The following is a 144,179-nucleotide window of genomic DNA, read 5'->3' as shown; positions in this document are numbered from 1 at the left end:
CATATTATTTTCCATTATTTTGCAGCCATGAAGTTAAACAGCATGTATGAAATCACAATAATCCTCTGACTTTATTCTGAAGCAGTAAGAGGAGAAGGTCTTCAAGGATTTATTTTCATTTTGGAAACTCGCATATATTGACAAGCTGTTAAGGAAATTCACTGTACTCCCATTCTCGCAGAAGTGCGCAAGTACAACTCCTGCTGCAAACTTTAGAGCAACTTCCGAGCGTATGAAGGTTAACTTCAGCGCCCGTCTGCCCAGGTCCTCTCTGGCTACCTGCTCCCATTGATTTTGATTAGCCGCTGCCGCTCCCCCCCCCAGTTGGCTACAAGGGAACGTTGGTAATGACAGCCCCTCAGATGTCTTCATGACATCAGCAGAGCCATCCGTCAGCCTGCAGTGCTGTGTAAAAGTGGCTGACGTGCCACCTCTGTGTCTGATGGATGGAGCCTGTCTCTGTACTGCCAACCTCTTTTATCTGCTGAGGCAGGCCAATCCCTCTGGATAGGCCTATAATCAGCTAGACCCCTTCTGATCCTCAACGAGAGCCCCGACACCACATCTATTCATGCTTAACGTCAGATAAGAAATTGTTTGTGTAATATATAGCCGGCGTATGAGGGGCTCCTTTGAGAAATTACAGGTCTCCAAGCAGGGTTGAGTGTATTTTTTTCTGACATTTGTTATTTGATAGATAGATTTTTGATTGATTTGATTGCTTATTTAACCTTGATAGAGTCAGAACAGCAATAATGAGCTGGAGGGGACCAAAAATAGACTTGCTACTGTTGGTGGCCAGTGTGACATACTGTATAGTAGCATGAGAAAGAGGTGCAGGGAGTGGTGGGGGAGATATGAGATCGCAGGTGCTTTGTGTCCAAATCCACTTGAGGAGCAACGTGATGTCAAAACACTCCTCATGCAAGACCGAGCATTATTTATCAGAAATATGCACTTTGCTCAACGTGTTTCACCATCTACCACTGAGCATTTACACTCAGAGATTCCACCTTCCCCTCTGTGTTTCTGATTACCTTTGCCTGATTTTCCTGTGATAACACGGCGTGGTCATATATGCGCAGACATTGGAAGCAGTTAGAAGTGACAATGGAGAGCAAGACACACATTTCCCTGCAGGATCTTATCAAATTTTACATCCAGCAGGTCTTTGCCATTTGGTCTTTGCTGATCTTACCCTCCAGCACCTTAAGGAACAGTAGGAGGCTTTTGCTGCTAGCAACTGAAATTGGCCACAATTACCACTGCTGATACTGGAATTAGCCGCTTATGTATAAAATGGGAGGAAGTCTACACTCACGGGAATTGCTAAATCCTTTTCATCTTTTTCTTCTCTTTTTTATTCATTCATGTTGTTTTCAGATACTCTACGCAAGCAGTGTGGCTCTAGGGATGGCAATGTCTGTTGATCTGTCGCTCCACCACTGCGGTTCAGACCGAAATCTCTCAACAAGTATTGGGGTAGGTTTCAATCTAATTTTATACAGACATTCTTGGTTCCCACAGGATGAATCTTAATGTCTTTGGTGATCCTCTGACTTTTCCTCTTGCACCACCATAAGGTTGACCTTTGTGGTCTCAAGTGAACTGTCTTGTCAATTATTGGATGGACCTGCCACCATGTTCCCCACAGGATGAATTGTAAAAGCCTTGATGATCCCTTCACTTTTCATTTAGCAACATAATCAAAATGTATTTTTCACATGCATTATAAGCCAAACTAACGGCTTTGACACCAGCCTCAACTATAACTAAAGAGCCCCTGGCGTGGCTGCAGACTCTTGATTGATTGTTTTAGTTTGGACTGTGTTGCTTATTTTACTGAAGTCCTGATAACCACATAAACTTCACAGAACAGCATCACCTTCAGTTCACCCACAAACATCAATCTCACTGAGCTATCTGCAGACATGGCGCTTCCAGCAAGAACATCTTAGTCCAAACATGGTGGCACTGCCAGCTGAAATGTCAAGGGTAAGGTTTGGCATGAGAGCGAGAGTGATGTAGGAATGTAAGCTGCTCTCCTCTGAAAACGCTCTAATTTATCCCCTCGACAGCTCTTGAACTCTTAATGATTTCCTCAGCTCCAGTTCACGGCCCTGTGTGGATGTGTGAGACCTGCGACTTTCTGTAGTCTAATAAAACCTTAAGTGAGCAAAAATGTCTTTCATAAAATCTGTCGGTTCAACAGCTTTATCATCCTGGCTGTAAGCAAATGTCAAACGGGAGAGTTTCATTGGCACTCTATCAAAGTCTCTCGTAAAATGGCCAATAAAACTTTACATGGTCCATGAAATCATCTGTTTATTATGAATGTAGGTACACTAGTCAAATATGTGTTGATTTCTTAAACCCTTCATGAGAAACACAGACTTTCAAGACATGTAACCTTCATCATTTTTCATTGGCTCAATCTTGTTGTTGGAGGTCATAAAGACAAACAGCACAAACATTCACCAGAACATGAGCATCGGTGCAGACAGACAAACATCAGCCAGTGGGAGGTTTTTCCATGAGAGACTCGAGCTTGTTAGAGTTGCTCAAAGCTTATTAAAAAGTCAAAAGTTGTTTTTCTCCATTTTAGTTTCCCGGACAAACCTCTCCCTTCACCCTTTCTATGATTACCAAAAGGACACATTAATTAGCTGTGCAACAATTAAAACAGCTGTTAACCTGGGCAATCTCAGCGACCAGGCCTCATGACATGAAAAATAAAAACCCACACCAGTGCAGCCAGGACAATAGATCATAAGAGGCATCAATAAATAATTACATTTAAATGTCTCTTAATGAGAGGAGTTTGCTGACTGGGCCAGTGTTTATGGCCTCTGGTGAAACTGCACGCACAAGGCATTCATAATACAGAATGTCATAAAAGACTGGTCTGTTAATGGCTCTCAGTGCTCTGACTGCCATGATAACAGCATCCTCAATTACACACCGACGACATGCTACAACTAGATATGCAAACACACTGATATTTCCTTTGAAATGTTTGCTGCCTCAGCACAGCAGCTTTGCATTTATTAGTTATTGTAATTATGCATTTTATGGTATGGGATTTGGGGAAATAGTATTTTGTTTTAATAAAAAAAAAAATGGAAGTTAAAGGGTTGATTCACAATTACAAAAGAAACTTTAATGGGATCCAGCCATGCAGATATCTTTGGTTTAATTAGTCTACATTTTGAGATATCTCCAACTCCAACTGAATGCATTAGAGTTGAATGAAATATAATTTATTTTCATTTCACTCAAACTGAAAAACAGCTCGTTTTCCAGAAACAGTGTCCACAGAAAGAGTTGTCAACAGTTTTCATCAAGTAAATGTTTTCAGTAGAAAGAAAACTGTTCACGTCGACTGCATTGGGGTGAGAGGAGAAATCTCAGAGACAGTTATTTCAAATCTTTAGCAAATAAAAGCAGAACTACATGTATGTGTATTTTGGGTGAACCAATCCTTTAAATTACACTGTTTCCCCAAACTACCAACCACTGCTTAATGCATGTAGTCAATCATGTCAGCTGAACTTCTTTTGATTTTAATCCCCTGCCCTTTAACTGTCAAGCATTGTGCTGTAATGGGGAGCAGTGTGTGTGTGTGTGTGTGTGTGTGTGTGTATATAATAAAAAAAAAGTCACTTTTCCTGAACCTTGACAGGACTGACAGACGTGAAGCCAAACGTGTGACTGAAGAGACAAAGAACGTTTAATCCAAGCGTGTTCGACATGAAAGCTGTGGGTGAGACGCTCCTTCAGGTACACTGGCCTCTTATCTACATGGCTGCCTTCTTAATTATTCATCAAGTATGTGTGCATGTGTGTGGGTGTGAGCTTGTGTGTGTGTGTTTATGTCTGGGGCACTGGGACCTGTAAGGCTTCATGAAATGATGAGCACGTTAAGACACATGAAACAGGTGCAGCAGTGGCACAGCACAGCATGTGACCACACACACAGACACAATCAGGCACGTTCGTACACACACACACACACACACACACACACACACACACACACACACACACACACACACGTCACTGATCACATGAAAACTGTGCATTACCAAGCACAAGGGAGTATATCAGTTTGATGGTGTCATGCAGGGAATGGGTGTGAGGAAACAAGTTGACAATAAGGTGACTGCTGTTTGAGTGCTGTGGCTCATTTTTACACAGATATTGTGGCACACACACACACTCTCTCTCTCTCGTGCACAACTTCTGGCATATCAACCAGGGTCTCCAGTGATCGCAGCTGACAAGCCAAGAACATCATGTCACACACACAAACACACACACACACACACACACACACACTCCTTTCTTCTAACATCATGGATATTTATCATCATAAATAATGAATGCCGTGCTCTGGGACTGTGCAGTTACCAAAGCACTACCATGCTGGAGATTAGAGGCAAGAGCAGCGGCGTGTTTTGCTGAAGTCTCACTGAGGCAAAACAACAACAACAACAACAACAACAACTACAAGTTTAAAAATGAGAATGAACGCAAATTAGTATTGAACAACCCTCTTTAGTTATGCACATGTTGACATTTAGTCAGTAGAAGTGGTCAGGGGGCAAACCAAGTGGACTTCAACAGAGAGGGGACTAACTGTCTGCTTATGATGTCTGATGTGTTATGTCTGATAAGGATATTTTTTTATATCTTATTTATTTACAATACAGTGGAAAGTAGTAAACTAAAAAAAAATAAAAACAGCATCACGATAACATAACCTACAAGAATGTGGCTCTTAGCTGCTGGCCGGCACCTTTGAGGCCTCTGAGCTAGCAGGGCTATCTATAGCTAAATCCTAGTCTTTCAAGGCTAAAGTAGCCTAGCAGTTAACACAGCAACAAGTTCAAACACTTTTCAATGTTTCTGTTCTGGTTCTGTTTTTTTCCTTCATTTTAAACTTGACCAGCCCACTCTTAAGGTCTTTCTAAATATGAAATATGAGGTTCAAACTTGCATTTGTAGGATCTCCAAAAACATCTTATAATTTTTTATTAACTGACCACATACTTGAAATCTAAATGGTTGATTTGCTGCCTAGAAACTATCTGTAATGAAACAGAGACTGAGAGAGTGTCATCTCGTATAGCAGTGGTGAATATTGTCTCTGATCTCTTCTGTCATAGATGAAGCTTTGAAACAGAGAATTTGGAAGATTTTCATGACTTGAATTAGTTCTGCGAGTAATAGTTTTGTGATCTGCTTATAGGATGGTTACTTCCAATCCACAGTTTTCTCACCATCACTGGCTTCCACCCTGCAGTCATTCAGTGCATTCAGTCACACTGTAGATGATTAGCTCCTAGTTTTAGCATGTGACTAGCCATGGGGCCTGGTGCTTCATCTGGAGCTGGAACACTCTTACTGACAGTAAGAAAGGAGATTAAAGGAAGCAAGAGATAATAACTAGGCGCACTTCTGAGACTTAATGCGCAGGAGTCATGGCTCTATCTACATTTGAAGACGAGCTCTTATCACATCATCACACTTCAAACACCAAACGGGAAACACAAATCAGAACACAAAGCTAATTCTGCCATGGCTCGTTGGCTCAAAAGACACGTCGCAATTTTCTCCACAGACGCAGATTATGTTTAATGGTGTCTCATCTGTTGATGATGTTTCCCGGCGCAGCGGGTCAAAATTACGTGTATAAATTATTACAGCACACCAAAAGATTGTGTGCGTACATCGCCGTGGGTTGTACAAGACTTGCGTTGTGGCAGAAACATGTGCTGTGACGATAAACTACAAGCTTGTGTTAAAGACAAGAAAAGAGGTTTACTTACACTTCACTCACTCTACCAGGGTGATTCACTTCCAAGGCAGTGAGGCAAACCCCTCCCCTCCCCCCTCTACCGTTGTATGGAAATGTATGAAAAATAGCCCTGGATTGGCCCAGACAGCAGCCATCCATCAGCCTGGTGACAGAGGCGAGTCTCCCACTCTATTGTCTCCCAGTCTGAGCGTGTGAATGAAGATGGTCAGATTTGGGCTCCGATAACTCCAACCACCCCTGGCTTTAGCCCTAGGCACATCAATCAGTAGGCGATACAGTATCTGATCATTAGACACCCTCCCCCCCCTACGCAGACCTAAGCTGAAAGTATATCAACCAGCAAACCCATCGGGCCCTTAGGAGAGCATCGCATCCCAGAGACAAGTACTCCTTACAGAGTAAACAGACTCATAAAATCCCCGTAGAAGAGCCAATTATGCCAGGAACCTGACATCTCCTTGTCGTAAAAGCTACAGGAGGCCGTAACTATTGGACAGAACGTGAAATACAGCCAGTTGTTATCGCTGCCCATTTGTGGCGATTAAAAGCCACCCTGGAGACCTGTGGTACCGGGTAAGGAGGGCATTCTGAATGCCTTGCCTCACCGTATGGCACAGCTCCGCGAGGCCTCCGGAGGGAGCTCTCTGTGCCAAGCAATCCTCTCTGTGAATGCCTGATTTATCACCAGCCGTCCACAGCTAATGTACCAGGCTCTCTGGCTCTCCTGGTTGGCCCACGTTGATAGAAGCCTGCTTTATTATTATCTGCACTGGCATCAAAGACTGAGCAGCTTGTATTATTCATAAGATCACCCACATTTCCTCATCCAAACACCAGATACATTATGCAGAGTGCAAATGCAGGTCTGATTTATGACCTTTTGTTGTGTACAAACATACACATTGATAAGATGGAAAGATCTGTGAAATAACATGGCTTTCTAACGCAGAAAAAAAAAAAAGAGGGTGTAACTGGAATAAGAATTCTATGAGCATGCTACCAAAATGATGAATCACGTTGCCTCTGCCTCGCAAGGCATGGCAAGTTCTCTATCCACAAGCAGCTGACTCAAGACAAAGAGAATAGCAAATTATAGTATCACTCAATATCACGCACTGAATGAGGGTGAGAAATAAAGTCTGTTTCTCTCCACTGACATCCTCATCTGCTACTGGCCTGGTGAATTTGATGTACCACAAAGCAATACTGAATTATGGACAAAAAAAATGCATTGTCTCTCCTCTCTTAGCTTCTATCAGCTCGAGCCAATTACACACCCCTAAAAACAATAAGGAGTAAAGCTGCCGTCTGCAACAGGGGGCCAACTACTCACTTTGATTAGCCACAGACTCCTAGCTGACATCGATTTTTAACCCGCGCTCTGTTGGGAAGAGGAAATTTCTATCATTTGTCGAGAAGGATATTTTTAACGAGAAGCCAAAGTCTTCTCTTGGAAGAAACAATTAGGCATATAAACAAAAAGCATGCCGAAAAATACACAAAATCATTATTTCTCTTTCTTTCTTACACACACAAAGCCATTATCTATGTCTTTCTTCATTTCCTTCTCTTTCTCACACTCTCTCCCACACATGTAGAGCCAAAACGTGCGCGCGCGCGCGCGCACACACACACACACACACACACACACACACACACACACACACACACAGCTAAACACCTAAAATCACTCTCATCAGTAATCTGCAAGTGTTCGAGACTCTGATAGTCCAAGGCTATTGATTTCACAGTGCGGCAGCACTCAGCGGTCATTTGCAGTGATGAGGGAAGACAATCGCAGCCAAATCATCCTTGGCATTCATTAGGAGGCTAAGCGGAAGAAACCAACTAGTGAGAGTCTATTGAAACTTAATCAACAACTGGTGCAGGCTAATGGGGAGAACAACAGGAGAGTTTGTCTTGGTTCTCCCAGGAGGTCAATCAGGCTGCTGGAAGCCTACAGTTAAACAACTCCACATCAAACACTCTAAAATATTTTCTATCAATCATCTATACTTTAGATTTGTGTAGTTTCTTGCAAAAGTTACAAGCTATACAGGACAAGATCTACTTTGTGTGACACATATAACATGAAAGGCTTGGCACTGCTGTTAGGTGAGCATCTATATGATCCACTTCATACAAATGCACAGAACAGAGGCAGAGTGTATGGCTTATATGAGTCATAAAGGGGAAGAAGGTGAGAGATGGTGGAGAGCAATGCAGCATATCATCATCAAATCCGTTCAAGTATTGGAAGAGATGATTTCCTATAGAGAGGAAACCAAGAGCAAAGATACACAATTCAGTGTGTTTCATCAACATGTGCAGGCAGATACAGGTTCATTTGTGTGTATGTACAGTTTGTTTTCAGATTTCTTCCAGTTCTCACTGAAAATGCATGGTTTCCTTTGAGAAAAGAGCAGACTGATTTAAACTGATTTTTATGTCTTCATGCATCTAAAAGTGTTTCCACCAGTGTCGAAAGTAAACAATGCCCCAACACAGAACACCCAAACAAGCGTGAGACAGAAAATCTTGAAAACTGGGGAGAAAATGGAACCGTAATGCTCATAATGCACCAAACCACCCACACACAAAAAGCACAAGAAAAAAAAAGAAATGGTTAAGTTTGACAGTTCATTCTTGACCTTGGAAACAGAATTTGATAAAATTATCTCAACTCAAATTCCACTTACATGCTTGTTCCGGAGCTTTCAACCATATTGCACAGTCTTTATCAGCAGACTGAGTTTGTTCAGCCAACAGGGAGCAGTAGGTACACGTGGCACTGTGGAAACCTCCAAAGCCATCGAGTAACTGGACCTTGAGTGGAAACTGTTTCATCAAAACAAGCGGTTAAACTGCACACCATCCTGCAAATAGCATTTTTTTTTTTTTAAATGACCTTGAACCAATATTCTGTTTTGTTTTTTTAAACTTAAACAATCCAAAATACAAATTCTTATGTCACACTGAGGACCCGAGTGGAAACGAAAAAACAGAACCACATCTATGAGAACCAAACACACAGCTGTCGGATGTGCAGCCAAACATCTCAACAACTTCTCATGAAGCAATCTATTCCCATCTATCCTAATTAGTTAAATAACTACACATCAGCAACTCTGCCAACATCTGTAGCAGGCTGCAGATAAATGTGGGACTGCACACGTGTGTTCTTTCTGCCATCTGCTGGCCAGACACAGCTGTTACACTTTCTACATGCATTCATCTGTAGTAGCACTCAGGTTAGAATTTAAGGAGTCAAGTCAGTGCACAGGAGACACTCACCGCTGTAGGAGCTTTGCGTGGATTCTACCTAATCTGCCAAATAAACACCAGTTAATGAGAAACACATGATGTGCAAAAACAATGTGCTCTCAATGTGGGGAATCTGCAGCGGAGCCAAATCCAATTGTGGAGCGTGGAGATAGAATCAGATGTAGTGAGAGATTGCCGTTGCTCTCTGTTGGCAAAACCACATGGAGGTCTGGTACCAACACCAGTGCTGTGACCTCAACATGCTGACTCAACACCACCAGCTGTACTGTGGTCCAACAGATCTGGCTCACATGGTGGTAGTTACACACACGCACACACACACACACACATAGAAACACAAATGCAGATTGCAATCAGCCTCCTGTTCTACATGGCGGACATCAATTAGCAGGAAATGAAGCAGAGAAACACTGACCTATGTGCGCTGCCCTGTGAAGATACACTTCGAATTTCAGCTCAACACACTCTCATGTACTCCTTTACTAATGAACAAGCCTGTGATATCTGCAGTAAAGTATTTGCACAAGTCTCTTTCCAAGAAGTCCAATCACCAAATGTGGTGCTTACGGGGAACAAGAGTCATCAGTATTTCAAAACCTCTCTCTATTTACAGTCCATATACACTCTGCTCTCACTTAGGTACAATGTGGGGTTTTGACCATTAGTATGGAGCATTGCTTTTACAAGTGGACCTCCATTTTGTTTGTATCCTGCTGAAGTTTCACATTATTTATCTGATCAACAGCTGTCGGCAATAATGTACTAAGAAATGTAGCAATGCACCCGCAAAGTTAAGCTATTCCCTGTGGGGATCATTAAAGTTTTTCCAATTTTGATTCTGAAGTTAATGAGGAAAAATATTGCTCGTTTGCAAATATGAATGTAAAAATTGGCTTTGCAAAATAAAATGAAGAAAATGGATTCAACACATTTGTTTGTTTGTTATCCTCGAGGATACAATAAGTTCAGAGACAGAGATTCTGAATGTAAATACAACTCCACAGGGTTCTTTTAATAGTTAGTGGGAGGAAAAACTTTGACATGGTGACAAAGGGACAGCCACATTGCAAAGAAGCCTGACAATTAGACTCTTTTAAGTGGCACATACAGCGGGGAAAAAGTATTGAATGCGTCAACATTTTTCTCAGTAAATATATTTCTAATGGGGCTATTGACAAATCTGCTGATGAGGATCATGAGATACTGATGAAAGCTCCAAAAGTTAGTGAACCTTCAGTTGAGATTGTTTTGCCAATGAGCTGCCATATTAGATTTTTAGCTGGACGGCAACAGCAGGGCCAGCCCTATAATTGTGAATGTCCCTAACTGACTGACTGAGTGATAGAGTTGAATGATCATAGTTTCACCAATAGTCAGCCAAATGCCATGTGACTGAGTTGGATTTTCCCCAATGGCTGTGGCTCTTTCAAAATGAATTTGAACCACCCAGACAGAGGTTGTGCGCTGTGAAAGACTAAATAAGAAAGATTTCCTGTTACTTTCTCTCTGAGTGATCATTTTATAATCAAATATAGCCTAAACTACAGCACAATCTTTGTCTTTAATTTATGTGACTAGTGATTTTGTCAGACGACGTCGTGGTTATAAAATAAGAATTTTAGCTGGAGAATATGACATGATGATATCAGTTGTTTAAAGTTGCACATTGACCATATGTGGTCTAGCAATATATTTGACCTTGTCGCATTTTTTTTAATCTATTTGTGAGATTGTCAGGTCAGACTTTGAGGTTTGAATATTTTTCCTTCAAACGTCAGCTAAGACTTCATGGAGTCAATTCTCAAGTAGGTCAAGTCTTTCAATAGTCAAATCGGAGGCAAGACATTTTTCTGACTTAAGTCTGACTTGATATCAAGTCTAGAGTATACACTCATTCTTACGGGTAGAACATATAATATTTATATACTTTAGAGCTACAGCGGGGAAAATAAGTATTGAATGCGTCAACATTTTTCTCAGTAAATATATTTCTAATGGGGCTATTGACATGAAATTGTCACCAGATGTCGGTAACAACCGCAATAATCCACACATATAAAGAAATCAAAACATATATGTCCATAAATTAAGTTATGTGTAATAAAGTGGAATTACACAGGGAAAAGTATTGAACACGCCTACTGAAATTTATTGAATACTTAGTAGAAAAGCCTTTGTTGGTAATGACAGCTTCAAGATGCCTCCTGTATGGAGAAACTAGTCACATGCATTGCTCATGTGTGATTTTGGCCCATTCTTCCACACAAACTGTCTTCAAATCTTGAAGGTTCCGGGGCCTCTTCTATGAACTCTAATCTTCAGTTCTTTCCATTGATTTTCAATTGGATTCAAGTCGGGTGATTGACTGGGCCATTCTAGCAGCTTTATTTTCTTTCTCTGAAACCAATTGAGAGTTTCCTTGGCTGTGTGTTTGGGATCATTGTCTTGCTGAAATGTCCACCCTCGTTTCATCTTCAGCATCCTGGTAGATGGCAGCAGATTCTTATCAAGAATGTCTCGGTACATTTCTGCATTCATCCTTCCTTACTGGTACTCTGCCAGTACCATATGCTGAAAAACAGCCCCACACCATGATGTTCCCACCTCGAAACTTCACTGTTGGTATAGTGTTTTTGGGGTGATGTGGAGTGCCATTTCTCTTCCAAACATGGTGTATGCTATGACATCCAAAGAGTTCAAATTTGGTCTACTCTGACCAGACTATATTCTCCCAGTATTTCATAGGCTTGTCCAAATGTTGTGCAGCAAACTTTAAATGAGCTTCAACATGCTTTTTCTTGCACGGTGAGTGCATTACTTATTGTTTTCTTTGAAACAACTGTACCTGCTAATTCCAGGTCTTTCTGAAGCTCTCCGCGAGTGGTCCTTGGCTCTTGGACAACTCTTCTGATTATTCTTTTGACTCCTCTGTCAGAAATCTTGCAAGGAGCACCTGGTCGTGGCCGGTTTATGGTGAAATGATGTTCTTTCCACTTACGGATAATGGCCCCAACGGTGCTCAGTAGAACATTCAGAAGTTTAGAAATACGTCTGTAACCAATGCCATCAGTATGTTTTGCAACAATAAGGTTGCGAAGGTCTTGAGAGAGTTCTTTGCTTTTATCCATCATGAGATGCCCATTGTGTGACACCTTGGTAATGAGAAAGCTTTTTATAGGCCATCAATTAGGACTAAACCAGCCAATATCAATTTGCACTGATAGGTTCTGAATACTGACAGATTTCAGCTGGTTTCTTGGCTTTCCATGCCTTTTTGCACCTCTTTTTCTTCATGTGTTCCATACTTATTCCCTGTGTCATTTCACTTTATTACACATAACTTCATTTATGGACATATATGTTTTGATATCTTTGTATGTGTGGATTACTTGGGTTGTTACCGACATCTGGTGACAATTTCATGTCAATAGCCCCATCAGAAATATATTTACTGAGAAAAATGTTGACGCGTTCAATACTTATTTTCCTCCGCTGTATGTCCATAAAGTAAGTTATGTGTAATACAGTGAAATGACACATGGAATAACTATTACAGCTTTCATCAGTATCTCATGATCCTCATCAGCGGATTTAGGTTTTTCAGATTTTATGGAATTGTGGATATTCAAACTTAGCATGACTTCCATGACGGATATAGTTATTCGGGCTTATTCGAGGCCTTGAAGGGAGAACACTCACATGACAAGTGTCATTTTCTTTATGGACTTGAGTCTCCAAAACATGAGACTTGACTTGGACCAAGAGACTTATAAGTATCTCTTCCCTTCACAGAAAGTGAATGAGTCTATCAACAAGCACACAAGCTCATCTTTGAGGCCATAACACTGTAGATAATGTCGTCACTGGCTGAAACAACTGCATAGTTAAAAGATTTCAATTATCCATGTTACTGGAGAAACGAACATTTGATAAGTCCACTTGAAACAATTACTTTCCTTTCAAGATGTCGAAATTATTATGATTAAAACTCAGCTCTATCTGTAGGACAACAGCGATCATAATGAATATTCATGCACGATTTCTCTGCAAGCTCATTCGGCTAATTAAAAACACATCCATCAGAGTTTTCTCTCTCAATCCCAGCAATAATATGAAGGCGGTGATTGGAATGGAATTAGACGGCTCGATCTGCCGGCACAAGTAATACACCGAGCCTGTCACTAACTAGTTCCCCAGAGGTCACGCAAATCCAGGCAAACACCACTCTCTGGCTATTACAGGGAGTAGCCAACTCATTCAAGATGATGAGGAGGACTTAAGATCTGATGTTGCTTGCAGAGCTTTCTCTGCTGCAGTTGCTCAAAGTCCTGTTTTCTGGAATGAGTCGAGTCTCTGAGCCAGAAATAACGGAACAATTTAATACTTATAAAGGTGGTGTTTCTGGAAGAGGAGGCCTGCTAGCCGGCTCCTCCTGCTGCCAGTCTTCATGCTGAACTAAGCTAACCAGCTTCTGGCAGTAGCTTCATATATGAAATACAGATAAGAGTAGTAGTAGTTCTTCACATTTCACTGTAGACAAGAAAGCAAATGAGAAATTTTCCATTTGAATTATCTTCCTCATCCCTTTATTTTAAAATCTTACCAATGTGAAAAGTTGTAAACTCTTCAAAGAGCCAGGTCACACAAATTAGAAAAAAAACATTTTCTCATTTATTTCTAGTTAGCATTTTTGCTACAATCCAGCATGTATTTTATACTGATGTTCCTTAACGTATTGTCCCTATCAAATAAACAAATAAATAGTAGTATCTAGATACAATGAGAGTTTTGGTTTAATTTGTCCAGGTATCACCTCGCTGTCAATTGTCTTCAGAAGGGTCTTTGGTAGGAAGAATGACTGTCTCTGTTAAAGCTATTCACATTGAGGTCTAACTTTTCGAAAGTAAGAGGTACATGAATTCTGAAAAAAAGATATGCACTTGTTTCTAATGTTGGTTTGCAGTGCCATTTCAGCCACAAACAAAATTCTTCCTTTGTATTGGAGTAAAGATGGAAATCTTAAATCTAGACGAATGAAAGCAAAACTATCTGCACGGTTAGATACGACTAGAGGTAACCGTCTGATAAACCAGACGCATCTGTCTGTGTGTGTTGTTTGCCTACATTTTGCATGCTGCTGTGTGTGCATTTAAGACAAAATGTTCTACTGTTTTCTTCCACTCAACATCGCCCGACACAGCCGAGTGTTGGCCTTTAGGATGAAATGAGAGACACGATTCAAAGGGGTAGGTTTGTTTTGATCCCTTGTCTTGGCAGGCACATAGTACCGTGCTAGTGTTTGCTAATACCCTGGACACACCTGGCATATTACACAGGCTTATCCCTCTCCTCAACACCTCCCTAATGTACTGTGCCGGTCTCCCACTGCACAGTTGTTTCTCTGACTAGATGGCAGCCTCTGCCCAGATGTAATTAAGCCCTAATCCTCCTGTCGACAAAAGCAAGGCAGCCTTAATTCAGTTTGCAGATGAATGTGCAGTAAATATAGTCTGCAGCACGGCGCTTTAATAATGCTGCACCTCCACTGACAGGCCAAAGGTAATGTCAAGGTCTTCTCTGACAAAGGTCATCATGTGTAGCCCATCATGATCCACAGAGGCCTTTTAACCGGTCTACATTACCTGTAATGGATTCAACAGTGCAAGGTCCAGGTTGTTTTATTGGCTCAGGTTTAACCGACAGTGAATGTCCAGACAGCTCAGTGCTGGCTGCTACTCAAAACTGTTTGATGTACTATTGGCTATTGACAACTAGAAACCAGTGATTTAAATCAAAGCATTTTTTCATACCATGACGTGACCGCAGGTATTGACTGCACATTTTAAAAAGTTGATTATTTTTCCTACTGTTCATTGCGTATAATACAAATACATATTATTGTAATAATATGTTGTTTTTGTTCAAGAAAACCAGTAACAGGTGTTTGTCAACTATGCATGGCAATACTGACCCACAACTAATCTCAAAGACGCTTGCTCTGTCTCAATTCACATACTTCCATATTCACACTTGCTATTTTGAGTGCATAAATGCATTCATATTGACAAGTGTGGAAACATACAGTGAGTACCCGGATGGGGCACTCAAAACGGTGAAAAAATTGAGTGTAAAACCATGAACACTTCTCACCCTCAATGGTTACCATCAGAGTGGAAGGGGAGGGATCACCAGCGTATTTTGAAACTTGTGAAAAATACGAAGGCTTATTTTCCACGTCGTATGACACAGGAAATGTTGCGATTGTCATTTCCAGTGAGTGCACAACGGCTATGTTTGATTTTGGACAACATGTCCACATTCACACACTACGCCAGCAAGTCCACTGTGTGCACAGTTTACTACCTGTGAGTGTACTCACTGAAGTATCCAATTTGAGACACTGAAATTGAAAGCAACAGTCCAAAGTAAACATTTTCACTACGATAGTCAAATCTTTCAAGAAACAAAAACCAGTGCCAACACAATAATTTAAATGCTGTAATTAGATGCTGTAATCTCAGAAAAAAAAGTACTGTAAGGGAGACTTGGTCTACTTCACATTTCTCGTACTAATGCTGGTGCTTTAAAATGCAAACTTATATTATGTCTCATCGAATTAGCTGATTATCATTAAAGTGAGTAAAGTAAGTTACAGAATAGTCAGATATTAAATAAACAATCGTTGCAGACCGTTATCGCTCCATGACACTGGTACTGTCCATGTTGGACTGAAGTCCGGAGGAGAGCAGTTTGCCTCAGGAAGGTCTCGCCACAACTTTACCTCTTTACACACTCATTTGCAAGCTGTGCGGAGAGCCCTGATGATAGAGTGGCCACTGCTGTTTGTGCATTTGCATATGTGTGTGTGTGTGTGTATGTACACATGCAGCTGCTTGTGTACATGCTGACTCAAGGCTTTCACTGTAATCTCCCTGTAACAGCTGTAGGCGAAGCCACATGTTTATCAAGACTACAGGAAATCAGTGGGTCTGTGTGAGTTCAAAAGGCATCAGGTCACTGACTAACCAAACCCCCCCAGTGTTGGTAAAGATGGGAACAAAGGGGGCGACTGGATTTAGGTTTGACCACAGATATTTAGCTGGTGAATCAACTTCACAACAAGCGATTTTCTCATCACACTAAGAGACAGAAGAAAGAGTTTGGTGGCACGAGAGCTCTTGTGTACAATGGAGCTTTCCGTGACATCAGTTATAACAGGACTAGAGGGTGTACAGTATCATCTGTGCCAGCTGTATATAAGTGTGTGCGTGTGTGTGTGTGTATGTGCGTGTGTGCGTGTGTGTTAGAACAGTGCATACGTATTGAAAGAATCTATGTTTGTACAGCTACATGTGCACACCGAGTTACCTTAAAAGTACCACACCAAGAAGTGACCTGGAAAGTTCATCAGTTTCTATTGGGCCTTTGGGTTTCCTGTCTCTTTGACACTAGGCTCTTTTCCAGATGTTGGCTGTTGAATCTGTTCACAGAGAAACAGGAGAGATCGGTGGGCTACAAGTCATTAAGGTGTGAATAAAGCTGAGCGTTCTCCTCCTGGGTGACTGAAATGATGAATCACTCCAGTCACTGAATGTTTCCTGCGGTACACCTGAGAGCAGAGCTAGAGTATAGGACTGAACATCTGCTACAATCAAATCGTGTTCTTGAAGCACAGAGCCAGTCTGCAGATAACAGCTCAGAGCACACAACATGGGGGGAAAAGTCGATATTGGGAATACATAATAACAAACCTACACACAAGTACACAAAGTTTGTCAGATGCAAACACACACTAGAGCTGCACTGAAGTACATGCACTTAATAGAACTTAATACAGTCACTGCTATGCCAGGAATGCAATGTATGTACTATGCTAGGGCTACAATTGATAATTATTAGTATTTATTAATTATTATTTTCATCAATTAATATGCTGAGCATTTGGTCATTTTGGTCAAGTGTCACAAAACTGATAAATATGGCAAACACGATTTCCCATTGCCAAAAGTCAAAATTCAAAGTCTTTAAATTTCCAAAAAGTCCAAAAATAATCAGATTACAATGATAATCACAGAAGGTAAGAAGCAGGATCTTGTGAATTACTGGCAGTTTTGCTAGAAAAAAAATGACTTAAATAATCGGTCAATTCTGAATTTTCTGTTAATTGTTTCAGCTCTATAGTGTACTACAATAAATTGTATTCCCCGCATATTTTCTGAGAAACAAAACATATTTCATGATAAATTAAGAGCAAGACCATTACTATGAGCTTCATAAAGGAAGGATTTATTACAGGGTTGCTGCATTAGATTGCATAAATATCAACAAGGAGCAACTTATAGACCGGCAACTTCAGGCACACGCACACAAAGCTACTGTCATGTGAGCTGCCTGGATATTTAAATTTTCAGATGTTTTCAATGCTTCAATTAGGAATATAATTTGTCAGCAAAGTGAAAATTTCTGAGTTCTGAGTTCAGGTCACTATGATTTACTCTCCAACATCCCGCAGACCAACCTAACAGACATCCCTTTGACTTTTAAAAAGGGGCCTTTCAGGAGGGAGGGACAAATTTACCCAGAGCGTCTTTTTTTCTTTTCTTTTTTTTTTTTTTACGAGCACGGTGGTCTTTAGCAGAACAGTTTACTTTTTCACACCTCGTGCTAAAACAACAGACCTGCACAGCTTAAGTAATCCCATGCAAACACACACACAAACAGACATACACAGCAAAGGACAAAACCCACAAAAAGGAGGCATGATGTATTCCACAGCCGCAGCTCTTGGTTTGGTCCAAATCCACAACCTTGGAATCTGGAGTATCCTAATCTCAATATCGGCCTTATTAACTAACACAACCACTTGCCAAGGGCTTTGGAAAAACATGCTGTTTGCCAAACCAGCACCTATGAAAATATTGCAAATTCTTTCAGCTAATGAAATTCCTATAAATATGCATGGAGATAAGCAGGAGTAAGACATTACACAAGAAGTCTAAACGCTGCTAAAGAGGCAGTAAATAATTAAGTGTTTATCTAAATCAAATTTATCTTAACTGATAAATCTAAATTAATGCAAGCTGAAGTTTGTTTTAGCAGCCTGGTGTTCCCGTGTGTGTGTGTGTGTGTGTGTGTGTGTGTGTGTGTGTGTGTGTGTGTGTGTGTGTGTGTGTGTGTGTGTCGAATTGGAGAGGAAATAGGAAATGGTAAGCAGGGCGGCCCCTCTCTCACAGGCGAAGGATAAACAGCTGCCATGTAAATTCTGAGTAAATGACGTCCCAAACAGAGCAGAGCAGGTACAGAAAACACCTCCAGAGGACTGAAGAACACAGAATGTGACAACTCCATATTTACACCTCCACACTAACCATACAGGAGTTGAAAGGGATTGTTTGATTGACTCAATTTTCATATCTACCGGTCCCATTTTCCTCTTCTGTCAGCTGTGAGGGAAACAGACACTAAGCTGTAAACCGACGACTCTATGCCATTTTCTCTCAAAACAAGCGTTCTCTTCCATTTTCCAAGTGCTTTGGAGAATTTGAGCACAGAGAGACTATAAAACTGTCTAGACAAGCAGTAAAAAGACGTGCACAACTGTGCGCTCAACTGATGTGACCATTACGCTTCTTCCTTTGTTTGTGGCAAAACAAATGTATTTTATTCCCTATTTCTCAGGTAGTAAAATTAGATCTTTTTTTCCCAAATTCAATTCAACCAGGCCAACACCCAACATCAATGGGCAAAAGATGTTCGCTTGTTTATCATTTTGTTGCAGGGCTCAGTCTGGGCAAGAGAAATCAAATAAACAGACATAAAAGCAGGAGGTCATAAATCTATCTTTTCTTCTGTCGCAAAGCAATCTTTTCTTGTCATCTTTTGTTATAGAAGCAAACAAACTGGCCTGCTTTCGTCCCCGCCTGTCACGCAAGATTGGATTTTGATGACACCGATACTCAAGTTGTGTACTCTCCGCTCCGTCCCTCCCTCCCTCTTCCCTAGCCCATTCTTTTCCCTTGATGTGAACAAAAAAAAAAAAAGAAGAATTAGCTGGAGCGACTGTACTCCCGCTCTCAGACAGGTGAAAAGGCCTCAGTTTTTCTGCCAGTAGCCCTTCGCTGAGGTGTCACTGGCACAGTATGGGTCGAAAAATGGATTTTTACTCGACTGTGCGGTTCACACTTTCAACAGCTTTGGTAATGGATGATGAAAAGAACTATCCATTCTCAATTACATGAAAATATTTCCTTCGTTTCCACAGTTTCGCTGACTCCCAGCTGGAGTGTAGATTTGGGGGGGATCTTGGCTGCAAGAGAGAAGATGTGTGGGACTGTTTTACCTCATCTGTGGTTTCACTTCAACATTCATCTGGCTTTAAACAAACACACGGGCAAATTACATGGGCAAATGAAGAGGGTATATTTTTGAAATGGTGACTAATCCTATTGCCATTTCAATGCTATGTTTTGGTTCCATTATCCCTTTTCAATAGCAGAACTGGCTGACTCACCCACAATCCCCGACTGCATTCACTGTCAGGCCAGTGAACACATAATCAGCTGGATCTAGATCAGTACATCTCTGAGGTACAGTGCATGGAAAAATATGTTGCAACTCGCCGTCAGTCAGTCTTTACGGCAGTCCACTTCCACCTCACAATAGTTTTCTGTCTGTTTTATGTCCTTCTCTCTCTTTTCAAACACAGGACTAGCTCTCAGCAAGCTGTTTTCTACAGCAACCAACAGGATCATTGACAGTTTTCGAACAACTGGGGCCACTTCAACAGTCGACTCAAATGCTTCTTTGTTGTTGGTTTTACAATAACGTCATTGTACACAAGCTCCTGGGATAATATTCTTAATAAAGGAAACCTAGACCATGAGGCAAGGTGCAACTCAAATCATTAAGCTATGAACAGTGATCCAATCATTGTCTGAAGGATCCTGTCATTTTTCTTCTCTTTTCCAAACACCAAACACAAGATCAATTGTAAGGAGTGGATTAAATTGTGTGTTAGCCGATTTGTAATCTGCAATCCAACCCTAACCCTTGTTTCCAAGCACAATGGAGATATTCATGGCGGGTTTCCCCGTCCTTCATGTCGTGTCCCTGTTTGCTTACAAGGATGTAAATAACCAAAAGATGCATGGACAAAGGTGTCTGACACTATAGGTGTTCCAGGTGAGTTTGTGAAGTGTGAAGTGTGTATTTTGTGAAAATAGGCAGGAACTGCATGCTAACTAGCAACACAGCATGCAAAACAGCATAACAACGCCAGAGCACCCACAAACTTCAACATCGTCTTTGACATGGCAGCCAGAGTGAACGTATTCACTCTCACCGCTGTCGGTCTGAACGTACAGTTACGGCAACATTAGCAGCTCTGTCCTGCTCATTCAGCAAATCCAGCCAAACTCAGTCGTAAAGATAGCAGTGCATTTGCCAAACGCATCGAGTGTTGCTATTTGAAAAAGGGAACAATTAAGCACAAATCTAGCTTCTTGTTAGAACAAAATAACAGTCTATTTCCTTATCACACTGAACCAGGGCAAGCTAATTAGCTGCTAACAATGCTGCACCTCTTCTACTTTGTTCGTGAGGCTGCCGACGTTCTACGACTTTCTACCTGGGACATGTAGCCTCAGTCTTTTTGCATTATATTACGTATTTAAAACTCCTTTTACAAATTTCCTGTTTTAAAATCAGTGAGTTGGAGACTTTCATTTTGAAAATAAAAGCTAAAGTGAATTCATTAACTCAAGCTGAAATCACCAACATCTGAATCGGGTAACCACTTTTAAAAATATTACAACAAAATTTCCCTCCTAGCACTGCATGTGTGCCATGCTAGCACAGACAGCTTGAGCGGCATAATAACAACAGTAAGTAAATGGGCTTAAGGGTCAATTAGGTTTGCTTTCCAACCACACAAAGGGACCTTGAATGTGATGATCCATAACGGCTACTGAGATGTTTACTTGCCATCCAACTCTATTGTCCATGTTGACAAAAAACCCATCACTTTTCCAACAAAGCGGATTTCCACTTCACTGTAAAACTTTGTTTGATGTACTGCAACCCAACTCTTTCAAGTATTGGAAAATCCATTTGGAAAGCAAAAGTAGAAAACACACAATGAGAAAACTATTAAAGACGCATTAGAGAGGAGTTTTTAGATGAGGAAAAAAAAAAAAAGAGAGTGAGAGCTGAAAATAGAAGCGCCGTCGCTGCCCAACACTGGCAGAGGAGAGTGAACAGTTTTCCACATTAATCAAAAGTGAGTCTGTTGCACTCACAGCATGTTGCAGGCAATTAGAGAGATACTTCATGTGACCATTACCACGATTAAACCCAGCCACCCTCACCAGCAACCCAAACACAACACACAGTCTCTGGCTGGAGGGTTAATAACACAAACCTTTAGGATACCTTGTGAGCTTACGAAAACAAGCGCTTTTATTACATCTGGCAGAGACTTTTTGGAGGTTTAACAAATTATTTCCTGCAATAGCAAAGACTCAGGGGCAGTTAGGAACCATGTCCGTATAGTTTAGCCCATCAATTACATTTTGACATGGATGAGGTTGTAAGCAATTACAAGAAAATTGCGAACTGCGTTAAGAAAACACATTATGTAAAAGCTCAGGCAGTGATTAACACTTGATCTGAGCAGTTAACACCAGTAGTGAGAATATTTTGTTCTGTAGCAGAGCTGCAGTAACTAGTCAATCCCCAGAAAACTGTTTAACAAAAATTTGAATAATTAATTGTTTTATGTCATTTTTAAAGACAAAAAAAGTTAAAATACCCTAGCTCCAGCATATCAAACAAGACAAAACAAGACATCTCTATTCATCATTTCGGAAACTGTGATGAATACTTTTCACCATTTTCTAAAGGGTTAAAATACAATTATTAATCAATTAATGGACAAAATAACTGACAGATTAATGAAAATAATAATTAGTTGAAGCACTACTCTAGTATTTTTCCATTTTCTACTATGTGTGTATAGCGGGTATGTGCAATGTGTCCATTCCCTCTCACTCACTAAATGTTTCTGTATTTCAAATGCTGTATTTAATGCAGTGCATTAAATACCGAGAGCTGAGACTACCGTCAGGATGCAGGGATTCTAGGGGAAATGTGACAAGTTTTTCTGACCACAAACTTTCCAAAAAAAGGAGACCTACACAGACAACAACACTAGATCAGCTCACACCCAAAGAGAAGGACAAAGACCACTTTACAAGCATCTCTGCAGTCACACATGATGGACAACCCAGAATGACATGAACAGATTGCTCCACAGAAATCAGAAGCTCTAATCACAGCACCAAGGTGATCACAAATCATTTCCGGCAAATGCATCGATTGGTGAGTGACAACTATTCAACCTAGCATTTATAAAACTAATTCTTTTGTCAACAAACGCACGCTTTCACTGTGAGAAAGCGAGACACACACCTCACTATATAACAACCAGAATGTGAGGAGAGATTAACTTCTATGAGCAGTCTGCAGTTAGAGATTGAGACGACTCCATAGCATCCACTGTGATCCCCAGGTCAACATTTACACAATGAAATGTCTGGCAGCGGGTGTAAAGCCTGAGCTGTAGCAGCAGGTGAAGCAGAGTACGGCAAGAAGCAAAATCCTGGTGCTGCAGTGCTTTTAAAAACACTTGGCCTAAATCCTAATATCAACAACACTGTGAAGTGTGTTAGTGGGCACTGACAGAGATACTGACAGGCACCAAGATCAAAAAGCATATGCACTGCTGCCTTTGGATATTTTTGGATAAGCAGTCAAGCTGATGTTCTCAAACATCCATGAATGAGCCGTAAATGCCAGCGTTTCCGGCAGTGGGAGCTACAGATTGGAAAGACACACAAAAGCTGTGATCAGTGAGTTTGCTTCTCTTACCTCAGGTTCTTTGACTTGCTCCTGTGGCTCTCCATCTGCACATGTTGCTTCCTCAGATATGTGGCTCTGCGTGTCAGCAGTGGTCTTCAAATCACCCTAAAAAAGAAAAATCAGCCAACAAACACAGGAGTGTGTGAAGTTTATCTGCCTGTCATGTTTTGCTTTATATGGCATCCAAAGTGGAATCATCATTTATACTTTCCCATGCCAATTACAGCTTTTGCACCACATGCACATGTTAAATAAGTCGACCCTCTCACCTTGCAGTACCCAATGACTTGCTCTGCAATGCTACTGATGTGCAGCATGTATTGGTGCAGTCTCCGTTGGTACTGGAGAGCAGCGAGTTGAGCCTCGTTCTGCAAGGTTGACACCTGGGCCAACAGGAACTGCTCCCTCCTGTTCCACCTGAGCCTCGCCATCCGGGCTTCGTGCTCCAAAGTTGCGCGTCTTTCTTCCAGAGCGTCGGTAACCGTGCGGAGCGCGTCCACGCAGCAGTGTTCCCCTTTGTCTCTGTCCTCACCGGACAGCAGGAGCCCGCATCCTCTCTGACAAACACCCTCAACACGATGACCGGTGTCCGGCTTCGTTTGCGACGCCATCCCGCCGCCTGAGTTTAAAACTTGGCAGCAAGGGTCCTTCTCCCCGCAAGAAGTTGGGCAATCAGCGCACATAGTTTGCGCAGGGAACTTTTCTACGCAGCACAATGAGTTGGGACAAAGTTGTTGTACAAGTCTGAACACATGAGAGCGAGAGCGCAGTGAAAGTTTGAGCGGTCTGCGCAGCTCACGCTGAGCTGAGGGGCTGCGCCACTTCTCTCACAACATGAGCTCAGATGTTGGGTTGATGGGAGTGAGATGTGTGTGAGCACAAAACTTCACCCAGCGCACTCACCTCTGCTCGGGGTCATCATGCCTCTGTGGCTTTTTCCTCTGCTCACAGACAACAACATTTTTTTTTCTTGAATTAACGTCAGACATGTCGCCATCTTTACAATGTGGTGGCTTTCACCCCAGTTTGATTTAGTTCCGCTGTGATAGGTGTCTTGTGTGTTATAACTCTTCTCCAGCAGAGGTCGCCCACTCTTTCACACACTTGGAAACAGACTCGATTAAAAACCCCTCAACAGTGCACATCATGATTGGCATTATCACTGGGGTTTTATTGAACCTCCTCCCAACCCAATTAATTGAGTCTACAGTTTAAACAGTGATGATATGTCACCGAAACTTGTCTCAAGGGGTCAGTGCTCTTTCAATGGCTAAAGCCCAGCTGTAACACAATATGTGCATGGAGACCTTCACTTATAAAGCCTTCCTGCATGAGTCCAGGGCAGTCTTACCGGCTGACACAGCATGACATATTGCAGGCATGTTGGAGAGGGCGTCACGTTTCAGGTCTCCCAGCAAAGCAGTCTGGTTCTACTCTGCCGTGCACCACTTGAAAGTATGTTTTGTGTTGTCTGAGCTGTCAAAGAACAGGTGTAGATTTACAAAGACAATACCACAATCCGTCCGGGGACTGCACACCTGTCTGCAAAAACACATACACTTGGGGGTTAGAAGAATGTGATTTTTCCCCTGTCAATCACTGAAAATGAAATAGTTGCTCTAATATTACTTTATGATGTGATATTAAATTCAATTGGTTTAAAATCATTGTTGGCAAATAGGTATATTTCAGAAGTGAATGAGTTCAAAGTGTGGAGGATGTGATAGGAGGAGGCAGACTGAACCAAGCTGCAGCCCAGGTAACAATGGTCGTGAGTGTGATTTGGGGAAAGTGTTCCACAGCCACCTGGGACCAGACCTATCACACAGGCCATATGCTTGGACTGATAAGCCACTGAATCTGGAGCAAAATCATGGCAGGGGTAAAAAAAAAAAAAAAAAAAAAAAAAAAAAAAAACACACACACACAGTTATCTCTTTCTTTTGTTCTCCCTGTGAGCTGATTTCAGTGAATAACCATTAAGACCCCTGAACGAAATGGAAGGGAGAGGTAAAGCTCAATAAGAATCTCAAATCTGATTCATTTGGTCTGACCTAATCCACAAAGAGAAGTGATATCAATCTACTTTTCATCAGCTGGATACCTGATAGGAGACAAAACTCCAACAGCTGTTTTCTGCCTGAAAAACCAGACATTGACCGAGTCCACGGCCTTATCTGTAATGGAAGACAGATTGAAACACTATCTCTGATATATTAGGTACTGGCTTCGGTAAAGAATGGCTTTCTCCTAGAAATCAAGGGGGAAAAAATCCACTCATAAATGGTGCAAATACTTGAGTTGATAATGAAAGGAAGTCATAAATCATCAACAATGCTCTAGTTTCTCTTATTTGATATGTGAGAGCTGAAACACTGCTATTAATATTTCACATATAACCAGTCTGAAGTTCGACTTTAATCCCACGGCAGCAATGGCTAAGGACACAAGTGATTTTTATTTAAATCCACCTCAGGGGTGTCGGCACTTTATCACATCTAAAAGCAGAGTGAAAAGCAACCTGAGACCACCAGCTGTCCGACCCCAGTGGAGGATCTGTCTGAATTTGATAACCCTGCTCACAACTTTTGACACATTTTCTTAGTATGAGTGTTTAAAGTGAAACTAGCTGGACATGCTGAAGAAAAAATATTCTGCTGTGGTCTCTGCTTTCATCTTGAAGTAACATCAGTTTTCAGACTGGGCTCATGTGATCCCTTCTGGACTCCATTCATCCATGATTCAGTCACTGGTGAACTCAGACTGACTCACTGTGGGCTAAAACTTTAAACAGGGATCTCTGTGTATCCTTGGTTTCCAATCAATCGTCCTTTGCTGGTTAAATAGGACATTTATGTATAATGATGATGATCGCGTGATAGCAGAAGCTCCAAAACAGCTACTACATGGGCTTTGTGGTGAGATTAGTTTCTCAACTGCTGTTTTCAAGGTCAAGAGTGAGATTTGAACCTCGGCTTTTAAATCCAACATGAAAAAGAAGCTGTTAAAGGGCTAAAAGAAAAGGATATTTTACCATTTACAATTCTATGAAGATCATTTGATATGACCAAAAGCTCCAAAGCAGCTAATAAATAGCTACTAAATAGACCTTATGGTGAGGTTGTTTTCCCTGTGTGTAAGGGATCATATCTCTTTTATTGCACTTTTGCCAAAGCTTCATTTGTTCAACATTATAGATGCAAAAATGACTGTAAATCTATGGTTAACATAGCATACGGTATGTATAATGTATATTAGCCATTCATAGCCTTACTCCCAATTGAGAGTCATATGTGAGAGATCCAACTTACACTTTGAATCCTGAACAAACACTAAGATTTTGCATCAACACAGTGTCGTCTTCGACTGTCAGAGGTGGAAGGTAACTATGAACATTTACTTGAATACAGTTCTGAGGGAACCTGTACGTGAGCATTTCCATTTTATGTAACCTTTTACTTGTATTCCACAACATTTCAGAAGAAGAGATTGTACTTTATAGCCTGCTACACTTATCTGACAGTTGAAGTTGTATGTTACTTTCTTTAATATAGTTTAATATATTAGGAGCTTACAAAATATAGTTGGTTGCAGAACAAACTTTCAAACAGTATTTATGAAAGTAACCCCACTTAGACCAGTATAATTAATGGTTACATTTTCTTGGACAGATTAGTCTAAAGCTATTAGTAGGGGTAACGTTTGGGTTGCCAAGTTATAAAAAATCCATTTGTAAGCAGCTTCTCTCCATAATCAGAATTTCTTCTTTTGATCCTAAACTATATTTTACTGTTAGTTGTTTCTTCTTCTTCTTTGTTCTTGTAATAATTAGTAATTACTTACTTACGTACTTACTTATGTAAACTTCTATATTGTGGTATTGCTACTTTGACTTGAGTAAAAAATCTGAATAGCTCTGAAAAAGTTCACCACTGTGAACTGTAACTCTGACTCACCAGTACTCAGTGCTCTCAGACTCATAATCAGCTGCACTCCCACTTAGGTTTTCACGAAACTCAGATTGTTGCATTCCCACAGACTCATGTCAGAAAAAACAAAAAACAGGAGCAATTTAATAGTTAACTACACTTTTATTGTTCCTTGTCCAGCCAATGAGAGGTTCCAGTTTCAACCCTCACATGTGCCGCTCACGTCCAGTGAAGCAGTGAACTGAGCCAAACATACGTCGCCACTGCCACCAGTGATGCCACCAAATCCCAACCATCAAGTGCACAAGACTGCAGGACCATTTCTGAACTCTAATGAGTGAGATTCCTTTAGTCAGTATAAGATTTTCTCTCTAAAAACTCTCCCCAAGACTTTATATGAGATGACTGGCTTAATGGAGCTTAACAGCTAATGCACATATTAGGCTTAGGTCTATACTGTCTCTGACGTATAGGGATGTCACGCAGAAATGGAATGTATTTCATATGAAGCACGGAGGTTGAGAAGTTGCTATGATGCTGATTTCTTGCAAAGTAATGTACAGTTTGTTTCCAGTGTCATGCATGTTAGAATGTAGAGCCACTGCTTTCGGCCAAAATGTCAAAGTTCAAGGCATTCATGCATTTGGCAACTCTTTTTATGATTCGTCGCATGAAGGAAAACTGGCAAAAGCACTTTGTGGTGGATGTTGATATAGTCACAATGTAGAAGCATGGCCAGCATCAGTCACTCAAGAAGTGAATCAGAGGAATTCAAAACGCAGCATTTGTTGTTGAGGGAAATAAACCTCTAAACTGTCCAACCAGAGGTGGGTCAAGACATACAAATATAATAATCATAAACAAAAATGGCAACAGTTGATAATGTTTATATATCTCTGATCACATGTTAATAAAAAGACAAAAATAATGCAGTGGAAACAACGTCATGAGCTTTGGATGGGCTCTTACCGCCGACATGGATGGCTTTGCTTATCTTCTGTTAATACAAGATCATGAAAAATGAAATATACTAGATTACTGTTATAGGAGCTAGGCAAGTTGTCATATTAGAAAATATAAAGTAGCCACAGATGAATCAAACATTGCACAATTATTGGAGGGCATGAGCGTCGCTACCGTTCACTGTAACTGTTAATAGTGACTCTCACACAAAGCCATAAACGAGAATGATGAAATGAAAAATGTTTACATGAAAAAATAAAATGCCAACATTCTTTACAAAGCACCAGCTGGTACCACTGAGGTCCTAATGATACAGTCAAAACAAAAGTACTTTTCTTTTAGGTTTAGGTTCACTAACATGGAGCAGGTTTCAGCATCACTTCCAGCATTGGACCAGATGTTGTGGCAAAGCCTTGATCACTGCACAGATGTACAAATACAACCAGAGGTGTCAAGCAATCAAAATAAACCACTGTTACATGTTTGCTGCAGTTCTGTGTTTGAAACTGCATGTTTGATATGTTCACTTCCTGCTCCTCTTCTTTGCTTTACATTCAGCTTTGCAAGTATGGATCCATGAGCGTGAACTCCCAAACACTTTTCAAACCCACTTTTGTCACAATGTCAACATGCACACAATTTTCAAGTGGTACTCTATTATTAATAGAGAGCTCACATTATGATTTGGAAATAAGCACTGATTGCAGGTGATACCAATCTATTTTTCTTCATAACATCCATAGTATATTAGATAGCAAAATGATATCAGTTATTGGATATATTATTTTAGCATGACATAAATTGCTCTTTTCTCTATGATGCTTGTTATAAAATCAGGTATGTGAGAGTTTGAGATTTGCTTTGACTGTATCTCTGTAACAGAGGATGTGCTTCATTTAGAAAAGAAAACATAAGAAAATGCCACTGAACTGCAAGTAAAGAAAGACATAAAGACATTTTTATAAACTCATACACTTATCCTTCACAGCTACTTGTTTACCTTAAACTATGGAATGCACTGTAGGTTAGATTTTTTATTCAAAATGTCACAGATCAAATGAAGCCTACATTTTAAAAACACTAAACAGCCAACCTGTGCGAAGCGTTAACGTTCACACTTTCAGTCATGATCCATTTTTAAAACAAGTCACTGTGAAAGATAAGTGCAGTCATTTATATAAGGCATATTTAAAAAGTTGACAGAACTCCTTTGACACTCCTCCAAAGAGGCTTTTTGTGGATAAATAAGGGATGTCTTTGTCCATTTCCAATTTTTTCCATTTCTGTCTTTTTCCACAGACATATTCCAGAGGGGAAGAGTTGGAATACGACGTCCCGGGTTACAGGGTGGAACCAAAAGATTGTGGAAAGTCCCAAAGTCCTTACAGGCATCAACCATAAAGAGTCTTCTTCACGGGAAGACAAGGATGGCGCTACATTCAGAGGTTCAGGCAGAGGAGAGCCACCAGGAGCAGGGAGAGTACACTGAGAGACTGGGCAGCCATCACACTTCCACCTGAGAGACACACACATACATCTATGTCAATATTCACTCAGAAATTCACTAGACTGACAGTCAGATTTGCTGCTGATTTGAGAGAAAAAAATGCAATGTCCCATGAGTTTCCAGCTCTCATCCATCAAACTAAAGACCATATTTGGTGTGTGAAGTTTGATATTACACCCCATCTGTGTGGGGATCACCTTAAATGCTCCTCCATTTGTCAATGCCCTGCATCTGAAATCCTCCACGGCTTAAATTCCCAGGTCTGTGAAATCAAGCTGTCAGGTCTGGACTGAACGATAAGGGATAAGAAAAACCACAGGAGGGGTTTCCTCTACTCATCAAGATCAATTACAGAGGCTTAAGGCCTCCTCTATCCAGTCAGCCTACCTGTCAGTCCATCAGCCAGTGAGAGGATCCAGTCACTGGGCTATCAAGGCTTTAGTCATGAACCGTTAAGTTTCCCATCTTTAGCCCTCAATCTAAGGTATGAAACCTGAACTGACAGCTCTGCCCGGGCCCATGGGAACCCTCTAACTGTGACAAATGATAACCTCCCGCCAACTTTGAACCTGGTATAATCCCACTAGCAAATGGCGGGCCAAGACCAAACAGTCACAGTGTGTCACCTCACCACTGTGGATTTAAAATGTGATTAGATAACTGAAGGCTTTCTTTATTTCTATTCCACTGATGTGAAACTAAACCTGGGTGAGGATGGCATAATATTTTTTTCACAAGTGATTATTCTGAGTCATTAAATTTAATTTAGATGCTCACCGAACAGAAAATACCACTGAATGGAAAGGAAGGCTCATTCTTCTAAATTAGAGCCTTTGTCATAAAGTGTGTGTGTCTAGCTTAAACTGTGTTATATAGAAAAAACATGTATATATATATATATATATATATATATACACGTGTGTGTGTGTGTGTGTATATAGCTTAAACTGTGTTATATAGAAAATATATAGACAGACACATATAGACCAACTCCTGACTCCTTCAACATTTCATTTTAACATTATTTTACTTTATTACTATGATAGTCTGTAAAACTGTAATGGTTATTTATAAAAATGTTTTTCTTCATCAAAATAGTGACCAATCAGGAGAGTAGTTCAAGTTCAAACTTTTATTAATTAAACTTGAACCAGATTTGCTTACAAACAAGGGTCATGAGTGTTACCACTGCACTATAAATAATTCAGAAACGTGAATAAAGGGGACAAGTTCACACTGAGGCCTGTGTCCATCACCTGTGATGTGGATTCGTGCCACAGCCCCATCTCCTCCTTCTGAGTGCGCCCGGACCTCCACAACATAGTTCCCATCTGTGGGCAGGGGAAGGTCTATGTACCGCCTACTTGTTGTGTACAGAGTTCCTGTGGAGTGGCCCTGCTGCCTGTACAGCACCTGGGTACATGCACAAATAAGGTATAAATGTAAGGTACCCAACAGCTACTGTTTTGCCTCAGAGAGATTTAACCTGCACTAAAGTAAACTGTACTCACTTTGTAACCATCTATCGATGCCTCGTTAGCCAGCGGTTCCACGTGCTCCCAGGCAATATTCACTGACTGGCCCTTTAACTTTTTACCTATTATTTTAGGGGGTCGACTTGGAGCTGGTAAAAGACACAAAAAAGTAAGGAAAAACAATTATATCAAAGTGATTCATATACAGTAAAACATATACTATACATGGTTCCGACATGTTGTTTTCCATGCAGATCCTGCTGGTTAATACTAAACCGCTTTAAAACACAACATACGAGGTTTCTTGGTGTGGATCCGGAGGTGTTCGCTGGGTGGCCCGTATCCTGCAGAGTTGTAGCCCCGAACCTCAATAAGGTAATGAGAGTCGGGCCTCATACCCTCCAGCCTTGTGTGGTTCTCCTTGCCAGGCACCACCACCCTCTGAGCCCCACCCTCACTGTCTTCCTGATTCCTCCAGTACTTCACCTGGGACACACAGGCACAGAGGTGAGATGGGTAGGATCTAAAATCTTGGTTTTAAAGCACTTGTAAGAACTGATTCATAGCACGTGGAAAGGTAAAATCTCATAACAAGCAGAGTACAAGTAAAAAAGAAAAACTAAGATGGAATATAAAACTAGCAGGTGCAAAAGTTCTTCTAATGGGCGTTTCAAAAAACATGGTTTTAGATGATACATGACCTGAACAATAGTTCATCTCTTGTTTGTTTTTTTTTTTTCCAGCATGCCTCAGTAAAACTTTCTGCTGACCTGGTATCCATCAATATTGCTCTGTAAGAGGGGCAACCACCACACGATGGCTTCTGTGGCAGAGAGAGCTCTGCCGTCAACACTTACGGGAGCTTCAGATGGAGCTGAGGAGAGACACAGTACACACTGTGATAAATAGGTTACAGCACAGTAAGAGAACCATTTCAAGGACATGCCCTTCAGCGATAATTTTTATATTGCACACACAAAACTCCAACGCAGCATATTTGCTGTGTATGATTATGCACCACACAAACTAATGGATCCATTACCCTGACCATAAACCACCTATCGCTTCCTGATTTGTGTCTATTGGCTTTACTAATGCCATTTTTCACTCAGTGGTGCTTATGCATCGTTTTAGTGATGTGAATTAATCATTGTAAGCATAGAAAAGTGAGAGAAATCCTTCTTGGCCCACATTCCTTCACTAGGCCATCGTACACTTCTCCGTGACTTATGGGCCAGTTATACAGTGTGTGTAAACTGTCCCTGCCAGGAAACTGTCCTTGAATGTTAAATTGTCACACTGGGCCTTGAACCAACAACCCATCACATAAAATCACTGCGTTTAACAGAGACTGATGTAGAAAAACAATGCTGCACAACAAGCATGCACACAAATACAAACGATCACACGTACGCCTGAGCGACAGAGACAGAGCGTTTTGCAGGCTTGGCTAGAAAAAGGATAGACTTTCAATGGCAAGCGTTTCCCCAAAGTGTGCTACCATGACAACGGGGGAATCTCTGTAACCCATCGTGTCTGGGTTGCCAGTGGTTATCTCAACTGTCTGTCAGTGGAAGTTAATAAGTAGGCTAAATGCTTTGCATCCTTGGGCGAATTATCAGCTTTATGGTTCATGCTACGTAGATCATGATAATCCCCCCGCAAGAAAAGAGAGAGAGGAGAAGATGGGTTCACTTTCAAGGGGTATTAAAATTCCTCACAACTATACATGAGAACTCCTATTAAATGGGTCCTACTCCACTGAAAACATTGGTGGCGATAAGTAGCTAACACTGACAGATTGAAATAGCAAAGTGTCGGCATATTGAAGGATTCCTCGTTCCCTGGGACTCTGAGAAAACAGGACCAGGTCGTTCTGTGACACTGCTCTCAGATTGTTTTGGCACATTTCCGCATCTGCGCTTCAGTGTTGAGTAGGAGCTATGAATTTCTTTTAGTGCTTACCATCCTGTGCAGAGTAAATGATGGCCGTTAGGCTGTAGGGTCCCTCTCCTTCGCTATTGAATGCTTTGACTTTGACTTGAAACTCCGTCGAAGGAGGGATGGACGACTCTTTGTGGACATAGCGGTTGGCCTGTGGGTCGGCTACGATCACCCTCCTCCACTGGTATTCGTCTTGAGGTTTGAAGGCCACAATGTAGCCAAAATTTGGCCCATAGTAATACTGTGGCTGTACAGGCTGATGACCAAAAAAAAACCCATTACTGTTAATTACCTCAAATGTTTTATCCAACACACATTTCAAACCTGGAATTAAAGTCTTAATCCTGTCAGATTTCACGTCATGCACATCATGCATCACCCCCTTATGCCTGTGCTATGTACCAGGATTAATGGCAAGATTCGGAAAGGGCTAACTCCAGTAACCAGATGATGTTTACATATCTCTCAGTAAAATGACGGCATTCTGTGATTTATATACAAATAGTTGCGGCAGTTTGCTGGCTCGTCCCTCTTAATCTGCCCTTACGCCTCATTTCCTCTGCTGGCACCCTTGCTTTATCATCACACCATATGTCCAGCAAGACATGCCTGCATCGCTAACCCCTAAACACATCGTCTCATCCTCCAGCTGCTCTGGAATTGAACGACCATGCCTCAGCCAAGAAAAAGGCAATTTACTCATGAGAGTTAATTTATCAACAGCTGCATCAGGGGGAAGGAGAGGATAATAATTCAGTTCAGTCATTGATTTTTGTTGATAGTGATTGTTTTGTTCCAGCCAATGCTTATTCTTCAGTTCCTCTACATGTTCTGTATGCTCTGCGATGTGCTGTCCTCAACTTCTATAGTCCTCTTCCTCATTTTTAATCTGCTCACGCACAGTACTACGCTGTTGTCCTCCAAAACTGTCATCAATGGCTTCCTTTTAATCTCTGTTAAAAGGAGACTTGCGTCGCATTAACTTGCATTCTGAACTGAATGGTTTCTCTGTACCCATTTTTTTAATGTTTGATTAATTTTCCTGTACCACTTTTTATTTGTTTTGTCAGACTTTATAAATTGAAATAACAGAGTCATGGGCATGCAGCAATCTGTTCTCTTTTTATTATGTATGCCTGCAAACCAGCATCTCATTAGAATAGGTGTGTGTTTATCCTCAGTTTTGTATCATCAAAGTGTTTGTAATTCATGGTTCTGAATTTCTTTTTTTTTCTTCTGTGAAGTATTTCTTAACATTGTTTCAAAAAGTAATAAGGTTATTATCCTTTTTCCTCAGGTAACTTTTAGTGGTTTAGCATGTGATAGCAGCCCAGTGCTTTTACATGAACTTGTAACCTTTTCACCCCTACGCCCAGTGGAAAGTCCAGACCTACCGTCCATGTGATGGTCAGTTCTCTGCTGGTCCCTCCGCCCCCACCGACGTCCAGGGGCGCCACCACAGGAACTACAATGAGACAGCAAGAACAAAACTCTGAGCCCACATGCTAAAAAACCCACACAAACAACGCCAACCCACACAGGCTGTAAGCTATCCCTGGCAGCACTACTGAAACATCCTTCCTCTGCAAATATAATATCAATGTCTTCTCCTGAGCCAAATGCAACACCTTAATGTCCATGTGGGAACCTTGCCACTGAGGGAGACAGAGGGGCAAAACTTCTCTTGTTTTGCTTTGAGTCTAATAGCTTACTCTCAAATGATGATTATTTTTTTAAGAGAGGTTACTGTAGGCCTGTGATTTCCATTTTATAATTGAATTTCAGTATACAGTTTCAGCAAAGTGCTCATTTGTAGAGGTTTGTGTGGTGAGTTTGGCAGCATGCTTCTACTGTAGGAAGCGTAGCATGATGGGATTTCTGCTGACTCATTCCTACAGCAATACTTAACATAAGTAAACAGTGCTATAATAAAATGATGATGAATAAATATCAGAATGGAAAGCTGGACTATAGCAGTGCATTTCCATGACCTTTCAAGTTATTCTGACTCTTTACCCCATACATCTTATTCACCCTATGTTAGCCTATAGTCAGGACACAATCTTACTTGCTTCCAGGGTTTTGTCTTTAGGTGACGGGCTGCTTGGCTCTCCTGTCCCAAGAGTGTTGGTGGCAATCACCCTGAACTCATATTCTGTCCAGGGGAACAAATCCACCACTGTGGCTGTCTCAGCATTGCCCTCTACATCTGCAGGAGCTAGAGAGAAATGCACAGATTTCAGCACTGAGCAGCACAGGTTGTGCTGTCCTGCAATTTAACAAAAATATCCTTAAAACAATAATGAAGTTCTGTTTTGGGAACCCATTCCTATATTTTAGTCTTGGAGGCATGACTACATTACAATTTAGCCATTTTTACGAGACATTAACTACCATGTAGGCCGACAATATCACTATGTGGCATGACCCAAATTATTATATCACCACAGTCAGCTCAGCATTAAGGTAGCAGTGTTTATTTGACCAACTAGTATGGAGTTCTCACACGTAGTGGCATTCTTCCAGACATCCTTTGAGAAGGAGTCCCTGTACTGGACAGTATATTTGGAGATGGGGTTGTGGTTGTCTGCTCCACGGCTCCACTGCAACGTCACACTCTTGTCAGTTTTGTTTATCAGTCGCACCCCACCTGGGGCACCGGGGGGACCTGGGGTGAAGAAAAGAATAAGAGACAACTTAAAAGTGGTGTTTGATGGGTGATGAGCACAAGTGTGGCTGCAGAGCTGTGTAGTAGGAATTCTCCACTTTGACTTGTCCCTCAGGCAGACAGTGACCTTTATCTTCATTCAAGCTCATGGAGAAATTCTTGTCAAAAGTCCTGAGTCATTTAACAACTTTTTATTTCAACATTTGCCTCCAAAATGACATGACAGTGTTTGATGCATATGGAACGCAGTACATCATCAGCCCTTACAATTCCTCTTGTTAGTGTCTTTTTAAGAGACATCAGCAAAGACTGATGGATTAAGGCATTAGAGCTTAGAGCCCATTGACACATATGAAGTGAAGCTTAAGCAGAAGCTTTTGAATCCAGTGTTTCTCTTGGTCCTCCTGCTCCTCTTGATTCTTCCTTTGAAACATAAAAATGGTCTAATAGAAAACCCAGACTGTGTCAGGGTTAGCCTCCCAACCCGCAGCATCAGAAATCAGCCAGGATTTACTTTTTCCAAGTCATGAATATGAGCCGAGACAAATAAGGCGATTAGACAGCCAAAGCTGGACAGCCCTTAAGCTTCAGCTCTCCTCTAAGAGACGGAGAGAGAAATCTAGTTTTTTATAATTCAATGTAAGGGATGAAATATTGCACAGATTTTTTTCTATGTCTGTACAATACTGTGCCATATGGATGAACGCTTAGCACAGTGTGTATTTGAACTGATAAGGTTCAGTGAGATACTGTATCCCAACAACCAAATTTAATAAAGTTTATGAATAGTTCTCCTAATTCACAGGCACTTAAGTTAACACAGCCACATTTCAACACTGTTCCAGGCGAGACTGTAACATTACGCTACAAAAACACACACACACCCATCGTACGAAAACAACTCTTCTCCCTATCTCAAATCCCTACTAATAACAAGCTACAGGTGCAGAGCTGTGTTGTTAGCTTCAACAATCTCCCGAAGCAGATCTGCTTCCTCATCTGCTGTGATAAATGGCCGTCTTTCATCTCTCCCTCACTGCGCCCCGGACTGCTGGCATTTGGCACTCCATTAGGAGCGGCCCTGGGCCTGTGTTTTGGTTCCACTCAGGGAGACGTCACAGTCAGCCGCTGTGCGTTCACCTGGCCGTCTGTCAACACCTGCTCTGAAAGCAGCAGCAGTGGCAGCACACCCAGGGCACAACAGGGATCACTGGCAACCAGATCACTGCAAGAGTTCTTGGTTTCCTATCTGAAGAGACCCTTTGTCCGCCAACGCTGAGCCTGTTTCAAGACCCGAGGGGAGGGCTGTAAGGCAAGCTCTCACTCATCAGGAAGTGGAGGGTGAAAACAAAGCCTGATGAATCATCCAGGAGGTGAAATACAGTAAATGACAGACAGAGGACTGCGGAAGTGTGGCAGTGTTTATTTTGTGCATGATTATATCTGTATATGGCTAAAAGAGCAAGTGCTGAAATCAACAGCACACCGTATCAAAATATTGTGTTGAGAGAAAGAAAATCCATCATGTTCTACATACTAGTCGCCAAACACTCACCACAATGCATTACACAACTAATAACTACAAAACACACTAGTTGCTGTAATGCTCTCTTTCTCTCTCTATAAAGTGCTACTTTATTCAGTTATAATGAAGACAAGTGGAAGCTGACACTCTATTCATAACAGTTCTTAATGGCACAGAAGCATTGCTTGTTCTATTCATTTTAATTAGGTGTACTGCTGTGTCTAACAATGCAACCACAGCAACAGCTTGTTATTAAAACTCATGCCAAAAAAAACATTCATACAAAAAATGTACAGTTTATCTTCTTAGTTGGCTAACTGGATGCTTTGGATAAATATGAGCTAATTTGCAATGTGCCAGCATTCAGCCAAACTATGTGATGTAGAGGCCAGGCACCAGCACATATGTCCTTGAGTTGAATTTTTCACTATTTTTGGAGAGGCTGTAGCCACTGCTTGGTGTCTAAATGCATCATCTTTGAACAGACAGTCTAGGTGGTAGTGGCAGATAGTTAGTGTTCGCTCTGTGTCTCTGTCTCCTGCATGAGGACACAATTCACTTCCTTCCATAGCTCCTTCCAGCTCTCTCTCTCTCTTTCTTTCTTTCCCATGGAGTCTCGGGGTTGACAGATTATCCCGCAGAACAGGCTACGGTCTGGTTACTCTGGAGAGATTTACTTCTCTTCAAACATGTACTGGACAACATACAGCACTTGTGCTGTCTGTCTCTGTCTCTTCCTCTCTTATTTTCACACACACATGCACTTTCCAGCTGTATATTAATAACAAAAATAAATAAAAGTTGGAGAAAATTCTAATGAGTAATTCAGGAATATGTGTCCGACAAACTTTGGTGTTCTTGTGTTCAGTTTAACAGACTCTATATAATTAAAGCTTTCAAATCCGTAAAGCATTTCTCTAGCTCATTAAATGCTGTCAGGGCAGTGTGTGTGTGTGTGGTTTGATCAGATTTGATTGACAGTACCCAAAAAAACCTATTGACTGTCTTATATAAATAAGAAAAAAAATATAAATACTACTTAATCCTGATTAGTGACATCACGACAATCCTGCTGACTTCAAACCAGTGAGGAGAGCACAGACAAAAACACAGAAACCTCTAATGTAAAAAAAAAACAAAACAAAATTGTTATAATTTTGGCAGAGAATAGTGTTTGGGCTTTTAAGACATTTATGTACAAAACTGTATGAATATGTATAACTGCACCAGTCATGACTCACCCCTGACGACCAGGTGGGCAGAGGCCGTGATGTTGTCAACGGGGGTCTGTGCGGTGCAGCTGTAGCGCCCGGCATGCTTCAGCTGGACGTTTTTAATCAGTAGCTCTCCATTTGAGCTCCCATTCTGCATAAAACAACAAAGCAGACAACAGCTCATTTAGGAGTGAACAAAACGTGATTCATCATGAGGCAAAGTGCTCCTACTGTGTGCCTGTCAAAAGGAAATGATCATGTTAGATATTTTCTCACTCAGCCTGAAACTCATCTGGAAATAAGCATATAATTATTTCAGTCACTTGCAAGACCAGAGGGACTGAAATATCAACCAATTAGGTGACGTGGACATGGGCTTCAGCTAAAGGGCTATCATCTCTTTCCCTGTCGAGAAACGTCAGGCTCCACACAACGTTGGCTTTAGACAGCACCGTCACTGTAAAAAGGTAAAACCACCACAGAAATCTACTTTAATTTACTTTAAATGCATGACTGCATTGGTTTTGCTAATACCACACAAACAGCATAAAGTGGAGCTGGACCCCATCTTTAGGAGGGGAAAATCCTCCTTGTGTACAAAAATGGGGAATCATCAATCATTATCATAATTTGGTGTTTGTTTAGCAGGCAGAGTGACAAATGAAAAATGCTGACCACTAGCTTACGGTTAGAGCTGCGCTAAGAGAGAGAGGGAGTATGTCATGTCAACAATAATGAATGTTAGCAGAAATTGCTATTTAACTGATGCACAATGCACAATTCCACTCAGGGAAGGAATGTGCAATGGCTGAGTCATATTCATTTAAAACAGGCCGTACTTTTCCATTTCAGGTATTCCAGTGAAAATACTACAGGCATCAACCCAAACTCAAATATGAATTGACATGGATGAACTCCAGGCTAAAGCTAAGAGTTTGTAGTCATGGAAAAGATGTGGCTACCATGTTAAACTATGATTATTTATAAAAACATGAACTAACCAATATGATGTCTTACCGGGGTACGTTCATAATGTTGGCCATCCTTGTGTAGGTCAATGACTCTGCCATCCAGGGACCAGATGAAAGTGATGTCCAAAGAGGGGTCATGTGACGCAGCACACTGCATCCAGGCATTTTCACCCACTTTAACGTCAGCGTTGGATGGTGCCAAGGTGATCTTTGTGGACTCTGGGGAAAAACACAAGAAGTAGAGGAGATCAGTGTTGATAAGTAAGAGTTCAGTCCAGCCTTTGAATACATCAGTCCAGGGTTTTTTTTTTTTTTTTTTTTTTTTTTAGAGGAGATTTGATTCAACAGAGTCAAGTTACAGGCAAACAACTTAAATGAAAAAGGGAATCACATAGTGGACGGATCTATGCTGTTTTTATGAAATAGGTGTAACTGTTCAATACATGCACATGTCCAGGAGAGGGCAGAAAAGAGCTGTATTTCCACTAAAAATGTCTGACAGCTAAAATTGAATGTCTTAAAAAATGACAAGCAAAAAAAAGCCCAAACCGATGTTATTATTTGCTATTCAATCAAACAATCCCGACATGTTCATAACTCAAGTTTATTTCTCATCTTTCATTGAACAGTGGTGAAGACTCATCTCTTGTCTCGTCACATCTAATCTAAAGCACTTCTCCTCTTGCCTTGGGGGGAAAGACCGAATATCTACCAATAGCCTGTAGCCTGTACACTGTCACTCTGCTCAGAGAGACATAATTCAACAACCGTAGACATTTGGAGGTCAGGAAGGTTTGGTGGGACAGAGAGTGACAGGAATGATTGCCAGCCACGGCTGACATTAGTCAAAGCAACACCAGCTGTCCTGGAAGCATCAGGAAAAAAAAGGCATAAAGAGAGTTGTCAATTAAACATTGTTCATTAGCTGGAACTTGCCTGTAACCAACAGAGAGCCGACGCTGTTGGCCTTGCCCCGGTCATTCTCTGCGAAGCAGGTATACCTGCCTTCATCTGCTCGCGTCACGTTGAGGATCTCCAGGCTCCCATCCTCCCAGATGAACACCCTGAGGAGAAAAAATAATTAATTCTTCACACACTGAAGTAAGAAAGAACTATACGGTATAAAATATTCAGCACCATACGAAGGTCAAAAGTCCATGCGAATGTTATTCCATGGATATGTGGATGATGAAAAATGATGAAAGAGCTCTGAATGTCTGCCAGCACTCTAATGGATATATGGTTCTCTGAGGAAAAAAAACAGTAAGTGAACTTGAAACTACTCAGCAAGAAGCAACATTAAATTGTGCTAAAGGCAAAGGCAACAATGTTTGATTCATTTTTCACTGCATATTTCATATTCATGCATGACAAACAGCATCGTGCCAAGCTGCCCCGTCACTACTCCACACCCTCTCTCACGCAGACGGCAGCCATAGAGAGAATGAGGAGGCATATACTGCATAGTAATTTGGCTGCTGCTCCTCCTGCTGCGCGTCCCACTGTGGTGAATGGGAGTGTGTGAGATGGGGAGAAGAGTTCCGGGGTCTCAGAGCTTCCAGACGAGGCTTTTTTGTGTGTCAGCGAGGAGCGCGAGGGTTTACACATCCAGTCTGACCAGACTGATGAGCTTGAGACTGAGCTTAATGTCAACCAGTGAGAGACGGCAGAGCGGTGCACAGACAAAAAACCCAAAAGATTTTGCTGTCATTCAGTATATAGGAGATCTACAGCTTATCAGAGCTTACTAGAGCTAAATCACTACTCTGTATGTGTCTCGCTAATAGTGAGACTTTACATTCTCAGATATTTGTCTTTGTGCTAATATGACCCAGATATGTCTCTCAGTCAGAAAAAGATTGATATTTGCATTAACTACTACTACAAAAAAAAACTCATCCATCATGAACCATCCACTCTGAATCAAGACAGACAGTATTTTCAGATCAGAAGACATAAGGAAGTGTGCCATCTTATCAAGAGACTGCTCACCTGGTAGAGTTGGAGAGCAGCTCTGTGTCTTTGCTCCAGGAGAAGGTTGGCTTCGGGGCTGCTTTGGGTCGACATTCGATCACCACCCGGCCATTTTTAGCTGCCAGGACTCTCTTCACTGGGTTGTGTTCAAACGTGGGAGCGCAGGCTGAGGAGGGACAGTATGGATTATTCATCACAAACTTAGTAGAATATGCATTAACTGCAGGCATGCATACATTTATGACACATTTTCAATTCATAAAAGTACTTATGTAAGCTATTGTGCATGCTACTATGAATGATCAATGTCAGTCAATTTTCTCATGTATGTGTTTTTGTTGCTTTTTCGGCAATATAGAAGTTATTTTTCTTAATAAAATCTGACATAGCACTACATACGTCCTAATGAGCTCCAGCAAGTGACCTTTAAATCTCTGATGCAGCCATTTGTGCTGTAGCTGCAGCCAAAGTTTGACTCACCAAACACACGCAACTCTGCATTGGCATAGATGACTCCATGGTGATTCTCTGCTTTGCACTGATACATCCCTGAATCATCAAACGTCAAGCTGCTGAACCTCATCTCATTCCTGTCAAGCTGTGGAAAATAACAGGAGTGTAACGTTAAAATATCATCATTCTACATTTCACCATTTTCATGCAGTTCAATTCTATTACTAAGCACAGGGGTTAAAATCAAACTGTTGATTGTTGACATCCACGGAAGTATAGATGACAATCAGTTAATTTGACTGGGAGGAGATTCCATTAATACATAATGATGTATCCAGCAGCATGTATCAAACAACCTCCCCCACTCGGCCGTCATTAGCTGCAACTCTCCTGGGTATTTTTTTTAGACCTGATGACAGTTGTTTCTATGGAGGGTTACACAACCCATTCTGGCTGGCACCCACTCAACAACAACAGATACTTTCTCCTGACATGATGTGTACCCACAGTGCCAGCTTCCTGTCACTGCTGTGCTACTGTAACATGCACACTGAACAGTTTCTATGAGACCTGAAAGAGCTCGCAGTAATTTACAGCTACAGTTAAAACGCTCAGTTATAGGACAATAAAGACTTATGAGTTTGAATATTACCGGTTCTCCATTTTTCAGCCAGTGGATGCGTGGTTTAGGTTTGCCACTGGCTACACAGGACATAGTGTACTCGCTACCGAGGTCTTTCTCTGTGCTGATGATGTGCTCCACCCACTCAGGAAAAGCTGCAAATGAGGAAAATCAGAGCTACAGTGTTTACAGAAAAATATGAGAAAACTACAAAGCTACTGAATAACCCTAAAGCCGATATGGGGTGATACTTAAAGCATTAAAGTAGTTATCAGTTCTAAAAAGAGAAACACCTGAGAAAGTGTGCTAGGTAGTGATAAGAATAGAGGGCTGGTGAATCTATCCCTCAGAGTGCCTTGCTGAGGATAAATGAAGCTGATAAAAGACTTTTTGTAAAACTTACATTTAAGTAATGTGCGTGTTCACTGACATGTTTTATAAGAACAAGGGTGGCATGGTAAACAACATACTTCTTACCTTCTACAGACACACGTGCAGTGTGGTAGTCCTTTCCTCTCGAGTTCACTGCCTCACACCGATAGGTGCCCCCGTCTTCAAACTGCACATTGTACAGATGCAGGTGAGCCCCTGCCATCTCGTGATTGGGTGGCATCGGTCCGTCTAACTTCTTCCAGTGGATCTCAGGGACGGGGCTGAGAGTGAGAAAGAAATTAAAATAATACACGAGACAGGTTTTAACTCGTAATACATAATATATATGCATCATTGCACTCGAGTCATCATCATTCTGAGACATGCTTTCTAAATGATTTAGCCCTGTGAGTAGGCAGTGATTCAAAGAGCTTTCATTCAGTCTATACTGCTGTAAATGTCATTATGTCATCCATGAAGGGTGAACTAATATGGTGTTTTGAGAGAGTGATACATCCCTATTATTATAAATTTTGTATTTGCGTTGTCAATAGTAAGTATGTATGTACTGATGTGCTGGGTCATTTAAATGACCTTATTTCATGCCACAACAATAACAGAATAAACCTTTTCACTTACTTCCCCAAAGCGAAACATTCCAAGGTGATGTTCTGCCCCACCAGAGCAGTGGTGTCTGGGAACTTGACATTGAGGTCAGCTGGGTATTTTCTGATGGGACCTGAGAGGAATAACAACAGGCCAGCATTATAGTTCATGTGCTAAACATATGTCTAGCTGCTAATCCTGAAATAAACAGTGGTTTGAAAATGACAAATTTGGTGTTAATTTTAACTTCAGTATCCAGGTTTGTCACAGTGCCCGTCATCAGTTTGTTGGATTGATGTTATCCCAGGAAGTTTTAGTAGCAACTTTATGAACTGTGTTTGTCTCTAGCATTCCCAAGATGGCAGATCTGCTAATTCAAAAATTTAACTTGTGAACTTGATTTTTGCCGTGGCGTCCAGATTTTTTGTTGTTTTATGTATAACATTGTGGAGTTCGATTTCTTGACATCTCAGCCACACGTCTGTCATGTCTGTACCGACTGAGTTACTGCAGCAGCTGAGGATGAACATGGTTCAGTTCATTTACCAGAGCATTTCTTCGGCTGATGGTTTCAGTTTAAGCAGGAGAGTAGCAATAATAAAACATATGATTTGTGTTGCCCGCATGACAGTATCAGTTGATTATATATTCACATAGTATCCAGGTTTCTCATCCTGGTCTCTAAAACCAGCTAGTGTTCACATGCTCAAACACATAGCATGCTGCAAAAACCAGATCATAACTGCATAAGTCATACACAAGGCTTTAAAAAAGCCTTGGCAACATGCAAAGATATTCACTCCCACACACACATGGACACAAAAACTAGTTAAATACAGGCCACATCATAGCCAGAAGCCATCGCATAATACAAATATGCATGAGAGAGCCCAAACAACTGTTCAGCTCACTTCCTAATCTCTCTGGTGGAACAAAACATTCCAGTTGTGATCCACTATTCAAGATGCATTTGCCACATGTGAAGTCGGCTTTAAGTTAGATGACTATGAAAGTAAACATTTGATGGATTCTGGGAAGACCCCTAAGGAAATTGTTAAAATGGGTGCCTAGTTTTACATAAGTGACTCTTACATCAAGCTCTGCAAAAACACAGAGCATTAACACACATAATCACATTGCTTCAGTTTCTGGTCTTCATCTCTGAGGCTGTTCATGTTCCAGTTCATTCTTCATAACATGCTGGCTCTGTCTTAAAGGAAGTCTCAGTCTACTTCTGAGCTAATTTGTCCCTGTAAATCTCATTCAAAGTGCCAGTGGAATGACCTTATCAAATTTAACACTATTGTTTGGTGCTTCAGCAGGGACAGGAGAAAAAAAAATCAATGCAGTATTTTGCTGCAACCAGGCAGAGTCACTTCTTGTCTTCCTGCTTATCTTTGAAACTCATCTCTTTAAGAAACGAGATACTCAGATTGTGCTGTATCCTCACACCTCATTTTGCTGGTAAAACAGTTACAGCCTGGATATAATTTCTTTTTTGTTCTGTAGGGACCTGTGTTCAATCTGTTTGTTGTACTTCATTGTTATACTGAGCTTAAGTACATTTTATACCTCGAGACACAGTGCGTCTCTGTATACTGCATTAATTGCGGTGCATTGCAAATGTTATTGTGGCCCAAGTCCCATTCTGTCTTTTATGTGCATCATATAAAATCAATGGTTGTAAATCTGAAGAACCCAGAAACCACAAACCACTGCTTGAATGTGATCATCATTCATGGAAAGGTCAGAAATAAGCAACAGGAAAGACAATGGGTGGTAGGAAGTGAAGTACTAACGTTCAGCCTGAGGCACTAGGGGGATGTAGTTGGAGAAAACGCTCTTGGAAATGGACGGGCTGGACGCAATGCAGGAGTAGTTGCCTGTGTCTGAGGAGTCCACCTTGGAGATATAAAGGTTACCATTTGACTGGGAGACAAAGCGCCTCTTGTCCAGTGGGATGAAGGTGGGAAATTCATTGAGGATCCATCGGAATGACAGCTCGGCTGCAGAGAAAGAGACACGACAAAACACCACCTGTCAATCAAGACTCTGGACACATAGCAACAGCTCTGGTAGGAGCCGAGGGGATTAGATGTGTGAGCTGACTCATTTTGAATAATCTGCACACATACAAAATAAAAATAGCACCATTCTTCAGCGCTGAGGGAAATGTATTATTCAAGCATCTATTGACCTTTCAGATGAAATCTTATAATTCTTTTAGCTGAGAGGCATAATGGAGAGCGACCGTAAGCACATTGCCTTGTTGAGGTAATTCTGACACTGTGGAGAGAGAGTTAACAATGCTTTCAGACTGTTGTGTTTATGGCATTTGCATTAGCATGAATATTAAAATTATGTGTACAGTTTTCTGGGTCGAGGGCTGTGGCTAAATAACAGCAAAAAAAAAAAAAGTTTTATTTAACCACGTTCAAAGCGTATGACATGAAAAAGCAGGAAAAATAATAAAATGAGGGCACATGCAGACCAGTACTAGAAGGGAAAACAAACAAAAACCTTTGTGATCACATATTAGATTGAACTAAATAAGAAAGATGAAAACGTTTTGTATGAGCGGGTGGAAATAAATCCAGCATGGGGGATGGATGCAAACTGAGAAGAAGCTTAAAAACTGATATTGAGACAGTGGAAGAATCAGTCATTATTTTTATACCTTGGAGAACATTAAGAAGGGCAATTCAATCCAAAGCCAACAGGGGACAAAATTTCTTTGGTTCATTTCATTATTTCACTAATTTGGTTCATTAGTCCAATAAAAACCCCAATGTGGATATAAAAAAGTTTACAGCACATTATGTCTAATGACTATTATACCAATCAAACTTTCATTTACATGTATGGGAAATGTACAATCTTCAGTCCACCTGACTTACACAGGCAACAGTGCTGTACAACTACTGTGCCGCTGTCTCATCCACCTGTTTATCAATCAGGTAATGCTACTACTGTAGTGATGATGCTACATGATGAGGGAGGTCGAACATAATCTTGCAGGAACACTTAAGCAGATGCACACTCAGCGATCACATGCTGTACCTGGATGATGTGGTGGGGGAGCGCAGAGCAGCACTGCCCCCTGTCCTTCTTTGACTTTCACCGTCTCCCTCTCCTCTGACGAGAAAAGATCGAGATCTAAGAGACAGAGAACAAAATCAATTGTAAGGCAGTTTCAGACTCAAGATCCACTCCAAATCCACTGTCTTATATTCACATTTGAGTTTCATAAACCCTAAACTAAAGTTTTACAGACTGCATAAAGTTGTGCCTTTGAATTGAGCTGTGGTTTCTAATAGAAAAGTACATTAGCCACACTGGCATTATGAAGTTAGACCATTCACAAATTGCACTTTCCACGCCACTTATGATATGTCCCAGCTGCCCTTGCAATTTCAGTGCACTTAATAGGCATGAAAACACAGCTCTAGGGCAGTTCTGTCTTAAGTCCGCATGGTACTGTACATCAGTGCAGCCTGCATGGCGGTTCACATCCGGACCACTTACATCCAAACTGGACGGAGCCCACTCGGCTGATGACTGTGCCGTACGTATTGGAAGCCATACAGGAGTAATTTCCTTCATGTGTGGTTTTGATGGGGTTGCTGATGACCAAGTTGCCTCCGACTAAACTGTAGTGGCTTCCCTCTTCATTCAGATCAATTCTCATCTTGTTTAGCTTCCACCTACAGAAACAATAATTGGGGTCAGTACAATAGTGCATTCTGAAAGCAGCCAGTGTCAATGTATATAGGAGGGTATAACCACTATTTGCCTATATTCAAAATTGTCGACAAATGGTTTGTTTTACATGCAGCACCACAAAGGAGGATATTGTCAGGTAAGTTGTTTGATGCAGTGACATGCAGTATTTTAATTGCATGTGGCAAACACCTGACATATGGCCCTGATAGGCAGGGCATAATCTACCCAGGCTGGATTACAGACATAGATCTGTCTTGCAATACACCTCTGCAGACAGTGAAAGACTTTACCAAGATCCACAAACTGGAAGCTGCTCTATATGAAGGCAAAAACAAATTTCATGTTTGGAAAGGCATAACGGACTGTACTGTGGTTGAACCCTCTTAAATACTTAATACCAGCTGTGGTCAAAGCTAATTCCTTTCCCTCTGACATCTAATTCTGGGCTCTCTGACAGTGAAACTGATTTGGGGGATGCTGAGCAGTATCATTTACATATATTTACATCTAAATTGAAATGGATCATGTAAAACACTTTAAATTTGGAGCTGCAAAATGAGATGGAGACATGATGGCAATGCTGTTTATGCTACAGCTGCAGGAACATCTTATTTTTTTATTAGGTTTTCCTAGCGGTGTCCTATTTTGACATTTAAATTATTCTTGGTATGAGAAAAACACAAACATCTGTGTTAACAAAATGATTTGTGCAGATTGTTTAACAACAAAATAAAAAATATACGGTGGGTATGTTTCTGGATGGTCATGCGCGCGCGCACACGCACACACACACACACACACACACACACACACACACACACACACACACACACACACACACACATATCAAACCGTGGAAGGTTAAGATAGTCATTTTTGTGACATTGCCATTTAGAGGCAGACTCTCAAACTATGGGGTCTGCGACTATGAAAGAGCCTGAGAGATGGCGAACCATAGGAAGCATACAGAGTGCACAGTGGGCAGTAATGAGACTGGGTTTATGGGTAACATATGTTACTTGTATTTGGCAGGTGGATTGGCTCGAGCCCGGCAGTTCAGGGTGATTTTGGCCTCCGGCGACTCCTCGGGGTAGATGGTATCCACCGGCTGCTCCTCAAACACCGGCCCGTAACCTGTGGCTTCGTCTGCAAACAACACCAGGGTAAGTAACAACAAGCTGGGTCAGACTTACACACAGGAAATATCAAGGTATTCGAGCTCGGCATCTGGCTGGCAGTTCTGGGGCAGTTTCATCAAAAAAACAAGACAGCTGAGTTCAGATGGAACACAAACTAAAAACATACTGACTAGATAGTGATATTGCCCCTCTGAGGACCTGTCTTTTAACATTTCAGCAGTTTGTGGGTTTCACAGGCACACACCTCTAATGCTTAGTGGCTGGTTTCCGATAAATCCTGGTTGTATCTTTAACTAATCTAATCTTTGCAAAGACTCTCTTTCAAGCATTGTTGAAGAATAATAAGCCCATGCTTTATTTCAAATCGCAACATCACACTCATTATGACAGAGATGTGCTCACTCAGGTGCCAAACCACACTGACACATTCATCTGTTGCCGGTGGATATGATATTATTACAAGCTAATACAAATCCGGGAACTGGCAATGCTAACTTGATTTAGCATAATCCAGCGACCTTTCTTACTGCATTTGTCATCCTCAGTGCTGTGAAGCAGTTGTATAGGCAAATCCAGAGAGAGGAGTCTTCTTGATGAAAATGCCTTTCTTGGTTCAATCTGCCTGTTACACCATCAACGCAAACGTACAATTAGCCCCAATTACTCATTAAAATCAGACAGACATTATGAGCTGTGGCATGAATAAGACATAAACACAATGCCAATCTATGAATAAGCAATGAGCCAAAAATGTTCCCAAACGCTGATTATTCTCTCAGATCAAGAGTGGTGTGTAGGTGACTGCAGGAATACAAATGTGAAGCGTGCGTGTGAGTGTCTGCACGTGTGTGTTATTCCCCTGCGTTTCTGAGTTCTAAGAGAGCACAGCTGACACCTCAATGGGGAGAAGCTCGCTCTTTCAGACAGTAACATCCTGCTCCTATTCCATCCTTCCAAGTGGGCCTGCATTGGCGCTTAGGATTCACTTCACTCTGAAAATGTCATACTGACAGTGTGCAACCTTTACAAACCTGCATAAAAGACTTGTATTCTCATAATGTCCTGTCACCTGAAACTATATTCTTATAACTCACATTTACTACATTTTTGCAGAATGAGAAAATAAAGCAAGAATCATATATATTCCAGCAGTCAAACATCAATGTACAGTAATCTCCAAAACTGACAACCAAGTTTATCGTCACTGAACCAGTTGCATATTTATCTGCCTCTGCTGTCAGGAAGCTAAGGAATTAAAAGTTTCATAATCCTTACCACTATGAAAACAGATTTACAGCCACACTAGCACGTTAGCAGTACCCCAGATAGCCAACCAGGAGGCAGCAATTAAGATGTTAGGAGACAGGATCCACTCCCACCCTCACACACTCCAGCAGCCAACCGTGTGCAAGTGCTTGACATTGATACAAATCCCAAGGACTCTGAATTACTGCTGGCTGAGAGAGAATTAAACATACTATAAATGGGGCATTGTGGGGCTGATGGAAGGCAAATTAAGTGAGAAACTATGTTCTGGGAACAAGGGAGAAAGAAAAAAGAGCAAAGAGAAACTGAAACAAACGGGCGCACAAGGATGAGTAAAGGGAATATAGTGACCCTATTCTACTGTTGGACTTAAGTTGTTCTGCATGAGTGTCAAAAAAATGCTTTACATGTAAATATGAAATATAAATGTGGGATGGGCTGGAGGAGGAGAGTCACTGAGGCTCTGGAGCTGTGCTGAAATAGCAGTTGGAGTTTAACTCGGAGGGATGAGTGCTGGTGCCGTTCCTATCCATTCCCTGTAATGTAGGATGTGACAGATGGTGGAGGGGAGTGTTAAAGCTGGCCACATAAGGCCCACTGCCTGGAGACACACACAGGCCTCTTACATTCCCTCTGCCTCCTTTCACTTTTTCTCAGTCTATCTGTCTCTAACCCTCTCTGGCTTTCCTCTGTCCCCTCTCCATCTCTCTAACCTATATCCTGCAGTCACACTCTGCTCCTCTTCCTTTACCTTTCCTTTCACACCCTCTTCTCTTCTAAGGTTCTCGTAACTCTTTAGTTAACCATGCTAGTGGCTAGGACAACGGTGCTTCACTTTGGTTGAGATTGAAATGTATAAACAACTATTGGATGGCTTGCCATGAAATTATGTACAGACACTCAGGGTTGCCAGAGGATAAAGCCTACTGATATGGATGATTCCCTGACTTCTGCTCTCGTGGCACCATGAGGTTGACATTTTTGGTGAAATGTCTCAACAAGTATTGCATGGATTGACATGAATTTATGTTCCCCTCATGATATATTGTAACAACTTTAGTGTTCCCAAAATTAGTATTATTATTTTTTAAGATTATTCTTTTGGCATTTTTCTTTTAATTGGACATGAAGAGGGAGACAGCAAGCAAGAAAGGAGAGGGGGGCATGACATGCAACAAAGGTTCCAAGTTCCTAGTACGTAGTGTGTATTGCGTAGTATCTGCTGTACAATACAGCAGATACTACGCAATACATCTAATGCCATCATCAGGTCAAAGTTTCATTGTGTCCAATACTTTGGTTTATGACCAAACACCTGCAAAACTATAGACATTCCCATCAGCACCTGCTGTACTTTGTGTTTAGTGCTAATTAGCAAACATTAGCATCTTAATGTGCAGAGTATGGATAGTTAGCATGATCAACATCATACCTGCTAAATATCAGTATGTTTGCAATGTCATTGTGAGCATATTAGCCTGGTGACTAGCATTTAGCTCAAAGCACCACTGTACACAATAACAGCCTCACAGAGCTGCGAGCATGACTACAGTGGACTCTTAGTCTTTTTTTCTCTAATACTTGAGTCATCACTCTCTCCCTCACAGCTTCCCACTCTCAGTTAACTAGCAGTTTTATTATCTCTCCTAATCTGTGTGTGTCTCTCTCAGGTTCTTCTTTTTCTTCAAATCCTTTTGCTGTTTCCTGTTTTGGCTCTACTTGACTGTGGATACAATGAGTTGCCCTGTTCAACCGGCAAGTAATTATTTACACAATAGTCAACGTAGACGTGTCCCCTCCCATGCACATGTACAAAAACACAAAGAAAGAAAGATGGACAGTTACTCTCTGTACAAAAGGGGGAAGAAAGACACACAGATACAGATACACACACAAACCCACACACCCACGCACGCACGCACGCACGCACGCACACACACACACACGCGTTAGTCTAGAGGCCATCAGTCTCCAGGGCCTGGTGGAAGTGATCTTCTTCAGGATGGACTTCATTATCAAATACAGACTCCTATTCAGCTAAAGACCAACTAAAGTTTAGACTGTCACTTGAATGTGAAATACCATACAGATACAGGGGGATGCTATCTCCCCCACCATCAGTTTAAACAGAGACATCAATAATTCATTGAGGTATTATGTGCATGACAATGATTTGTTCATTTGAAATTGTATAATACCAGTAAACATACAACATCTGCAATCTGTCCAACTTGTTCATTTCTTTTCTTTTAAAATGTCTTTCTTTTTCATTTCCAGCCGTTTCAAAGGTTGCAGCTTCCTTTTTGTAAATACAATATTTTCACAATGTGTTTTTGTTTCACATCTAAATAGTCACATAATTACTCAAAATCCCAGAGGAACTTAATCCTGTGATGAATTCAGCCTTGCACACAGCTGTGTGTTTTAGCTACATCTGCAGCATGGTTTGTTTGCATGACCAAGAGAGTGTCCAAGTGGGACAGATAACATATTGTTTCCTGGAGGCGCCAAACACAGTGTAGCAATAATTACCCACAAGCCCCTGAGCCACACAATGAGGCATGATAACAGACAAATTGTCCCTGGAGTGAAAAAGTGTAATGTTTTTAATTTTCTGTATTAAATAAATAATATTAAATTATTACGTTTCACTGCAAGCCCAGTTATTTGCAGAAGTATGTGCTGTGTCTGTATGTATATGCTCAGTGTGGTGCCAGCTGTGTTATAACAAGGGATATCAAAGAGAATCATTCTCTGAAATGGCAGCTGGAACAGAGGTATTCAAACAGGACATATTAGGTTTTCACAATCCATGACGGACATTACAAAACTGAGTACACCCCTGTGCAATATCACTAACAAAGGAAATTGGTGTTTCAGACAGTGCGAAGGACACTGTATGTAATTAACCTCTATGCACGGCATCCAAGAAGAAAACCATTATTCACAAAGCAGCACAAAACTGCAAGAACTGCCAAAGGACATGAAAAGAAGTGTGATAAATATTGGCAGCACATTCTTGGTCAGATGAAACCTGATGGGGTCCAGCATGCTTGGCGTGGACCTGGCCAGGACTACCACAGAGACTGCACAGTGACAGCTGTGAAACATGTAGGTGGGGCTGCATGAGTGCAAAAGGTGTAGGGGACAAGACATTTATAGATAGCACGATGAATGCAAGTTTGTGTAGCCAAATACATTCTTCCTACATGTCAATGATCCCACACTGTAAAAATCTGATGAGTTTTTAAGGAAGAGAAAAGTGAAAACGATAACCTGACCAACTATGTCCCCTGACTTGAATCCAATTCAATACAATCCACGTTTCATCACGTTACAGGCATCAAAATGTCCAAAGAACCACTTCTGCAGCATTATTCACTTCTCTGCTGCTGTGTGTTCTAATCACCAAAGCATCTAAAACCATAAATGCACTGCAGGTGCTCGAACCAACACACACGTGCTCACAAGCTCACAAGTCATGCCTGGGGACTGAAGTGGAAGCAGTTTATGGATAGGGATACACCGAGGTAATGCAGGGCCAGGAGTTACTGTGGAACTATGGACTGAGTTGGTGGTCCCTTGTGACTAAATGACAAAAATAATGTAACTGACAGAAGAAACACAATTTTATAATGACACTGACAACTGTGTTTGACCAACATACATGAGTTACATCATGAAAGATACACAATCTGCTTAGTTAAGGTCTTAGATGTTAGATTAGGTCTTAGCTTTTTAGATCAGTGTTTGAAACGCACTGAACGTCGGAATGAGCAGCTGAGAGATGGTGGCTATTGACATTTCGATACTTTTTTAATGCAGACCATTAAAGGCTACAGGGACTGACTGGTACTAAAGAGACAGATAGTGTGATGGACATTAACATTGCTATGCGCTTAATGATAAGCAGTTCGCTTGTAAGAAAAAAGAGGGATTCTGCAGTGTGTCCCAGCTGGAAGGCAGCCTACACAATGTTCTGACCTTTGAGGAGCTTGGTATCAACTGCCTCCTCCTATGACTGCGCCTTCATCTTTGTCCAAGTTTGACAAAGAGTTCAAAATTATAAAGCATAAGCAGCACAGTCTCACATGTTTCAGTGTTGAGTGACCTTAAACAGTGTAGTCTAGTGTATCACACTGATGTGTGCATCATCAAAAGCAATCAGCAGAGCCCAAGCAACATCCTGCTGTGTTGTTCCTGCAGACAAGTGGAGATAATGTCAACATGTCCAGGAGGTGACAGTCCACACAGGCACACAGGCTGTGAAAATCATCTGCTGTTGATGCTTCATGGAGAAGAAAGGGGAATGAATGGGTAGAAAACAGAAGAAAAGAAAAAAGAGAGACAACCACAAAAAAAGACTCTTGTCATTACTGGTTCCACCAACAATTCAACCTGAATGCAGCTTGTTCCCAAGCAACGAATCAGCAAGCCGTCTTTTTTCCATTTATCCCTTGCTGACAGCTGCCTCCATGGGACAAATATCATGCAGATAATGCAAAAATTAAATAAACACACACAGTAAAATATTTAAACTTATGAACAGAGATCTGCTTTTTGATTTGAGCTTGAGCTTGGAGCATTTGATTTTCCTTTTGCCAGACACTTGACTTAAAGGAACAGTAGGACATTTTGGGAAATACATTTACTCACTTTCTTGCCAGTGGTTAGATGAAAAGATCAATATGGACTATTTCTGGACTACTACTTGGCCTGGAACAAAGACTTGCTTGAGTCTCAGCTGGTTGCCTGGCAACCATACAGTGATGCCACGCCAAAAATTAGTTTGGCACATAACCCACTGTAAAACCCCTACTTGTTGTTTATACACGATTTTTGAACAACTGAGTCAGAACTTGTTAATTACTGAGCTTTAGAGGTGCTGTTAAGTGGATTGTGTTACCATTGGACAAACACACACACGCACACGCGCACACACACACACACACACACACTCACTCACTCACTCACTCACTCACTCACTCACTCACTCACTCACTCACTCACTCACTCACTCAGTGTATGACTCAATCACACAGCCATACAGTGCATTATTTTTCCTCCTCTGTCCCATCTATCAACCTCACAATGAGGCATGGCAACTGTAATTCTGGCTTTAATGACCATCCTGGATTCCTTTGCCCAGTACAGTGCAATGTCTTGGACTGTCCCCATTAATGTACATTTCCAAGTAGGAGAAATCCAGAAATAGCAACCGTAGAAAGAAACATGACCTCCAGATAGATTTTCATTTGTCCTGTCCTATTGTAGACCATGGGAAAAGGAGGAGCCGTCTGTCACTGCATGTCCCTTAACAAATCCTGACAGGCGGATACTATTGTAGTTTTACCACCTCAGGGGCTGGAATGAGCAGAAATGGGCAGCTGAAGCCCATTTGGAGCTGATATACTTTTTTCTTTGGTTTTCATTGTAGTTCAGTACATGAGTTTAACAGCAGAGTAGAAAAGCTTCAATGATTAAGGAGGAGGTATACTTCTCAATGCCATATTATCTCTCTGATATTTTATAATTTAACTTTGCTTCATTGCTCTTTAGTTGAACCTGCCAAGAGGAGTGTATTTTCTTTGACAAGGCATTGCATGTAGTGTAGTGCGTAAGTTTTTCCCCAATGTTTGGTTGTCTAGAATTATAGGAACAGCATCAGGAGCTGATTAAAATGTTTAACAAACACAAAGTTGTGCAACAGATGTCCCCTCTTCTGAACTGCATAATGTCTTTCTGAGGAAATCTAAAACCCTGTGATGATGTACATGAATAAACAACTAGGTTGCAAAATGGAGTGTTACTCCACAGCAAAGTTATGCCAGGTCACATGTGAGAATGATTTTGAAAGAGTAATGTAATAAGCAACCAAAAGTCACTGGCCTTATTCTTCTCAAACAGATCTAGTGGTGTAGCCTTGACTATGAATCACAGCTTCCTCCAATGAACACCAAGGCCACAAGCTCATTAACCTGCCACTGAATAGGTGCAGCTTCTTTGTCTCTGGTTTGAAGACTACAAATCAAACGGAGAGTCTTTGAATTTTGTTGCTATCCTATTTTTCACATTTCACGTTTTGTGGTCTTGGTTTGAATGAGCAGCTAGAATAAATATGTTCATAAAAGTAAATTGCTTGTCGACCCACTGACCTTTCTAGTTATTAAACACTCTCTGTGACCTCCTGGTCAGCCTCAACCTCGAAACCTTATTACCACCGGTGTAACATTTTATGAATATTTTCTGGACATTAAAACTTTGTACACTTGTGAATGGATTTTAAAAAATGCATGAATTTAAGGTGGAAGCTCTTCATTACATTTCCTTACCTCTGTAAAAGTCAGGCACCTCCCCGTGAAATGATGCATCTGTAAGAAAGGACATTATATCAGCATTTTGAACCATAACGCTGCAAACGACTCCTGATTTCAATTACTTCCTCTGTTCTTGACTACAGGTGAATTCCTCTCATTTCTCACAGGATACAACAAGAAAACTGATCAAAACCTTTTATACACCATTATGAAGTCTCTTCAGTGAGGGGCAGGTGTTTGATAGAATTCCATTTTTGCTGCTGAGAATGTGATGAATGGCTGGAAAACCAGCTTTTTGGAACGAAAGATTACCTTTACTGTGAAATCCACTACATCCTGTCCTTCACAATACAATACAAAACTAAAAAACTTTTGTGGTTGGCCTTGAGGGTTTAATAACTTATGGTACATTTAGAGAATGGAGAAGACAGTCATACCAGCCGGATGATTAAACAATAACTATGACGGTTAAATACTCTCTGTCTAAGAATTACCATGGCCTGGCTGAACCACACACACTCTATGCTTTAGTTGTAGGGTAGTGTGTGCTTGACTTTTGCTCTGCTGTCAAAACATTAATGTCACATTAGCCATCAAACTTTATTCTTGTTGGGGCTAAACAAAAATGTCAAGCCAATGTTCTCTACCCACAATAACACCCTGAGTCTGCTGGTTGGCTGCTGTCTGTTTAGATAGAGCAGCCATACAGAGTTCAGCCCTGTGTGAGCTGTGCGACCGTATATGTGCTGTTGATGTATGTTTATCTGCCCATTCCTTTTCTGTAGCTGTATGTGAGAGCATTTCCAACAGGATATTCTGAGCTTTAGCTGCAGTGCTGCCAAAATCTAAGCTGCGAAGCTACAAGTACCTTCCCATATGAAAAACACAAAAGAGAGAAAGAAAGATAAATCTCCTCAGTCTCAAAGTCTGTTTGAGAAGGATGTGGTGAGAAGCCAGAATTCCCAATCCCAGCTCCCATTTTTTTTTGGTTCATGTGAAATCTAGTCTGAAACAAGTGTGAACAGCCCCAGGTATGGGAACACAGCGGAGGTCGTATCTTTTTTAGACAGGTCATTTTCAGGCCTGCTGTTTTCTGTCCACTTTCCTTTGTTTCCAACACAGATGATTGCACAACGAGATCACAAAAAAAACCAAATGAAAACCTGCAAACTCAAGGACCTCCAAGCGCATGATTGCCCAGCCTGGTTTGTCAGATATATGTTATCTTTGCCGCTTTTCCTACAATTTATGCTCCTTTTACAGCCGGCCTTGGTATGTATCTAATATCTTTCATCGAGTCCTGATTTAGCTAGTTTGCATTACTCCTGACATTAAAACACATCTTCACTGTAGTCAATAAAAACAGATTTCTACGTTAATCCTCGAGGCACAAATCACTTCTAACGTCATTATATTCACTATGTTGAGGTAGTGATTAGCAGCTTTTTGACACTTTGTCTTTCCTACTCCCCATTCACGAGTCCATTGGCAATCCAGTTTTGATGAATATTTTACTATCCGAGTTGTCTGCCACCTGTTTGTTTTTCATGCATCGTAGTTGGAGCCACCAATCAAAATTTCTCTATTTCTGTAGCCGCTGTATCGCAGACACATTGCACAGACTGTTAGTGCCAAATGAATCTTTGCGAACTGGATTTTTGAATCGTTATACTTGATGAAGATAAACAGCATACAAGTAAAACAGTCGAGTTAAATGAGCAATGTCCTTTTGAATTCTCAGTGCTGTTCACTGCCAATGTTTGAAAAGCAAATTCTCAGAGAGCAAAGTGTTCCCACTGCTGAACTAATTACAACATTTTATGTAGCACTGATGCCAAATAAGTACAAATTTGTTATTTACATGTTTTTTATTTCAAGCACTGAGTTGAAAAATGTAATAACTATTACAGACATAAAAACATTCAACAGTTATATGTAAGTAGCATGACTGAATGTAAAGAATGATTTTATACATGTGATGCTTTCATCCAACAGCAGTGATACAGTACCTCAAAATATCTTTTCACACATTCTGAGAATGAATTTAGCTGATGTGCTACTGACCTGCAGGGGAGAGTGAGAGGACCAGGAGATGGAGGAGCAGGGTGAGGTGCAACATGATGCTGATGTAAGAACCACCTGGTGGGGTTACAGCTAGAAGCTCGGCTGATGGAACATTAGCAGGACATTAGCCTGGATTTCCTTAAAGAGACCTAAGAAAACAGGAAGAGAGAGAGAGATCGTCACATGAAGAAAATAAAAATCTTACAGAAAATGATGTTAGCTAAAACTTTGAATATACATTAATATGATAAAACCTCCACTGCAATTCAGAGAATTTACCACAGTAACAAAATATATAAACTGGCAGCGCAAAAAGAGGCTGTTGACCATTTTTTAATCCAACAAACCAATATTTATTGTATGAGATAAATAAAAATCTAAGAGCACGTTAATGCTAAATATGCTTCTTGTGCATCCATCCATATATTGGATCTTTCTTATAATATAAAACCACAATTAAAAGGCAGGGACCCCTTACCCTAACCTGAATATAGTACATTCCTATTGTAAAACCAGCCGTTACAATCTGTGTGTGTGCAGAGCTGCAAATAATAATAACTTTCATTACTGACTAATCTTTTTTCAATTGAATGATCAATTGGCTGTTTGTAAAATGTGCAAAGCTAGTAAAAAAAAAAAAAAAAAACATTGTGTGAAAGTTGAGTTTCTAACAACATTTTTAAAGTTTTTACTGTTTTTTCAGTTGTAAATTTACTTTAATAGTCAATTTGTAAAATCATAGAAAACAGAATAAAACCACAAGGCGTCATATTTGAAAGGATGCAAACAGAATATATCTTCTTTATACTTGCTTCAAACAATTTACTCTCAAAAACGTTATTGATTAATTTTTTATTTACAGACTAATGGAATATCTAATCATCTCAGGATTGTCTTAATGGCACTATCCATTAAAGGAGACATCTGTCTCATATGGAAGGCTAACTGTGTATGTAAACTGTGTCAGGATCAACCTGTGTCGTAGCATAGGACAAGCTTCACCAACCAAAATGCACAGCGCTGCAGCAACTTAGCCGTGTCTCTGCTTCCTGCCAGCCTCCAAGGCACAAGCTCTTTGATTGGTTGCCACCTGATGATTGACATTTGGACAGTTGCCAGAAGAAATCCCGTGTATTGGTTTAGTCAAGCAGGCAATTTGATGCTCACTCACTGTTCCCATGATGTTAACACCACACCAGGAACCACCAGCGCAACACTGGCTATCAGCCTCATGCCCAGTAACACAATATGAAAAGCACCAGCTGTCTGAGTGTGGACGCACACTGTGCTGACAGAGACAAGAGGAGGAGACAAAGATCATTGCTCCATAATGGTGGAGAATATTCTCCATATAATTGATATTCTAAATCAGATCAGACTGAAAATGTTTCATGTGTTCTGAATAATCTGATTTATAAAACAAAGCATGCCCCCCATTACAGAGGCAAATATCCTCAGACTGAGACAGGTCTAGAAGATAACTGTTTCAGCAATTTCAGCTTATAGTAATAGGAGATTCTGAAACAATCTCGCCCCAAAAACAGTGAAAGAATACTAATGTGGTCAGATGAAGGTCTCTCTCTTAGATGGACCAAGGACTTTTGAGTGATGCTCAGAAGTAATTTATTCCCCAGCTAATCATTTAATTAAGTATTACGCCAAAAGAAAGAACCTTCAGGGAAATTATATGGGAAATATGTCACATTGCAGGTAACAGAGCAAATTCTTAGCATCAACATCAAGTCTCTTGACATATTAAGAGCTGGAGAAGAAATACTGTAAAAAAAAAAATCTCTAATTTACACCATATTTTTGTCAGAATAAGTCAATTTTACTCTTAATGTCTTTTCAGTGTGTGTTGACCAGCAGACTGTCAAACTCACAACCAAATGGAACACCTCATACATTCAAGCAAACCTGTCCATTCATTCCCAAGTTGTGCTCGCCTGGTGTGTTGATTAGAGTGTAATTGAACATGAGGCAGATACTATTGATTCTTTGTGCACAGCCTGAGGTATCAGCTGGCGGAGACTCAGAGGTGTGACAGCAGGATTGAGATCTCACAGTCTCCAGAGTAAATGAAGTCTGAATGGATGATAGAAGAGAGTCGGTGTAATATTCCAGCTTTGCATGACGCAAACAAAATCACATTTAAGAATAAACATGCAAACACTGCCAGACAAAAACGAATTAAGAAAAACGGGGAAGAATTACTGTTCAACTATACCACACACACAATAAGTTGGACATAATGTCCGAGCTGTACAGCTGCAGGGAAGCAGTACAGAGGAGATTTCATTTTCACGCTGGCCTGTATCCTAGCAACACCTTTCAAAAGGAGCAGTTTGTGTGCTGCGGGGGGCCTTTTGTGACCGGCAATGAAACTATGCAAACACTCATTTTAATCTGGAACAACACTGCTGTTGTGGAACGGAGACCTAGGGTGCTGTTCTCATCTATTAAAGACATTCATCTCTTGCTGTCTTCAGACAAAGAGATGAAAAAATAAGTTTATTAAGACTCTTTCCCTCTCATTCTCTACTTCACTCTGCAGCTACATTTTTACAGTAAGTATAATTTCTGTAACTCATAAATCATAAATGATCTTAATAGATGCATTTAGGAGATTAGGGGAGATGACAAGGAGCCTCATTATAGCGTCACAGTACATTGTGAAAGGACCAATCCCATATATCCCATTAAGAAGTGTCATTGAATTGATATACTGTAAGAAACCATCAGACCGGCACCACACAGAAAGGCAGCATGCTCTTATAATCAGTATTAATGGGGCCTCCTACCTCTCCTGTCCTATCTTAGCAGCCAGAATGCACGTGATGAGAGTGCTCCAGTCATCACAGTAAATCACAAGGCCCAGACGTGACAGCCCTCAAACAAGGCCATTTCTTCTCCCCCATAAATCACACCCTGGATGTTGCCAGAGCTATTACTGCTTGTGGTTTGATTTTGGTGGTTTTTCTTGTCAAGGTTTTTTTTTTCCTCTCCCAGCTTCATTTTGCTGGCTGAATTTCAATCTCTTTCTCTCGCTCCCATTACTCCCATTAGAATTCTCAACCTCATTACTCCGAAATCAGAAATCATATTACACCGAGCGGAGGCTGCTGGGGGCAGATTTTGGGATTTTACTGTTGCACTCTGATGACCAAATCTGTGCTTTTTATCATGACCCCATAACCCCCTTAGGGCATTATGGGCTCAGCGAAAGTGAGTAAAAACCCCTCCTTTTCCGTGCTTGGCCTGATGCGAGCTGCATAATCAAGTGGGGAACTTTACAGAAATATGTCTTCCCCTATCAGCTGGGGCAGATCCATCGATGTGGGGGAGGAGGAACCAAGGGAAAAGAGGGTAGGGTGGAGGAGGGGATGATGGAGGGGTCAGAGTGGCAGTAGGCTTCAAAAACAAGATGTTGCTCCGACAACCCCACCCCCCCTACCACCACCATTACCCCTTACACACAAACACAATCAACAGAACCACCACAATCGGTCATTAACAACAGATTTGATGTAATCCTGTGAAGGGAACCCAAGATGGGGTTAACACTGGATTGGTCTTAATCAGTTAGAGAAGGAAAAATGAGCACTTCTTAGACATCGTGCCAGCTACAGCAGCATCCATGTCACGTCTGAATTCCAGGAGGATGCAAACATTTCTATCATGTAGTAAAGACTGGCAGAGCTGTTAAGAGCTGAAACGATCAGTCCGCTAATTGATTAGTTGATCGACTGAAAATGTATCTTCATCTGTCTTGATAATCAATGTACTGCTTCAGTTATTTACTGAGTAAAAATGCCAAACATTATCTGATTCCAGTTCCTGTGAGGATTTTCTGCTTTTCTGTTTTATATTATTGTAAAGTGAATATCTTTATATTCTGGACTGCTGAATAAAACAAGCAACTTGAACACCCTGAGCACTGGAAAAGCCATTTTAACTATTTTCCCACATTACATAGACATAACAATTGACTAATCAAGATGCCTCACAGTTGTATGCCTCCACAAACAAATCAAGTTGAAGGCAATATAGTCACAATCTCCCCTTCCTGGTTTACAGCATTTAATAATGGCCACAAGTGTTTGTTTTTTTTAACATTATGACCTCAGTGAAGTAAAATGTCATCACTTCATCATTTTATCCTATTAGACAACTGTGTTAAATAGTATCATAATCAGTGTATGACTTATTGAATTGTGGCTAAAAAAGGTCACCATGATCTTGACCTTTGACCTCTGACCACCAAATTCTAATCAGTTCATCCCTGAGTCCAAGTGGATGTTTGTGCCAGATGTAATGAAATTCCCTCTGGGTGTTCCTGAGGTATCATGTTCACAAGAATATGAGATCACCGTGACCTTGACCTTTGACGTTGACCCCCAAAATCTAATTTGTGCAGAGTCCAAGTGAACGTTTGGCGGTCTTCAGATGTCACATTCAAGCGGCCAAAAATGTGATTGTGAGGAGAGAGTGACCTTGACCTTTAACCCAAGTCCAAGTGAAAATTTTTTACCAAATTTGGAGAAAAGAAAGGTGTTAGTGAGATATGGCATTCATGGGATGGGAATGGAGCAAGTGGATGGGGAACCCAAAAACATAATGCCTCCGGCCACGGCTGTCACTGGTGCAGAGGCATAAAGAAAAAAAATCGATAATGAAATAGAATAATCAATAATGGAAATAAATGTTAGCAGCAGCCCGCGTGTTGTTGGTTTCTCATTCTATGTGAAATATTTTATCAACTGAAGTTAACAGTTTGACTGGACAATATATTCATTTTTAATCATTTACTGCTGATTGTTTTTATCGATCTGTGGGATTTTAAAAGTATTATTATGAAATATTATGAACTGCTTTGTTTTCTGAATTAAATGAAAAAAAACAAGTAGCATATTTAATTTCTCCCACAATGATTTCTGTAGTAGTAAAATGCCACCTCATTTTCAACACCTGAATATCATATTGTGATATACTGTTTATTAAACAAATAGTTCAACATCTTGGGAAAGATGCTTATTCACTTTTTTCCAACGAGTTAGATGAGAAGATTGATACCACTCTCATAACTATATGGTAAATATATTGGCAGATTTTGTTACCTTTGGAGAGAGCCTGGCTAGCTGTTTCTTCCTGTTTCCAGTCTTTGTTCTACTGCTGTTGGCTAGAGCTTCATATTTAGCAGACAGTGTATTTCCCAAAATGTCAAACACTTCCTTAAAGACCAAGACATGAGAGATGATGGCTACTCATCCTAAAAACACACATTTTTTGATATAGCAAATAAGATTTAGTGACACCACATAATGCTGATGCCAGAAAAACAAGCAAGAGCGGGAGAGGAATATTGATCCAGATTAAATTAAGATGAAACAGTGAGACATTGGGTCTGACATCATCCGTAAGAGGCAGCAGTGACTTAGTCTGGTTTAAGGGGCATTACTGCTCAATCTCTTTAGCGTTATTTATCCTGAGCCTACTGAGAGTTGCTGTCCTTCTGATTCACATTCATGAAACTATAGACAAACATGCCTCACAGCTACCCAGCAAAAACCACTTCCACTGGCGGGGGAGTTTGATCACCTAATTTTCCCAACAGGAATTCAGAGAGTAAGCACATTTGAAGCCAGTTTACCAGACACATTTCTCTCTCTTTCATGCTGCCAAAGTCTATTTTTAGAAGTTGATATCTGCCTCAGTGTCACATATACTTTCTCTAGTTTTATAACATGTTTCTTTATAACAGATTCTGCTCAGTGGAAAAAGCCAAAGTGTATGAGGTTTGCTATCAAATGCTCACTTCAGAAATGTAGTTTGACATGATTTTCTCTTAAACGGAAAGCAGGAAATAGAAGCAGCACAAACCTCCTCACATCTGCTGAGATCAGACAGCTGATATCACTACATATTGTATTTTTACATAAATCAGGATGACACACAAGCTGTGATCCATTTCATTTTTATGCTGAATCAGTGTTATTTTACCACAAAGCAGTAGTGATGCTCTAAGTCAAACTTATGAATTATTTATGACAAAATCATTGATTTGGATTCCAAAATGAGCCATGGACAGCCAGTGTGTCTCTTGAACCTCAGCTCTGAAACAGGCACTCCTCCTGTTCTGTATCTGTGTGGAAAATGAGACCGTAGTTGGCTACGGATAAACAGGTTTATATCTCCCAGAAGAACCACAGAAGGATTCAATTAAATAAAAAGATACAGACATAGGCTATCCAAGCTTTTTACACAGCAGATAAAGCAGTAACCCCAAGACATGCACAACACCTGCAGAAAAAGATGCTCCCTGCACGCTTTGGGCTGCACAGGCCCCCCTGTCGCTAAGCAGGAACTGGTTCGTCACTTGATGGAAAAAAATAACTTTCTCAGAGTGTAGCAGCGTGATTTCTTCTGCAGTTTCAGTCTCACAGTTTATTTTCCACTTTTTCCTTTTAGAAGGAAGCCCCTGCAAGAAATAAGACTTTTTGGCAAATGTCAGTATAACTGCATCATCATTTGAATTCAAGTCTGCATTAATATTTCAGGTTATTACTTGTTGTGTGCAACCTAGCGCACGGATTGCTTTCAACTGTAGTTATTTTTGTCCTTCCCTGGCAAAAACACCTCAGTACCTCCTGAACCCAGACGGCAGACAGACTCGGTATGAAGTACTATTCATGATGTAATCCAGCTGCAGAAGATCCAGTCATGGCTCGTTCACTGTGTCAATCTGTCTCCCTCCCCCTCTCTCCCTCCCACCTTCTCTCTCTCTCTGTCTGTTTCTCTGTCTCTCTTCCAATAGACGCCACCATGCTAATGTAAGCTATTTATCCCAACCCCTGCAGTCAACACAATGCCCCCCAGGGCCACACAGACTCAGCAACCTCAGCTGACCTGAATATCAATGACACCAGTCATTCAACCCATGAAAACTGGAGCTGGACCGCTGTATGAATTATCCTCCACTCATCATGTCTATAAACTAATGCAGAAGTGCAACATCAAACAAATGATTAAAAAATGATTCTAACTTTCGTCTTTGATGTCACAGTTTGTTCACAAGGAAGCTATCATCGGATGCTCCTCCTGAACTGTGATTGACAACCCAAGAACTGAGATGACAGCTGATAATTTTTCTATCATGAGTAAGTATACCCTTACGCTTCTGCAGTGATGATTTAAGTGTGCTTTAACCATTTCTGTAATAGCCTATCACCTGCAAACACACCGTGGAGATGGGCTTCTTAATTCATCTGCCCCTCACCTCACCTACAGGATGTGGCCGTTGTTAAGTGTTACATGGTAATCTCAAGCATGGCACACATATAGAGATCATACAAAGAAAAAAAAAAACATCTCTGTGCAACATTCGTGTAAATAACAAAATCAAATAAATAGGATTTGGCAGGAATGAGTAAGCATGATATAAAATGATCTTTCATCTTTGGTATATTAAAGACGATTAACCAAGTCTCATGCTATCAAAGATGCTTCTCTCTATGAATAAGAGAGGAGTGTCCTCTTCTGCACTTGGATGTTACCATTGTTCGTAACATAAAACACTAAAGACATAAAATAGTTTTGTATAGTTTCTTATGTAAAGGTACAGTAATTCTTCATAACACAGAAATTCATTGACCTTTCTCAGCAACAACCACGACACATTCTATGGCAGCATGATACTGCTCAACACGGGTCCATATCTGGAATGGTATATGTGCTTCCAAGTATGGAAAGTATGTCACATTGTGTTTGATAAATTGTGCCATATAGGCAAAGGTCAGAGGAGACTCTGACACTCCATAAAGAAAGAGCATTCAGCTTAATTACTTCATGCTATATCTGTCCAATAAAGATATTGGCTGAGAGGTTTCTATAGCTGAGCACTGATGTGCTTTTGAGGCTACATATCTTGGTCTCCATTCACTGATGGCCATACACTCCACTGTAAATAACTGTAATTACTATGTGACAGAGTGCTGCGTACAGCTGATGGCAGAGCTATACAGATAAGAGAGAGGAGTTCATATATAGCAATTAGTGCATCCTGAAGGATAGTGAGTAAAACAATCAGAACCTTCAGACTGCACAAAGGAAAGCCTTTTGGGGAAAGTGTGAATAAAGTGCATTTATTCCGCAATGGCTACCTACAATACATGGCAAACAATGGAAAGATTAATCTATTATTCATCCCCTTATTGGATTAGGGGGTGTGAATCCAACATTAGGCCACAGATTAACAAAGGGAATGTTTAAACATAGTCATAAAATAAGCCATAAATATCCTGCTTAACTGCATTATGATCAAGAAGAAGGGGGCGGTTACCTATTAAACCATCACCACACAAACCCATAAGACACAAAGGAAAACAATCAGGGCATGGATTGTGTGTGGTGTGACTCTGCTTAGTGCTTACCTTGCTGTGGAGAGCTATCATGCCAACGGCTATGTGACAAGATGAGCTACTTAGCAGCCCGTGTCCCCATCCCCTCCAACATGCACACCCTGCCAAGTGTCCTAAATACTCCTCTCCATTGTCTGCCTCAGCAACGAGCAATGCTGCTGGATGGAAGCAGTCTCTCCAAGGTGGAAAGGAGGAGAGAGGGACGATGGGAAAAGAAAAGGCTAATTCCCCGAACAGGACAGGGAGCCATGCAAATGGGACGCCACTGAAGAAGCCTCCCTGCAGTGAGAGCGCTCCACAGAGGGGTCTTCTCTCGTCACTGTGGCCAAGCTGGGGTTTAATCTTTTAAGCCCCCCTGTCCCACTCACACACACTCACACACACACACACACACACACACACACATACGCACACGCACACACGCAGGAACACATGCAGGAACACACCAGCACAAAAAATACAAATTGAAAACACATATACAGACACACACAAGTTCACCCCCTCTCTCCCCTACACCCTAACTTCACCACCACCCTCTATCCCCCCGACTTCACTCTCATCATTAGCCTGGCAGTGGGCCAGACATGTCATCAGCACTGTCATAATCATCCCCACTACTGTCACATTGAAAGGTATTTTGCCCCAGAAAAGAAGCTCATTGCTGAGAAGCAGAAAACGCCCAAAAAACACACGCTTTGCAAAAATATTACGATTATTAACGAAGCGATGATAAGACATGAAGGATTGTTGCTGTGATATGGATTGTTCACTGAAATGATATAATTCTGCCAGTGCTAAGCACATTCTGCAGTTCACTTCCCTACATCTTTTGCATCTCCTATTCTATTTATCTTAGACAGCCAGTAATAGTTGAGCTCTTCTTTGAAGTTCATCCATCTCCTGTCCTTGAACAGAAGTAGGATTAAGTCTACTTTTTTTTTTATTATTAACAAATGTGCACACTGAATTTCTCAAAGCTTCCAGTTGTTAAAGGCATCATCTGGCACACATTACCACCATAAAGTTGGATAATGTGCTGTACTGTCACTTTAAATGCAGGAACTAACGCTTAATAGCAACTAACTCAAAGTTAATGATGTTTTCGAAAGTAGCTGTATTTAAGTATGCAAAAAGGATATTAGGCTTGTATTGTAAGTTATGTTCAGTTTAGAAACACAAAATAATTGTTTTTCAATCTATAACTCAAAGCCTTTTATTATTATATTTGTGAAAATATCAGTAATCTAGTAAAAAAGCAGACAGATTGTGACTATTTATCAGCCCATATGAGCTTATCGCCCAATGCCAAAAAAAAGTTTGAGGTAGTTTTGAAAAAGTATCTCAATTACATTGTTTGTCCACCAAAGAGCAATGTCCCACTCAGTACATAGAGTATATTCATCTCAATTCTCAAAAATATTTACTGTAGCTAATTTGAATATCTGCAAATATATTCTTATCATTGTCATTTAAATCAACCTTTAAAAAAATCCAGTATGGTTGGCAATAATTGCAACTAAATGTTTTGCTACTGACACCGTAAGTGTCTGAGTTTATTTTCAGACTTAAGGGTCATAACTACCACTTTCTGAAGAGGAAAGAAAATTGAGAGCTAAAGAATAGCTAAGTAATGTGACTTTTACTCAAGAGCCAGTAGACAAGACTCTGAACCCGAACCTCTCCAGTGGAGCTGCTCATGGTCAAAACAGCAAAAGGAATATATCTTATATTAGGCTTAACTGTCTGCTCTGTTCTGGGAACAGGAGGCAGCTACCATTAAACAAATTCTCACATAGTGCCTCTGGGTTCCATTAACTGAGAAAATGCTGAGCAAGTGTTGCAGCGATTTGGTAGAAGGGACACTACATCAGATTTAGGAGAGACGGAGCCTTGTAAGGCCCACACAACAAATGTGTCTGAGTTTCAGGAAGCTTTAGGTCTGTATTACCACATATAGTAGCCTTTGGTACTGCCTGGACCCCACCCAGCCAGATCTGACAACATGATAAATGGTCATCAGGCTAAAAAGAAACAAAAAGGCTCTGTGCCAGGACTACACAACCCTGGGCAATAAATTGATTAAAATTATTGGATTTCATGGTGTTTAATCATGCAGAGGTCATATACCCTACTACCATATATCTTAGTGGGTAATTTATGTCCAGCTACTGCTTTAAGGAAAGGAAAGGCATCTTAATTGATCTTGATTCACTCCTAAGGCCTTAAATTGTGTCAGGGATGACACGGACAGGACTGAAGAAGTAGAAAATACAGCAAAAACAAGACCCACTAGTCTTATCTAAAGCTGTAGGTATCATTAACTTTGTCGGTCATTCAACTTAGTGATTACAGAAAATACAAGGTTACAATAAAAGGAGAGCAAGCGGTGAGAGCAGTGTGGTTGAGTGTGATTGCATTCGTACTGAAATGTACTCAGTGAAATCTGGAATTTACAAACGTCTTCACTTAACCTTCAAATCATTGAAGCTAATGGATCAGGTCAAGAGAGAGACCGATGATGCTTGAGACCAAATCCAGTCTAATGGCTTCCATTTAGATCAAACAGATGGAACAATAACAAGCCAGGAGAATTGTGCAAAGAAGCAAGACGTACCATTTCTTCCTTTTAGCCGACAGTCGGCTGCTATTCATAAACCATGAGCTCGCTTGCTAATCAAAACCACCGCAAATCTCTCAGAAGCATACAGCATGTGGAGCAGGGCACGGAGAGCAGCGGCAGAGCAGAAGGCTTGTGCTTGGCTGGATTCACTGCTCCGGCTGTTTTTCTTCCAATGTGATTTACCCAATACTTCTGACTCAGCACAATCCCACCACAGACAGGAATAAAAGGAGGATCGTTTCCCTCCTTCTTCTGTCTATGTTACCGGAGCTACAGGACATTGAGATGGGTGAATAAGACTTTGTGCTGTTTCACAACATCACTCTGACCAAGACAGACAAAAACAGCATGAACATTTACAGTTGATGGTGTTTGTTTCAGTGAGATAAAGTAGTTGGATATCTACCAGATGGAAAGGGTTTGCTTTATCACTGGAAAGTCTGCAACTAAGAGCTTTCAGAACATCAGTTTCATTACAGAAGGGAAGGACTGATTTGATTTTCTGACACTAAATAAATAATCAAATAACAAGAACTCTCCTCTAACAATAGCACATTTTGTAAAAGTGCACAGAAAGCATAAACATGAAATTTCTGATATCGCATTTGATGCGCATGAGGAGTTTTCCATTGCCACCTTGGCTTTTGTTCAATATATTAAACTGGCTCTAATTTGTAATCATAAGCAGTGAAATTAAAAACCATCCACCATTCACCAATTATCTATTTAAAGGATCTGTCTGTAAATTATGATCAGCAGCTGATTGATCATGCATCTAATTGTGCAAATTAGTAAACCACCAAACTCTACCTACTTTTTTGCTCCAACTGGTTAAAACAAACATTTAACATTAATTGCAAATACAGTTTAAACTAGTTTCTGTAATAACACGTGCTACAAACTATTTGACACTGATAGAAGGCATGTGAGCCACATTTGACAAGTCTTTTAGCTGTCTGAAATCTGCTTTGCCCTGGTTTCTGCTCCTTATGATTTTATTTGATGTGGTGTTGCATGTCAGCAATATAATGAGGAGACTGGATGCATGAAAGGAAGAACAGCAATACATATTCAATGGCACTGTTTATAGCTCTTATGAAAGGTTCCTGTCCTCAAACAGACTTTCTGCAGAGAATTGGGGGTCTACAAGCTATCTTTTCATTGCCTTCATACATCAATTGTTCTTTCCTTCTAACTTTCAGTTGTTGACCATGTTTAACTGGTTTTATTCCCACAAACACCCTTTTGTGCTTCTTTGTCTCTGAACTGGTATTTATGGGTTTTATTGATGGATCCAAGGCCTTTACCAGAATTGATCAAGAAAAAAAATTCAGAAATTTTTTTGCTAGTTGTGTCCCAAAGTTTATATATAGAAAACTAGTATGGGGAAATGTTATGTCTGCCCCAGTTTATGTAAATAATGGTGTATGCCAAGGTGGAATTCTGTGTCCTGTTTTGTTCAATGTGTATATGGATATGACTTATCGAAACAACTGAATGGGTGTAACACAGACTGGCTTGTTGGAAACTTTGTTATCAATCATCCTATGTATGCTGATGACCTGGTTGTTTTTAATCCATACAGTGCTGGACTGTAGCAATAACTGAGGGTGTGCTTTCAGTACTGCAAAGATTATGGCATTGAATGTAATGCCATTATAGAGATATTTATGGACAGATATTCATGGACAGTCATATAAACTCTATGCTCAGGCCAATATGTTGCTTTGGAAGTTTAGTATGTGTTCTGTCACTCTTAAATATTCATTATTTAGATCTTTTTGCACGCCTACTCTATGTATACATCTTATCTTAGCTTGGTCTAACTACGGGAACAGTCGTATGGAGTGGTATATTATGGGTTACAATGATCCGATGGGGTTGCTGCTTCAGGTTCCCAGATGGCATAGTGCCAGTCAATTATTTGTGTTCTCTAGTGTTCCTACATGTGAGGCACTTCTAAGACATCTGATGTACAATTTCATGCGTCGCTTGAATGAGTCAGAGAACAACATCACAGATGGTTTTAAGCAGCCAGTACTCATCCAGGCTCAGAAAACACTGGAGAGATAGCCTACATATCAGCTATTTTTTTTTAAATTGAATCATGAGTCTGATATAAACTTTGCATTGAATTGAACTGAATGTGTAGGCGGTGTCTGTCCTGCTCAATATGCAGTGAACTGTCATTTACTATAGGTTAAGACACAGGTCAGTGAATCAGAATTTATTCACGTGCCACACATGAATAAATTAACTTGCATGACGCTAACGGGGCTTTACTGCTGCCATTTATGGTTGATTGATAAAAGGACAGGCACAACAAGTTTCTCAAAGACTTGAATTTAAGCCAAAGTAAATTGCCCCTGATTGCCCAGATCTGATCCTTTCTCCAAAGTCTTTTATTGCTGCTCAGTGAGTCAGTCAAAGAGAATAGAAGCAGGACGAGCCACCCAACTTGTGACAGAGGAGAGGAACCCAATTGGACCAAAATTCCAAAAAGAGCTTTTGTGTGCATGTTAATATGAGAAGTGCTGGGAGATTTGAGAGAATGAGGGTACCTTGAAAGGCAGTCAGCTCTCGTTGCAAGTGTTTTGTTTTTTTTAAAGTGTGTCAGCTGGTGAATGAGGGAGGGAGTATGGAGCAATTGGATTAATTAATGGGAGAGAAAAAAAACACACACATACTAATTTATTTTTACCAGCTGTGATCCATGTGTGACAACATCTACTTAAGCTCCTGAAAACATGTTTTCTATAACATGAAAAAGTCTTGACAAAATAAGAAAAAAAACTAAAGTTTGGGGGGAAATCCTTATTTATTACTTCTTAAAAGTTTAACAGTGAAAAAATCTGCTTCATCAGGACTGTGTGTGTGTTTTGATCAGATCTGGTTAACAGTGGCCTAGGGACATCAGCAAACAAACTTAATTTGATTCAAATAGCACTGTTAGTGGTGCACAGTATTAATTGCCAATATGTTTTCCACTTCAAACCAGAGAGAAGAGCAGAGAGAAAAACACAAATACAAAAATCAAATATCTCATCTGAAACAACCACAGCTGTTCAGACCTTGGCAGAACATTTTGTTTTACAACGTAGAATCCCATTCCTCAAACTAAAGAGGCTGATGGAGAGAATGGGTTTTCAGGGCCTCTATCTAATGGACCCCCACATTTAGGGAATTCAAGTTATTTCACCTTAGTTTATCATTGGATTCTCTTCTTTGGTGCTTTTTCCAAAGTAAGTTGGTCAATATTCAGTTCGCTTAATTGGTTGAAAATAATCCATCCATCACCTTAATGTACTGATGAAAAAAACATTTTGCACATGCAGAGTTGGCTTTCACATGACAGCACAGAGAGAGAGAGAGAGAGAGAGAGCCTGAATGGGTGAGGAGAAACATGTCACGCTGCTGTTGATTGTACAAGCACACTGACATAAAATTATGCATAGAAAGTCATTATATAAAGGTCATAGTGACTCACATCATATGGTGCTATTGTTGTGAAGCAGCTTCTGAGCTGGAAAAACGATCACCACAAGCTACATTTCCAGCGCTGTTCACATACTTAAGGTCTACAAACACAACATACATGGATGAACAATGCATATATAGGGCACAACACTATCACAGCATATGTGATGATGAAGCTGGACTATTTGCCCTAATAGGCTGGGTGTATAGGACACATGCCTCAGAGTTGAGGCTCGATATGAATAAATCATACTATACATGTGACAGTATTACACAAAAAAGAATGAAAATAAGCAATGATTATTTAATGTACGCCGGCCTAGGCGGTTCAAACATGCACAAGCAACGCTTCAAGCAAGAAAAGTTTAAACATGGAATGAAAAACAATTGCGTGACACACAGATACACACATACAAAGAGGAGGAGATACAGCAAGAGACACAGATACTGTATCCCCACCACTTCTTTTTCCTTTTTACAAATTAAAAGAGACATGTACAGTAACCCCACACACACACACACACACACACACACACACACACACAATGCTTCAGTACATTCATCCTTTCAGTGTGCAGCACTGCAGTGTTGAGGTAGGATGCTTGATTCTGAGAGGCAGATAATGAGCTATTCCCTCTGCGGAGGACAGAATCCCAGAGCCAGCAGAGTTGAGCTGTGCTGGAAAACACACAAACACGCGCACACACACACACACACACACACACACACACACACACACACACACACACACACACACACACACACACACACGTGCTTACAATAACCCAAGAGAAGCAAGTAAACTTCCTAACTCTCCGCTCTGCTCTAGCACCTCTGCACAGCACAAACACACAAACCAAACAGTGAGCCCACTCCACCCACCTCTGTTCCCAAACACACACCCTGAGGTGCACACAGACGCACCCCTGGAACGCCTGCAGCTTAGGTCCCGTTAGCGTTGAGTTGGCAGCAGTACGGCCAGCTGTATATCTCCCTCCAACAGTACGCCCCAGGACAAACTGCTAGTCTGCTAGTGCTGGTTAGCAACCACTGTCATGGCATCCTGCCCCCTTCTGTCACAGACACTCAGTGGCACAGAAGCCCCCTCCATCACAAACACACATAAACATTTAGCTGTCAAATCATAGGGCTCCCCAGCTGTGACCTCACATCACAGTGGAGTAGGAAAGAGAGCATAGGAGGGAGGGAGGGAGAGAGAGAGAGAGAGACAGAGAGAGAGAGAGAGAGAGAGAGAAAGAGAGAGAGAGAGAGAGAGAGAGGAGGGGGCTGGGGTTGCATATGTGGGAGAGGGAGAGTATGGCCAGAAAGCATGGCAGCCACAGTAGGGAGGAAGAAATTGCTACAGCAGGGGGGGATAAGTAAGAAGACTACAGTACCAGGGAAAAGATGCTGCTGTAAGAAGAAGAAGAAGAAGAAGAAGAAGAAGAAGAAGAAGAAGAAGAAGAAGAAGAAGAAGAAGAAGAAGAAGAAGAAGAAGAAGAAGAAGAAGAAGAAGAAGAAGAAGAAGAAGAAGAAGAAGAAGAAGAAGAAGAAATGATGCATATAAGGCTACTTGCAAGTTGCATGAGAACAAACTGTGGGAGGGAGAGAAGAAGACAATTTAATTTTAATAAGCAGCTGGAAATCAACATTACAACCACAATAGGGGAATAACAGGAACCAGCTGAGTTACAGCTGAGAAACAAAAAAAACAAGACATGTTGCAAGTCTCACTGCCCTGCTGCAATCTTCACCTTCAGTTCTTCTTCCTCTTCCACTCAACCATCTTCTGAATCAGCTCTTCCACCCATCCCTTGCTTCCCCTTCTTCTCATCCCTCCTTCCTGTCTTTCCACCTTCTTACTTCTCCTCCTCCCCTGTCTTCCTTTCTTTCTTTCTCTTCCTTTTCATCTGTCCTTACACTCCTACTCATCCATAATGGATAGTTTGGAGATATCCGCTTCCTGTAGTGGGCCCTATGCCCCTGGAGCCAATCAGACTGTATTGATTCTTGAACCAGAGGAGTCATCAAAGCATAGATAATAAGGTTGGGAGTCACACTGAATTCTCTGCATCCATCCCACCCCCCTTTAGGAAGTCAGTCCATCTTCTCCTGTCCTCCACTGTCTGTCCTGTCAAACATAGCATGTCTACGAATTCAATTAGCCAATGGATTAATCAATTTAGAATCAGGAATTATCCAATCTGGAGGTGTATTTACAAGCATCTATGTGTGAAATAACAGAGGCTAAGAGCAAGACTGAGAATGAGACAGAGATAGAGTATATTCCCTGTTGTGTCAGAGAGGATACAGAGTCTCCATTAAATGTGTGCATGCATGTGTGAAGGGTTTCATGTGTGATATTTTCATCCAGAAGACAGTGGTGTGCATTACACAACAAGTACAGTGAAAACACACAACTGTTTCAGTTCAAAGAACTCACCAAGGTACCACATAAATCCTGTCTTCCTCTTGGCTGTCTGTGAGAGAGCCACAGTCTGACGCATGTCGTGTCACTGGGCGCTACATTAAGCCTCATTAGACTAGATATCTGCCCTATGCTCTGGCTAGCCTGCCCCTCCTTTGACCCAGGCCTTCACATATAGGTCAACATTGGCATTCAAGTGACTGATATATGTCGCATACACAATGCTGCTCTTTTTGGGGCTGGAGAAACAGTCACTTATGCCCTACAGCTCTAGCTCATAACAATGTCCAACACAATAGGGATAAACCAGAAATCTGAAGTGAAATCTGTTGTTCACTTAAAGCAGCACCTTCTATGGAGTTTCGGTAGGAGCCTTTAGAAGTAGGGTCAATGAGTTTTTCTCAGTGATTCAAGAGGTAATGCATCTTGAGAAGCATGGGAGGGCGTCATTAAATAGGGCAATTTTCATGCTCGCTGAACAAAACACATACAATGTAAAGTGGGCAGCTAAATGCAAAGAGACAAGAGGAAATATGTCAAGAGAACAACTCTACAGGCCGGTATGATGAACCTTGAATTTGATGTCAAGGCAACAGCAAGAAATAAAACAACAATCTCTTTTAATACTACGTCTCTCCAATAGTGTGAGTAGGGGTAAGCTACGTATATGGACGCAAACTCCTATCATGGAAACTATATTCTCATATCATCAGAGATATATTCCGCAGAGAGAAACCATTTGTAGCTATAATCACCACATAGGAATTAACACAGATCAGGTCATTAGCAAACTATAATACTGCTGTGTTTTAAAACAAATACCTCAGTATATATGTATCAACAGTCCAAATCACAAACATATGAAATCCAGCAAAAACTCACAACTAAGAACCTGAAACACGTACACTTGAGGCATTATTGCTTAAAAATGACAAACTATGATCAGAGTAGTTGCTGATTAAAACTCTGTCGACTGGCTAATTGATTGGTGTAGCAACTGATTTGTCAACCAATGACATCAACTGATCTGGTCTGGTCAACTTGTTCATTTTATTGCTTGAGAACAATCAGATAACCCAGAGTAATTATGTCATTTAAATGAAACGCTTCTGTTAAAGCTATAAGGACTACTACTATTTACATTTCCTCTGCCGCTGAGTGAGGTTTCTTGCCGGGAATGGGTGGTGGTTGTGATAATGGATAGGGTTAGGGTTAGCTAGAGCAAGAGCTTCAGCCAATCGTTGTGTTTACAAGACAAGAGGTTACAATACACCCTCTGGGCAGCACTACTTCTTCATCCTCTCATGTTGGACTGAGGGCAGACTGGACGCCACAGTGACTCACTATCGCAAAGTAGTATTACAAGAAGGGACAGCTCGGGGCTAGCTGATTAGCATGCTAACTTTATTAAAAGAAAAGAAGTGATAAGATGTGTTCGGATTGTCCACTCACTCACTCACTCACTCATTCACTCACTCTATAGTATTTGCTACAGAGAACTTGGGGATAAGTGCAGAGAGCAGTTGATACATTTTGGATACAATGTTAAATTGCTACATAATTATGCGCCAGATATTCAGAAGTATTAGCCAAACTTGATTAAAATATATGTTATTTAAAAACATGCAATTTTTACGCATCTTTCATGTATTTGGTATATTTTCATTTGTGTCTGCAGAGCAATCTTTACTCTGTTTTTGTCAGTCCTTACTGTTCAAATATGGTCCCAACAGTCACTTTAATAATAATTTTTGAAATCCTGCTGCTCAGGTAGAGGAGGAAATGAGCAGCTGATGTCAGAGACGTCAGAGGAGCACCATGCACTCTCAACTGGTAATAAAATCACATCATCTAGAACTAACCTTAGAGCCTAACCTGTTAGCGAGATGACGTCTTCTTTTGCGACAGGCCGCAATACACGGTGGTCTCGATCGATATAGCGTACATATGGATGCATTTTAATACATGTACAGCTTCTCTACACTACATTTTGGTGTGCGTTGCAACAATTTTGAAATGCACTATATAGTGGATAAAACTTACAGTTGAAATTTCGAACAGCACTACAAAATGGCTGATTCACTATATAGTGGACTACTGTATATAGTGGGCGAGTGGATGTTCCCAACAGAGCCACAGAAATAGAAAGCAAAACAAGAGTTAAAATTAGCATTGCTCTCTACTGCTGGAGCATCTGCCGAGTTAAGGAACGATGTTTAATGCTGAACTCACAACGTAGTTCTTCTAGACTGGTGAGTAAATGGCTGTTTATGGCTATGTTTTGCTATGTAGCAAATAATTTCATGTAGCACCTTTAAAGACATGCAGAAGTCAACTTTTAGGACATAACTTAAAATTACCATTACCAAATCCAAGGAGATATTGAATCTTATACCACATTATTTATATTAAAACAATTTTGACAAATGTACTGTTTGTCTAAGGATTTGCAGTGAGTCTTGAGGCCTGCGTGATCACTGGAGCCAATACTTGTGACAGCAACAGTGACATTTTTTGCAGCATTATACTGTGTTGTTACATCTGTGTTCACAGCTTTATGCAGTATTCATAAGAAAGGGCTACCCATGCAGTAGCATCTAATGATAGTCCTGTCTATTATTCACATACACACACACCCACATACGAAGACAAAGACCCCGAGGAGCCAGCCAGTGGTAGCAAAATGAGTGTTCCCATCGCCTTCTGGCAATCTAAGCCCTAAGATAAGAGCTTTTTTTCTGGAGTGGAAAAATAGGTCTGACACTTAATTAGCAAACAAGGTCACAGGCACAGGACTCGGGTCCCATGTTTATAGCTCCCACTGTCCTGAAGTTTTGACACACTCTCTTTCTCTCTATGACACTCTCTGTAAAAAATAATGCTCAAACACAAACAAACATGATCTCCTTCCCATAACGGCAGAGTAAGGAACTGAAAACAAAACATGTCACGTCTGTTAATCAATATTGTATGTCAAAGCATTACACAGAGAACAGCGTCCATCAGTGGCAAACAACCCAATCCTTCCTTTTCCTGTCCACAAGCAACATCTCACCAGTGAGCTATTCTCTCGTCATTATCCACGTCCACTCAGGAAACTGTTTGAACAAACTGTAGGTGAGATGATATGAATGGAGGAGTCTGGGGACTATTGGCAGACACAGATCTGTGTAATGGCCGTAATCTTTACCTTCCTCCGCAGTCGTTTGACATACAATCAAATCAAACAATCCTCATCTTCACACACTGCTAAATTTCAGTATTTTTCAGGGAAACCCGACAACTTAAGAGTGTGTGAGGGTGTGGGTGGATGTGGCCTGATAAGTAGTATGTATGCGCTACTCTATATGTGCAAGTCAGCTGAAGAGCCCAGTGTTCCCATACCTCAATGCTTAGGTTGTCTTTTACACCAGAAGCTGCAGTGATTATAAAATGGAAGAAAAAATGTACATTCCAAGCACATGAGGATATAATGACCATTGAGACACAATGTGAGTCAGTGACAGTCACACTCAAACAAGATGCTTTTCACTGCAAGAGATAAAGTAATGTCTTTGTGGATGTGGGTGAGACAACCAGCCAGTCATCGACATTTATAAATCAATTCACTCATGTATTTCGATACAGCGCATCGGAATGGAATCCATCAAGAGATTAATCGAAGTTTGTTATTACAGCTCAGGCAAATCTGAGTCAGAGACGTTGGATCAATTGCACAGTATTGATTCATTTATACGGGATTGATACCTTGGTATCACAGCAGCAATCAATCAACACCATAATTAAGAAGATTACAGAAGTGGCTTTATTTCCAGTGCTGTTTTTAGTGTTCATGTGTCCCATGTGTTTCTTACTAAGACGTGACCCACTTAAATATTAAGTCTGATGTTCTTCTGTATTTTTCTTTTTGTCAGCAAACACCAAAACCAACAATATTTTGTAGGTCTCTATTTTCTTCCTAGTCTGTGTGTGGCTCTCAGCCCCAGGCCCATTCATTCCAAAAAAAAGTCTCAAAACTGGTCACAAATATATACAGTACTTTAAATTTTAAAAATGAAAATAATAATTTCCTAAAACAGGGCACTGTTGTTTTTGGCAATCATTATTTTTTCAGTTGTGGATCTGCTGTGCTAGCAAGTATTTATGGTACCAAGACAGTACATGTGGCACGGACTCAAAATAGGCTACATTTCCATGTACCCGGCAATGAAGGAACATGCCAGCCAGTGCACTTGTTTGTAGGATCAATTTATTGTTAGTTATAGTATTTTCAAGGGATATGCTGCTGCTAATAAAACTACAGTGCATCGCTACTCTCATCTTTTAACCTCTTTAGCTTCTGTAATAATGAGTGTTGCTATTTGTACCCTGTTCACATGCCATTGTGCTTTTTTCTCCCCTTTTCTCCTTCAGTGAGCAGGAAATCACCCTGGACATCTACCATCAGCCTTTCCCTCACTTCACCATTATGAGAAGCTCTCTGTTTGCAGAGTTTTTATTCATCTTTTTTGTTCACAGTAATTACACTAAGGTCTCAAGTACACAATACAGAAAATCCCCATATTTTGACCACTCGGATTAAAGTATATACAGTATGTACTCTTAGGTTCTAGGTTTCCTCACAATCAGCAGTGCGTTGCAGTATGTTTGCACTGTTGTAAATCAAGAACAATGTGTCCGATTCTATCCACATGTGTTTCTTTTTATATTTTTCTCTGCAGAATCGGCCCAGGTTACTTGTGGGGGAAACCTGTGGGGGAAACCTGTGGCGTCCATCACATTCTATCAAACAACAGAGCAACATATGTACTGCAGAGGAACAGATGAAAACAGAAGCATGGGAAATGCAGACAGGGGCAGCAGAGTGATGCAGGGACTGGATGTGCTGAAGCTTTGGGAATGATAATTTGATTTTGTGGCTGTTAACTCCCAGTGCTGCTGCAGCTTTGATGCAACAGCAGCCCTATTGCCAAGGGCAGGGTTGTGCAATTTGTAGCTTTGAGAATTTGACAGCGAACCCTGCATATATTTGTTTACATCTGATACTTCCAGATTTTCTCTCCATGGCAGATGTGGAAGGATGACAGATTATTCTAGGAAACGAGAGAGAGAGAAACAAACAATCCCCCTGCCACTTAACAGTGGTGTCTGTCTAGAATATGTGTGGACTACAAAAAGGGTTTGGGAGAGCAGACTAACAGGCCTTTTTAACAATCTCTAGTGCACCATAGACATGCTGAGTTGTTTACATTGGTAACTTACCACTTAATGATTCATTAGACCAACTCAAACCCAATGAATCTCAAATGAAATATCATATTTCGAAGTTGGGCAAGAATGTAAACACCCAACGCTCTTACTCATAAATAAGTAACTAAGTTGTGAGAGAGAAAATATAATTAACAACAAACTAAGGCTCCTCATATGATATAACATTTATAAGATTGAAAGATTTTCCTGAGAAAGATTAGAGATTTCTCCCTCTGAGATTTCTACAGTGGCACTTAAGGTTGAACAGTTCAAACAAGAGGCTCAGACACCTCCTCCAGAGTTGAAAGTAGACGAGACAAAGCCGGCTCTGTGAATTCATTGACTGCCATACTGTATTAGTCTGTGCCAGTGCTTTTAAGCACCACCATGCATATTCATGCCTACCCATCAGGAAGTCTTCCTCTACTATTTGTGCCACTGCAGGCTGCACAGTCTCTCTCAATGGGCACATTTATGTATAAAATAATATTCCCCTGTTATTTGGCACTCAAATACTCCTTCCTTGAAAAGCAGCATATACTGTTAAAACACTCTGCGTGAGCTCGTTATTCAAATTGCCAGAAATCTGAATATGACAGCTGGGACAGGCTCAGATTTGCTGACATATCAAGCCATGTGAACACATTATCCAATTTAATGTTCCTATTTTAATTGTTCCCTTTGTAATGATCAAATGATTCTGTTAAGTTGTGGATATTTACAAAGAGAAAAAGCACTTTATCTGGACGAGGCCCTCCACCATCATATATGTTCACGTCCGGAACAGAGTGTTCATGTCAACAAACCCAGTCACCTGTGTTTACTGCAGAGCACATGGCCACAGTCAGACGGCCTGTTGGAAAGCAGTGTGTGTGCCGACTGACAATGAGAACAGCCTGGGCAAAGACCTGAGTCATCTGGTGCCTCTTGGCCAAGTCACACCATGTGATCATGGCTCATAACACAGAACAGGTGCCCACTTAAACAACCGACAATAACAGAGGGAAATGCATTGAAAGGGAGAGCTCAGATCACCATGCCACACCACGATCAACCGACAGTGTCGATAATTCTGCGACTGTGACTGACAATGCTGTCTCTCTACAAAAACAAAAATCTTCAAACACAAAATTGATACATCATGACATCATTCCGCGAATGGAGATGCAAATGTGTATGAGCTTTCACTATCCTTATATTAGATGGTATATGTATAGGCACTTCTTACAAATATCTAGGCAGATGGCGTATGTCCTTACTGATATCGATAATCTATTGAATTCTATTGAGATTCATTTTAAAAAATGCTTTCCATTCGAGGCCAGAAAGAAACTTGTGCAAAGCTTGTTTCTATCTATTTTAGACTATGGTGATGTAATTTACATTCATGTACCTTCTTCTCTACTTAAAAAAAACAGACTCTGCAGATCATCCTGCATTACGCTTTGTAACAGATGCAGGCTCACGCATTTACCATTGTATTTTATGTGACTCTTTAGGATGGTCCTCTCTATATCAGAAGAGAAAAATACACATTGTTATTTATTGCTAACACATTGTTAGGTTCCTGCAACTACAGCACTGGATCTCAGACTCAACTCGTGTTAAATATCCTCAGGGTGCACTTAGAGCATGGTGAAACTGCTTTCTCCTTTTATGCACCCTGAGCATGGAATGAGCTGCAAAATAGTGTTACCTTAGAAGAACTTCCTTCTTCTAATACTTTTAAAGATCTTTTACAAACTGCCCTGAAGGAAACATGTTGTTGTTTTACATAATCCTTAGTTTATATCACTGGTACGGCCTGTAAGCCTCTCTTCTTTTACTATTTCCAACATGTTGCTATTGTTGTATGTGTTTTAATATGAATTTTATGTGAAACTGCTTATGCTGCCATCTTGGCCAGGACTCCCTGGAAGAAGAGATTGTGTATCTCAGTGGGACCTTCCTTGCTAAATAATGGATAAATAAATACAAATAAATTGAGATCATCACTTTACATAAGGAAATCTCTTCATTGTTTTGGATCTGTTTGCACACAGCCAAACCGCTGTTCAAGACATAGCTCATATGACAATCCATGCAGCTACAAGGGTAACAGCATTTCCAATCAGGCTCACCCTCCCTGCAGTAGCAGCAAGAAAGCCAAACTAGGTTAAGCGGCTCTCCGTATGTTATGCTTCAAATAGGCGCTTTTGCTTGACTGCCCTGAGAGTACTCACGGGGATCATACACCTACAATCTGGTGGGTTTATTCAACAGATCTCACAATTGAAGGACTTGGCAAAAAAAATGACAAAAAATTGTTAAATTAATTGTGCAATTTCAGATAATTTCCATTTTGCTTTGAAAGGACCAGTTTGACACTAGAGTTATGGTAGATGAGAAGAATATTGGGCTGACATGAATTGCTTCAAGCTTCGAAGCGTCTACCATTGCCATGGTAAGGGACATCCAGTTTTCTGCTTGACTATATGTGTATATATTTTTTATCACAAGCACAGTTTAAAATAAATGGGGGGTTAGAGTCTCGACAATCACTCATCCAAACAACTTCACAGCCGACACTGCATTTCCTTGGGTCCCCAGCAATACACCTGCCATGTTGAAGTCGATCAGATGAGTGGTTGCCAAGAAAATCAAAGGGCCGCCAGACAGACAGAATAACTTCCAAATTTGCTAAGATGGCCCCCAATGCCAAAGGAAACTGGCATGATCACAAATCTACGAGTTTGGCAAATCACCTTTAACTGTAAGTAACAGCTTAGTCGTATTGGGACTGCTAGAATTTTGTTTTTTTCTATTATGGCTGATGTTACTGTGACCTGCTTTCAAAGTGTAAAGTTGAAGTCCAATTTTTGTCCTTATCTCTCTCTCTGGTAACAGCTAGCCTGGCTCTGCCCAGCAGTAGCCTGGGGTTTCCCCTGGATCTCTGGCAGCCTCACATTGACTCCAGGAAGAAATTGATCCAGAGAGCTCAGTCAACCATCTCCCTGGCTCCAATGTCATATTCGTATTCATTTTTTTTTTTTATTTCTTGTGGAAAACGTGATTCATCAATTATTTAATGTGATACTTAATATATACAGTTGTTGCAGCCATGCTTTTTTTTTTTTTTTTTGCAACCTTTTCATTTCATTGTGCATGAGTCCAGTCCTAATCTGGTTGGTCATGGGTCAATGTGAATAACATTATATACTCCAGCAGTCTCTATAAACACAGAGTAGTCTCCATCCCCCTTCAGTCATATAGAAGAGCAGTGTTTTGCTTTGTCTGGTCGTCCCGTGTTGCAGGGGAATTAAGACAAGTACAACCCCTCCTCCTTTCCTTCCATTGTGCATATGAGTGTGGGTTTGTGAGTATGTTTAGGGGGTTGGTATGTGTACTTGCCTGACTGTGACGCTGTGCCCTTCGCTCCGTCTGTCCTCCACACACTGTGGCCCTGTGTGTGCAACATGAGTGGAACTGTGTGTTGCAGATAAGAGTCAGGGTTATTGGCTAAAACGGGAGGGGGGGGGGGGGGGGTGACAAGAGCTCAGGAAAAAAAAAAAAGGATTCAATGCTCTTTCTCCCAGTCAGATTCACCTCTGGATGCCCTTTCCTCCACTCACTGCCATTACACCTTCCTCATGAATAATCCAACCGGGGACACTGGCCGCAATACTACTGACACATTTCACCTCAAGGCCCACACGTACAGTATGGAAACTGTCCACCACCATGCCCTACTGAACTGTGAAGAAATACTTCATTAATATGCATGTGTGGCTTATTTTTCTCCATTGAATAATGTGAGAGAATTTTTCAGTCTGGCAGTGAATTGATGTTGTGAATTTCGACATCTCCCTCAGTCTAGACAGCCAGTAAAGAGAATTTTAAGGGTGGTATCTCCATTTACATCTTGATTATCTGCCTGAATACTGTAAATATGAATTCCTCTACAGTTATGCTGGAATGGTTGGTGGTAGAAGGAACATTTCTGCAATTAAGAAGCTGGCTTCCCTCTCTCCCCCTGCCTCTCTCCCTTGGCATCAAAATAACCTGCTCAACCCGTACTCTGACTCATGATAATTAAAACACAGAGATGGAGAACACCAAGATCACATGTGTTATTTTTCATGGGGTAATATTAGCCACTTCTTCTTGGGGGCAATTTGCTGTTGCTAAGTAAAACTGTGAGAATAATATCAGCAGCATGAATTAGCAGATTGCAACAGAAGCTCCTGCAGCTACAAACTAAGCCAAGGAAAAGAATCTGAAGCATAATTAGTGCACAAGTCTCATGAATAAGTCAGCCAGATTCCCCCCGAATGCTGGATTCAGATCTTAATAATGATATGCCAACCGAAAAGAACAACTTTTGTTCAGGGACATTTTAGGGTAGTTTGTCGGAAGCTATTAGTGCTGGTGTATTGTCCCACTAGGACTTACAGAAAACATGACGCAGGTGGTTACATCACCTTGTGAGTTTGTGGGCCAGATGTGACAGTGTCACACCAGCTGAAAAGTGCTGGCCTGACATGTCAGTTGGCAGGGCGAAGCTTTATACAAAGAGTACACTGCTCAGACTGAAGAGGGCTACATAAGCATTCTTTGACCTCTTTTATCCTTGTTCATTAGCTATGCAACAAGAGGGTTGATTTGAGACCCTTTGAGAGGATCCAGAGAGAACAGGTTTGTTAGTGTGAAACGGAAAACCAACCTGTTTGTCGTGCTCGCCTACATCGAATGCTAATGTTGCCCACATCAATGGGCTCTTCATGTAGAGATACAGCCGAGGGCCCGGGAGCTCGGAGGCTGACCAGCAAAACACCAACACACAGGCAGCACAACAAGAGAGCCAGGAGAGGACAGCGGCGGCCCACAGCCCAGAGCCTGCACCAGCCACAGCTTTTATTTCTGGTTACACTGATCTAAGGAATGAAGGGAGAGCTCCAAATGTTTTGTTCTTCTCTGTTTCTCATTATACCCCCAAAACCCCTTCCTTCTCTCTCTACCCCTTTTCTCTCTCTGTCTTTTACATAGCCAAAGAGCTGGACTGAAAAACAACAGGCATTCTAAATAAGTAGTGAATAAATACAGACAGGCTGCAGCCAGGCTGTGGTCATAATAAGCAAGGTTAATATACAATGAGCCGGTCGGCAGGGGAGCACAACACAACCTTAAAACTTTCAATCGATCCTGTTAGTGAAGATCTCTCAGGGGAAAGCAATGTCCCGGAAATGTGGTTCGTGAAGCACTATCTTCAAAAACTATCATCAAATGGGAACTCTGGGATATCATGAGACATTTATGGAAGAAACTGTGTAGCAAAGAAAATGGAAATCAAAAATAATTTGATAACATGAGCTTAACATGACTATGGGTGGTCTCAGCAGAAGCACTGCAGGTAAACAGGCAGGTTGAATAATGGGCATAGCAATAGCACTGAGGCCTGTAGTGCTATGCTTCCCATCTCTGCCAAGCGTAATGGGATTTCTTGGGTTTAAATGCACTTCACTCACTCCATGGAGCCAGTAGGAAGCTAAACTATTGATCCACAAACAATTTAGCTGTCCAGCTGTCCAGAGAAAGGGAAAACAGGACGCCCCTAAATGTATAATGAGGCTTCCCAAGGGTTTGGCTTCCTCAGTATTCGCTCCACGTGCCAGGAGGCCTTCGCCTTTGGGCTCTCTCCGCGATTAGCCTTCTATCCACTATCTGCACTTCTCATTTATGCAGTCCCTCCCACAGAAGGCTAGGGGTCAGGCAGCTAAAGAACTAGTGCCTCTCACCAAGGACGTTTTTGATTAGTACAAGAATCCCCTTTGATCCTCCGTCATTCATTATTTTCAACACACATCCGGTGGAGAGTTCATGACTCCAGTTTAGCATGCTATCTACAGAACAGGGCTGAGCTGTCAACCACATGCTGCATGCATCAACACTATGAAACAACAAATGCTGGGTTATCATGAAAAACAAACACACAGTATACATGAAAGGTGATGTATAAACAGAGGAGTGTCGTTATGCCTGGGAGGCATGCGTGCTGAACTAGCATGTAGATGAAGTTGTGTTTTGTCTTCCACACATGCTCCCAGCACCATAGCAACAGGCCTTGCTCAAAGGCCCCAAGAGTGGCTCGGCCGCAATGAGGAAGACGCTTTAATACCTAATTGGATAGTTCCCTGTGCCATCGGGCTTGTTCTTTATCCCCAGCACTGTAAGATAACAGCTCAAGCAGTTGAAACTACAGTAAGCTTTCACACCCCCATGATGAACACAGATTAAATAGGATTAAATCCAAAACAATGTAGCCCATTACTGAGAATATCAATGATGAAGGATATGGCAGTAATATAATGCTGCTAAATATTAGCTTTCATGTGTAGATTATGGAATAAATTACTATATGTCAAAGGGGATATGGTTGTTAAGGTAAGGCTTTGCTAGCAACAATGGTGATTATTTCTATTCCAACCTTTTTCATCATCCAAAACATCTCCTACAGACGATGTAAAATTTAAATTGCATGAAACTGAAAGTGATGTCTTACAGGACCAAAATAGCATGTAGTGTTGTGTGGCTGCCCAGCTTCTCAAAAGCCCTGTAAACAATGTATCTGACTGCACCACGAAGGTGCAAAAACAGATGGCTCAAGACTCCCATGTGAGAAATCAGTCCACTGTGTGTAACAGTATTTCTGCTCAGTGGAATGTAAAACAAATTCGCAAGAGGTAATCTGACACTTTGAGGAGTACTTTAATTAAGACCCATTCACATTAAGATGCTTAAAAGTGACTACTTAATTAGGGAAAATGTCATCTGAACTTGTTAACCTTGCAGTACTGTCACTTTTACTTCCTATCATCATTAAATACAAACCTCTTTAGTACCGACTAACAACAACCAAAATGCAATTAGCTATTTGATGAGCAAATAACTTGATATTATTGCGTAAACTGAATGTATGCCCATAAAGCTAGATAAGGTTTGCCCTGCTAATAAGCAAACAAACAATTTTCTGAAGGAAATCAAATATTATCATGAAAAACTAAAATGGCTGATCATAGTGTTAACAGAAATCAGGAGGCGAAGGGCACACATTTGTAATCTCCCTCTAATTGAGTCCATAAATCCCAAAAGATTTCCTTTGATTGTAAAGTCTAAAATTATCTCAGAGGAAGCTGAGCAACGAATGAGCAAAAAGACATGAAATCTTGTCAGATGTAACCTAGTTACAGATTTGAACTCTTCCTAAATATAATAAAAATCATCAACTCAATATTTTAGAACATGCAGATGGGCTGGAACCAAAAAAATAAAAGTTTAATTCCAAAATAAGATATACTGTTTCAAAATAATAGTTGGAACAATAGTAGTTTGCCATATACCCAGTTCAACAGTGACCTCTTTAATAAATGATTTTTTTCCTCAATAATATTTACAGTGCGGTTTTGAGAAGCTGATTTTCAGATGCTCCAACAGGCCAATGATAAATCCTCGCCACTGAACCTGAAAAGTCCACCCACTGTGGGATAACACTTCAGTGACATTGATCTAAGTCATTCTATTTCCCCCATGAATGACAAGGGGAGATACCAGACAATTTCCGAACACTACCTGCTTGTCCGGTCCACATTATCTTAATGGAAATGGAGTAATCAGATTTTGAATGAGACATCACTTGGGCGGATAGACAAACTGGAGGAACCACATGAGTCACTGAGGATGCTCAACACTTTATCAACCAACAAAATCACACTGATAAAGGAAAGGGGAGCAGATTAAATGTTCTACCATAAGAGACACTTTTAAGTTTTATCTTAAAACAAGCCATTTCTTCCACATTTTTTTTACCTTGTCATTAAACTAGTATTTTTTCTCCAGGAGCTATAATGCTATAAATAGAGAAAAGGCCAACAGTTGATATCAAATCTATTTTTTAACTTCAGCTATGTGCTGCATTTACAGAGATCAACAAAAGACTATCATGCAGGCTATACTGTATTTTATCCCAATCATAGATAGTAGTTACAAATAATGGACTGCAGAAGAACTAGATGAGTCACACTTACCTACATGCATTTGGGCGAAAGCACATACTAAAGCACTCCAGTGAGGCTGAATGATTATTCATATGGGATCTGGAGTTAAAAGTGTGAAGTGGTGGGAGCAACTATTCAAGATCATTAAATTCAAATAAGCAACCGTGCCCCAGAAATATAACATCAGCCGAGACAACCAAACCTTATTCAGTCAAACAAAGTGCATGATTTAAGAGGAAAGTCCTATCCATATAAAAGAATGTAAGGTACTTAAAGGATGCAGCTAGCTGCTAATGTTGACACCTGCATTAAGGGTCCAACTCAAGATTATTTTGATCTTCAATTATTTTCTGGATTAATCATTTGGTTTATATATTTCTTTCTTTTTAAACTTGAAAAATAATAAATGCCCATCACAGTTTCTTAATGTGCTTGTTGATGTCTTCAAATGATTACTTTTCTGTCAGTTAACTAAGTGACTGACTTGCATTGCTCTTCTTTCTACCTACTGGCTCTACAATGCAAACAAGTATCACCATTTTACAGGATGATAATAACAAAACAAATATCTGAAAGCTTCACAAAAACTATTTATGTTAGCTTCAATGTCAAATCTAACATTGCACAAATTAAATGCACCATCAACAAGTAGGACACAAATGTGCGCTGTGCCTGAGAATTTTCCCCACTTAGCTCCATCCCTCCTCATAAGAACCATGGGTCACGTGCATGCAGAGAGCAGGGAGCAGTCCACAGTGGGAGAATCAATGGCAGGCCTAGTGCAAACTGTATTCAGCTAGCCAGGGATGGCAGATGGGGACTGAGGCCCTTTCTCCTCAGGCATGAACAGAGGAGTGGTCTGTCTCCAGGCAAACACAGAAGACGTCATGTCTCTGCCTCACTGTCGTACCATTAGTGGATCTCGCTATTGATCACCGGTGCGTAAATTGCCGAGCAATCTAAAGGAAGAGCATCACATGTTTTGTCAACAGGACAGCGAGGTGCGCTTGTGCACACCGTGAAGACAACTGCAGCAATAAAGGCTGGAGTTTGTGTGTGTGTGTGTGTGTGTGTGTGTGTGTGTGTGTGTGTGTGTGTGTGTGTGTGTGTAGGTTGTCTCGTCTTGCTATATCCTCTCCGAGTACATTCACTTTCACAATGAAACAAGTCTACAGGATGTATTCCCTCCAGCGTGACTGACACTGCATTCAGTGTGACAGAACAAACATTACCTAACAAACTAGCCCCGCTGATGCCAAAAGACAACATTGCCAATCAGTTTAGAGTCTTTTCAAAATCACACACACAATCTACCCTCTTCCTCTGTTCAGCTAGTACTTTGACTCTTTGCCCAATAATCTGTCGCCCAGAGTTTGGAAGGACATCTGGAAACAAATCTAATCTCCTAAAACGACTTTAAAATTACCTTAATCTTAGATGGCAAACATCCAGGATTCTGATTTGAGCACCAAAATCATGATGTTTAAATTAAGACAGTGCTGTCTGAAGGAGATGGGGAAATGGAAAATTTGTTGTCTTGCTAAATACAAAAAAAATGCACTGGACAGATTTGCAGTAAAAGTTCATACACCAGATGTAAAAAAAACAATCTCTCCGACCCATGTACTCATGTTCATAAGTTAAGTGTTGACTGAGGTGAAGTGGAGATGCAGAGGCTGGAGACAGCTCTGGAGTCTGCCTCAGGTGAGGTTACCCTGTCTACCTCGATACCTCAATAACTGAGTAACTGAAGTGTGCGACTGAAGCTTCAGACCACAGGAAAAGTAAGTGGTAAGATGGTTATGTTGATTCATTTGAGTGTGACACTAATGGAGGTTGTAGCCTTGGATTGCGTCACTGTAAAGCTACATCTTACAGAGCACTGTGTTATGTAAAAGGTTCAGCCAATATGCTGGCAAGGGACTTCTTATTACAAACTCTATATTCAGACATATTTCGTTTCAGAGCAAAGGGATAAAACGCAGGATGCTGCTCGGCATGCAGTAGGTTAGCATACTTCTGAGCAGAGTAAATTCATTCACCTAGCATGAAGGAGATGGTCTGTCCTCGGGGTGTACACAGGCCAGCACAGGATGCATTAACAGCAGTCAAGCTTACAAGATTCATAAAGTGCTCCACCTGACAGGCAGCAATGGAATCCCACTGACATTTTGTGCCACATTTATGGCTCTGATTCAGTCAGGATAAACACACAGAGAGGAATCTCACACATGGCACTGGATAGCAAAAACATATCAAAAAAAGCTAAGATGAAAGATCTAGTCAAAAATTGATTGAGTGCGCAGTATCCAGAGGCATAATAGTTCAAGCATGGTAACAACTAATCATAGTGGATGAGAAATAATTGCTATAAGTAACAGGTGTGGGGACACAAGTCCTTCAGTAAGTTCTTAAAGGAACAAAATATCAGTTCATAAACCTACATCATGTGTTAACCTATCCAAAATAGCTCTTCCATTCACAAAAGCAAAACAACCCTAGAATTGTAAATAGCAAACAAAGAAGCCCGTGAGATGCAATTTCCTATCTAGTTAGGCGGTGTTGATTACATCATGAATCACTATTACAAGCTCATTAGGGCACAACAGAAAGTTTTGGTGGCTTAATTGATACTCTGCTGTCTGTTGCAGGGAACTGTTCTCAGAGCCATGTGCTCAAACCATTATTTAACAGCACTATAATTGTACTTCTCTAAACCCATTATGTGATAGAGATATAATATATTCATAGACATTTTGATTTGGAGACAGACTTCACAACATAGCTTTTTCACAGTGACCACAGCCACTGCAGCTATTCATTGAGCTCAAGCATTTAAAAACAATTTCCTATTATTAAGCCTATATAGATCTAGAATACCAGTCATATTTTTTTCACCCAATGTGAGATTTTGATATTTTTTAACTATAAGTGAGAAAACCTCCATTAAAATTAAGAAATTGAGCAAGTGAGTGAAATAATATTAGAAATATTTTTCTCCATCATTTATCCACATAATGAAGACCCCATTAGAAATCTCTCTAGGACACCTGAAAGTAGCATGGACAGTTACTCTTCAGTGAAGCCTGGTCTGGTGTGTCAGGACGCGCCCATGACACCTTCCTCCGCACCTGGTATCCTGATAGAATAACCCAGCGATGGGCCATTACTAAGCACTACGGCTCAATCTGCCAGTAAAGATGACAGAGCCGAACCATATGCCTCAATCAATCGCGGCACTAACACCAGGACGTGCGTTTTAGTTCCACCCCAGATCAAAGTGTTTACAGTCGTCGGGTGCTTCCTAATCTTGGCTTTAAGGCAGGCGGCAGTTTGAATCGTCGGTATGTGTGGCGCTATTAGACTATGGCCTCTGGCGTGGTCTAATTAATGCTGAATTTAAAATTCACACTCACTTAAAGCAGATGTGCAACGTAGGGTTGAAACATCACCAATTCATTACATCTACTCTGTGCATCAATATTTTTTTGGAGAGGTAAGTGCATGCCAGGATGTGCTGCGGATCATGTAACAGCATCAACCCCGCCACGCCACGATAAGTCATGTATTGCACACACAGCATCTCCCCGCGTCTGTCATAACGACACAGAAATGCAAAATGCAGTTTCTTCGTACCAAATCGTTAACAATTCTGCATTGCGGAGGGCTGCATAAGCTCCTCTCCATCCGCACATCCCACTCAGCCTGTTGTAAACAACACTGATTTCATAGCTGTCAAAATGCAGAGCCCGGCTTCTTTGGAAATAATGTCAAAAAAATTAGTTTTTACTGTGTCCGCCCAGTGCTCCCCGTGTCCTTACCTTCTGTGGCGGGCAAACAGCGTCTGTCCGTGTGTCCTTCACGATGCTCACACCTGCTCAGCACCGCATTGCCGGGCGCTCAAGAGCGGGGGAAGGAACTGACAGAGCCGCGGTCCTGTCCCCGTAGATTGGATGAAGGGTTACGACTGTCAGCTTAGGGGGCGCTAGACCTGCTTGTTCCACGGACCAGGGAGCAGTGGCTCCCACAGTGGTGTCCGGGTTCCCCTATATGACCTGAGAAATATTTTTATAAAACGTTAATGCTTATAAAAACCTTTAATTTCTCTCACTAAAGAATATCTGCCTTTATATGTGGTTTTAACATTTACAATACAGTAAGTGTTACCTTTAGTCTATTACAGTTTATAAAAAATAAGATATTCTTCTATCTCATGATCTTTACTACATCCCATAATTCTCACATACTGGACCAATAACTTCAAAACAATATGTAATCTCTAATTATCATTCTGGGAATATGACTCCTATAGGCTATAGTGATGTAGTCTTATCACTGCAAAGAATTTGCCTCTGGTTTACTGGAAACAGATAAGTGAACTGATGAAGGGGTAGGGCAGGTGGACATTTATTTATCTTCTATTTGCTTTGTATTTTACTTCTCTCTCTCTCTCTCTCTTTTCTTTAATTGTTAGTTATTACTGACCGCCGGTGATCTAATTGCATGTATATCTGTATGCCGATAGAGACATGTGTACTCATATGTCAACATGCTCAAAGAACAAGAATCTGGCAGAAAGCTTGAGCTCTGTTTATGTTTTTGATGTTGGGGCAGTGAGCTACAATGTGGATTAATCATCACTGAATCCCTTTGATATTACAATACCCCCCACTGTCTCAGAAGGGTTGATTATGTCAGTGGACTCCTTATTTCAGTCTTCTCATGAAACAGATCATCCCTCTGTTGTTTTCATGTCTATTCAAAGGCTACATGTAATTTCATGGGGAATCAGAGTCATCGTCATTACCTACTATAAATGATATAAATCTGTTAAATGAGTCATATTGGTTGTGTCCAAAAAGACTCACTCATTCACTACTCCCTACTCACTATTCAGGGAGTCCTATGTAAATGACTATATATAGCGAGCTCACTGGTAAAATGAAAAAACACTTGCAGACACTACACTCTGTTTTTCTTTCTTTCAGTGCAAGAGCAAAGCTTGATGGTGTTAATTGCTTGGTTAGTGACCATCGGTTGTACACTACTTTTCATGATGCATTGTGGGATACTATGAGTCCACTATGTAGGGTATAATAATTCTCCCTATACATGCTAACAGCTCTACAAAATGGTGAACTCATGATACAGTGGACTAGGGAGTAGGTGATTTCAGAGACAGCCACTATAGTTGACCATGTCCATTGACCTCTTTATACCATTGGCACAGGAAAAAACATCAAAGCTAACTTACACAGCCTCAACATATGTTAGCAAAACACCTACTTTGACAGCAGTCCTCTATCTTGCCTTCTGTCAGTTTTGAGTCCTTTTAGCACTGGCTTAGTCTCCAACAACCCTGCTATCTCTAACTTTGTCCGCTCTTTATTGTTGGGCAGGGAGTATACACTCTGTCAGAGCTCTGTTGCTGGAAACGCCATGTTAATGATAAGAGCTGCTTAAACTCAACTTTACTGTAAATGTGCTGTCATGAAAATAAAATCCAATGGAGACTAAAAACCTCTTAAGAACTGCTTAGCAAATTGTTCTTAGGAAGAGTACTTATTAAAATTAAATATTAAATTTAAACTTAGCTTAAAGTTCAACCTTAGTAAATGTAGCCTAGTTTAATGTAAGCTACTTAATTGTCTTAAAAACAAATAATTAATGGCTGGTACATCCTTAACAGAACATAAAATCTGTTTTCCCATAAAATTGTAATGCTTTTATCTAATTCATCTCAAATTCTTCTGACCTCTCCAATCATTCTGCCATTCCTCACCTGCCTGCCAGTTGTCTTCAGTGTCTCTGCCCCAACCACCTGTTTACACGCCTGCTTCTCATTAGTAATCAACCCCAAAACACTCCCACCAAGTATTCAGAGTAATTAGCCTACTACATTTTTGGGCCACCCTTACAATGGCGGATGTCATTGACTGACTGGGTGATCATATTTCCACCACTGGTCAGCTGAATGCCACTGATCGGACAGTGTATGGCTACACCTCTTATTACAGGCACTCACCTAGCTGCTCTAGTTTCCCGGCTGCTCTTAAGCTGCAGGAAGCGGAGTGGCGCTTCCAGTTCACGAAGCCTCGCTGCAATTTTGGCAAATAAACTTCTTTCATTACACGTATCATTATTACTAAACGGGCAGAGGAATAACTATACATCTGACACACCGAACAAGAGAGAGCAGCGGGTGGGAGGGAGAGGAAGAAGCTGCTAATCTAAAGAAACTAGCAGATTCGAGTAGCATGTAAACCACGGAAACCACGGTACCTGGGAATGAGACAATAGCTAACTGCAGCACAGCAATAAAAGCCCTGTTAAGAAACAAAGGGTTTCTTAACCTCTACTGAAACGGTAGGGGGCTTTTAATCTGAAACGATTACAGGAAGTATTGAGTTTGTATTAACACATAATACAGTAACTTTAAGAGGACAGACAGAAGCCACAGAAAAGGAGGCTTTCTACTAAAATACAGCTGAAACAAAAGGAATTAGAAATAAAGACCTGCCTCTGATACAAGTGTGCCTCGAATAAAGACATGTTACCTTCTGCAGTTGAGGTAAATAAAGGCCTGATCACTTTTTGAGGAAACTGTTGTGAATCCCAGAGGCTGTGTACTGTTAAAGACAAAAGAAAGATATTCTGTCTCTTCTAACTTTCTCTCTGAGTGATCATTTTACATGTAAATATAGCTGAAAATATAGCACAGTATTTGTCTTCGACTTCTGTGTTTGGTGATTTTGTCAGACGATGTCATGGTTATAAAATCAGGATTTTAGCAGCTTTGAAAAGGAAGTTAACATGTAGTCATAATGAGCCACATTTCAGTCACTATTTCAATCTTGTTCTGTTGTCTGACAATAGAAACATAAAAACATGTAAGTTAGAACAGCTTTATTGATGATTTTATGAATTCACTGTATTAAAATACAACCGTTGTCAACTACCTCCTCAGTTTCACACGTTGACCAAATGTGGTCCAGCTATAGGATATTTTTTTATAGATTTTGACCTTTATATGTTTTTTAATTTTTGTCAACCTGTGCTTCAGTGTACAATTTAGTCATCATTCCATACAAAACTGTATTATTCCCAAATGACTTATTTAGATCACTGTTTATTTTACTCTGCATATTTGTGCAGCTGAAGCTAGAAATTACTTTCAAAGAACAATATAAAATCTATCCAGAGTGACATTTTTCTTGAGAAACAAAATTTCCTTATATTTTCTTGTTCTATGCAGCAGCAACAAAAGTTTCAAACTGAGATCTCAGAACATGAACATGTAAATCAATCTGAATGACTAGACACCACAAGGAGTGAATGAGAAATGAATATGTCTGCAGTCTGCACGTTAACTGTCTGCCAGTTTTTCATCAGTCAGATATCAAAAGGGCACCTCTACTAATTACAATGCCTTGCCCATGTGTCAGTCCAAACATGAGACTGTCTCAATCCCCTGGGATTAGATTTAAATCTTGGATGTAAACACCACACAGCAAATAATAATCTGCTGTGGCGGCACCCCATAAATAATGCAGGAATCTTTGAGAAAGAGCAGGGTAGAATTAATTGAAGGACTTAGCCCCCATTGGATGAATTTGGGGCAACATATCAAAGAAGGTCTTTTTAATGTGATCAGAAACTGACTTCACATAAAGGTTATAGCTTTATATCAAGTTGAGTGTTGCTGTGCTGCTTTTTTACCCAAGGCTGTTGTTATTATTCTGACTTTTCATCAAAAAAAGTATTGTTTCCTCTAAGATGGGAACTGTTGTTAATATACAAGAAAAAAGACATTATCTCCACCCGTGGGGGATGTTTTAGAAAAATATGTCACTCCACAGAAAACAGAAAGGCCAAAGGAATTCAGTAACAGTGAGTGAATTCATGACATCCTAATAGAGCAGCATGATACAGGGCCCAAAAAGGGTATTATTTTGTGTACGGGTTATCTGCGATCTAGGTGTATTCAACCCGCAGACAAACACTTTTGTTCCTCTTACAACATGGCAGTGCAAATAGAGATAGATCCCACTGGTGAATAACACTGTTACAAGGCTGGTCTCTGGGGTGGATAAGAGGAACAGCAAACACCCTGCTGTCTGGAGGAAAGAATAGGTGGCTGTCATCTATCTGCCTGGCAGAGGAGGAGGGAGATGGAGGAGGAAGGGAAGGGGAAGGAAGGAGGGTAAATGTGATTTAGCCCCAGTGATCTCCATGGGGGCTCATGCAAAGGTAAACCCCCACGCACCCCACCCATCCAGTTCAAATGCACTTGGGACATCAGGAAGGTGGGGGTGGGGTGTGTGGAGGGGTGCATGGGGAATAGAAATTGAGGTGTGGAGAGGTTTATAATCCTGGTGGTATCATGATGAAAAGGTGGAGGCAGTTTGATAGAGGCCGTCAAGATCGATAGAACAAAGCTGTCTCACTTTATGTTGCATCCATTCCAGCAGGAGTGCGATGATATCTGCCACCACATCAACTCATCAACCCTGACCCCTCCCCCTCAAAAAGCCTTCTTGGGTTGATAAAAACACTGGGGAAGACATGATAGCCCTGTACTGGAAGAGGTGATTTCCCCACTACACGTGGGGTTTTCAATTTCAAATAAACCAAACCTCCCATTCAGGCTCCAAACAGCTTGGTCTTGACAGATGTGTGTGTGTGTGTGTGTGTGTGTGTGTGTGTGTGTGTGTGTGTGTGTGTGTGTGTGTGTGTGTGTGTGTGTGCGCATGCGCGCACGTGCAAGTGAGTGTGTGTGATGGCAAACCGTTCGTCAGCCATATGGAAATGTCACAGAGTAATCATACACAATTATCCTCCCCAGCTCTCTGAGCATCAGAAAAGGGCAAATTAACATAAAGGCACAAAGGCTCTGCCACTTACATCTAAGGAACAGACGCCCTGAAGCTCAGCACACACTTAAAAAATACCAGAAAGTAAATGATGTTGTTTTTATAACACCTGCCTTTGATATTCTTTATTGTGCATAATGTCTTATTGGGAAGCTTGTAAATGTCAAAAGATCACATCCTTCCCTTTGAGCGTGTGGGATAGAAATGATGCGCTTTAAAGCTCCTAGGTTGTTTGGAAACAGGACATGACAACAAGACCATGTAATGATCTTTTTCCCCATTGAAAGCAGGCTGGAGGTAGACATAAAAACCAGCTGTAGATCAATCCAAACCAGGCTTTCTGCCCAGTAGTAAATCAAGGAGCTGGAGACAGAGGAGCTGGGAATGGATAATGGATGCTATGGCAGACATAAAGCTGACACAAAATGACTCCGCTGAGGATTGGATGAGGAATTAGAGGATGGTGGGAGGGGTCAGAGCAGAGCAACTGGAAGGTGGGTGGATGAGTGTCAGGAGGGTAATGGGGCAGCTGCTTGTTTGGTGGCAATGATCACCAATCAAGGGACAAATAATGTGATTCTGTTGCCATGAAACTGAATAGCTAAGCCTCTTACAGGAAGCCTTTGTATTCGAGGACGGGATGTCAACAGAAGGCCAAACAAATTCATAGGCTTATAGAGGGTCAGCTAAAATGTAAGGCAATTCAGCATATTGTGATTTGAATACAGTACTTTAAAACAACTAGAGGATATTTTCATCCATTCTCTCTGAAATATTTAATAATAGAATTGTCGATAACCAATTTTATTAACAGTTTGAATCATGCTCTTTGCATGACATCTTAGATTCAGTGTTTTTAAAAGCCTGTTGCTTATTTCAATCATCAGTGTAATTGCCTCTTATCACTAGGTGGCAGTAAAGTCAAGAGGGAAATCTGTCAAAAACAAAGTGATGAATCATCACCCAGTAGCTGAAGGTCATCAGGTCTTTGAAATCATTGCTGCTGAGAGGGAGAGTCATTTGTTTTGGATGAAGTAATACAGACATTATTCCAGCCAGCTGCAGAGCACTCATCCTTCATAAAACTCTCCTGGCTTCATTATGGAAAAGAAAAAAAAAACATCAACTCCCAATTCATAAATATGTGGAGAAACAATCCAGTTTTTATCACTGCTGTTTTTAACTGCAAACAATTCTGTGAAATAAACCCCAAACAACTTCATGCTGGAAAAAGAATCAGTGTACCTGAAAGAACAGAAGGAAGAGTCCTTGCCAGAGGGAGAGAGAGTATTTCCAAGACACCAGATACCAGACTTCCTCACTTCCTGACACCATTGCTGTGTGATAATGCACCAGATGGCGGGCTGCTCTCTCGCTATTACCCTGACAATATGACTGTAATGGAAGTGGAAGTGCCACAAGTGAGCGCCAAAAAAAGATGGAGCCCAACTGTTGTGTTCCATAAGGTCTTTCCATAGCTGCTTCACACTAAGGAGATTGAGGCAGGTGAATGCAGCCATATTCATTCCCCCCAGCTTCTGTTCACTGTATAGGGTGGTGTTACTGCTCACTGTACAATTGACTGTTCATTTGTACATTGGTCTTAACCTGCACCTGTAATTTTCTGAGGTTTTGGAGGACTGAAATCATTAGCTCAATTTACTGCAGGTCCATATCTCTGAATATAATTCAGGCATGTGCAACAGGAGGGGGTATTGGTCCAGTGCCAACAGATACACACACACACACACACACACACACACACACACACACACACACACACACACACACACACAGAGAGGTGGAAAGTTGCTTTCTGATGTACTGAGCTTAAGTACAATTTTGAGTTACTTGTACTTCACCTGAGTATTTTAATTCTTGCTACTTAAACCCTACTCTACAATTCAGAAGAAAATATTGTACAATACAACACACTGTTAAAGAGAAACAGCAGTGTCTATTTGTTTGGGTGTCTGAGTTTTTAGCAGCCCCACCAAAGAAAGATTTCGCCTCTGAACCTCTCAGATAGTTTGATTGCAAGAACTGTTTCAGGCATAAAGAGGTAAGACTAAAGCCAGAGAGAATATAGCAACAAAAAAAATGACAACAAATATGTGTAGCAGAAATTCTTTTACTCTTCTGTCCTACCTCATTAATCATCTCATGATCCCCTAATTTATCTTGGGAGCCTTTGGAAGAGGCCTGGCCCCCAGAACACTTTTAATTTTGATACTTTACGTACATTTAGTTGAAAATACTTCTGTACATTTACCTAAATGGGGTTCCAAATGCAAGACTTTTACTTGTTGACACACACATGCACACACACCCACACACAAATACCCACCAACAAACATATACATATAAAGGTGCAAATTGTTTTCATTTCTATTGTGGCAGAATTGGCCATAGTGAAGTGTAGCATACATCTTTATTGTGTGATATAATGTTTTGTTAGATAATGAGTAATTTGTGGTTACATTATGTAGCATTGAGCATACCCGAATAACAGGGTTTTTATAAGTTATTTAGATAGCCAGCAATGACAGAAGAGTCTGAAAGCTGAAAGTAAAGCAGATAATTATTTATTCATTCATTATATTTCCAGTAGCTTGAATATCATACTTGCACTAAAAGGATAAACTTAAATAGAGACAAAGAAAGTATCTGTTAGTAGAAATCTGTTTCTTAAATACAAAACCCTTTGCAATACTGTCAGAAAAGAGCATCATTTTGGCAGTATACTGGGACTGCGTAGAACCAGTACAAATCAGAGTAATATCATTCTTTGCATCAATTAATATTGTCCCTACACCCTAAAGGTTGTTGTACAATACCAAAGTTATAGAACTCGCTGACAAGCAAATCAGAAAACAATCTGAATTCAAATTCATATGCACTTTTCGATACAGTTAGTTACAGTACAATATACATTGTGCACAGCAAGGAAAAAAAAATGAATATAGATATTTTCTACAAGTAATCTATATTTAATACAGTCCTATCAACAAGTTAAACCATATCATGCACAATATTGCCTCTTTAGGCTGCTTCAGAAGCTGCTTGTCCCTGTACAATCAATTAAGGTATTTACAAATTCAACAAATACTCTACACGTCTTTAAAAAAAAATAAAACTTGATGCAAGTTAAGAGAAAAGAAATCTTGATCCCATCCAAAGGCCCTCAAGTGTAGTTAGTACAAATGAACATTTTTTTGCCTAATGGGAATTGAATAATGTACTGTATCTGCACACACACACACACACGCACGCATGCGCACGCACACACACACACACACACGCACGCACACACCTATACACTCAGATATCCATACATTCACACACTGCAGAAATACAATCAGGTACTGTACATACTGACTGCAGAGTTTATGTACCAGAAATGGTTTTAATGTTTTAGCCTGATCCAATGTGGCTACGTTTAGCTTCTTGGAGGAATCAAAGCCAATCCAGTGTCTCAAGGCATTGGGAGGAGTCTTTAAAAAAAAAAGATGTGAAGAAGAGTATATGAATTATTCCTCCCTCCACAGGGTCTTCTTCTCAAGCTTATCTTATCCATCCTTGGATATGACTTCTGCAGTCCTACTACTGTCTCTGTTCCAGTCACTGAACTCTGGAAAGAGACTTCAGAATTGAGTGGTGGTTTTGAAGTAAAAGGCACTACCTGCTGAAGGAGCACTGCAGGGACTGAGACGAGAGGCTGTCATACCCTCAGCGTTTCCCACCGGCCCTCAGATCAAGCTCAATAAGCGGAGGTCACATGCAGGGCAAAGGTCATTTGACATGCCATGCAGCATTTCAGCTTCCTCTTCCATAGGTGCAGATGGACCATTCAACAGAGTGGTGACAGATGCAGATGTGTCAATGCAGCGATCTCAAGCAAGCTGTGTGCACTGCTCCTAATATTCAGTTTACAGATAGTTCACTTTATATTTATATATATATATGTATATATATACACACACTATACATGATCTGCATTGCCCACTGTAAATGCATGATGGAATTACATGAATTAATTACATTATTAAATACAGATTCCTGTACAAGCTTCTGTGTTGGAAAAAAAAAACATGGAGTATAGTGATTTACTGTAGACACTGATTACTATTTGAACATAGTAGATAATATAATAACTGATAACAAAAACAAGTATAGTTCAGACGAGCACTGCATAGTCCGTAAGAGATTCCTGGTACAGCAAGAATGCAACACTAGTTAATATCAAAGTGTTAATTTATATATGGATTTAGGTAATATCAGATATTTCATGCACTGTTAAAATCATAGGACCGGTTGAGCTACTGCCTGTATAATGAGCTATGGGTTTCCAAGCCTCTCCATAAAGATTTCCAAGTGAAAAAAAAAATGTCTTTGATGAGTTGTGTGTGTTTAATGTGTCATGTGTGGCACTGGGGATGGATGTGTGATCATAAAGCCATGCGGTGTTGGGACAGCCCTCTAAAGAGAGATGTAGGGGATTGAGCAGTCAGTGCAGCGCCTCATGCTGGTCTGTGAGGACAGATCGGCTACACAAACGAGTTCAAGGAGTTCATGGCATTAATAGGAGACGGGGCCTCCGAGCTCTCGTGGCCCTCAGCAGTGTCCCTGCTGGCACTCTTTCCGCTATACTGGCCGATAAACGAGCCATCCTCGTTGAACTGTCCGTCTCCTCCTTCCCCGTAGTCAACTAAACTGTCGTCACTGTCGTCTCTCTTAACCGTCCCATTAGACGGTGTGCGGCTCCCTTTTAATGGTTTATGGTCCTCATTGTCACTGAAGGAGAAAATAACATGCAGGTGTTACAGGTGAGATGATGTGACAGATGCAACAAGGAGATTAGTGGTCACTTTTTTAGATGGAGCACTGGACAGCCAATGGTCACTTTTACCACCACCTACTGTAAATGTGGCAGGTCGCGGTAAAGTTTTTTACATATTGAGAATAAGTTGACATATTTCTTTACTTTTTAATAAACTAAACAGCAGCACTCATTAATATGCAACAGTGAACATTTCTGCCCACAGCCTAGGAAGCAAATTTGAATTTGTCTTGCTCCATGTCTAAAAAACGGCAGCTATGAATGATTAGTTGGTTTCCATCAGGCAACAGGGGAATAAAGCTCAAGCAACCATACCCTGTTCAAATTCCCCCTGAAACCAAAAAATGAAGTGGTAAATGTGTTGTTTGACAAAAGCATTACTACCCACCCCCCACCACCACCCGAAGACAGAGGTTGTGATGAAAAACAGAAAAATCCAAGGCAATGGTATGAGTAAAACTTGGAAAGCAAAGTTTCAGCCAAACATCCCCCAAGGCAAGCATGATAATAATCACAAATTGGCAAAATGCATGAAAAATCTGCAAAGAAAGTTTTCTTTGGATTTCAGATAGTTGAAAACATTCCACATCCATGAGTTGAATATCAATGGGCTAAGATCACAAAGCCATCATAATGCTGGAATGTTCTTACATCTGAATATAATAGATCAATATGCAAAAGCATTTTCAGGAAAAAAAAACTAGCACAGTAAAGCCACAGATCAATGACTTCAAAGATTTCACTGTACATGATGAAGGCTTTATGACCAGATATTAAACTTGATGACAGCCGTGAAAACCTGGGATGTGTATACAGCGAGCATTTTTCTCCACAGTGACTCGACTATCCACTTCACCCTCCTCACATGCTAGACTTGCAGAACAATGACCCCCCCCCCCCCCCCCCCCCCCCCCCCTCCCCTCACACACCACCATCACCCTTACCTTTCCTGAGACCTACACCCCTGGGTTCGGATGAGGAGATCCAGCTGAGATCCCGCACAACACAACAGTCACTCCTAGACATGATTGCACTATGCACACACTTTAAAAAGATTTGATGCGAGTGTGGCGCTTGGACAGGCACGTATGCCGTGTACATGTACAGTCCTGAACTGACAGTAAGCTCTCCTGCAGTCAAACAAGAACAGCTCAGTTGAGTTTAGTGATGCCTTTATTGACATACTGTAAGGTTCCAGCTGAGCCTAATGAAACAGCATGGATATAAATTATACTCTCACAAAGGCACTATAATATTTGTACACTTTGCCTTGTGATTTATTGTCTACTGTGTTCTCTGATGTCCATCGGAGAAGTTTTCTTGTGGTGTAAAAGGCCCTTTTTCTTATCTTCCCAAACTATGATAAGTTTCATGATATTCTACATTTTTCTTAATGTCATAAAATCCCATGAAAAGAAAACAACAAACAAACAATTAATTAATTATACTAACAAGTATTGATTGCTTGTCTAAGTCTGATATATCTCATTCCTCTGTCACATAGAGCTCCATTATTGTTCAAAAGCTATTAATAACACATGGATAAACCACACTGTTGCGCCGGGAGACATGTTCCTTCATTATAGGCGCTGTAGTTTATTTTTAGTCACTTCCCCATACACCATCCTGCTTCTGTAAATACTTACAAGTGTAACAAATCTGCTGCAGAAAATAGTCCCCAATAAATATACAATTTACCCTTTTTATTACCAAAAACTACAGTCCCCAGCTGTTTTAGGAAATTATTTAGCTTTAAAAAATCAATAGATTTAAGTCTTCAGTAGATGTACTGAGAAACAGACTTACACATTGTTGGTTTTGGTTTTTTCATTGCATTTTTTGACGATAATAAAATGTAGAATATCAGCAAGATCCTCCTTTAAGAATTATTACTATTAAAGACTGGCGTCTGGCCTATTATAAACAGCATTAACTAGCTCAGTGATGACTGCTTCCCTCAAACATGCTGATAATTTCATAGTAGATCCATATGCATCTATATACTGTATATCTATATATGACCAATAATTCCATTCAACACATTATTGCCTAGAGCAGATTTTCATATATCAGATCTTCACACCATGCATATCACATATTTTGTATACTGTATATATCGATATGTATTTATCACAGCAAAAAATCCATAGAATAGATTTATGTATACATAATACAAAAAGGAATATAAAATATAAAAGCAAGACATCTTATAAATCGACTTATATAAAAACAATATTCAAAAATGCTAGCTATACAGAAGTAAAGTGCTTCATTTTTCTTTATTCTGCGTGCGATTGGAGAAGCAGCCTAAGAAGAGGATGCTAACAAGCATAGCTGGGTAACTGCTGTAAGTTAGCAGGAATGATAGTTTCAATGATTTTCAATCCTCTCGGGTTGTGTATGTCAGTAGCAATACACTAGGCAAAGTGTTAATACTATATATACTGTACACACAATGTATTATGAGTAGCTTATTAGTTGGAGAGGGATTTGATGCTTAGGGTCATTTTAGTATGTGATGCAAATGAATCTAGCTTATTTTTTTTTCCTGACTGTCTTATTTGAAGTTTTAAAACACCCAAACCCCTAAATCCCTTGAACCTGAAGAATCCTGCTTCTCAAATGACACCACAATGTCATATCAAGCACATACAATACAGAGTCCAACACAAGTAGCATCCAGGACGTCCCAAAACCCAGGAGAAAAAAAAAATAAAAATCTTGTGCTTCACGGTGGTAGAAGTTCAAATCAGGGTGGGTGGGTGGGGGGACTTCTTCTTATTTTGAAATTCTGTAACTGGTGATCCTGGATCATTTATTGGTCAGCTGTAAGGGTTGAGAGGAGGGAGGGAGTGCAGAGCTCCAGCCCTGCCAGAGAGAGCAGATCTGGGCACAAGCAGGGACGGGGCAGGGGTTGATGGGTAAAATTGGCTCTGGGGACTCCAGAGGCCGGAGCACTTTCTCTCACCTGTATTCCCCAAAAGTGCAGTCGTCTTCTTTCATGGGCTGGAACTCTGGGTCTGTGTGTGCGTCCTCCTTCTCTTTGACTGGTGAGAAAAGAGGAGCCAATTTAAACAAACCAGCTTATGAAGCAGAGTAACCTGTGAGGGTGTATGTTCAGTCTTCAGATTGAATATGACTGAAATGACTACAGCAGAGTATTGCTGCCTCCATGACAAAATATTTGTTTAGTTTCTTGTTATTACAAGAACAATTTCTTGTTTTAAATAAAAATCTTGTTCTTACTACACAATGTATTGTTTTACTAAGAAATTTGTAATGACAACATATCACTTTTTCTTTTTAAATCACAAAAGATTGTCAAAATATCATAAATCCTTTTATTATTTCAAATAGATCAACATGATTGAATTCCATATGTTGTTTTAATGTGAAAAGTTCTCTGCTTTAATGTCATTTAATGGAACATTTTTGTATATATTAATTTTGTGTGATAAGAAAGTTTTGTAATATAACAAGATAAAGAGGTTATCTTTACACTGAGAAAAGTCTCAGGTGTTTGTGGTGAAAATGAAAACAACTGTGTCTATACAACCCGAGAAATATCTTGTTACAACAAAATAAATATTTGACTTTTAGTTCAAAAACAAAACAAAATCTAATCCTAAAATCCTATTAAATGTAACTGAATGCCAGCAAATAAAGAATTATAGAGTGGGTTTATATATGAGTGTGTCCATGGTGGTGCTCACCTGGGTATTTCCCTCCTTTATTCCTCTGGATGAAGCAGATAATGAGGAGGATCAGGATGAGCAGAGCGATGGCACACATGAGGCCAATGAACCATCCCTGAGTGGCGATGTCCACCTGTCTGCTGGCCACAGCTGGCCAGAGGAGGAGAGGAACACTTAAAATTTATGGCTGGACTATCTTTTCTCCGTTGGAAAGGAAAGACCAAGGAACAATTATCCACACTAATGTGTTAAAACAAACATGTAACAGGTGTAATAAGTCAGCGTTAAAGGTCTTTTAGCATTCTCTTAGTACTAGTTAGATATTTCTGTTCATGGTTGGACCATGATTGCTTATTGTTACAAAAAAAGACAACTTTCATGTTAGACGAGTTAGAAATCTCCAAATTAAGCTAAGGGTGACTTGAAGTAATTGAAACCACATTAGTACTAAATGCAGGAGATCAATCTTTGTCTCACAAGTGCACACAAAGACTGCCACAGATACACGCATACATACACATACAATCACAATTACACACAAACACATATATAGGTAGGTTCACTGAGTGATATTAGGTTGGATATTGTAACAACATATATTTAACTTCTATATTAGAATGATATCCACTTTTCTAATGACCAAGTCTACAGGACTGACTTTGTTAGGCTGAAATTGAACCAAACAATCATGCACGCTGTTATACGCTGTCTCTATATCACTACAGTACATGCCTTGCATACAGAGTGACCACAGTATATCTGTTAAACCCATGCTTGACTGGGTTATAGTTACTCAACGGCACAAACTACTACACATTCTACACACGACACAGTGCGAGGCCAGGCCAGGCCAGGCCAGGCCAAGGTGGAGGCGACCGCCCAGGAACTGCCTCACCTGGTACCGTGACCAATAGCTCCTCAGAGTGGTGGAGCGGCTGGTCGTGGTGACCTTTGGCCACCAAACGCACCCTATAGGCGAGGCCCCCCTTTAAGCCCTTCAGCATAACGTTCTGAGAGCCGTTCACAAGCTCTTTCTGCCATTCCTCTTCACCTTCACCTGCAGGAGGGACGGTCATGAAGAGAGGTATGTTTGATGGAGCGAACACAACTTCAAATGGACCATGGAGGTCATGACATCATGAGAGCCGGTTGGTTGATAAAAAAAAAAAAAACATCTACTGGCATGGAATTACGCTACAGGCGATGCTAACTATATTAGATTTAAACAGTTCAATAAGTAATTTAGTCTATTAATGAGTTGCTACAGAGGCCCTGAATGCACAACCAACTACAACACCAACTTGACAGCACATGTGACAGCACATGTAGCATTTAGAAAAAACATTGTGCAAAGTGAGAAAACACAACCAATTACAGAAACCCAACGGCTACATTGCAACGTTTCATATGGTTACGAAACAACAGTTTTAAGTACTAGTAGTAGGTTTAATAAGTTTCTATGGGATAATAAAAAGTGATTTATTGTCCCCTGGAAACACGCTGTTGTGTAACTACTCTCTGTTGTGTTCAGTTACTTTGTTGTTTTCTCAGCAGTTTGCAGCATTTTTAGCCATGCCACACAACATGGCTCTGAGGATAGTAATGTCAGTCCACCACTTTCCAGACTGAAATACGTTAAAAAAAACTGGATGGACTGCTATGAAATTTTGCATTCATGGTCCCCAGAGGATTATTCCTACTGTCGTTGGCAATCACCTCACTTTTCCTCTGGCAAAACCCTGAGATGATTTTTAGTGAAATGCCTTGACAACTGAGGGATGGATTGCCATTAATTTTGGTAAACACATTCATGTCCACTTCAACATGAAATAATAACTTTACTGATCCTCTGACTTTTCATCTAGCGCCAATATCAAGACTAATGACAATCCCGTCAACCTCAAGTGTACTTTGTGTTTGGCGCTTATTAGCAAATGTCAGCATGCTAACATGCTAAACTAGGATGGTGAACATATATTATACCTGCTAAACAATAGTAAGTTAGCATGGTCATTGTGAACATGTTTGCATGCTAATGTTAGCATTTGGCTCAAAGTAACTATTAGTGCCTATTATTACAGCCTCACAGAGCTGCTAGCATGGCTGTATTCTTGTTTTCTGAACACTGCACATGTGGTGTCAAATTGGTGATGTTTTCTTCAATTGCTTTTGTCTGTTTGCATGTGTTTTCTTAAGTGGCAGTGGGTTGAGCCCTCAGGGTCCCCCACAGTAAATGCGATGTGGTGAGGATCTAAATATGAAATGTGTCTGACTAATGATAACAAGATTATGTTTCTGATGATGACATTTTCTAAATTACTAGGATCTATGATCATGATATTTCCCTAATTTAATCCATGAAGCAGTAGGTGTGAGAGAGCCATACTACAACAACATGGTTCTTGTCATCTTCGCTGCAGGTGGATAAAAACAATGGAGAGCACTTCAGGCAAAATCAATTGGCATAACAAGAATGTTTGTGCTGCTTTTTATGAAGTTTATCTGTGTAAGTTCCAACGAGATTGTCATGGGAATTGCACGCAACTCTAGTCAATAACAGCACTGGCTAATTAGCAATCCAATCACAGGCAGCCTTGTTTATCACATCTGGGTCCACATTGGCAGAAGCCAGCGGCAACATGACTGCCAATATTTCTATTCACCTGCACAAGCCAATAATGAAGTAGGGATCTCTTGCCACCTATGTGTAGAACTGACACAAACAAAGATGCCTTGCTTACTGTTTTGCACTATGTATTCTACATAAACGTTTTTCTCCGGGCCCCAGTACTCCCAACTGATCAGGGCCCCATCCTCTCCGACCGAGGAGCTAACGTTCCCAAAAGGACTCACAGGCCGTGCTGAGCACACAAGAGAGAAGACAACCATCAAGATAGGTCTGTTGGTCAAAGGACAATCCAATAACTGCCAATTACAAGCTTTGATTTAATTATAGTTTCATTATGTGCTATTAGCATAACTGAATCTAGACCCTCATAGCCTTACACAAGCAATTTCAAATCAGGACACTAAACCGACAAAGAAAGGAATGCACAAAGCTGATCATGTGACAAATTAGACATGTAGCGCACTATGATCACAGCACTATCTGTACCCTCATGGGGCAGACGGCATGGGGGACACCATGCTATGGGATGAGACATTTGGGTATTTCCTGTAAACTACATGGAAAGGGGTAAAGATCGCAACACACACCAGACACAAACAGAGACACAAACACTTTCCACAGGCAGGGACACGACAGACGCTGAAGTCATTATACACACTGCACACAATTCACCGGCATGCCAAGCAAAGCTTTGCCATGCAGCTGGAAGCATCACCAGGGGCCAAAACGGAAGAAGTGACAAGGGGTCAAAGTTGCGAAAAGCGCTTCAAAAAAAAATGCAGCCAAGCGCTTTGAAAAGACTTGTGTAGTTTTATCACATGACATTAAAAAGGCACACGTCACATCTTTTTCTTTGTGGCTTTGAACTTCCCCAGCTTTGAACTCAGTGAAGCATTTTGGTGGGCAGCAGAATTTGAAAGAAGTGGGGGGGGGGGATTGCTCAAATCGTAAGGAGTGCATGCTCGTGGCGGGGTTTTGGAGCTGGGTTTTCGACACAGAGAAACAACAGGACAGTGAGACGTTCAGGTGGTCATGCTGTGTAATGCAAGAGTGAATTAAATGTAAGATGATCAGTCTGAGGTTTCATACCAGCATGGGTCACCTTTTATAGTAATGCAACCGGACCACACGCATGTTCCACTTAACATGGACATGGATGAAGAACCTATGATAACATGCTGTGTAAAATACTAAAAAATATAATAAAAGTGCTGTGGAATAATGTGTGTTACACTGAACATTTCACATACACAGGTCACAAAACAATAATCTGACTCAACATTAAGGTTACAACTAACAATTATTTTCATGATCAAAATAATTGCAAGCATTGCAATTATTTTTTCAATATTCAATTAATTGTTTGGTGTAAAAAATGTCAAAAAATAGTGAGAAATGCCCATCATCATTTTGCCCCAGCCCTTTAAATTGCTTATTGTGTCTGGCAGTCCAAAACTACACAATATTCAATATAAAACAGATAAAAGACATCTGAGAAGTGTGTGGCATGTTTGGCAAAAAAAAATTCTAAATTGTTGTGATCTTGTTGATTTTTTTGTTAACTAATGGATAAATCAAATAGTCGTTTCCACACTACTTTACAGAGAACACTCAACATCAGAACACTGCGCTTTACAATAAACAACATTTCAGTGTCTGGAGGAATGTTTGTCAATGTAAACAAACACAGTGAAGTTGAGGCCCGGTGTGAAAATTACAACACAAGCCACAACTCTTCTCTATGACACCACACTTCATTTATGTAATGTTTTTGGCCTTCATTAGATTTTACCATCATCTTTTAAAAAATATTTTTTTACAAAAGCCCCAATGGATACTAAAATTTCCAAGAGAAATATAAATAGCCATAAAAACAAAACATACAATATTAAAGCCAACATTTCTTTCGTCAACCCCCCTGATGAAGGTGAGATAGTGGAAAACATTAAATAAAGTATGGTGTATTGAAACGTTCTGTGATGTGCTTTCATCTTGCTGGACTTCAGTGTGAATCAAACACATGATCTGTAGCTTCATGCAAAGTTTGGATCCTCTTACCGGAATTTTATAAAAATCATAAATCACCTTAATATTCCTCTAGCCTTCCAGCTGCAGAAACATGAATACTGTTTAGATCATTTTCTTTTAGTCATCTACTTTTGTTGACTTACCTTCATCCATGACGGTGGACTCTTCCTGAGAAATGGCTGGGCCTGCTCCCCTGACTGTTTTCGCATTCAAATAAAACTTGTAGCGTGTGCTGTACTTGAGGTTGGGCAAAGTGACTGAGGTCTCATTGGCGAGCAGGGCCAGCTCCTCCACTGGGCCCAGCTCATTGGAGTTATTGACTACAGGGATGGAGGTTGGGTGACAAGAATAATGGGATGGAAGGGGGTGGAAGTAGTAAAGGTAAGTTGAATGGAAGTAAGAGGAGGAGGGGGGTCGTAGATGGGGTGGGAGTGTCAATAATGAGAAAGGTGGAAATGAAAGCATTTGGAGCACAGAGGTGTAGGGTTCAGGAATAGAAGGTGGGAGTGACAAAAGTTGACTTGTTAATTTGTGTTGCTGTAATTTAGGCAAAATAACTTTGAAATGATCTTAGACTTTTCTAACCCTTCATCGTTATTCCTTTCTGTCTCATAATCTGACTTTGAACAGGATGGCAGTACAAGACATGAAAAAGAATGACAAAACTACAAACTACATGACAGACGGTGACATTAAACACTGGGCTCACTGATGCCCACTGCTATGACTCATTACTGTAAAAGCCTCACCTGGCTGATATTTGAGGGTGTAGCCAGTGATGCGTCCATTACGATCATGAGGAGGACTCCATTCAAGGGTTAAAGAGTCCGGGTTTGAGTTGGTGACTACCAGGGAAGTAGGAGCCCCAGGCACTGTGGAAAAAAACATAGGTCATGAAACCTTGCCCGAGCTCATCAAAGTAAAGCTAAAGAGGGTTCCACAGTAATAAATATTTAAATGATTGATCGAAGAGACGCAAGATGTGAAGCAAGGTTTTCAGGGTTTCACTTTATGCAGAATGTAAATACCTAAAGTCGCCCTCCACTCAAAAATTCACATAATAACATATGATGCATAGAAACCTGCAGCACACACACACACACACACACACTGAGAACAAACTTCTCAGTGAAGTAGGAGACATCTTGTGTCCTGCAATGCAACTTTTGAAATGAAAAATATTTATATATTCATGGATTCTGGATTTTTTTTAATCAAGGAGAAAAAGTAGATGAAATTTCTACTTATTGATTTTTGTTTGTGTAAAAACCATATTGGATACAAATTATTATTCAAAGCAGGGCACTTTTATATGCCTTCAATCATTTTCAGCGGGGGTCTATCATTTATTAATAACTGAGCATCAGGATGCATTTTAAAACTGAATTCACTTGTCCAGTGTTTAATCCATAACATGAACTGTTACAAGGGTTTTATAGTGTTTTCAACATCACTGAAGAGTAGGAGCCATAGATGGAAAATGATCTTCATTTTGTATTTGTCAACAATTCATAATGTGACATGACACAAACAACATAAAGGGAGAGCATGTCTTCTCTTACCTCCCTCGGGTGTCTCAAACTGCTGGGTGGGGCTAGGGGGGCCTTCTCCTCTGCCATTATAAACTCTTACGTTGAAGGAGTAGAGACTGAAGGGGTGCAGACCAGGCAGCAGGCCGTGGCTGTGGTTCCCACTGAAGGTCAGGATCAGCTTCTCCATATGATAGGGGTTGTGTTTGTGGAGGCTGCGCTCTCTCCAGTAGTACACCTACGAGATGCAGTTCACATGCAGTGAGCATTGAGGGCGTCTGTGTGTGTGTTATGGGTGGTGTACATCTTACACTGCGTGTAGTCTATCTTACTGCACCTTATAACCTTTGAGGTGTCCCCGGATTAATCTGTGAGGCACATGATCCCAGTGCACCTCTGCCAGAGTGCTGTTCAGCACCACAGCCTGAACATTTTCTGGAGCTGCTGCAGGCACTGTACAACAGACAAGGAACACAACAACAGCTAAATACAAAAGTAAACATACTGAGTAAATGTTACATGTTACACCGCCAAATGCGTCAACCCAGGCTCTTGCACACAATCCAAAGACTCAGTCTAACTCACAGTCCTCTCCTGAGAAGCCGTGGGCAATAGCAGGCTCAGGTCCAGCTCCGTGGTCGTTCACAGCCTGAACTTTTAGTTCATAGGGAACAAATGTGGGCGTTCCAGAAACAACAAACTTGGAGTTGTTGGCCACAGTCACTGAGGTCCAATCGCTTTCCATTGCCTTCTGCCTCCACATTACTCTATAATGAAGCCCTGGACCATTAGACTGGAGGCCTGTCAGCGGCTGCAGAAGAGAAAGTTTTAAAATCTTATTTTATTTTTTAACAGAAAAGTTACAGAAAAGTTAAGTTTAAATTATGCAATATGTGATTTTTGTTGGCAGATAATAAAGGAGAAATTTTGAAAAGAACAAAGGAGAGCTCATAAGTTTCATGCTGGTCCCCGGACAACAGTAAATGCCTCAGGATTAAAATGGATAGCCTTGTACAACTTTATTACCTTCCATGAGATTACAAGATTGTCATGTTCTGTTCCAACTCCCTGAACACCTGCTGGGTTCTCGTCTGGAGCTGAAAAATATATCAATAAAGACAAGATGAAACATTATCCAATGGAAAACCTTTCCCCGAGGCTCACATCAACATACTCATTTGCTTCTGAAAAGAGGCATCCATCTTACATTAATATGTTTACTCACAAAATAGCTTTGATTGTCAGGATGGAATCATTTAGAAACGGCACGATAAATCATTTGAGTCTCTACCTGCAGGTTCTGTCTTGTACATCCTGGAGGGGAAGCTGGGGCGGCTGAGACCCACGCCATTGTAGGCAAACACTCTGAAGGTGTAGTGGACGTAGGGCGACAGTTTGAGGTGAGCCGTCGTCCTGGTTCCAGGAACCTCGGTCAGATTATGCCAGTGACCTCGGTGGTGCAGCGAGTCTTCATACTGGATCAGGAATTCTGTGTGAAAAAGACAAGCACTTTGCATAATTGAACACTTTGTACACGATCTGATAGTATGTTTGCAAAACTGGAATGAATACCCTCAAGGTTTATTTGGCGATTGTTTCTCAAAAAGCAAAAGCTTTTGCCAAAACATGTCTACTTATGTGCTTCCTCCAGCAGTGAAACGATGAGTGTATACAACATGCTGACAATACTAATGGACAGTGAAGAAGTAACACATGCTGCACTGGTGTTTTGAGACTCTTCTATGAATTGTTTGGTGTTTCTTTTTATTTTTTATGCTGTTAAAACTTGTCAACACTGGAATGCATTATAACTGAATGGAAACTACAAAGTATCTATAGCCTCCATTCAAGCCTTCAGGGGTGAGTGGCATTTTTCTCCGAAACACGGATTGGGTGTTTTGATTTTTGTTTTTTTTGCAGACTTAATTATTGATCATTGTGATTTTGTTCACATATCCCCACTCTCTGCTTATGTGAGTCATCTAAATGCAGTAAATGTAATGAATTAAAAGGCTACTCCAGCTATTTAGGCCTGCAGTTTCATAATGTTGTGAAAAAAATGGTCAAAATCAGACCTCAACCTCCTTGGATATGAATCCAAAAACACTGGATTCTACATACACTGTTAGAAGACATAATTTAAACTGTTTTCACATTCTGAGCAGTAATCTACATGACTGAACTTCATATGTAAAAATCAGTTGCATGGCCCTTTAAAAATTCACTCATAATGGGTAAGGTTCGTGTATACCCAAACACAAAGCCTAAGATAAAAAGAAGCTCTCTCTCTCTCACACACACACACACACTTAAGACATACTCTGAATAGGACTGTTATGTTCATCCCCAGGGGTCCAAGTGAGCTGAACACTCCTCTTTTTCTGGTCCGTCAGCTCCAGGTCAGTTGGGGGGTCGGGTTGTTCTGGGGGGGGAGATGCATAACAGAGCAACATTAACACATTGTACTGGGACGACATTCACACTCACTTCATATTACAGTTACAGAGTATGAAGGGTCCATGCCACGACAAGATGAAGCACAAACAAAACAGTTGACATCCATTTGTTTCCATGATATTATAATATAGTGTGTTGGTAGAACCAGGCACACCTTTCAGTTACTCCTCTATTTCTTTACATGTTCTATTTGACAAAGTTATTCGACCTGCGATACACATGCAGGCGCCGCATCATGCATATGAAACGACTGATGCTCCAACCGAGCATCTTCCATAATCACTCTGCATGAAATCGAGTCTCAGGCTCACTAGAGAGTCTAAATTGATGCTCATGTTTTGGAATTGCAGTGATAAAGTGAAATGCATGCTTTGAATAAATGAGTGAAGAGCAAATGGTGCATTTCAAAAATATCCCAAGTGGTGAAATGGAGAGATGTTTGCTTTATAAATTGTTTCGCATTGAAGTGTGAGAGGAAATTGCTTCCCCTTTGCCTAAATGTTTAATTTTTGCATCAGTGGTTTAATGCATTCAACTTACAAACTTACAAAAATGTAAAAACATACACTTACAAAAAAATTCTGAAAAAAACAAAAACAAATCAATGTTGGCAGATCAAAATGAAAAAGAAAAAATAGAACATATTCTGTGACTGTCAAAAACAAAAAGCATCTTCAGGCCACAACATGCTTCACTAAACAGAAACATCCGACGAACAACACAAGGCCGCATCAGCAGAGCACATCTGGGTGCTCGTGCGCACTGCAGCTTTACCGTAGACAACAGCTGGTGTTGGTGTGACCTCTGCCGGGTGGGAGGGCAGGAGTGAAACAGGGAGTTTAGTGGTCAGTCAGCCATAAGAAAATAAAGATTATCTGGCTCGCTAAGAAGGCAACAGTTAAATATTCATGCTGCTGACAGGATAGCTGATTAAATCCGCCCCAACCCTCTTAAGTAAACTCTCAGGCAATTAACCTTGAAGGGCTGAAATTCAATCTGTTGTGTAAGTTATGTGACAGATTCACTTTTCTGGGAAGACCTGAGATGGAGAGAGGTTACACTTTAATCATTTGTGAGTTTGTTTTACCAGTCAGTGAAAAATAGCCTCTGCCAAGCGGTACATACCAACAACAGTGAGTTCAGCGCTGGCTGAATCATGGTCCAGAGTGGTGTTCATGATGCAGGTGTACTTGCCCGCATCGCTCTCTGTCACGTCAGTGATGGTGAGGCTGTCAGAGTCTACAATTAATCTGTCAAGAAGAGCAGTTCATACAGACGGATCAGCACCTTCAGATTATATATAATGCTAAAGTTATTTCACTTGTTTTACCGCCAGGCAGTCAAGCAATGAATAAACCAGTACGAGAAAGGGGAAAAAAACTTCCTTTTAAGAGGCAGAGATCTCGAGCAGAACCAGGCTCAGGGTGGGCGGCCATCTGCCTCGACCGGTAAGATCTCGTGTAAGGAAAGTGGGCTTAACAAATAATGACTAGATCCATTACATCTGATGCAGAGTGACAGCAAACACAAGATTAATGGTCTAGAAAGTGAGAAACCAGCTCTGACCTTTCATCATCAGGCAGCTCTCCGTCATCTTTGAGCCAGGTCATGGTGGGGATGAGTGACGGGTCGTGTTTCACCTTACACTCAAACACCACAGACCTGCCCCTCTGGATCTCTTTGTACTCCGGCTGCCTCAGGATCCAGGTGGGCTCTGATGGGAGGGGAGGAAGGAGCTTAGGGACAATCAAAAATTAATTCTATAAACCCGATCAGTATTCTTCACGCCATGAGTTTGGAATTGGCTAAACTTAAAAGGTTTATATTAGGGTTCAACTAAAGATTATTTCCTTTACAAAAATCTACAGGCTTTCTTTGATTAATAAATGAATCTAACGAATATAAAATATTAAAAATACCAACAGATGTCCATTTAAAGTTAGCAGCTAGCAGTTCAACAGTTTTGGGTATTCACTTTCTTGCTGAAGGTTAGATGAGAAGCTTGTACTCCTGAATACTCCTTTCCTAACCACGAAAAGAAAACAAACTGGATTGAAATGTTGAAATGAGATAACAGGAACGTAATATACAAGTAGAGAAAGTTAAGCCATTAAAATAATAATTAAATAAAAATAAGGAAGGGGCCAGAATAAATTATATTCAGGCATTTAAGTATATAGAGTTTCCTGGCATAGGTACTCTTGGCCTTTTTAATACATTTGTTAAGTAGAGAAAATAAATTTTTAGTGCATTGCACAAATTAAACAAAATGTATGGACATATTATCTTTTTATGATTGTGATATTGTTAACTAGAAATTCAGTATGCTTGTTCTTCAAGATGACTCCTAACTGGATTTGAAAGAGAAGAAATCTATATTTATGGATTTGGAGCTCAGCCAATCTTACATGGATTGAGACACAAGTTTTGCATCGTGTCTCAAGCATAAAATACAGTAGATGCTTTGTTGTTTCTACATTTTCGTGGGTCTGCCGGGGTTAAACTACAATGATGCTTTAAATGTTGCTGTCGCAAGCAATTGTGAGACAGCATTATCTCCTTTCCTTTCGTAAAGGAAGGTGTACCCTATCTTAAAGGTGATAAGATAGGAAGCATTGAAGCTCCTTTCCTCAGCGTTTAGAGAATTGGACCAGCTCTTATCATGGCTGCCACTTATACGAAGAAAAAAAAAGACCTTTTGACCACAGCCTAAATACAAAGCTGGAGACAGCATCTTGTTAGCTTGCTTAGCATAAAGACTGGAAACAGAGGGAAACAGCCAACCGATCCATAATCTCCAGAGCAGCTCCTGAGCGGACCTTGTGGTGAGATTCTTTTGTCAGTAGTTTTTATTTTATGAATCTCAAACTGTAATTACAACAGCAGTGCGTTTGTTACTTGTATGCACAGAAACATTCTCACCTTTGACCTCCAAGTAGACGTGATTCTCATAGATACCAAGGGTGTTTCTGGCCACGCAGGTATATTTGCCACTGTTTCGGGACTGAGCGATGTGAATCTCTAAAGTCCCGTTGTCGTGCAGGATGTAAGGATCTCCGTCCAGGGTGCTGGACCGACTGTCTTTGAACCTGAGAGAGAGAGAGAGAGAGAGAGAGAGAGAGAGAGAGAGAGGCAAGCACTTTGAGCCTTTGAAGCATAATAGCATAAAATCCTCTGTAAAAGTTCATTAACTCACCATGTAATTTTAGGGATGGGTGACCCAAAGGAAGCACAGTCCATCAGGGCCCGGTGATTTTTGATGACCTGGTAGACTTTGTTGGCTGGTGTCAGCACTCTGGGCGGCTCCGCTGCAGTGAGGCAGCAGCAATTATTGACATGTTATTAGACTCCAGAAATCAATGTAAATGGAAAACAGCATTCAAATACAAATGGATCCAGTGTAGTGAACTTACAGAGGACATTGACAAAGGCGTTGGACAGCAGGTAACCATAGTCGTTGGAGACGTTACACTGATAGACGGCGCTGGATCCAGTCTGTACATCAGTGAAGATGATGGTGTCGTCTTCCACCTTTCTGCTAAGATCTCTAGGGGAATCTGTTTGTGGGTGACAGGGGGTTGTAAGATGTAACTCTGGCTTTGTGAATTTCAGTTAAAGTCAATATATGTGAAAAACAGATGACTTTTAATTTCATTTTTTTATATTCTGGGAAATTTCTTCCTATTCTTATGAGAGTTAGATGATAAAATACATTCCATTCTGATGTCTGTACACTAACAGCAAAGCTTAGCATAAAGACTGGAAACAGCTAGCACATTACATCTTGTTTGTTTAATCTTCACAAAAACAAAATGTGAAAACAACAGGCTGTGGTTTTACAGTTGGGTGTGTGCAGGGACTATTTTTTTTTTAGGTGGTCGTAGATAAGATAAGCAAACGAGTTCAGGTAATGTTGAACTAATCCTTTACGATAAAATACGACACTGATGCAACTGAGAGGTTTGTCATTGTAAAATAGAAAAAAAAAAGACATATGAACTGTAAATATCAAACAATATCCATTGCAAAAGGAAATAATGCTAACACCAAGGTGGCTAAAATTTGTAATAAATAAATAAATAAATAAATAAAATCCTGTCTCAGATAATGGAATTTAATATCATACTCAGCTTATATGAAAAATTAAAAAGGCAATATACACTGGAAAGATATTTTCAAAGCAGCGTGAGCTTTAGTCAAAAGGAACAGGTTGCACTCACTCTCTATGGGGATGCCATTCATAGCCCAAGTGACAGAGGGCTTGGGCGTGCCACTGGCCCTGCAGGTCAGAACACCATTCTCTCCTGGAGCTAGGACAAGGTTCCTGGGAGCGCCGCTGATCCAATATGGAGCAGCTAAAAATAGAACAGAAGGCTGGAGAATTAATCACTGAACACACTGCCCTGTTGGCATCTGTGCATAAATCAATTATGAGACGGAGGGAGAGGGAGAATGAAGTGACAGAAAGAATGAGCGAATGAACCGCCAACAGGGAGGTCTGGCCCGTTTGGACAGTGTGCGTTTCATCACTGACGCACCTTTGACTGTGACACGGATGGTGTGGTGCACTGAGCCGTGCCGATTTCTGGCGGTGCAGCGGTACTCTCCCGCGTCTGATTCCGACACGTTCACGATACGCAGCGTCTTCTGGTAGTGCAGGAAGAATGTGCGCTTGGCCGGGAAATCGCCGCTCACTTTGGTCCAGGAGAGGTCGGGGGTGGGCCTGGATTCAAAGCGGGAGAGAGAGTGGGAAAAGGCAAAGAGTGACGATGACACTTGAACAGGTGGACACTTGAGGCTTTTGGGACTGAAGTAATGGCCGATTCTTTCACTTACAGTCCCTCTGCAATGCACTCGATCTCCAGCACCTGTCCTCTCAACACCATCTTGGAGCTGGAGGGGCCAGATGGGATGAGGAAGGTTGGCTTCCTCTCCTCCACGGGGTCTTCTATAGTCACACACACACACACACACACACACAAACGGATCCACAAAGAAAACTATCAGCATCTCCTCTGCATCAGTTCATAAGACAGCGAAGATCTCAATCCTTGGCCATACTCTGTGGTCTGTTGTTAGGTTAGATGTTAATTTTATTGCCATGTTGTGTTCTACTGTGCTGCTTCCTGTGGGTTTTTAATGACCAGTTATAATAAAGACTATCAATTATCAGAAGTTAATTTTAAAGACATGAAGATCTGCTTTCTACTGCGACTGAGATAGCAAACAAGTAATCTGCTAAACTAAAACTAAAACATAAAAATGTAATTGTTTATGATAATGTTTTAACAGAGAGACAAACTGAGCAATGACAAAATGAAGTGAGATGAAAATAGCTGGAGACAGGAAGATTAACAACTAGGTGCGCTCTAAAATTAGGCAGAGCAGCAGGGGAAGAGTGATTTTAGAGATGAAGACTGCAGCTGGTTGTTTGAGAGGCAAGGCAAACAGAAAGGAAGAATTTTAACATACATACTTATACCTTACTATACTTATATGTACTATACTTTAAGGAGTTGTTGTGTTAATGTTTATCATTGTTAATACGTTCAAATTATCACCTAACTACTTTATATTTAGTTGATATGTAGTTGTAGCTCTGTTCTGATTGTCGAGACTACAGCTGTTGACCAAGGTGTGTAAGCAGCTCAGGCGATGCTGGAATCGTCATGCAGTGCTAGTTTAAGCAGCTCGTAGGAGGAAGTGAATAGATGTCAAAGGGGTTTTGATTGGATAGAGCAGGAGTGAGGGAGGGATACAGAATTAACTTGGGAGTCTTGGGTCTAAAGGTTAGTGTCAATGGGTAACAGCTACAGTTCACAGCTCTGTGTTGGGGGTAAACACTAGAGGGTGCCAAATCCCACCCCGAAATAAATCAGTGTGATTGAACAAAGCCTTGGGGTTGTCAGGATGAAGGGTTAGTGTTAGTGGGTAAGTTTGAGTTTGGAGCACTAGGTTGGGGGAGTAAACACTAGGGGGTGCCAAAACTCACCACTAAATAAATCAGTGTCATTGTAAAAAGCTGCCATTGTGTCATTGATTGCATCCACTGTAACACAACAGAAAAATCACACACGCCACAAGTTGAAATCGTCAGAACAAAAAAACATGCAACATGAAATTAAAACTGACACAACAAAACTTGAAATTATCTAAAAGTCAGAGATTGGGAATGATCATCATAAGAATCTTGTGGGAACAGTCTGCCGTCATGTTACAACAACAAATGCTACACTGAATGAGAGCGGCCTTTGTTGTTGGGGCAGACGTCTCACAGAAGAAATAAAATGATCGCCTGCTTGGCAGCATGGCGCCATGAGAGCTCTGACAATATGTCTTTTCAGTGGGACGTCGACCACTGGCCTCTCTCAGGATGGGATTAGAGATAGGAAATGCTGTCTCCCTCCTACACAGCCATGCTTGCACATACTACTGTAATTGAACTGTCTCTCTCACACACACACACACACACACACACACACACACACACACACACACACACACACACACACACACTGGCACTCTATTCATCTCAGTCATACTACCTCATTACACCTTCAGTGCTTTTCGGCGTTTTCTTCTCCTCACAGAGAGTCAGACTTACGGTTAAGGACCTTGACGGTGATGGGTTGTTTCTGCTGGATGGTTTGTGTGTGTGGGAAGCGGGCGTAGCAGATATAGTCGTTCCTGGAATCCTCTCGGAGCACATTAGCGAAGTAAAGGTCTCCGTTCAGGGACTGGGACACCCTGGCGCTCTGAGGCAGCCTCTGGAAGTCTGAAATGTACAGCATTTTAAAATACTCTCATGTGTACAGCAGTTTAAATATGTACTCTGCTGCATGTGCTGCCTTCTTTTAAAGGACCAGTTCGTCCAAATTATAGGGAAAAAAAACAATTTTCTCCAGAAGAAACAGCCTCTGTTGACAGTGTATTCTCTAGATTATCCAAAGTAAGAGACACAATTTGTTTTGAGGTGGAGGCAGCAATCTCAGAGATAGAAATATCAAAACCTAAAGAAATTAAACCAAACTGCTGCTGACAAAACAATCTCATCACCAGGTCCGCTCAGTAGCTGTTCTGGAGCTTTCGCTTCTGATGATAAATAGATACAATACGGTTAAAAAGCTCCAGAACAGCTACATAGTGGAGCTTGTGGTGAGATTGTTCCTGCAACTCCTGTGTCAAGAATGAAGTTGTAATCAAAATGTTTGAGTCGACATGGAAGGTAAGTTTTTAAATTGCTTAGAAAATTGGAAATTTGAAAATCTACTTTTCAAACTCTACTGAGGAAGATCATGTGATATGATCAAAAGCTCTTCAACAGATGCTAAATGATCTGAATTGTGGCGAGATTGTTTTGTCAACTAAAGCACAGTATGTATCACTTTAGAGATGAAGTCATTTTTATCTGCAACAGTATTTTATATAATGTGATAAATTATCATGTGCATGCTCAGCTAAAAAAAAATAAATAAATAAAAATCTTCCATGACTGAGGTGCTCACTATTGTCCATCCAGAATATTATGGGAGGGGGCAGGCCAGCAGGGGGTCGGCACGGCAGCACCAAGGACACGCCCTCTTGAACGACGATTGGCTTGATTTTCTCCTTCGACCACAAAGGGGACCCTGGATTGGTTGGAAAAATGGAAACATACATGAGTGGACGAGGAGTGTCATAATTTGACGGCTGCTAATGGACTGTCGCTGACATGATGACAGAGGTGACGAGGCGAGGTAAGAGGGATGGTGCCTGAGTGAATAACAATATGCTGGAGGAAAAATACAAAGGGACGTTCAGCTCTATCCACTCCTAGATCCTGCAAAATAAAACATGCTGCTTTCTACATGCACCTTTACCTTCCAGGAGTGCTCTTATGATGGAAAATGCAACTTAATTGTTGGAAAAAGAAAAGAAAAGAAAAGAATTTATTTAATATGATGTAAGATATGCATGGTGTTAAGACGATGGAAGAAAAGAAAAATGAAACGTTATCCTCGACTGTGCTGCACTCACTGGACTGTCGTACGACTATGTTGTGGGAAACAGCAGTGCCATGTTTGTTTCTTGCTGTGCACTGGTACACCCCCTCATAATGGTCAGCCTTCTCTCTGCTGATGTCCACCACCAGGGTCCCAGAGTGGGGCTTCATGGCCACATTGGGGTCTTGGTCGATGTCATAGTGGATCCCATTTCTCGTCCAGGAGAAACTGAACAAAAAAACAAAAAAAAAGCAAACCAGTGTTATGAGCTGATATTCCTTGATAACAAATTGTATGATGAAATTTTTTCTTCGCATTTCAACCGATCACCAATCAGTCCAATCAAATCTGATTAAATCCTGATGAAACAGATTAGCTTTAACCGTTTTCTTCCCTTTCTTTTGACTAAGATTTGACTTCAAGTTTTCAGGGACTTTAAATGAGCATTTTAAAAATATTTGGTTGTGCAAACTCTTTTATGTTTCAGTTCTTCATGAGGGATTCTGACGGTTACATAAGACTTAGTTTTAGCGTAAGTGAAGGTTCAGGGCTAAGAAATGTATTTTGCCAATGAGCTGAATACAAACATGTGTGCAGGCTGGTGTTGGTGCCAGCAAATTAATTAGGTCTTACACTCAGATAAATAAAGGATGGAGGGTAGCATAATTTGGAGCAAGGGATTCGAAAGCATTAGCTCATACTAGCCTCTGGCAAGGGCAGCATGTACTGGAATAAAAATATTCTTTATTTATCATAAGGTTTGTATAAACCAGACCTGCACCTATCACACCTTAGACTGAATTTCTGGAGCGCTGCTGTCAGCTGAGGCTTCTTACAGAAAATTTGATAGGTGGGTGTTGAATCCACACCTAGAATATTTTTGTCTTCTTCTAACAGCATCATGAATGCAAAATCGCAGTTGACAGATTCCTACCTGGGATGAGGCTTTCCCTTCGCCTCACAGTGGATTATAATGTTCTCCCGTGGGTCTATGATGTAATCCTTGGGAGATTGGTGAGTTATGGTCGGCGGCTGCGGCACTAGAAGCGATCAGAAAGAGGATGATATTTAATCATGACCTTTACTGCACAGCTAAGCTCTTTTTCAGTTGCTGTATTGACCACACAAGCAGTCATTACCAGTCACATGCGGACTTACCACACTGACTCAAACACACAGCTGTTTGCTGACAGACACACAAAAAAACCTCTCAGAACACGTACAGCGGCAGAAAAGGCATGCAGAACGCTCAGGTACATTTCACTTTATTGCAATGATCTGATGCTTAATGTATTCCCGTCAGTGCTGGGGAGATAACTAATGGACTATAACAGAACAAATGACATAAGAACTCATGCTGTTTGCAATATGGCTCTATGAAAAACACTCTACCACTGCAGGAACACAAGAAGAAAAACGGCAAACAAAATAAAAAAAACAAAGGGATCAATGCATGCAATATACTAAGTTCACAGCAAATCACACTCAGCATCTTATAACATAAAAAAATATAGTCAAAAAGTCAAATATAACCCTTAGTGCAAGACAAAAAAACTGCAAGCACAACCTCTGCAGTGAATTCACACTGGTTTGACACTTACATCCTTCCAGAACTTTAGTGTTTTCCCCAAGAACCAGCAAACAAGAAAGAAAAATTGTGACAGTAAAGAGAGCCAGACATTAGTGGGGGAAAATATCTTCCTGCATTATTTATGCTTCAGAACAAGCTCTGGACAAGGCCAGTTCCCAGATGAGGAATGCCAGCCTCCAGTGGTAAACAGCTCCAACCAACCAAACAATACATAGAAGATCTACAGCTGTAGCACAGAGACATCAGGCTGCAGGGCTGCAGGTCAGTCTGGAAAACTCTTTTCTTTTCCACATCAGTCACAGCCAGGAATATGGTGTCTAACTGTTTGCTTTATAAAACCAATGCAACAACATGTAGTGAGTTTCCTCCAATAATAAAAAAAATGACCTGCTAGAAAAACAGGAATATAACCTTACTAATAGGTATTATCAAATTATATATAGATACATAGTTAAATAAGTAAATGTAGATCTGAAACAATGAGTTGATCGACAGAAAATTAATCTGCAACTATTTTTATAATCGAATGATCAGTTTCAGTTCATTTCATTTCAAGGAAAAATAAAAAATATTTGCTAGTTCCAGCTTCTCAAATGTGTTAATAGATTAAGAAGGAATAGTTCTAGATTTTGGCAAAATGCTTATTTGCTTTCTTGCTAGGAGTCAGTTGAGAAGATCAACACCATTCGCATATCATACACCACATTCATGTCTGAGAGCCCAATTATCCCGCCAACATTTTAAAACCCAAACATAGAGAGTTTGTCTTATGTGAAAAAAAACCCAGAAAATCCTCATATTTGAGAATTTAATTTCCTGCCGATCCACTAATCAATTAATTGCTTCAACATAAAACTGACACCGAACATCAGTCAATTTCCCTCAGCTGAATGTGTTGTGTGGTGTGTTGCTCTGTTGTCTTACGGTCTAGTGGGACCTCCAGCGCGGTGGCGAGGTGTCCCATTAACAGCACTAGCAGTGCTAAGTCCATCCTCCTCCTCTCCATCATCGGCGTGTGACGTGAAGGTCTGCCCCCAAATGCGGCGACTCCCTGCCTCTCTGCTCGGTCACACCGTCTGAGGACACGTGCACACTACGAAAGACAGAGAGAAAGAGAGAAAGAGTGTCAGAGACAAGAGGGTAGAAACACGAGCAGAGATTACTGGGTTGAGTAGCACAGCCAGTTACTGAGGCTATCAATCATAATACTGAGTTTGTTCCATTTTGTGTCCATCAGCTGCTGAGAGAGAGACAAAGGGAGAATGGGCGAGACAGACACATATAGCTCTGGCCACAGATCGATTTTAGTTGCCATGCAGTGCAGTTTGCTGGAAGCTATCTTTTTGATCTAGTGCACTCCAACAGGGACCGACACGGCCCACATGGGCTCATTTTGCTCAGCTAATCACTGCCGTGGCCATGATGCCATTAGGCTTCTCTGCCATATCGATCACATCAGCCGGCAGATGACAAGCCAAGGGACAAGGCAGGAGGACACTCACTTCACTTTCCATTCCCCTCTCAGCTTTATCTGACTGACTGACTGACTGACTGACTAAACCGGAAGCAAACTGATCTGCAATGAGGTCAGATTTCAGACCCTGAAACATCATGATTTCATGAGATGTCATGTTGTAGTGGGATCAATCATGAGTGATGGGACAGATCTTACATCTGTGACGTCTGTTCAGTGGGGACAGATGGTAAAAGTTCATCAGGGTGTTCAGGTTCAAGCGAGGTGACTTGTTTGCAGGTTTGAACAAACTGAACTGAAAGGCTAACTGGCCACTGATTAACTGTTAATGAAGTGAGGATTGTCTTTTGTTACACATTGTAATCTCATTACGCCTCCATCACAACTCTAGTGGTGCATGGCGGACGCACGGGGAATAGACAGGAAACTGAAACACAAATGTGTGTATTAAACATAGCAGGTTATAATTTTTCCTCTTGTTGCCAGGCAGCTCGAGTGCTGCCATGTCACACCTTCATCCAACCAGAAGCAATTCAAAAAAATGTTTAAAATTATCACTGTCATGGTCATCAAAACCAGAACATTATTCAAGCTTCAGAGAATAATACCAACTACTGAGTCAAAATGACTTTGCTCAATTGAATTTATATTCATCTGCATAATTGAGTGCTGCCACAATGAAATGATCAGTATTATTCATTATTTTTACACGCATGTGAGCACAGCTTCCAAATGATGGATAAAAAAGAATGAGGAAACAGAACTTAGGAGGAGTCGTTTTCTGTCTTTAAACAGCAGCAGCCTGACCTGTTTTTATCTCGCTCTCCTGCCTGTCTTACCCAAGGCATCCGCTGGCACAGTATTAAAATGTCACAGCTGAATTTAGAGCTCAGGCAGACTAATTTGCTGCGTTATCACAAAACCACACTATCAATTTTGGGATATTAAAGCCGGTTACCGTATGAGAGAATCAAATCAAGCCCATGTTAAAAAGGTGAAGCCGGGATGTACCGCTCTTTGGGTGTCGGGTGGGTCAGATGAGGTGGTGGAAGCTGTGTCTGGGACTACGGGCCAGACCGCAAGGCAGTCAGAAGCCTGACCTGGTCCTCTCTGGGGAACTGATGTATTTGTTAGCGCTGCCCTCCAGTCATGATTCAGTACCGGCCCCAAAGCTGGTGTCTTGTAGCATGGGAAGAGACCGAGGCTAACGTCTGCTGCCCCCAGCTTCCACTACACCTCTCAAGGGAGGGCCTGTATTATACGCCCAGAGCACCCAATCACACTGCTGTGTACACCATCAGGCAGCTCCATCTGAGGATCTGACATAACAAAAAAAGATCCAGGGTGGGGGTGGGGTGGGGGGTGGATTTCATCAAGTTCATTTGCAGGCTGCAGGCAGGGGTGCTGAACCTGATTCTGAGAAGAAAACCTGCAGACTCTCACCTTCAGTGTTTGTTTACAACTTGTTATATTAGAAATGTATGATCAGGTGTCATTTATGCAAAATCTATTCATGGTGGAGCTGAGCTGAGAAGTGATTACAGTATAATACCTTACTCATTAGGTATTATACTGTAATCACTTCTCAGCTCCAATCTTCCATCTAAAACTTTGTCAAAGTATGTAAAAAAAAAACAACTAAAAACTATATTTTTTATATAAATAAATGAATAAATAAAGTACAGCCTGAACTTGGCAATGCATAGTCTCAGGCCTGTGACAGCGAGAGAATAAATGTGTTAATTATAAATTTTATGGTGAATCCCCAAAAGCCTGATGATTCTTATCTGGAAAAGAGCCAGGGCTTCATTCAGGATTCATTTCCCAATTTAATGAGGTGTAGCAGCTCAGCTCCAGCTGGTCAGCATGTGTGTGTCTTTGTGTGCATACTGTATATGTGCGCCACTATTTGTTTGTTTGTGTGCGCTATAATTATCCCCGTGAGCTGCAGTGATACAGGCCAAACCCTCACATCCCTCTCAAGTGGGGACGATGAACCAGCCACCAGGGCTTGAAACTACTCACATCCTGACTGAATGGTGAACATAAAAATGATGAGAAATAGCCAGACTTCACCCTATTCATGTTAACTAGTGGAGTTTTCTTGGTCTGAATTCTAAAACCTTCACTTTAGCGATGTCCTATAAGGCAAAAGTTTGCATAATGAGCGTACTCTGAGCTTAAGTTAAAGTAGTCCTGCATCTTAAAGAAGAAACTACAATTCAAAGCCCACATTTCAGTTAAAAATACAATTCTTTGAGGGGACACACAATCAGAAGATATCCATCACTATTGTTGAACCTTCCTATGCATCTTGTGCTGACAGAACTGGAAAAGCCAAAGTCAATAAAGCTCATTTCAGTACAGACTGCTGAGGCCAAGATAAAACCACAGCACTGTTTGGAGTGCTGTGCCAGAAGCTGTCAGACGGCAGATAAAAATCGAACAGTAAATGGTCTCTTAGAGAGAAACACGACAGGTTGGGAAGGACACTTCCAGTGAGGATTTTTAGCTATTTTTCAAAACAGATGCGGCCAAGAGGATAATAAACTGAGCTGCTGTCTTACTTAGAAAACTCAATACAATAGTTACTAAAGGCGCTGCCTCATGAAGACAACCCTAGAACTTAAAGGACCATACCAGTGATTTTACCAGTGAAAGTTTTAGCTCCTTAAACCTGCATTCACAGATTTTCTGTCCACATGGTGGCAGTGGATACAAGCTGTAAAAATTGACATATAATCACCTTTTAAATAGATGTGTTGAACAAACACATCCAACAGAAGTGGAGCAACTTTAGCATTCATTTTGGGTTGTACAGTATGTCCAATATTCACTCACCTTTTAGCTCAATTTTTGGTCCCTACCAATTCCTGAAGGAAGCACCTGGCTCTTTAGCTCCTAAATACTCCACCATGTTCACCAGCTAGTTGCTAACTGTGTCTGTTTGCCATTTGGTGCTGATCAGGTAGCGTACAGTGAATTTGTCAAGCTTTTTTGCTGAGAGCAGCTGCCTGCTGAGAGCGGTGAGAGTGAACCAAAAACAGTAAAGTTGCAGGCTGTAAGACCAAAACAATGAGCCGAAAATCGCTAAAATGCTGCTACAGCTGAGGGGAACAGCAAAGTTAGGGGAATGTTCTCATCTCTTGTTTGTCACTGTGAGAGTGACTCCTTGTTTGTTTGACTCCGAGTTTGGTATTTGTCTGTGGAGTTTCCTGAATGCTTCAGGCAGCCATTGGTTTCCATTTATTTCCTTGAGATGTGAAAGACTCTTTGTAACTCGGTTGACTCACGTAATCATCAAAGTCACATTGAAATGTGTTTTTGCTTTTTTTGAACCAATCTGCAATTAAACTGCATTAGCATGAAACAATAACTTGACTGATGTTTCAACTGATTTCTGTACAGTTACGAAATGAATGACAGTTACACAATAGTGAGGTTAGCTATAGTGTAAAGTGTACAGGGTTAGGGTTAATCCTAACCCTGTATGAATTGTATTAAAAGAGGCTGAAATGTGCAAAATCACTGTTAAGGACCTTAAAATGCCAGTACACAAACTAACTAGTTGCATTTCTACAGAAGAAAACAATGTGAGCACAGCGAAAGGCTGTAATGTTAATTACTGTCTACAACTACATGAGACCACCTTCACTCAGGACTAGCTGCTTTTCTCTCTGCTCATTTTGTCCATGGAGAAAACACTCAGCACTTGTGTAAAAGCTGCATTGAGCTGTCTGGCCTCTCATTCAGCCAGCCTCTTCAATTACTCCATTGTCATTTTCCCATGGCCAGCTCCTTCACCATCCCAAAACTAATTGGTTTTGTGCACATGTCAGAGACATAGCACATAGGCAAAGACACATTCATGCACACTGGCCACAGAACGTGCAGGTCAGGACACGTCTGAGCACACAGATGGAGCTGACAGGGGCACGAGCACTGAGCATTGAAACACACCAGTAGCAGTCAGCAGGAGGAAAAAAAGCTGAATTTCCCTTACAGCATCAGATAATACTACAGCATATGCTTTATGCTAACCGCTAGAAAAGATATTGTCTCTGCCAAACAATGGTGATGCAACACTGCAACACGAACAGAATCACTGCTGTTGCATCAGTAGCGCACAGTTTTAACATCTATGATGAAAGACAAGTCTCTCATGCCAGGCACCCTAATTAACTCCCATAATCAGTACTATTGATGGTTCAGGCAATCAGGGGTTTGTGAGCCTCGCTATGGCCTTAATGGAGCAGCGGGGATCCCCTACAGACGGTTGAAAGTGGGGGTATAATGATGAGAATGGCTCAGCACTCAGGAAGGTGGTGATGAGAAAACGGATACGGTTGGAAGAGTTTATTTTTCTGAGGCTGCCGGCTTCTCCCGCTGCAGCTCAGGATGTCTCTGACTTCCATTCACACCCAGGGCTTCATGCCCATTTCTCTGTGCCATTAAACATCTACAGGGGAGTTGGAGGTTGCTTCAAAAGGCCCTTCTGTAGAACATAGACAGTCCTTCAACCAAAGTTTAGAAAGTCACAATCAAACAGGATTTGAATGTAAAACAAAGTTATCACTAATAGTCCTCTGCTGTCCTCTGCCTAACACAAAAGCTGAGAGAAACATCCGGCAGCTGTCTTTGATTACTTTATGGATTCACAGCTAATGTAGTGGACAGGCATTAGCAGCGAACTATAGCTGTTATGTATGAGGTTGAATGTTCACTGGCTTTGACTAATACCTCTCACAGGCCTTTTATCTGCAGCTACTGGATCACAATGGAAATTCTGCGCGTCGGCATCAGCGCGCGTTTCCCATAATCTTCTCATTAGCTTTTATAATTGGGGGATCGTATGCAAATAATTGGTGTGGTTAACATATGAATTGGGGTCCTGTTGTTCGGAGAGACCCTGCAGTTCAAAAACATGCTGTGTCCTTTTCAACTGCACTGTACAATACCAAACAACAAAGTGAGGCTCTTTAATTCATTCCACTGTAAATGTGTTGTTGTTTATATCCTCCTCTTTTCTCTCTGAATACTGCACACTCAAACTAAACTGGTTTTGATACATGGATACGTGCGCCAGAATATTTATATATCTAACCCTTTGTCTGTTTATATTTACTAATAATAAACCCTCACATATGACGTGCTAAAGAAACACCCCATTAGTTTTATACATCTTAAACTTAAACTCTAGACTGGGTTTAGAGACTACAAGTTTTTGGCCTGTGTTACAAACTAGCAGTGTGGATTTTAAAAAACATGGTTATTTACCAGGCAGGAAGTGTCTAATGAGTAAACGTTATCAAGATGCACTATGGGAGATGTAGGCTCTAGTGTATAAGGTAGTAGTGTATAGTGCAGGATATCTCAGTCTCTGCTGGACCAGTTTTATCAGATGTTTTTCAAAACTGTCTCAGTTAAGATGGCAAACTTTATGAAAGCTCAATATCACATCTCTGTAGCCCTTTAAAGATCCGTCGCTCTGTTTCCCATACTTCTCCCCCAGCTATCGTTCTACAACAACTCTTAATGCAAATAGGCATCAGCTACTAATGCAACGTGTCCGGCAATTTGTTTGGTCCTCCTCCTTTCAAAGAGCACCGCACATTGGCATTCACTAAGCTTCCTCCCCGTGCACGCCAAAAACACTCTGGGATTTTGCTTTCTGTCCCCTCTGCCCAAATGCTAATCACTGCCGGCGCCGGCACTTCTGAGAGGGGGGGGGGGGGTCCTTTTTAGCATGCAGATGGAAGGTGCACCTCTAGATGGGACAGTGGTGTTAAGGAGGAAATCCCTGCCTGTTCAACCTGAATGGAACTGAAAAGCGTTTTGCTTTCATCTTATCAATGCAGACCAGCTAAATATAACATATAGTCAGTGAGTCACGTTCATAACATTATGCCAGCGCACCCTCTGAGAGGCTTCTCATGATTGGGATGGGTGCATGAAACCCTCTCTTTCTCCTTAGGATAATTGCTGGTGGCAAACTGGAGGTCTTTCCATCTTTTCACTGCCTCACAATGTAGTAAAAGCTTTAAATCATTAATTAATAAAGTAGCAATGGCAGCAAGGTTGCTGAAAGTTAAGTCTCCGAAGTGCATTTGTACACTTGTCTGACACCTGACTTGTACAGTAGCTCATTACTGGAGAATTAAGGGTGCTGGGAGGGGCATTTTTCAAAAGCATTCATTAAAATGAGATCAGAAGGGGAAGCACAAGGCTGAATGAGCAACTGTAGAGCTGAACTTGACCTTTATTTGATAGCTGATCCCTACACAGTAATTACTGCTTTAGAGAAGATGTTTTTCGATATCCCCTTGCAGTAATGCTTGTGTGTGTATGTGAATTCGTACTCCATTACATCCATTTGCATATGCATCTTCCTTGTTTACGTGAGTTCACAGTGGATGGGTCACTGTAGGACGTCAGACATTGAGGATGGATCTTGAGTGCGACCCTGCCACATGAGAGTGCTACGGGTGAGGCCATTCATATGCTGAGCAGAGGTTCATTATCATGAGCAAATGCAGGAGAGTGGGAGGAATGCATGCCGACTGGCTTTCTGAATAGCTAAAAGGACTCTCAAAATCCTTGCCATACAACATCACAAGACACACTTTAGCTACAGAAACATAACAGCTTTGAGAAAGTAATCAACATAAAACCAATCTGCTGTGGGAGGACAAGCAAATCCTTTGAGACAGCAGACAGAAACCTCCATGCATACGTGGAAACAGAGACAAATGCTGTTGTTATAGTTATACAATATAACCCATGAGCATCGTAGTTCAGCAAATGAAGGGAAATGTTTTATAGCTAAATATAGGGACTCTCCATAGACTTTTAAGCAGAGCAGACCCACTCAAAATTGCACTCTAAAAGGGCACTCTGTATCCATGGCAATCCCCCCGGTGCTTTCAGATCTCCATGCGGACAAAAAGATGTCAACCCTCTCATCAAACACAGACATATGGAAAAAAAAAAAAAAAAGAGGGACAAAGAGGCCTAGACCCATTTGTCATCTCATGAGTAACCTTGGAGAGAAACTGTACGCTTGACATCTGCTCAGCCCTAAAAAACGTCTCAACCTCCTCCAAGCTCAACAAAAGAGGTATGATTACAATCTCAGTTTGCCACCATGTCTACACCGGATGGCTTACTCCACATGTGAAGGGTCTCTCAAGATGGGGCCAATATGTGGAGTTTACTTTAAGCTTAGGGGTGCAACAAAAACAGTCTGTGTGAGACAGGCAGTGCAGGAAATGTTCACCTCAAGCACACAAAAACCAGCAGCCGTGATGTTTTGTACCAAATGAATCCCCGTGGGCCATGTCAGCCGGGGCAACACAGAGAAACTGTGTTTATATGTGATTGCTCCCAGTCAACAGTTAATACAACCAGGCCTTTCTGGAAAAGCGCTGCTATATAATAAGCAGTCTACTGGTGGAATTTGAATTGTGCTGATACAGTACAGGCAGGCAGGGAGCGATGGGTCATTTAGAGCTGTGTGCACTTTGTATGGTACCATTCAGTCTGGCAAAATCTGCCGACAACATCAGATAACAAAGCGTGAACACTGACTGTGCAGTGGAACAATCTGTTACCACTGCGTGTTACCAGAACATGTCATTTGCCAGTGAGAAAGTAGCAGGTGGACAGAGGCACTGAGGTTGAGTCTTATAGAGGACGACCCCTGTCCTTTGGCCATGTCAGTACTCCTAATCATGGGATTCATCCACAGAGTGAAAAAGGATTCAGGGGCAATCAGAAAAGCAAAACAGATCAAACAAAATGAGCTTTTAATCGTGGAGTGTCTTTAAAAGGTACCAATGTATACACAAAAAATTTAAATTGTGAGGTGAGGCTGGTGGGGATGTCATTAGTTTTGCAGGTATTTGGTCATAAACGAAGGTACTGGGGAAACTGGAAATGTGACAAAATGATGGCTCCTTGAGGCATTTCACCACAGAACCACAAATGTGAACCTCATGGTGGTGAAAAGTGAGAAAAGTCAGGGATCACCGAATTCTGATTTGTCTTCTGGGGTTTATAAGTGTTTGTAAAAACGCATTGCAATCTGTCTGACTGTTGTTCAGATGTTTCAGTCTGGACCAAAGTGTTGGACTAACTGACCGACATCCAAAGACCGACATTTCCATCCCTGGAGCCATTTTAGCACAGCTAAAAAAGAGCAAATTGTGCTAGGAGTTGTCAAGCAAACTCTTCAGACAACATGAGATAAGAAGGCGTGCAGACTGAGTGAGCGCCAGAACAATTTGTTACCACTGTGTGTTACAAGAACATGTAATTTACCAGTGAGAAAGTAGCTGTGAGAAAATCCCCGGCAGGTGGACAGAGGCAGCGAGGTCTAGTGTTATGGAGTGCCACCTCCACATTCACAGAGCACCACAATAGGCCTCTCCTGCCGCTCCCCTCCTCCTCCTCCACCTCCTCCACCACCAGCCCCTTCCACTCCACCCCACCTGTGTCTGTGAAAGGTCAGCGCAGAGGAGGGTCCTCACCCCCTCCCTGAACCCACAGCTCCCACTCCACAATCATCCCCAACACTGGAGCCCAGTGCCAGGAAACTCAATCAAAGAGGGGCTTCAGAGGGCTCCAGACCTCTCAAAACCCCGCATTGTCTCCAGAAGGCTTCCCCACACCGTGGCCGGTCTATACGTAACACTGTAAGAGGAGTTGCTCATTACTGCCCGTCCCCGGTTCCACTTTGTCTCTTTTGTGCAGCTGACAGAAGAATCCAGTTGCCCAGCCTGGCCAATAAAAGAGAGTGCAGTTACGTAAAAAAAAAAAAAAAAAAAAAAAAGAAGAAAAGAAAATGAGAAAAGGGATTCATTTTCAGGAGTGCATGATGTGAAGACACATATGTTGCATGTGTTAGTGGATTGGCATGAAAGAGACATATAATACATAACTGTCACCTGCAAGACGGCTCTTTAATGGCATCTGTTTAAAATTTACCATTCATCCCACGAGTTAGTGAGTATTGACTGATAGACACACCACACCACAATGTGTGTGAATGTCAGAGCAATCCATTATCACATAAAGGAAGCACTATGTAGTTGCCCTCTCCCTCTCTCTCTCAGCCCCTCCTCTACTCTATTCAGATACGGCAGGTGAATACAAATCATTTCCCCTCCACTGCTCTCCAAAAGGACTCACCATCCAATTTCAGACATAGAGGACACAAACAATAGTCCTTTCAAAGTGTGAGAAAATCAAATCAAGGCCTTTTTTTTTAAAATGGAAAATGCAATCAGAAGTTAACCCTTCCAAAATGCTAAACTTGAAAAACAGAAAATGTGTTTCTTGTTTTTCTCTCTCACACAAAGACTCAAAGGATCTATTTTTAAGTTAAGTTTACACAATGGAAGTTCAATGCTTTGAAGTGAGGTTGCTTCAGATGATTATTTTTATTATTGATTAATACATCAACTATTCTTTTGATCAAGTCAGACATGAAATTAAATCCTGTGTATCAGTGCAACAGGTAAAGTAGAGAAGCTTGTAAAGAGGAGATATTTCTGTGCGGAGGAAGATCATAAGGATCAGAAATGTGTGAATTTGCAGGTGCGTACAGACTGCATCACAACAGTAATTAATTCATACGTACAATCGTCCATTTTTCATACAGTTTTTTCGTTTTCGTTGATGAAAACTTTCAAACATCTCGTCATTGCTTTTTATTCAGTTCACTTGTTTAAAGAGAAGCTGGATAAATGATTAAGACATTTCCATTCTGAAGACTGACTTATTGATTAATTGTCTAATCATTCCAGCACTTAATTAAAGTGACACTTTTAAAGATATTTCCGTCACTTGTATTTTCGCTAAATACAGGGAGAAGCAATAATAGTTAGTTTCTGTTAAACTGGACACATGCTGCCATTCAGAGTTTTATTCCTCGTTGAAAACTGTCAAAGTTTTGGTTTTTAAAGATAGCATTTTCCTTTAGTCCTGTTCTAGTTGTGGCCAATCGTCATCGGTACATTTTGTCATTGTTTTTGTTGACAAAGTAAAGAAAGAAAACCAATACACCGTTGTGAAGCTGAAGCCAGCAAAGGCTTGATAAACTAGATCAACTAGACTTGTAACGATGAATCTGTTTATCAAGATTATTGTGATCTATAACGATTCATGGATTGTCGATCCACAGATTGATGAGTGACTTATGATTTCAGCACTACTTTGAAGTGACAGCCTCGTTTTGGTGTTCCCATCACTTTTATATTCACTCTGTAGCCTAGATGCAGAAGCAGTGACAGTAGCTGCTATATTTTTCATCATTTCAGTTTTTGTTGACAAATTTAACACTGACTGAAACTGACTTAAAATGATTCATCAATTAGCAAATTTGTTATCAACTAATATTCTGAAAGTTGACTAATTGTTTCTGACTTATTTCCAACTCACTTTATAGTACATGCATTAACAGTGACACAGTAAAATTACAATAAACAACTGTACACACTCACTTCTCCAACCCTACAGATAAGAAAACTGAATCATACAGAATATAATTAATATGAAAAAATTAAAATACACCACAACACATGCAGAAATGTTGCTTAATGTGAAAGTAATGTGTGTGCCACCCGGACCGATCAAACACTCTCTTTCAGCCAAGTCTGAATGAGCTTTGATTACACTGGCTTGAGCTATGGCCACTCTATTCCTCGACTCAGGTTTTCATATGCTAAACTCAACAAACAACTCATGGGGAAGTGAACAATTCATCAAAGATAGCCCTGAGTAAACTCCTCTGACTGCATTTGAATTGAAGAGTGGCACTGTGAATTTTCATTTTAAATCTTCCCCATCCAAAAGACTTTTGATGGAATTTGATCTAATTAAGCTCTGGGACTGAGAAACTTGTGATATTTTACCCCCCCCCCCCCCCAAAAAAAAAAAGAGAAGAAAGAGACAACGTCTCCCTTAAACGAATGGAAATATTTTTTGTTAGGAAGTAATTGGATGACCCCATTTTATTTGAAGCGCTGGTTTTTTATGAAATGAAAAAGAGAATTTCGAAGATTAAAGAATACAATGAAAAGCCCCTGGTGGTGACTGACTGATGGTGTGTTGGCACTTCATCAAGGCTTAGTGTGAACATGTTTCTATCTGTCTCATGGGTGCAGATGACTGAAATGTTAGCTAATGAGTATTAATGACACTAATGAAGGCCTAAGCTTTCTCATAAGGAAGACCCTTTATGAGCTGTAAAACTCTCTTCACAAGTTCAGCTAAAGACGTGATGTGAAAACACGCCAGAGACTCAACACTGACAAGAAGGTCTTCTAGTGCTATAGTTTAGAGATTTTCCCTATTACATCCATCATTTGGAGAGTTTGAGTATGTTTTGAGTGGGTTTGGTAGTTTTGCCCAGAGGGCGTCGCAGCTCAGATGAACAGTGCTCCATCCTTACACATCGTCTGGCCCCATCAGAAATAATGGCCCAGACAAGAACTGCTCCATCAGCCCTCATTTGTCAAACGGTGATTCCGGAGGAAACATTGCTCCCATTTAACACTAACAGTCCGCCGCGCTTCCGCTAACAGCCTCTGTCCTGTGTCTGTGTTTGACGGGATGAGACTGGTCGCTAATGCAGGAGAAGTGTCGGCTGAGTGCTGGATAATGCCTGGGTGAGGCTGTAGTGGAGCTGGTGGGTTTTTTTTTTTTTTTTTGTTCTAACTGTGTCAGTCTCTCGGTGCAGGTACTGAAAAGGTCAGCACTGGGAGGTGATAACAGCATGGACGAGGAGTGTGTGACTCGCCTCCGGGGAAGGAGACCAGGGGTGTTTCTGTTTGTTTGTGTCCCCCAGGGTCGAACATGACAGAGGAATGAATTACTGCTTTAACAGATAATGGTCCAGTGTATGTACAGGGACCACCTCGCCCTCCTCTGTCTACTCATGAAGAATGGATAGCCTATATGCATTGTATGGTCACTTACATTTAGCATAAATGTGAAACAGTGTTTCAGTAAACACTTGTTCTGGGTAGCATTTGACCTTCCCTGACACTAGTGCTGATACTATGTCTCAGTTTTTGTATAACAAAACAATACGACTGGATTCCAACTTTAAGAAATATAAACATATTTTTCATTTAGAAAAAGAAGCAAAACCTCTGCAGTGTTAAAAAGTTATCTCAACACTAATACAGTGTAAAATTGGCATTTTTGGCCACTTTTTGAACCCAACCAGGAACACCCTAATAATAAATAAATGAGTTAAGACTACAAATGTGAACACACATTTAGGGCCATCTTTTTGAACATTTTCAATGATTACAAGGCATTTTGGTCTGTCCCAAAAAAAGTATTACAATTTGATACCCAGCTCCATTTACTGGGTTCATATATCTGGTTACATTTTGGATCCTGCTACAAATTATTAAAATATCTAGATTCAAAAAGACTATGGCCTAATTCATCTTGCCAAATCATTTATCTTATCTATATTTTTAAACTATGTTCAAAACAATCAGTAAATAAATCACAGTAAATGATTACTACTGTAGCTTATTAGCAAATATGTAACCAGGAAAAAAAAATATTTTTAGTTACATCATTATCTCTATAGTCTTGATATTTAAACCCTGAACACCTAAACTGGTGTTCAGGGTTTTATGATTTCATTTCTTCTGGCTGATTAGACCTCTATTTAATCCCTCTACACAGCACATCTGATGGAAGATGGAAGATAACGCCAGAAGCTTGTATGTTATAGAGTTGGCTGTGTGAAGGTTATTCTGTGTATTGACAGTACAGCACCATATAAATTAAATTTGTGTTTAATTACAAAACTGACAGAAGTTGGCTGATGTGTGGCATCAATGTTGGTTTACTTTTTAACACAGCTCCAAGTCACATCTATTGCTTTTAATAAAAGTAAAACCTCGCAATAAAAAATCTGAGCTACCCAGTTATAACTGGATGTTGATGTGAACTGCATTTACAAGTTGGAACTGCCACGTTACAATAATGACATTAATAATGGCTGTTTTCTATTTAAGCATCTTAATATGCCATGACAGGGAGCCAGCAAGCACAATATCCAAGGACAGGACTTGACACAGCTAACGGGAGTTAAACTATTATTAATGTTATTAACTACACTCATGTTTTTCTGCTAGAAAATGTCAAAATGTCAAAATAAAAAAAAGGCTTTAAGAATGATAAGGATGGATGTTCTCCAGTTTTTCAGGTGCAAAAATATTAAAAGGAGAGTCAAAGATGTCAATAAAGCACAGTCTGTACATGCCCACACATTCCTGTGAAGAGGTCCAAACAGGCAGAATAAATGAAAACACCTGTGGAGGTGTACCAAGGTAATGTAGAAGGCTTTCAGTTATTTAGAACTTTAAAATTAATAAAGGCCAAATCTAAAGATATTCAATACGGGAATGGAATGGATTTAGATTTAAGCAGTGGCTTTTATTCTGCTTTCGGATTCCAAATAATGCAATCAAACACCAACCATATGAATGCACAAAGATGCATGATTTCAGTTTAGTTTATCTTGTCATTTGATACAATAATTCAGTATCCGGTGGTGTGGAAATGAAATCTAGAAACAGTACAAACATATTGGTAGATAGAGGCTTGATGTAATTTACCCAGCAGTAGAATTCCACAGACAGAAGCCTGTTTACAGTTTGCTGCTCTAGTGTGCTCTCACCTTTCATATTTAGTCATTCCTTTACTCTCTCTCTCTTTCTCTCTTTCTCAGAGGGTACAGAGAGAGATTTCTCATTAGAATTGGCTGAGATGCAGGTGAGCGAGGGGTTACATCTAAATTCAGCCATTTGTATTCCACCACAACACCCGGGGAGTAGGCTGTTTATATTGATGAGCAGATAGACTTGGCCTTGGACCAGGACCTTCACCTAACAGCCACATAAATCATTTGGTTTCTTAGTGGCCCCTTCCAAACAGACAGATCCCAGCAGCTTATTACGATGCGAGGACAATCTTCTGTGTCCTGAAGCTGCATCGATTCTCAGAATTAGACTAAACAGACCACTGGAAACGATCCACAGTATGAAGATGGATCCAGATTTTTTCAAGTAAAAAAAAATGAAACAAAAAATAGCTCTAACAAACATTTTATGCTTTAAGGTGGTTACATGGTCAGGATTTTAACCACATGTGTGGCCACTATGGACAATATCCTCTACTACCTGCTCTCTGTCTAAATAGCCTAAAGACTAAAACCGCTCAGGGCGAGTGGACTTCATGCTCTTCTTTTTCAAAATATACCCCTCCTCTTGGGACAGTCAAGTATTCTGTCTGAACATCTTTTTTTCTTCAGTTCAAGTGAGAAATTTTTAAGTAAGAGCAACATCTTAGAAACAAAAAGTGGACCACTCCATTTAAGGAACAGCTCCACATTTTGGAAATTTCGCTTATTTGTTTGTTTTCTTGTTCAAAGTTAAACCAGAAGATTGAAACCACTCTGACGTCTGTATTAAATATGAAGCAGAAAATAAAAAAAAATTCCTGATAATTTACATTTTAAACAAACCTTAGGATAGTTATCAATACACAGTTAAATGTACCAAAATAGGCGAGTAGCTTCCCCTGCTTTCAGTCTTTATGCTAGCTGATTCTTATGTTTATTTAATCTGAACAAAAACCAAAATGTAGAAACGACATATTGTGGTTTAGTATGGAGTTATGTGCTGGAACTATTTTCTTGAACGGAGCCAGGCTAAGTGTTTCCCCCTGCATCCAGTCTTTATGCTAAGCTAAACTAAGCTAAACTAGTTTCATATTAGGCGTATAGACATGAGATTGATTAAATCTGTCATATAACACAGGAAGAACACTGATAAGGGTTTTCTTCAAAATATCAAGCTATTGAGCAAGAACTTCACAACGGCAGACAGCAGTAACTACAGAAATGGTGGAGACAAAGTTTGAAGGCTGCAAAGTGTGTAACAGCTGTACAAGTTGTAAACCCTTAATCTTATGACTTTTTAGGAGCATTATTCTAGTAAAAGAAATCGTACAAAGATATTAGAGCATGAAAACTGATTGTTGAATCACAGGGAATCCAGAGAATAAGTCATTAAATTAGCTTTAGCTTAGGTTAGCTGTAACAGTATCAAAATATCAGGTTCTGGTCTAAACTCAGTTACTGTGATTTGGTTTTGTGGAGCAGTACTGAAATAAGGTGACTGCATTGCAAACTGTATAAAAAATGAAATTATAATATTGATTTACTCATTGCAATGGGAAACAGATGCATACAGAGCAATGAAAAAAAACTGCGTTCAGCTGTGTAAATGAGAAAAATTTTCGAGGCTCGGCCAGATAATTGCACAGACAGGATGAGTAGTGAAGGTAGAGCGGGGCCTAGAGGAAGGTTGTCCAGGTGAAGGAAGGAGAAAAGAGTTAGGAAAAGATGGAGATGCCAGATATAGAACGGTGTCTCCTCAGACTCTTCAGGGTGTCTGCTAAGCAGTTAGTGAGTCACATTTGCATGAAGCTGACTTTTCTCCACAACCCTGGAAGATGGAGAAGGAGAGCAGAAGCCCCTCAGGAGTGGCCTCACAACCTCTTTCACATCACTCAGGCTCTCTTTCTCCCTCACTGTCTTTGTATCCATCTATTCATCTGCTTGTTTATTCATGTCCTTCTTTCTGACACTTTAGCTGCTTCTCCCAGCACCTCTCTGTCTCTGCTTGCCATAGAACCACAGAGACACTGAAAAACACACACGCATGCACTCAATCACATCCACACATGGCCCCTTTCTCACATACAGCAGCTCTTAAACATAACTTGCGCAGGCAGGAGTGTTGACACAGGGAACCGTTGGAGAATTGTCAGGCACAAATCAAAGATACACCTAAGAAATATCTTGACGCGCTCATCTGAAACGACGTGCACAGCCCAGGGCCCCTCTGTGTGTGTACGAATCCCTCTACTCATCTGCAACTCGTCTGATCTCAGAACTGCTGCTGCGTAATATCACTACTTTATAACCACATACGAGAGAGCTCCAATTTCACACATAGTAGATGATGAAACCATTCAGGTGCACTCACGTTAATAGAAAGGAGGTACTTTTTGAGAGCTTCAGCGGGTCATAGTACAGTGTTCAGTGTATACCAGTTACAACCATTGTTATATGTAGGCTCCCAATTTTAGGGCACGGAATATAATTAGACAAATTAAAAGAGAACGTCTGGTTTCATATATTTTAACACTGTCAGACATGGTAAGAACCATGAGCAACAGATGATCATGTGTTTGCTTGACGTATGCGGAAGATAACAAAGGCTATACATTTAAATTATTGCCCAAACTGATTGACACAATTACAAATATAAACCCCAAATTGTAATGTAACAGTAAGAGTTTGGAAGCACTTTAATAGTCTTTTAAAGCATTTTTAGGCATTTTTTCTGATCTTTTGACAGTGGGGCGATGAGGAAATGAGGAGATAGTGGTGACAAACGACATACTGTACAACAATGATCCACAGGCAGCCGGAGTCAAATTGGACTTGTAATTGTATTTTTACCTCATCATACTAAATATTTGGTTGCAAATCCTTTGCGGCCAGTGAGTGGCTAAGATCTAAGACACACAGACATCAGTGGACGGTTGGCACCTCCCCTGGTCTTGTTCTGCCAGGGCTGTGCTGCAGCCATCTGCACTTCTTGCATGTGTCAGGGGATTTTTGCCTTTAGTCTGGTCTTCAGCAAGTGAAACACATGATCAGCTGGTCTGAGGTCAGGTGACTGAATTGGCCAATCAAGAGTTTGGCCCTAAAACACCTTGGTTGCCTTTTCTGTGTTGAGGATTTTTGTCCTGCAGCACTAACCCTGAAATTGGGGCTATAAAAAGGGGATAACAGTCCTACTGTTCATGCAGTTTGCAATATGCACTTAACAGAGGCTCAAACACAATCAATTGCCCTTAAAATTGAGAGTCAGCACTTTTCACTTCAGGGTGTCGGAGTAGAGTCAAAGAAGGAAAATGCTTTAGTTCACAAATACTTCGCAACTGCACTGTATATGAAAAGATCGGATTATGTAATTCTGTCTCAAAGATTTACAGTCAAATGCCGCACTCATATAGAGCTATTTCTGGAGAGGCAAAGCTCTGAGTGGGTGAGCCTCCATATTTTTTTTCCCATCCTCCCCCACTTGGCATCAAAACACACAAACAATAATACCACACTCCCTGACGGCCACGTGAGAGAAACCAGTGAAAGACAGCAGTGTGGAGGTAAACAGAAACCTCTGCAGAGCTTCTATTGAAGGGCCTGGGACCTGAATGCTGCTGCTCACAATGGACGCTTCACGCCTCAGTGTGTTTCAAACCGCAAATTCAGTCTGCAGCTCCTAAGTGTGGCCCTCTATGACTCGGCCATTGAAAACTGTGGACTCAGCCTCTCTGGCAGACAGCACACATTCACAACAACAACCGACTGCCACGGCGCAATGACAAGAGAGAAACGGGAAGAATGAGACAAACAGACTGACAGATGGGCAGAGGCGAAGCGAAGGATTGAAACGGGCACACAAATGGATAAACTGAGAGAGAGAGAGAGAGAGAGAGAGAGAGAGAGAGAGAGAGAGAGAGAGCGAGAGATCCCCCCTATTGCCCAAAATAAAACAAGCGTAGCACCAACAGCAGAGGCAGATGAGCTCGGAGCCGTCAGAGTCCCTTAACTCTCCTCTCTGCTGTGAGTGCAGCATCCCCGCCCGGCTCGGCGTGCAGCAAAGCCGAGGTGGGATCCTTTCTTCACACTCCACTGGGCGGTGGACACACATCACACCGTGTCACCTCCACTCACAGAGCATTAGATCAACTCCCCGCTGAATCACAGACACACTTTCAGCCCCACAGAATGAGGGGATGAGCCAAAGGTTACAGAGGGTCATTTTCAAAAACCCTGTGTGAGCTGAGAGTCAATTCTCTGGGCTCTAATGCACACAGAGACCTTGTGCTTAAAGGAGAGCTACTTCAACTCTTAATTGTACAACTGCCATTAGGGAACTTTTCTATCTCTGCGAGCTCCATTACGACACATTTTGTGTCAATAAGAGAGGCACTAGGCAGAATTTAGGCTCCAAGTGCTGTTTTGTGATTTCTAAGTATTGACGCCCACTGTCACAGCAGTGGGCAAGGAGAGGGTGTGTTACCTTGACAACCATATGCATCAAACTGATAGTTGGACACCAGCGTACAGTGTTTTGTTTTTATTCCCTGCCAAAGCTCGCTGCCAAAATGGATGCCGACACAAAAACACACTTTGCCAGAGGAACAAATGCCAGTCAAGCAAGTGGCGACCTTTGCCTTACAGACAGAACAAAAGCAGAGACACCACAACTGAGACCGAAAGAGAGAGGAGTCGCAGCAGCGGAAAGGTTGGGTAGTTGTTTAGGGACTTAGCAGGTCTACAGAGAGTGTTAATATTAATACATTCACACCCTGGCTGCATCATAGATGGAGATATTTGAACTGGAGACACTTGCCAGGCATGGCAAACAGACTTACATTTGTGTGTGTTCATATCCTATGGGAGGGGAAATTCCTTTCAGAAGAAAGTGTTTGATTCTGAAAGGCCCGGAAGTTCATACTGTTTTGGAAAATCATGTTGCTATTGCAGATGATCTGATGGGGGGGGGGGGGGCCTCTGGAAAAAAAGTTTCCAACTTACCAGAGAAACCCCTCTTCTTTCCTCCTCCTCCCTGGCTGGTTGTCTTGTTTCTTCTTCCTCTGTGGTTTTCTTCAGTCTGGTTAAACAAAAAAATGGAAGAGAATAACAAATCAAATTTTAGTATTCGTAATTTTGATTTCTCTCCTCTCCCTTTGAGGAAACAACCAGGACTTTACAAGATAAGAAAATCCACTCTTTCTTAATAAGGTTTCTGGGTAGGAAGTTTTGCAAAGCGATGCATATTTTCCAACATCCAGTGCATGAATTTAACTACACAATGGGCCCACTACTCTATGTTTGGGTTTATTATAAGCTGCTAATGTCCTTTTCAGATTGGAGGTCTTCTGCTCTGCCACAGTCACACCACAGGTTACACACCAGGATGCTCCCACATT

General features: G+C 40.9%; 2 protein-coding genes across 12 annotated transcripts; both read right to left on the bottom strand.

Annotated features, from left to right (window-relative positions):
- Positions 1 to 27,823: 27,823 nt before the first annotated feature.
- LOC111229597 (contactin-1a-like) lies at positions 27,824 to 91,907 on the bottom strand. The gene is made up of 24 exons (XM_022755989.1): positions 91,799 to 91,907; positions 57,756 to 57,904; positions 55,707 to 55,745; positions 47,989 to 48,115; positions 46,772 to 46,950; positions 46,307 to 46,402; positions 45,046 to 45,252; positions 43,280 to 43,379; positions 42,746 to 42,921; positions 42,299 to 42,423; positions 41,674 to 41,791; positions 41,212 to 41,359; positions 40,156 to 40,283; positions 39,266 to 39,438; positions 38,276 to 38,399; positions 35,348 to 35,509; positions 34,910 to 35,059; positions 34,236 to 34,306; positions 32,863 to 33,097; positions 31,668 to 31,771; positions 31,194 to 31,383; positions 30,934 to 31,046; positions 30,679 to 30,835; positions 27,824 to 29,431 (listed from the first exon to the last, which is right to left on the bottom strand). The coding sequence occupies exons 2-24, from the start codon at positions 57,808 to 57,810 to the stop codon at positions 29,355 to 29,357; spliced, it is 3,054 nt and encodes a 1,017-aa protein (XP_022611710.1). The 5' UTR covers positions 57,811 to 57,904; positions 91,799 to 91,907; the 3' UTR covers positions 27,824 to 29,354.
- A 7,399-nt stretch (positions 91,908 to 99,306) lies between these two features.
- Positions 99,307 to 143,812, bottom strand: LOC111229893 (neuronal cell adhesion molecule-like). Of its 11 annotated transcripts, XM_022756403.1 has the most exons (30): positions 143,785 to 143,812; positions 124,526 to 124,694; positions 123,612 to 123,623; positions 122,945 to 123,050; positions 122,045 to 122,238; positions 121,534 to 121,656; positions 120,633 to 120,803; positions 120,021 to 120,077; positions 118,865 to 118,976; positions 118,567 to 118,751; positions 118,249 to 118,383; positions 117,442 to 117,585; positions 117,225 to 117,336; positions 116,951 to 117,117; positions 115,595 to 115,742; positions 115,154 to 115,278; positions 114,803 to 114,832; positions 113,892 to 113,993; positions 112,863 to 113,060; positions 112,598 to 112,668; positions 112,157 to 112,382; positions 111,909 to 112,024; positions 111,605 to 111,809; positions 110,792 to 110,914; positions 110,186 to 110,362; positions 108,127 to 108,246; positions 106,281 to 106,442; positions 105,404 to 105,535; positions 104,659 to 104,737; positions 99,307 to 101,644 (listed from the first exon to the last, which is right to left on the bottom strand). In XM_022756403.1, exons 2-30 carry the CDS (start codon positions 124,608 to 124,610, stop codon positions 101,398 to 101,400), a joined length of 3,864 nt encoding a protein of 1,287 aa, XP_022612124.1. In that variant the 5' UTR covers positions 124,611 to 124,694; positions 143,785 to 143,812; the 3' UTR covers positions 99,307 to 101,397. The 11 variants fall into 11 exon arrangements, with proteins under 11 accessions (XP_022612124.1, XP_022612131.1, XP_022612132.1 ...); XM_022756410.1 differs by lacking the exon at positions 108,127 to 108,246; XM_022756411.1 differs by lacking the exon at positions 110,186 to 110,362.
- Positions 143,813 to 144,179: the final 367 nt, after the last annotated feature.

Source organism: Seriola dumerili, unplaced genomic scaffold, assembly GCF_002260705.1.
Source record: "Seriola dumerili isolate Sdu_G_001 unplaced genomic scaffold, Sdu_1.0 BDQW01000242.1, whole genome shotgun sequence".
Classification (NCBI taxonomy): domain Eukaryota; kingdom Metazoa; phylum Chordata; class Actinopteri; order Carangiformes; family Carangidae; genus Seriola; species Seriola dumerili.
Note: the sequence above shows the minus strand (reverse complement) of the source record. Positions and strands in the feature narration are given on the sequence as shown.

Bases quoted from the DNA above. Each gene is read 5' to 3' on its own strand.
- LOC111229597 (XM_022755989.1), bottom strand. From the start codon at position 57,810: ATGTTGCACCTCACCCTGCTCCTCCATCTCCTGGTCCTCTCACTCTCC. The intron at 42,424-42,745 runs GTAAGAAGTATG...CCTCATTTGCAG, and splicing joins TGCACGTGTGTCTGTAGAAG to CTTTTCCTGAGTGGGTGGAG. The intron at 31,772-32,862 runs GTAAGCACTAAA...GTCTCTCCTCAG, and splicing joins CATTTACTCTGCACAGGATG to CTCCATCTGAAGCTCCCGTA.
- LOC111229893 (XM_022756403.1), bottom strand. From the start codon at position 124,610: ATGATGGAGAGGAGGAGGATGGACTTAGCACTGCTAGTGCTGTTAATG. The intron at 118,977-120,020 runs GTGAGTTTTGGC...GTGTGACTATAG, and splicing joins TGACACTGATTTATTTAGTG to AAGACCCCGTGGAGGAGAGG. The intron at 115,279-115,594 runs GTCAGAGCTGGT...TCTTCTTGACAG, and splicing joins GAGCTGCCTGATGATGAAAG to ATTAATTGTAGACTCTGACA.